We start from the raw sequence: 144,179 nt of genomic DNA on the forward strand, positions 1-144,179 counted from the left end.
CTAATGTTAAAGGATTGTCCCAAAAATGGAAGCAGAAAGACACGAGGCCCAAACTTCAAAGTTTAATAATGCAGTAGGCCCAGGTGTGGTGTCACACACCTTTAATCCCAGGACTTGGGAAACATAGGCAGGCAGATCTCTGCAAGATTCAGGTCAGCCTGATCTACAGAGCTAGTTCCAAAAGAGCCAGGGCTCCACACAGAGAAACCTTGTTTTGAGAAACCAAAAATAATGGGATAGCAATTGAGTTGTAATCTGAATAAATTAATAAAATAAAGAAATAGAAAAAATAAATATCATAAAGGAATAATAAAAAAAGAAAAACCAAAAATGAGTAAGTAAGTAAGTAAGTAAGCAAGCAAGTAAGTAAACATAGTAGAAGGCCTGAGTGTGCCACACAAAGACCTATAAAAGGTAAAATGTCAAGACAGCACGCATATGATTATGTTTACTAGAATTAAAGTTCTTTCTGTAACTTAAAGCCATAGACTACCAGATAGTTACTCCATCAGTCAGTTTACTTTAGACATTTGGAAGGAACTGAGAAAACAAACAGTGAACTCCAGGGGCCACAAACCAGCCTTTGAATTTGCTTTTTGGCAAATGGGTAAAAGAAATGAGTTGCATACAAACAATGGCATTTTCTTCAGCCATAAATGAAACTGGAGTCACAACAATTGCAAATGCCAACTGCAACATTTGCATTTCATTCATACAGATAATGATACTTCCATATAGACCTCTATCTTCTCCCTCCATATCCTCCGAACACTTCCATTCCCAAAAGATATGTACTTTGTTGTTGTTGTAAACCCAATTAGTGGTACAAATATGTACATGGATATAGGGCCATCAATTAGAGCATAGGAAAACTACTAGTGCCTACACTCTCAGAGAAGAGCTATCTGTCTATCAAGTAGCTATCAAATTGCCATCAGCTCCTTATAAAGGCTGGGTCCAAAGATCATCCATCTATGTTGGAACACTTGGCTGGCTTAGTATTTTGTGGGGTTTGTGTGGGTAACAGCAGCTGGCATGAGTTTATGAGCACTGTCATTGTGTTGTGTCAATAAGACTATGTCTTACAGTACATCATTCTCCAGATCTTCATTATTTATGCCTCTTCTTCCAGGATAATCCTGTGAGTCTTCATTACTGAGACAGGGTCTCTCTGTGTAGTCCTGGCTATCCTGGAACTTACTCTGTAGACCAGGCTGGCCTCAAACTCGGAGATCCACCTTACTCTGCCTCCTGAGTGCTTATGGTAAAGGCATATAAGCAGAGGAAGTTCAAAAGACCAGATTGCCAATAGAGATCTGGACAGAAAAGGATGTGGCTATGAGTTATCCAGTAAGACTTGAACTAGTGCCTTCTTATGTCATATTCTTACCAAATATGTGGCTATGTTTTACCTACGTCCTAAATATCTAAGTGATGCTTGATTTAAAACTAATAGACTGGAGCTAGGTGTGGTGGTTTATGTCTTTAATCCCAGCATTCAGGAGTCAGAGACAGGTGGATATTTGTGGGTTCGAAGACGGTTCTGTCTACATCAAGAGCTCCAGGCTAGCTAGGGCAACATAGTGATATCTGTTCTCAAAAAATGAACTAATTTATATGTAAGAGAACATAACATTGAAGGTGTGGAGTTGTTGTTACTTACTTCTTCTAGCCAGGTATTTAGTGACAATTAAGAGAAAAATTCTAAAGAATATAAATTTGAAAACATACAGTTTGGCCAAGGAAAGAGTTGCCTTTACTGTGGACACAGAAAATACTGACAATGAGCTGTTCTAGTGAAAGATTTTAGTGCTATTGTAGAGAAGCCATACACTGCTCTGACATAATGGAAAATGCCCCTTGATGGCAAACCATTTACTGTCAAAGGATCCAGGGAATACAAATGCAAATGCATTTTCAGTGTGACCACTGAAGAAGATACAGACAAACAGGTGCTCTGCTTGGGGGAAAAGCCACGTAGTGAAGAGTTGTTGTTGCTGCTGCTCAGCCATTTGGAGACTCTTGCACCCATGCCTTGAAGCCTGCTCCCTAAGATGACTGAAGAAAAGAAGCTTGAAGGTGAAACCCACCTCCATTTCCTCTATTTCTTGTCCTACCATGACATGAAACATCTCTACTACATGCTTCTAGTCACTGCCACCTCCACTGTGCCTGTCCTACCATCATGTACTGAAATCCTTACAAAACAATGAAGGCAGTTAAGCATTTGCTTCCCTGATTTATTGTGTCAGTATTTAGTCATAGCAATACAAACATAAATATTAGCAAGGACTTATACTTTATTATTCAATTAACCCCACCACCACGACCAGGAGATCAAGGCACTGTTCATAGTGCTTTGTCATTTTGAGTCACTTGACTCTGATGCTGCAAGGTGGTACTGTAGCCATGTTCATTTTATAGATGTGAAAGGGGGTACTCAAGATGTCAAGCACCTCACAACGATGGCATAAACAATGAGTGGGAACACAAGATGTGACACAAGATGTCTAGATTCAATGTCCTCTCGCTGAACCACATGTCCATATGACACATGTCTTATGACACCTTGGACACTTCATTGGATTTGGAGACCAGTTTACTGCCTGAACACATGGTACTTCTGTCCTCGTCTTTTCCATCTATGATCACCATTGTCATTCTAGCCCTCTCTGCCATGTTCAATTAAGTGAAGTTTGACAAGACTGTTTGTTGTTTAGGGGGCTTTTTTGTTTCTTGTTTGTTTAGTTGGTTGGTTGGTTTTTAGTTTTTCAAGACAAGGTTTCTCTGTGTTGACTTGGATGGCCTGGACTTGCTTTGTAGACGAGGGTGGCCCTGAACTCAAATGATCCACCTGCCTCTGTTTCCCTGAGTGGTAGAGTAAAAGGCTAGTTTTGTTTGTGTATATAGTTGTTTGTTTTTGCCTTTAGTTATTCCTTTCTAGAGGTGAGGAAACAGGTGCATGTTGTTGAATTTTAACTGACCATCAATTCTTTGTGGAATGTTTTCCCACCTTATTACAAGAGATTTTGCCCAAATGAATATATAATACATTAGCAAAGAGCTGTGATTCTGAGAACATATCTCATAACAGATTGTGATCTGAGTTAGGAATTCCATGGAAAATGTGATCCCAGGGGAAAACTCATGGCATCCCAAAACTCACTCATCCCTATTCATTGATTTCTCCTCTACTTCCATTTCTTGAATGCTCCCAATGACACCATGCCAAATCAGCACAAGAGTCACAATATTAGGAGGGTGTCTATGAAACTACATTCCTCAGAACAGATTGAAGCAATTGTCACAAATGGAGTACAAGTGATGTTGGGACTTAGGTCTCAGGAAATACAATAACAAAAAGAACCTTTCTCCATATCATTATTTGTAGGATTTAACCAGTGATGATGTGACCGGATAATGGCATGCACTGTACACAACCACTTGGTGAAGGCTTTCAGACAATATGAAAGATACTCTTTTCCACTTTGACATTTATTTCAAGTGAATGAGGCAGTAGAAAATGTTGCTGGTTAAAACACTGGATGTTGTTGGTTCTAGAAAGACTAACAACTCTTGCTTCCACCTAGCCTTTCCTTCTTGGAGCAGGCATGCCTTCATTGTCTCCTTAACCAACAAAACCAAACAAGGAAAAATGTCACAGAGCAGGCAGTTCTCACCTTCTTCCACACCCAAGAACAAAGTGACTGTCATAGGTCATTTATGTAACCAACTAGAGCATTTACAATTTTTATGGAGCAGGGGAAAGAGAAAGGATGCTTATCAAACAACACTATGCATCCATGAAAGCCATCCTCCACATGGTACCAGGTCACAGGGACCCCCTGGTCCTCCAAGCGCTTCTTGTAGAGCAAGGTATGATCGCGGAGGGGGTCATACTCACAGCTCACCAGGAACGCCTTTGGAAGCTGAGCAATGATCTTGTCATCTACTAGGAGAGGTGACATCTCTGCTTCTAAAATATGCTTGGTTTCTAGATATGCAGCCTCATTGAAAGGTCCTGGAAACTCAGGCAGAAGGTTTTTGCTCTTAAACCTTCCGGGGATGTTATCAGAGCCGATCCATTTCCTGTACTTCTTCCAGATGTCTGGGGGTATGCAAGTGCCATTAATTATTGCATCTTTCCAAGACAAGTCAATGTCCAGGTACTTACAGAAAGCCATCATGAGTATGTCTTTGGTGAGTAATGGGACGTTTTGGTGTTGCTGGTGTGAAGGTAAGAGTAAATTTAAAGCCTGTATACCTGGAGTAATAAGCACCTGAGCACAGATCTGGGGGAGACTTGGGAAGTTGAGCAAGGCCTGGATGACAACAGCCACAGCCCCACCTCCAATACTTTCTCCGCAGACTACCACTCGGGAGGGGTCTACCCCATAGGTTTTTAAGCCCTTCATGAAGTGAATGGAGGCATTCAGGCAGTCCTTAGAAAGAGAAGGGTGATGGTGGTCAGGAAGCTTGCGGTACCTAAAAAATAATTAAATAAATAAATAAACAACAAACAAATAAATAAAATCCAGCACAATGATATATACATGGGCCACTGGAGTCCATTGGAACAGCATCCTCTACTTTCATATGAAAAAATAAAAGACCCTGATTAAATCCTCAAATTTACCATAGCAAGGAAAGATGCCTATTTTTCCCTATGTGGAACATGAGTAACCTACTAGACTCAGAGAAGCCAGGATTCTCTATTCCAGTGCACGATCCTCTATTCCAACCCACCTTATGCTTCCCATAGATTACTGAGGCCCACGAAGGATCAGGAAGCCTTAGAACACAAGAAAACCAGCAAATATCCGGAGATGGTGATTGGAGTTCTGCTGGTTCCACTGAGATACATAAGGGTTTGGGATCTACCTGATGTTTCAAGCATCCATAGAGCATTGACAAAGCCACTGTTCTTATATTTCTATCAATATATGGACTATTAATAAAACATAATAATAACAATAATAAAATAAGTGTTTAATGTAAGTGTATCATCTACTGTTTATTTTCTTGGAAATGAATGAAAGTGTTAGGGGATGGGACAATTGAAATCCCAAACTGAAAATTCTAAGGTTCTTCTCCAGTGCACTGTGTGATCTGAGAAAATGACTATTACACAGGCAGTCATCTGGACTATCCTTATGCCAGTACTTGTCAGTTTGAAGAACATGTTTACCTCGAGAAACCTACAAGCTACATAACAACAGCAGCCACTTGCTGATAAGGCACTCTAGCTCTTACACTTGCAACCCACCCACTACTTCAAACGGATTTCTCCAGACTTTCTCTGTCACCATCCCACTAAGACCCTGGTAACACAGAAGAGAGAACGTTAAGCTGGCCATAGGAAGGAGAGTGACAAAATTCTCATGGATGCGATGATCTAGTTACAGGCATGAAGGGCATGGTGGCAGTGGTGATAGCAGGAACAGAAGAATTCCATCAGGCCCAGAAGCAAGAGAATACCATGTTATGACACCAATGGTGTCAGAGGAACAAAGAGCATTGGGCACCCTGGCAGTGGGAATTGTTAGTCCTTAGAAGAAGCTAGAATTCTTAACAACACAGAAACTACAAAGTGACCTTGAAGCATCAGAAGTGATGGTCAAAAGTTGCAGCAGAGACAAGAAGTGAAGATACATTGGCAACAATTGCAGCAGGAGACAACTGCAGGCAATAAAGGAGACAGGCAGCAGGAGCTACAGTGTGAGAAATGAAAACAACAGAAGCAGTAACTGCTGCCCTAAGGGCCAAGGGCTTTGCACACCCTTCCCTGGGAACTAGAACATAGGTGTTGTAAAGGTCGGGAAAGCAGTGACTTCACAGATGCACAAAGGAGTGGTGACACTCAGCCTCATTGGGTTAAAAGTCCCATTATCAGAAGCAAGAATTAGGGCAATGACTCCAGAGGTGGCACCTGTTTTGGCTCCTAGTTCTCTGATGCCATCATTTATTTCAGAGGCCAAGGGCTATGAAGCCATAAAGGACCAGTAGGAAGAACTCATCACCTATGCCCAATTTCCACCCTGATGGAAGGAAAGGGCCCCAGGGATATGATTGATAGCACCACTGTATGCCAATAGGAGCACAGAGACTTCATTTAGGTCCAAAGGACATTGCTTCCAGGAAGGGAAGAGCAGGAAGGGGAAAGAAAATGAGAAAAGGGGAAGTGAGGGAAAGACAGGAAGGAGTCCAGGAGGAGGGGCTGAGGGTGGAGAGAGAGGTATGTAGAGCGATGGCTGAGTATATATGGGTGCTAGTTTCAGCAGCTTAGTTCACAACAGCCCTCTGGCAGTCCCAATCTGTGTGTATCTTAGAAAGTGTTCTTTTGACATTAATAAATTTAATGTTGCAAACAGGACGTCAAGGGTCAATTCTTATTTTAAACTACCTGAGTTCCTTCACCCCATGGTGTGCCCTTCCTAGTTCTATACTATATGTCTCTATAACTAAACTACAGTGTTGTCATCCTTCTGTCACAGTTTACCAATGTACTTCCAAAGAATAGATACATTTCTATGCTTACATTGTGTTGAAAGTACCATAGCCATGTTAATGGGAGTATGCTCAAGAGACTATCTGAAATCAGAAACCTTTCTGGGGCCTAGAGTCACCAAAATCTGAACTTCAAAATGTACTGGCACACAAATAGTATACCAACAGTCTCAGGCCACTCACCCCACTGACAGCACCACAGAATCCGTCTCCTGGGCCAGGAAGCTGCACAGGTTGTGGTAAAAGTCTGCAAAAGAAACCCAGGGGTTAATCAGTGTGACAAGAGCCCAGCATTGTCTGCTACAGTTTCAGGAATAGCAGCTGTTGTGCTGGACATGATAATGACATACTCTCTATGGTCCTCTGAGGTGACTTTAGCCAGCTTTGCCTAGGCAAGTCCAGACATCATTCCTAAGTTCCTGAATATCAAGATTTTGTTGGAACATGTGGTTCACCTTCTATAGCGTTGAATTTGATGCAGTGTAGATAAATAGGGACTTGCAATGATTGGAGATCTGAAATGGACATTGCTAGGGTTCTGTGCATTTGCAGAGAAAGCCTTGGAGTGTCACTATACTCGTAGATTTGCATTCATGAGAAGATAAATGATGATCAGGTCGAATGTTTATTCTGGTAGACAGGTCTATCTAGATCAATACACATCTTGGTCCTATTTGGGTGCAATTTTGTGTGACACTGAGATTATAAACACTGAATCACTTTGCATCCAACCCTGTGTTACCCACATCTGAAAGTACCTCCTCATCTGTGTTTGCCTGCATAGGCTAGTCTCCCCTTTGACATTCGGGTCCCTAAGTTTGTGGACTGTTTTTTTTTTTTTCTTGTCTTCTGGTATGTCTCTAATTCTTGGCGAGGGACTGGATCCAAGATGATGTTCAGTAAATATCTACTGAGCATTTCCTGCTTAAGATTTGAAAATTGAGTGGAAGGTGGCAGCTTAGAGAAGAGGGCTTCAAGAGCTGATGCCAGTGTAGAGTGAATAAGGACAGTGAAGAGCTGGATAAGGGTAGGTAACACAGACAGGTTACACTTAGATTTAACTTATGAATGAGATAGAGCATCTTGGTGACATCTTCAGAACTGCTCTGGCTACCTCAATCACCAGAAGGCCAGTAAGATACCCTCATTCCAGAAGTGATGTCTTTTGAGTCTGCACAAGCAGCAAGTACAGAAGAACAAGTGAGTATCCCAGGATCCTGTTGTGTGGAGAAGTTCACAGGCTACAGCATGGCAAGAGAAAGAGTAGACATGAGTGTCCAGGTGGAAGATGTGGCCAAGGACTCAGGAGAGACTAGAGTGCTCCACTGAAAAATACTGGCTCCTTCTTGTGGGTGGAGATGATGGAACTGATGGATGATAATAGTTGTAGAAAGGAAATAATTTTTGTGTACAGAGATGAAAGCAGTGATCAAGAGTGGATGGGTTTTCAACACTGTCATCCAGCAGGGCTGTGGGAAGCACATGGACTTGGGACAGATGGGAATAGCCAGTGCTGTGAGTGGAAAGGAAAGGGAAATGCCACACCTAGTGCTAGGAGAACTCCAGTGGACACTACTGCACAAACCTGGACTAAGAGCAATGTATTATACAGGGGATGTGGAGGTTTCAACCAATTGAATCATATGATTTCTAGGCCCTCAATCCATTCTTCCTAAAAGTTCTTTCCAACTTCTACTTGCTTTGATTCCCTCTTAAGAGATCTTCATAGATTCCACCTGTCATGAGGACTTTCCACTCCCAACCAGCCCAGAATCTACTCACCTAGGCTACCACATATGGTTCCCCCTCCATGGTAGAAAATAATGCCTCTCCGGAGTTTCGAGGACACTGCTTTGGGCTGGAAGAGTCTCACAGGGATTGTCCCAAATTTCATGTTGGTCACCACCAAGTTATGGTTCTTCTTTACGACTGTTACATCATGCATAAACTGGATAAACTTTAACATGGAGCAAATTCTCAGTTTCTCTAATATATCCCCCTGTAGGAGAAAGGAAGAAAAAGGATATAATTATGATAAATTAGGAGAAGTGGGAGATGGAGAAGAGCAAGATGAAGAAGAGGAGGAGGAAGAGGAAGAAGAAGGAGAAGAGTGAGGCATAGGAGAATCAATATGGTAAACATATAGATGCTGCAGCCACTGCAGCATAACTAAATTGAGTTGGCCATGTTCTGACTCCTGCATACACAATGGACTCATGTGGTGAAAACTGGCTGTGGATTATGCTTAGGGAGAAGGTGGGTTTTCATGGTTTCTACAGAAAACATCTATATCAGATAATGATGTGTTCATGATTTGACTATTTGTCTCAACCAAGATTCATGTTGAAATGTTATTGATGTTGTGTTAAGATGGCCTTTTCACAAGGCATATATATATATATATATATGGAAGACCCAAATATAACCTCACATGGTCACAGTCACCTGAGTTTTAACAGAGGTGACTAAGAGGAGAAGGAAGAGTCTCTTCAACAATGGCTTAGGGAAAGCTGTATATCCTCATGTTGATGATTGATCCTAGATGCCTATTTCATTCTCTCTAAGAAAAGTCCAGTGGGTCAAAGTCTGTACTGTAGGACCTGAAACTCTGAAAGTGTTAGAAGAAACAATGGGGGAAACACTTAAAGATATAAGCATAGGTAAAGAATTACAGCACAAGACTCCAGATTCTCTGGGAATAAGGCCAACTATTGACAACTGAAATTAGAAGGATTCCATATACAAAGAAACAGTTTTCATTGATTTAAGGTTCAACCAATAGAATGGAAAACAATATTACTTGGTGATGCCTTTGATGAAGGATCCAACTTGTAGGTGATAAAATGAATACATTACCAAAAGATAAAGTAGAAATGTCTAATAAACATACCGTCCTATTTTCATTTTTTTTTTCTGTGATAAGAAACTTGACTACAATCAACTTGGTGGCAGGGGATGGTGGTGGTGGTGGTTTATTTGGTTTACAAGTTACAGTTCATCGTCATTAAGGGAAACCTAGGCAGGTACACAAGACAGGAACGTAGAGGCAGGAAGTGTAAGAGACTGTTTACTGGCTTGCCCCTCCCACCTGGCTTACTCAGCCACTTACTCAAGGAAGTTCCCACTACATGGACTGGGCCTTCCAGAGTTTTTAAAAAGACATATCTGTGATAGTGGATCACAAGAGGAAATTATATCATTATAATCTCAAAAATAAAAGAAATATTTTAATTTAAAATATATGTCTTTTCCCGGGTGGTGGTAGCACACACCTTTAATCCCAGCACTTGAGAGGCAGTCAGATCTCTGTGAGTTCGAGGCTAGCCTGGTCTACAAAGCAAGTCCAGGCCAGTCAAGGCTACACAGAGAAACCTTGTCTAAAAAAACCAGGGGTTTTCTGTGTGTATGTATGCATGTGTGTGTGTGTGTGTGTGTGTGTGTATCCTTTAAGTGGTGATTATGTGATACTCTCATGTGTAGATAAAGACTTTCATGGATGAGATGAGATAGATATCCCTGGAGATTTCTTGGAGTTGATTTATTGGTTGAGAAACTAGAAAAATCTTGTATCCTGAGCAAAACGGACATGAGCTAAAGGCTGAGGCACCCACCAGTTAACTGAAAAAACACAGGACACCATCATCTGTCATGGAGGTTCACCCTCCATCATTTGCAGATGGGAAAGTGATATCTGTTGCAGTGATCCAAGGATGGGGTCAGGGATTAGGGGGAATTACCCATAGAGAAGTCTTACTAATGACCTTCCCAGGCCACCCCAGGTCTTGGTTAAATGTATTTGTTTTAGTTCAGAGTCCAGTAGGGTGCCTCATGATTCTAGGAAAGAGTTCCCAAAAGAAAACCTCAAATGATTATTTTTATCTTTGAGTTTTAAGAGAGTTTACCCTACAAGGTGTAGATTACACGCCTCCCACCAAGAGTGCAAAGCCTCTGCTGAGCCACCCTAGACCTTTGACAGTTCAGTTATGAACCCCCTCAAATTTAAAGGCCCCATTTGGTGGCACAAGTTGCTTCTATTCTTTCTCCCATCAAAAGCAGATTGACTACAACATTTTCTATGATGTCTCCCATTTTCCATGGGAGTCTTTATTACCTGCACAAAGATACATGGCCCCATGCTATCATCCTTTGTAATGATAGCTGCGTGTTCCTTAAAAACCTGCACTTTACTTGCCATATTTACTTAGAAATTTCCTCATACTTCATTGTAAAATATAATCAGCCATACCACCCAATGAGATGTCACTGATGACAAAGATGACATTCTATTCCTCTCTTGGGCTCTACCTTTAAAATAACAAATAGTTGTTTGAGAATATTGAACAACATGTGATGCTAAGCTAAGACTCATATTTTTTAAAACCATCTATATACATTATAGATTTGCACTGTTTTGTGTGGCTGTGATTTTTCAGAGATTTATTCTTTCCACAACTGTGGACCAAGAATGATGCTACAGGCTACTAGGAGTGTAGTGTTCCTGGGGAACATGGTGATCTGAGCCCCTCACTTGTCATTCCAGAGCTCTAAGATCTCCTGTAATCCAAGAAATCATTGGCACAAAGGAATAAATGAGGTGTTAAGGCCAGGAGGTTTCAATGTTCCAGTAGGTGTGTTCCATTGTAGGCAAAAATTTCAACAGGTAACTTTTTAAAAGTTATAGTCCAAATCCTATAATTCCTTACCATATGTCATGTAATATGTCTATCAGCTACACTAGACAGAGGATGTTCTCTGGCCTGAAGATGAAGACACTACCATGCACAGAGATTAAGCAAAGGTCTCTTGCAGCCAATGAGGACAGAACAGAAACACCTAGCAAACAGCTTGGATGCAGCTGCTTCTCGCCCCTCTCACCTCCACCTTCCCTTTTGTAGCTGCCCTCTGAGATAATCACTTAGGAACTGTCTGGCCAATACAGGTCTTTAGCCAAGGTCAGGACATTACATTATGCAAATCACTTACAACTCACACAAGGCCAAACTTTCTTTCTGAACCTACTGTACCTGTGGACAGACCCTGGTACATATCTTCAATCAACAACAAAGGCAAGTTCAGAGTCAAGCCATGCCAAGGCAGCCATGCCAAAAGGCTGGATATATGTATCATAATACAGATGATATGATGAGCAAAGGCTCCTGCTGAGAAATAGTCTGTGGCTTCAAGATGTTCACAAGTATGCAGCAAAAAAAAAAAAAAAAAAAAAAAAAAAAAAAAAAAAAAAAAAAAACCCTAGAAACAAGTCAGTGGAAGGAAGTGGGCGGGGGGCTGATGATAAAGGAGGGGTCAGAACTGTTGGACCATCACTTTATCATCAGCAGAAACTGGGTTTGAAATTCTCAGAAGTTCTCAGAAATAGTCTGTTAGATAAGTACTGACGCCGTCCTACAGTCCAAGCCCTGAAGATGAGGGAGCCAAGATATAAACACTCCAAAATCATGAGACCTTTATCTCAAAAACTTAAAAGGAAAGAAGAGCTGAAGTGTAGCTAAAAGTATAGAGTGCTGACCTTGCATGCAAGCCCTGGTTTGATTCTTAGAACCACATATACCAAGCATGATAGTGTACTCCTCTAACCCCAGCACTTGGAAAGAAGCGGTGGGACAATCAGGGTCCTCAGATCATCTTTGCTTACATAGTGAATTCTAGGTGATGCTGAGCTCCTAGAGATGCTGTCTTTAAAAGAAAAAGGTAAGAACCAAGACAGTAGACTGGAAGGAAGGTGGCAAGGAAGAAAGAAAAAAGGAAGGGGGGAGAGATAGCAACAAACACAATGCTTCCATATTTCTAAGACACAACAATATAGTTACCTCAGTCCTGGGAGGAAATCTAGAGAGGAGAGAATGAATGAAAGAAGGCAAACTTCAAAGATGAACACTGAAACCCATAATACCCCCCCAAGAGCAACTCACCAGAGCAAACATGTATAGTATCATACAATGCAGAAATCTGAGCTTGAAGGGCTGCTGCAATCCAGAGGGGATTTTCACAGTGAGAAAGTGCCGAATGACAGCCCAGATGAAGATGCCCAGGTGAAATGTAGACAGGCTCACTAGCAACAGCATCCATGGGACAGCCATGGCCCTGAGGCCCTGAGAAGCTTCTGTCCTAAAGATACTCCTTGGGAACACCTGACCCAGGATTATCGCCTACCACCTCCACTACCGCCTTTAAGACTCTACTGGATGCAGTGGTCTGATGTCATCTCTGAGATGTCTACACAAATCAAGATGAGCCAGAGGAACCAGCTCCCTGAGGAGCAAAGGTACTAGGGAAGCTGGCCTGGATGACCAAGATAGTTTGAAAGACTGGGTTCCAAAGATTAACTGATGTGAGCTTTCACTGTATCCATCTGCTGGGCCACAGAGGGAGAGAATAGACCCCTCTTATGTGACAATAGACACCTCTTGCATCACCTTTCACTGAGTAACAAAAAACAAACCCATTCTGCACTTTTTTTTTAATGGAATACAGAGTCATCCAGTTTCTAAATATTTGCTTAACTGCCATCAGATCCCAGCCTTTCCCCATTTCTGACTATTTGGCCTAGGAAAGGCTCTCTTCTTTCTGAATGCATAATGTGAAAGTGCCAAGAAATGGGTGAATTATTTCAGGCCAAGACCAGGTGTAGCTGCAGGTTCTAAGGATAAAGACACTTTAGCAGCAGTAGAGGATCAAAAGAATAGGAAAGAGTTTTGTAGAGGTTACATATTCCAAGTCCAGGGGAAATTTGATAGGAAAAATCACATTATTATTTCCATATGTTTGTTTAATTTTCATTTAAAGGCAAAGGACTGGTCTGACACAGTGAGTTAAAGCACTCGCCATCAAGCAAAATGAACTGAGTTCAACCCCCAGGATCTATACAATGGAGGGAGAAAACCTACTACTACATGCTGTCATTTGACCTCTACACACACACTGCAATTGTGTGCCTATACACATCCACATATGACACAGTATAAATAAATTAATTTGATAACATTTTAGCACATAATATAAAGCCTACTGTCAGAGTCAAAGCCTCTTTTTTTTTAGTTATTTACTTTACATCTCAATCATAGGCCTCCCCTTCCACTCTTCCTGGTCCCTTTCCTCTGTCCTACTCTTATCACCCTATTCTCCCTTCTCTGGTCCTCAGAAAATGGGAGAGTCCCCCCAGAATTATGAAATAGCACATGGAGAATCATCAGGACTGTGTATCTCATTTTCCACATAACAGCTACACCAGGGTGAAGTGATTGAATGGCAATGCAACATGGCAGAGACATTCTCCATCTCCTTTCTGGGTGACTCACATAGAAGCTAAGATGTCCATAGGGTATATATCTGTACAGGATCTCGGTCTAGGCCATGCCTGGGTTTTGGTCGGTGCGTCAGTCTCCACAAGCCATTATGGGGCCAGGTTAGTTGGGCCTGTTTGTATTCTTGTGGAGCTCCTGTCCTTCCAGGTCATTCTCTCTGCCTCCCCCACTCTTCTATAAGGCTCCCTATGTTCTGCCCAGTGTTTGGCTATGATCCATTGCTGGGCAAGCATAGCTGAGTATTGATTAGACATTCCTTCATTCTCTGCTCTATCTTTACCTCTGCAGGTATACACACAGTGTGAATAAATTAATATAATACAATTTTAAGCACATAATATAGAACAAACCATCAGAGCCATTTCCAAGTGTACAATGCAACACGGTTAACTGAAAATCTGACATAAAATAGATCTCTTACAACAATGAATTTGCACCTGTCTTGATCACCCACTGAGTGGATACTCTCAGAGGACATCCACGTTGGGATAATATCCACTTATAAATGAGTATATACCATGGGTGTCTTTCTGGGTCTGGATTATCTCACTCAGGAAGATCATTTCTAGTTCCATCAATTTGCTTGCAAATTTCAAATTTTCCTTGTTTTTAATAGCTGAGTAGTATTCCATTGTGTAAATGTATCACAGTTTCTTTATCCATTCTTTGTTTGAGGGACATCTAGGTTGTTTCCAGATTCTTGCTATTATGAGTAAGACTGCTATGAGCATAGTTGAGCAAATGTCCTTGTTGTATGGTGGAGAATCTTTGGAGTATATGCCCAGGAGTGGTATAGTTGGGTCTCAAGGTAGGAGTATTCCAAATTTTATGAGAAAGTGTCAGATTGATTTCCAAAATGGTTGTACAAGTTTGCACTCCCACCACCAATGGAGGACTGTTCTTTTTTCTCCATATCCTTGCCAATAGCTGCTGTCACTTGAGTGTTTCTTCTTAGCTATTCTGACAGTCATAGGATGGAATCTCAGAATCATTTTTATTTGCATTTCCATGATGACTAAGGATATTGAGCATTTAAGTATTTCTCAGCCATTTGATAATTCTCTGTTGAGAATTCTATTTAGCTCTGAATCCCATTTCTTAATTAGGTTATTAGCTCTGAACCCCAATTCTTAATTGGTTTGGTGAACTTCCCTCATTCCCAATGCCCATACAACCATGATTCTACTCTTTCAGATTCTGTCTATATCCATAGATGGGATTATGCAATGTTTGCCTTTTGTAACTGCATTAGATTACTTAGCATAGTGTCCTCAATTTATCAATATTGTAGCAGACAGCAATGTTTTCATTTAAAATAATCATCCACTACATATAAATGTCTTAACTATTGATTTTTTATTTCTATGGGTACTAAAGATGAAATCTAAGGTCTTGAACATACATCAGCTCCTGTCCCATATTAATATGTTTACTTTTAAGAATCATCCAACACCTGTGAGTAGAAAACTAAGCCACCTTAACTCTGTAGAACGATTGTGATGAAATGAGCTTGATCCATCCCTGGATGAGCCCTTCAGCATGAGGAATTTCAAAATGAGTACACACAGTATGTTGATGAATCTGGTGCTGCCCCAGAAGAGTGGGTGTTGATTCTTTGTCCCTGCCTTTTGTGCAGACACCAAAGTGTCACCATAACCCAGCATATGCAAGATGTTGTCTTCAAAGAAACCATTAAATCACAGTTAGCACAGCACACTGGAACAATTCATACATAACAAAAGCCTACATTTCTACTATTGACCCAGTGAGCACAGCATGCCTAAGAGGCTCCAGTCCTGCCTTTCACTAAAATGAGAACAGTATGCATGGGAGATGAGGATGGCTCAAGGGAGGATGTTTCAATCTCATTCAGAATAGAAAAAAATAGACATCTGGAGGAGATGGAGAGAGTAAATTGAGTGGGAGGGGGAGGATAAGAGGGTGAGGATCAGATGTGGGAAGATTAAAGAGAAGGAGGAGCACTAGAAAAGAGATCAGAAATTGGGGGCATCTCTGTGACAGGGGAAGCTCCCAAGAGTCTATGGCAGTGACTATAGATAAGATTTCTAACAGATGGGGATATAAAGCCTGACATTGACATATCCTGTAGACAGGTGGGACTTCCAATGAACATAGGAGGACACCAACCCACCCATGAAACATTTGACTCAAAATTTGTCTTGCCTACAAGAAGTGTAGGGATAAAGATGGAACAAAACTGATGGTATGGCAAGCCAATGGACAGCCCAACTTGAGAGCCACTTATGGAACAGAGCCAACCCATATTACTATTGATGAAACTCTGATATGATTGTAGAAAGAAGCCTAGTGTAACTGTATTCTGAGAGGCTTCATCCAGAATCTGATGGAAACAGATACAGAGACCCAAAGCCAAACAATAGGCCAAGATCAGGGAGTTTTCTGGAAGACTGTGATGAAGGATAGAGGGTCAAGGTCACCAAATAAACCTATAGAGTAATCTAATCTGGGATCATAGAAAGACAAAGAGAATGAACCACCAACCAAAGAGCATGCAAGGACTTTACCTTAGACCCCCCCTACACATATGCAACAGATGTGCAGCTTAGTCAATAAGTGGGTTCCCTAATAATGGGCATAGGGGCTGTCTCTGACTCTCTTCCTTGCTTCTGGATCCCTTTCTCATACCTGGGCTTTCTTGTCAGGCCTCAGTGGAAGAAGATGCTTTTAGTACTTCTAGGAGCTGAGGTGCCAGAGTACGTTGGTACCACTTGGAAGATGCCACTTCTCTGAGAAGAAAGAGAAGGGGCAATTGGGGGGGATGAGGAAAGACATGATGGTGGGATTCTAAGGAGATGTGGGAAGGGGCTGAGATCAGGCACTAAAGTGATTAAATAAATAAAAATATGAATGAATAAATGAATGAATAATCTGTGTATAGCTTCACCAAAAGAATGGGTCAAGGGAAGGGGCAGAATACTCAAGCTCAAAGCCAGTGTGGAGTAATTGGAACATCCTAACAAGATCAAAGATTAATTAATTAAAAAAGTATGATATTGAATAGCAAGGTATTCAGGACATTAAAAAGATAAAATTTAAAAAGAGTAGAGACAGAAGAGACTGAAAAATTGCTTTCCAAATATATACAAAGTGTTTTCAGTAATGTTACACAATAAAATTTCCCTAACTTAGACAAACAAACCACTAAATACCTCAGCAAAAACACAGGCTCACTGAATCTGTTGAAAGAAAGTGTGGGGGAAGAGCCTTAAAACTTATTAAAGAAGAGACAACTTCCTGAACAGAACATTGGCAGCTTATGCTCTAAGATCAGAAATAAATAAAAGGGACCTGATGAAACTGAAAAATTTCATATAAGGCAAAGTACACTATCAACAGAACAAAATGACAGTCTAAAGACATGGAAAATATCACTAACTCTACATATAACAGAGGACCAATATCCAAAATATATAATGAATTCAGGAAATTAAACACAAATGAAATAATCAAATTAAAAATGAGGTAAAAGACAAAACACAGAATGACCAAGAAACACTTAAAGTAAAGCTCAATGGACTTACTTTCATAAGGGAAATGTGAATCAAAATGACCCTGAGATTCCATTTTACACCCATCAGAAATGTTAAGAAAAAATTCAAGTGATAGCACATGCTGGCAAAGATGTGGATAAAGGGCAACAGTCCACCATTCCTGGTGGTAGTGAAAACGTGTACAACCACTTTGTGAATCAATCTGGTGGTTTCTCAAAGAATTGAAAAAGTGCTACCACAAAACTGAGCTATACCCCTCCTGGGCATACACCTGAAGATGCTCCACCATGCAAAAAAGAAATTGTTGTACATTTAAACACTGGAATACTACTCACTATTAAAAAGAAGAAAATCTTGAAATTTGCAGGCAAATAGATGGAACTAGAAATGGTCATCTTGAGTGAGATAACATAAACCCAGAAAGACACACATGATATACACTGACATATAAGCAGATATTAGCCATATAATACAGGATAACCATACTACAATTCACAGACTTAAAGAAGATAAAGAACTAGGAGGATCCTAGGGGTGATGCTTAGTTCTCATTCAGAAGGACAATTACAATACACACCAGAAACAGCTGAAGAGCTGGAACAGAATGGGAGCCTACCATGAGTATCCTCTGAAACACTCCACCCATCAGGGGATTGAAGCAGATATTGAGACTCACAGCTAAACTTTGATCAGAGTGCAGAGAGTCTTAAGTAAGCATTGGAGGGGGTATATTAGGACACAGAGAACACAAGCACACCACATGAGGACAGAGTCAACAAATCTGGGCCAAGGGGTGCCTGCAGATACTGATGCAAGGACCATGCATGAAGAGGACCGAGATGTCTTGCTCAGATGTAGTTGATAGGCAGCTCAATCTCCATGTGGGCCCCATATTATGAGGATCAGGGCTGTCTCTGACATGGACTCTGTTGCTCACCTGTTAGTCAGTTCTCCCTGGTGGGGCTGACTTGTCAGGTGACACAGGAAGAGGATGCAGGAAGTCCGGATGAGATATGATAGGCTGTAATCAGATGGTAGGGGATGAGGGCTCTTTTTTTCTGAGTACTGAGGTAGAGGATAGGGAGAAAGAGGGAGGAAGGTGGGAACAGGAGGAGACAAAAGAGAGGGCGACAATTGGGATGTAAAGTGGATTTTCAAAAAAGAAAGAAAGAAAATATGGCAAAAGAGAACAAGCTGCATAGAAAGGCAAGCCTGTCAGAATCACATCAGATTTCTCAACAGAAACTACAAAAGTCAGGAGGGATTGAGATGATATTCTTCAAGTTTTGAATGACAACTATCAAATATGATAATTATACCCAGCAAAACTATCTATCATAACTGAAGGTGAAGGCAAAATTTTCTAACATAAAAACAGACTTAAGGAATTCATGAGCACTTTGCAAGCTATGCAAGATACTTGAAAGTCGGAGTTTACAAAAAGACAAACACATTCTTACAGCCATATTGAAGAAAAAAATAGTCCTGAAAAAGTTAAACTTTAAAGAATAAAAAAAAGAGCCAATACCTGCACAACCAACAAAATGACAGCAACTAATCTTTCTATAACTCTAAATATTTATGGTCTCAATCCCCCATTCAAATGGCACAGAAGAACATTTTTGATTAAAATTAATGCTGAACCTATCCATTGTCTCCAATAAATGCACCACAAAGTACAGACAAAAGGATGTAAGATCATATCCCAAACAGGATTTGCTGTTTCAATAGTTGACAAATTCGACATTACACAAAATCTAGTCAGAAGACTTAAATAAACTTAATTCATACTGATTAGTGGAACAACCCATCAATAGTATATTATATTTCTAAGCATATGCACACATAACATGGGCACGCTAATTTCTTTTTTTAATTAAATTAAATTTAATTAGTTTATTCAGTTTACATCTCAATTGTAATCCCCTTATTTGTATCCTCCCATTCCTCCCTCCCTCACTTTTTCATCCTATCCCCCTCCCCTAGGGCTGTGACAAAAGGGGACCTCTTCCCCGACCATGTGGCCACAGCCTATCAAGTCTCATCCTGGTTGCCTGCTTATTCTTTCTCTGAGTGCCACCAGGCCTCCCCACCAAGGGGAAGTGGTCAAATATAGGGCACCAGAGTTCATGCCAGAGTCAGTCCCCACTACCTACACAACTGTGGATAATGTCCTGTCCATTGGCTAGATCTGAATAGGGGATCAATGTTTACTACATGTATTGTCCTCAGTTGGTGCAGTAGTTTGAGCAGATCCCCAGGGTCCAGATCTGCTCATTATGATGTTCTTCTTGTAGGTTTCTAGGACCCTCTAGATACTTCTATTTCCCCATTTCTCCCACACTTTTCTCACCTAGAGTCTCAATAGGAATTGCATAAGATAAATTCTACTAGTAGTAAAAAATAACCACAGATTAACTCATCTTAGGAACAGTACAAGACTTCAAAACTTGACCCTAATCAATACACATCTAATCCCAGCAAAAAGTGAACAGAGTTCTTTGTACATGCTGGACATTAGTCCTCTAGCATATATATATTATATATATATATATATATATATATATATATATATATATATTATATATATATATATATATATATATATATATATATCTAGCAAAGATTCTTCCCACTCCATGGGCTTCCTCTTCACACAATTGACTATTTCCATTGCTATACATAACCTTTTTAGTTTTGTAGGGATCTATGTGCTAATTGTTGGTCTTAAATGCTGAAAAAATGGAGTCCTATTCAGAAATCTCTTTCCTGTACTTACATTTTGTAGGGCATTTTGCTTACCATCCTACCTGTGTTTTCTTCTAGAAGTTACAGCATGTCATGTTTTACACTGAGACCTTTGATTCATTTGGAGTGGACTGTTTTTGCAGAACTGTTGAAGAAGCTGCCTTTCATTTGGTCAAATTTTTGGCATATTTAACAAAAGTAGATGGCTATAGTTACATGAGCTCAGGCTTGGGTTTTCTATTTTGTTTACTTTCTCCGTGTGTCTGTTTTGTGTAATAAAGAGTGTGTTGAGGATCCAAGATGGCAGCGAGCAGTGTGGACCGCGTTTGGAGGCTCCAGTGAACAATTCAGGGAATTGCACAGATTTCTGAGCCAGGAACACTGAGGTCCGAACATCACGGCAGCGGGAGTGCTCCACGGTTCGGAGGGACCAGGGTGCGGAGGACCTGCATGCCCCTGCACACGGGAGGAGCGTGGTTTTTCTCTGATCGGAGCGGCAGCGGCAGAGGCAGCAGCACCAGCGGCACCAGCAGCGGCGGCTGAGGTTTGCAGGCTCATAGCCTTCCGGTGTGGAGGCGATTGGTGTGGTGGCTGGTGGAATTGCTATGGGAGAGGGGACTCGGGGCAGGATTTGGGTCACGTGGAGCCTTTGGACCCAGACTGGACTCGGAGGACAGTTCGGCCCCAGAGTCCCGGGTACTGGCCCGGCCCAGCAAGCAATTCTGCCTGAGGCACTAATTCAGCATGGCCACAGCTCCCCTGCTGTGGCGCAGGCTCAGTTGAGCTCGCAGCTCCACACTAGGCACCACTTCAGCTCAGCGGCAGCTCCCCTGCGGTGACACAGGCTGGGCGGAGGACTTGGTTTCACCACAGGCGCTAACTCAGAGCAGCCGCAGTTCTCCTGCTGTGCGGCAGGCTTGGTGACGTGCTCAGTTCCATCCTAGGCACCACCTCAGCTCAGCGGCAGCTCCCCTGCGGTGACACAGTCTGGGCGGAGCACTTGTTCCACCACTGGCGCTAACTCAGAGCAGCCGCAGTTCTCCTGCTGTGGCGCAGGCTGGACAGAGCTCTCGGTTCCACCAGCTCTAAGACTCTGGTTGGACACAGTGTGCAGTTTGAATCCAGAATTCCTGGCTGAGATTGGTGGTCAGTTCGGGCCCTGAGTCAATAACTGACCACAGCACGCACTTTGGGCCAAAAGGCCCTAGCGGAGCTTGGTGCGTAGTCCCAGCCCAAACATTCTGGCTGGACTTTGTGTGCATTTTGGGCCCAAAATCCCTAGCTGAGCTTGGCAGACGGTCCAGGCCCTGAGAATCTAGCTGAGTTCTGCCCGTGGTTCGGTCCCAGTGCTCCTGGCTGGACTTGGCAGGGAACACAGAGGCTGTGGATACCTTGGCCTGACCCAACGCTCATTCAGAGACCCAGAACAATTGCAGGATCCACAGCAGAGGGGGGCTGAGGATCACTGGCTGTGAGAGACCAGAACAACAGGGCTAACCTCCTAACATCCACACCAGTGAAACTTTGAGCTCGCAGCCTAGGGAAATCATGAGAAAACAAGTGAATCTATCGTCAGACACCCTCCATTCAACTCTGGAAGCTACCCAACAAAAACAAAGACGGCAAGATGTCTAAAGGACAACGAAAAAGCATACGCAAAAAACCCCCAAAACAACATGGCGTCTCCAGTTTTCAGCTATCCCAAAGAAAACAACCCAGAGAACTCAAATACAACGGAAATACAAGAAAATGACCTCAAATCCTTAGTAATGAGGATGATAATGGAGGAAACAAATAAGATTCGTAATCAAATGCAGGAAGACGCAGACAAACAGGTGAGAGACATAAAAGAAGCACATAGAGTGGAACTGGAAAAATTGCAGGAAAATGCAAACAACCAGATGAAAGAAATAAATAAAACGGTTCAAGCTCTGAAGACCTATAAAGAGGCAATGGAAGAAACTCAGGAATATACAAAAAATCAGATGAAAGAAATCAAAAAATCAGTTCAAGATCTGAAAATGAAAATGGATTCAATGATAAACACACAGACAGAAGAAAAACGAGAACGTGAGACCTCAGAGAAGAAGGCGAGCAACACAGAGGTGAGCTTTTCTAACAGAATCCAAGAGATGGAAGAACGAATCTCAGGGCTAGAAGATACAATCACAGATATTGAATCAACCATTAAAGAAAATGCCAAATCTGGAAAACTCCTGACACAAAACATCCAAGAAATTAAGGATACCATGAAAAGAAGAAATCTGAGGATAATAGGCATTGAAGAAAGAGAAGACATCAGACTCCAGGGCCCAGAAACTATTCTCAACAAAATCATAGAAGAAAATTTCCCCAATCTAAAGAAAGAGATGCCTATAAACATACAAGAGGCTTACAGAACACCAAATAGAATTGACCAGAAAAGAAAAACTGCCCGCCACATAATAAAACACAAAACATGCAGAACAAAGAAAAAATATTAAAAGCTGCAAGGGAAAAGGGCCAAATAACATTTAATGGTAAACCTATCAGAATTACACCCGACTGCTCAGCAGAGACCATAAAAACCAGAAGGGCCTGGACAGAGATCCTGCAAACCCTAAGAGAACACAGATGCCAGGCCAGACTACTTTACCCAGCAAAATTATCAATAACCATTGATGGAGAAAACAAAATATTCCATGACAAAAACAAATTCAAACAGTACCTATCCACAAATCCAGCTTTACAGAAGGTACTAGAAGGAAAACTCCATCCCAAAGGGTCAAGCTATAACCAAAACTACCCAGGAAATAGATAACTATCCCATGGCAAAAACACAACTACACAAACGCTCGACTGGAAACATCAAAATTAAGACTCTTAACAGTCACTGGTCATTAATATCTCTCAACATCAATGGCCTCAATTCTCCAATAAAAAGACACAGACTAACTGAATGGGTACATAAACAAGATCCAACATTCTTCTGCATCCAAGAAACACATCTCACCCATAATGAAAGGCATTACCTCAGGGTAAAAGGTTGGAAAAAAATATTCCAAGCAAATGGTCACAAGAAGCAAGCAGGTGTAGCCATTTTAGTATCGAACAAAATAGACTTTCAACCAAAACTAATCAAAAGGGATGAGGAAGGACACTTCATACTCATCAAAGGTAAAGTCAACCAAGATGACATCACAATTCTGAACATCTATGCTCCCAATACAAGGGCACCCACATTTGTAAAAGATCTCCTAAAAAAGCTTAAACCACACATCGATCCCCACACAATAATAGTGGGAGACTTCAACACCCCACTCTCACTGAAGGATAAGTCATTGAAACAGAAACTAAGCCGAGAAATAACATCATTAACCAATGCCATGGGTCAAATGGATCTAACAGATATCTATAGAACCTTTCACCCTAACAAGAAAGAATACACCTTCTTCTCTGCACCCCATGGAACCTTCTCCAAAATTGATCACATCGTAGGTCACAAAGCAAGCCTCAATAGATACAAGAGGATTGAAATAATACCTTGTATCCTATCAGATCACCATGCTCTTAGGCTGCAATTCAACAACAACAGAAATAACAAAAGGCCTACACATACATGGAAACTAAACAACTCTCTGCTAAATGACACCTGGGTCAGGGAAGAAATAAAGAAAGAAATCAAGGAGTTTCTGAAATTCAATGAAAATGAAGGAACAACATACCCAAATTTGTGGGATACATTGAAAGCAGTGCTAAGAGGAAAATTCATAGCACTAAGTGCCTTTAAAAAGAAATTGGAAACATCGCACATAAGCATCTTAACAACACAACTGGAAGCCCTAGAAAAAAAGAAGCAGAAACACCCAAGAGGAGTAGACGCCTGGAAATAATCAAACTCAGGGCTGAAATTAACAAATTAGAAACTAAGAAAACAGTCCAAAGAATCCACAAAACCAAAAGCTGGTTCTTTGAGAAAATCAACAAGATAGACAGACCATTAGCCAAACTAACTAAAAGGCAGAGAGACAGTATTGAAATCAACAAAATCAGAAATGAAAAGGGAGACATAACAACAGACACTGAAGAAATTTAAAGAATCATAAGATCCTGCTTTGAAGGCATATACGCCACAAAATTTGAAAATCTAAGGGAGATGGACGATTTTCTTGAACAATTTCACTTGCCAAAGTCGAATGAAGAACAGATAAACAAGCTAAATAGTCCCATTTCCCCTACAGAAATAGAAGCAATCATCGATGGTCTCCCAACCAAAAAAAGCCCAGGGCCAGATGGTTTCAGTGCAGAATTCTACCAGACCTTTAAGGGCGAGCTAATACCGATACTCTTCAAGCTACTCCAAAAGATAGAAATGGATGGAAAATTACCAAATTCATTCTATGAGGCCATAGTCCTCATTGATACCTAAACCTCACAAAGACTCAACAAAGAAGAGAATTTCAGACCAATTTCTCTTATGAACATAGATGCAAAAATACTAAATAAAATACTTGCAAAACGAATACAGGAGCACATCAAAGATATCATTCATCATGACCAAGTAGGCTTCATTCCAGGCATGCAGGGATGGTTTAATATACGGAAATCCATCAATGTAATCCACCATATAAACAAACCGAAAATAAAAAACCACTTGATCATCTCCTTGGATGCAGAGAAAGCATTTGATAAAATTCAACATCCATTCATGTTTAAAGTTTTAGAGAGATCGGGGATACAAGGCACTTTCCTCAACATAATAAAGGCTATATACAGCAAGCCAATAGCCAAAATCAAAGTAAATGGTGAGATACTCAAGGAAATTCCTCTCAAATCAGGAACAAGGCAAGGCTGCCCACTCTCTCCATATCTCTTCAATATAGTACTCGAAGTTCTAGCTAGAGCAATAAGACAACAAAAGGAGATCAAGGGTATCCAAATGGGAAAGGAGGAAGTCAAATTATCCCTCTTTGCAGATGATATGATAGTGTACATAAGTGACCCTCAAAACTCCACCAGAGAACTCCTAAAGCTGATAAACACCTTCAGCAAATTGGCTGGATACAAAATTAACTCAAAAAAGTCTGTAGCCTTCCTATACACAAATGACAAGCTTGCAGAGGAAGAAATTAGGAAAACCACACCCTTCACATTAGCCACAAGCAATATAAAATATCTAGGAGTTACCCTAACTAAGCAAGTGAAGGACTTGTTGGAAAAAAATTTCAAAACTCTGAAGAAAGAGATTGAAGATGACTTGAGAAGATGGCATGATCTTCCTTGCTCATGGATTGGGAGAATTAACATAGTAAAAATGGCCATCCTACCAAAAGCAATCTACAGATTCAATGCAATCCCTATCAAAATAACTACACAATTTTTTAAAGACATTGAAAGTTCAATTCTGAACTTCATATGGAAAAACAAAAAACCCAGAATAGCTAAAACAATCTTGTACAATAAAAGGTGCTCCGGAGGAATCTCCATACCTGATCTCAAACTGTACTATAAAGCAATAGTAATTAAAACAGCATGGTACTGGCACAGCAACAGGCTGGTTGATCAGTGGAATCGAATCGAAGACCCAGATATGAATACACACACATATGGTCACTTTATTTTTCACAAAGAAGCCAAATCCATTCAATGGAAAAAGGATAGCATCTTCAACAAATGGTGCTGGACTAACTGGAGGTCTATGTGTAAAAAAATGAAACTGGACCCATATTTGTCACCTTGCACAAAACTCAAATCCAAGTGGATTAAAGACCTCAACATAAAACCAGAGACACTAAGCCACTTAGAAGAAAAAGTGGGAAAGAGCCTGGAACACATTGGCACAGGAGACAACTTCCTGAACAGAATACCAATGGCTCAGGCCTTAATGTCAACCATTAATAAATGGGACCTCATGAGGCTGAGAAGCTTCTGTAAGGCAGGAGACACTGTCAAGAGAACAAAGCGACAGCCTACAGACTGGGAAAAAATCTTCACCAACCCTACATCTGACAAAGGTCTAATATCCAAAATATATAAAGAACTCAAGAAATTAAACACCACCAAACCAAATAACCCAATTGAGAAATGGGGCTTGGAACTAAACAGAGAATTCTCAACAGAGGAGTATCAAATGGCTGAGAAACACTTAAAGAAATGCTCAACCTCCTTAGTCATCAGGGAAATGCAAATCAAAACAACTCTGAGATTCCATCTTACACCCATCAGAATGGCTAAGATCAAAAATTTAAGCGACACCACATGCTGGCGAGGATGTGGGGAGAGAGGAACACTCCTTCATTGCTGGTGGGAATGCAAACTAGTACAGCCACTTTGGAAATCTATCTGGTGCTATCTCAGAAAAATGGGAATAGGGCTTCCTCAAGACCCAGCTATTCCACTCCTTGGAATATACCCAGAAGATGCTCCAGCACACAACAAGAAAATTTGCTCAACCATGTTCATAGCAGCCTTATTCATAATAGCCAGAACATGGAAACAGCCTAAGTGTCCCTCAGTAGAAGAGTGGATAAAGAAACTGTGGTACATATACACTATGGAATATTACTCAGCTATTAAAAACAAGGAATTCCCGAAATTTGTGGATAAATGGATTGAGCTAGAAATGATCATAATGTGTGAGTTAACCCAGAAGCAGAAAGAATCAAATGGTATATACTCACTTATATCTGCATACTAGCCCAAGGGGCATGCCCCACAAAAGCCTTCACTTACCAGGAAAATGGGACAGAGGGGAAGGCATCCTATTGGGACTCTAAATGAGAGACGCATGGGAGAACAGCAAAATAAAAGGATCCAGAAGGTCCTAGAAATCTACAAGTAGAACAATATGATAGGCAGATTTGGGCTCAGGGGTCCCGCTCAAACTAAGGCACCAGCCAAGGACAATACAGGAGGTAAACTTTAAACCCCTTCCCAGATCTAGCCAATGGTCAGAATATTCTCCACAGTTGAGTGGAGAGTGTGATACGACTTTCTCACGTACTCTGGTGCCTCACATTTGACCATGTCCCCTGGAGGGGGAGACCTGGTGGCACTCAGAGGAAGGACAGCAAGTAGCCAAGAAGAGACTTGATACCCTATGAGAATATATAGGGGGATGTAATCCCCCTCAGGAACAGTCATAGGGGAGGGGAATAATGGGAAAATGGGGGGGGGGGAGGAATGGGAGGATACAAGGGATGGGATAAACAGTGAGATGTAACAAGAATAAATTAATAAAAAAAAAAGAAAAAAAAAGAGTGTGTTACTGGCATGAAAATAGATAGGAAGACTAAGGAAACAGAAGAGAAGATACAGACATAAACTAATGTGTGTATAACCACTTGGTTCATCACAAAATGCTAAAAAATACTCACTGGAGAAAAGATAAGCCTCCTCAACAAATCATGCTGAAAAACTAGTTATCCATGTGCAGGAGAATAAAACTAGGACCCCACTGTGTTATTACTTAGTTGCCTAAAAAACAATTTCCAGAATCCAACATATTAATATAAGATTTGAAACTCATGAAAAAGTGTGAGAAATGCTTCACATTGCAGGAATAGGGAAGGACTTATTAATAGGAAACTGGTTACTCAGGAAAGAGGGCCAATCATCAAAGAGATGGCTGTTCTGACAAGAGATTATATCCAAAGACCTTCTAGGTCTATGTGATCTGGCTGGAAAGAGATTACATCCAAAGATCTTCTAGGTCTGTGTGAACTGGCTAAAATACAAATGTGCTTTTAATCCAGGAGACAGAGGCAAACAGATCTGAATTCAAGGCCAACCTGGTACAGAGCAAATATTTGATAAAGAAAAGCTTACATTCAGGCATGGTGATATGCCTTTAATTCCAACAAAGGTAAAGTTAGTCTGTAGAAGGAAACACCCATATCGGAAAGTGATGTCTAATTGAGTGGCAAAAAAGGTTATGAATCTGAGAAGATTTGAGAGAAGAGGATATTCTTAACTCTCACAAGAAGAGAGAGGAGAGGAGAGGTGATTTTTACCAGGACAGTAATACAGATATCAGTTTCAGAGACATAACTCAGGTAAAGATGGAATGAGCCAGAAAAATGAGAAGAAGAATATTAGAGCAGATACCTGAGTTAGTTTGAAGCCAAACAGAGCAATTACAGGCAGAGAGGGAAGCCAGATTAAATAATTCAGCTGGGAGAAGCATTTGAGCCAGAAGAGCTGAGTCAAACCAGCCAGCCCAGAGCTCAGAAAGAACAAGTAAGGGTGAGCTTATTGAGCACTTAGGTCACAGAGGCTCAAAACATTCTAGGCCGAGGTTAGAATGTACGGAGGCTAGAAGCTTGCAGGACTAGGCCTAGATTAGCAGAAGGAGGCAGTAAGCCTTCCGGACAACAACTGAGCTGAGAGAATAAAAGAGGCTTTCACAGGGAACAACCTACAATTAAAATGTTTGTGTAGACCAAAAACAGAACAAATAACACAACAGAACAAGACCCCTATTAGTCTAATGAAGAAGTCACATATGGAGTGAGATAAAACATTTGCCAGTTGAAAACCTAATAAAAGATAAATATCTAGGAAATACAAAGAATTTAAAATATGTAAACAAGAAAGTAATTAAAAAACTGGGCAGAGGAGCTGAAAACAGAATTCTTCCAAGAGGAAATTAAAAGGATAGAAAGTGTTCAAAATCTTCATCCATCAGGAACAGGAAAACTAAATCCAACTGAGATTCCATCCTACCCTTGGAAAAAATGGCTATCATCCAAAATATTTTCTTTAATAACAAATACCAAGGAGGGTGTGAAAAAGAGAAATGCTCACTGAAGGTAGGAGTAGAAACTAGTGCAACAATGAAAGAAATCAGTGTGAAGGTGTCTCAGTAAGCTTAAGACAAAATTTCCAAATGGCCCAAATACTCCACTTCTGGGCATCTACCCAAAAGACTACTTACGCACATGCAGAGATATCTGGACATCCAAGTTAGTAACTGTTCTATTCATAGGATTATAGAAATGACATCATTCAAGATGTTCATTGATAGATTAATTGATAATGAAAGTTGGTACACATACACAGTGGATTATCTCTTTTATTGCCTCATTTAATTTTTATGTCTGGGGCCAGGGCACTTGCCATAGCACACATATGTAGGTCAGAAGACATTGGAGGAGTCAGTGTCTTCTTCCACCCTGTAGGTTCATGGAATCAAACTCAGGTTATTAAGCCTGGTGGGAAGTGTCTTTACCCTTTCAGCCATCTCCCATTGGAATCTTATTCAGATAGCAAGAAAAAAAAATAGAATGAAAATATTTTAATGAATGGAAGTATAAATATATTAAGCAAGTTAAACAAGGCTCAAAATGAGAAAAAAACATATGTTCTCTTTCGTGTGTGTGTGTGTGTGTGTGTGTGTGTGTGTGTGCGCGCGCGCGCGCATGCGTGTGTAAATGGGAGAGTGAGGGAGGATATATCATTTTAAAATCTTAAAGAGAAGCCCAGGATTTGGGTGAAGGGGGAACTTTCAGCAGAAAATGTACTTCATAATGAAATCACAATAAGTTTATCTATGATTTATCAAAATCTCAAAAAGCCATGACTAAATTAATATATATCGTGATGGTTTGAAATAAAATGGCTTCCATAGGCCCAAAGTGAAGTAGATATAAATATGGTTTTGTTTTGATACCAAGTGTGGAATGTGAAACAGCCTTGTGTGAGGGTGTACGATATCTGTCTGCAGAAAACAGACTTATGAGAGGGTGTGTGATGATTGTCTACTAGAACGAGATCTGCCTCTTGTGGGGGCATGGTCTTTACCAGTTGCAAAACATCCTATATAGACTATAGAAGAGTATAAATAGTGCAAATAACAAAGATCAATCACTTTTGCATTGCTTCTCATTGCTTGCCTATTCTTCCACCCTCTTCCAGATGCTCCTAGAGAGAAAGATGCTCCAGAGAAGACTTCAAAGAGGTGGCTATGTTTGATGTTGCTCCTGTTGCTGGGTTTGCTTTTGAAATCCTGAAAATAAAGAGTGGGGTCGCCCCCAAGGAACTGAGTCTAAAAGGTCTATTTTTCCTATTAACCTCCTTTCTCTCCTACTTAGGGTATATGGGTCTGAAAGGAGGTAGAGGTATTGAAGAGCCACAAACAAAGTAGGTTTTTAAAAAGTTGAAGCCTACAGGTGATGACTATACATGGCTTAGAATTAATGGGTAACTTAATCTCTAATTCTGTAGAGAAAGCTTCAGGTTTTGAAGGTATAAAAATATGGTATCAGGGTGTCAGCAAAATGGCAACTGCACTACCGAGTTTTCGCCTGCCTGGCACCAGAGGGGTCTCATTGTTTTCCTATATTCCATTTTGTAAAAGGCTGAAAGTATTACTAAACAATTAGGAAAAGTTATGAATTGATAAAGAGAGGTCTGAAAAACAAAAAGTAGATGACATAAGAAAATCAAAAGGTTCATTCACTTCTCTCCTTTTTTTCTACTTTTTATTATATTTCATTTTAAACATAGGCATTTATACTAGTACACGTAAAAATACACACAGCAGGAAGAACCACAAACAGTCAGGAATCATATAAATGTTATCTTCATAATGATTTGGCTATCCAAATTTGGCAAGACAGGGTAGGCAAGTCCTCGATATTTCCTGTATTGCAGGTGTGCCAGTCAGATATATTGGGCCAGAAGGCTGAAGATGATGCTCCAATGTAATAAAAAGTTTTGGGTGACTGTTCAGGCAGTAAACTATCTCTGTCATTTTTTTCATTTTGGAAGCTGCTACCAGCATTTCTGGTTCACTCTGGTAATTCAGTTTTGTTCCTTCTCAAGTCTGAGGGGATTGAAGACCAGATATTTTATTTAGTCTTACAATTAAGCTCAGTTGGTTAGGGGTTAAGATATTTTTAGATCTAGATAAATGTTTTAAGTTAATAGAGATGAGATATGACAGATGTTAATTTTCATTCAGAATTTTAGACTCAATAAAATAGGAAAGACGTTCACTTCTCTCCATTTAGAAAGGATTGCAGAGTTAGCACTGTAACAAGAGAGTTTGTGAGTAAAGTCTGAAATGCTTGAAAAATATAAAGTCCTATAGAGAAAAACAAGTTCATTCATGGTGTCTGAGGGCAGAAATTTACCTCAGGATGAAAGAGGGAAGCCCACTAGGCTGAAAGGCTGATTGCAGCCCTTCACTGCTCCATGCATGACTGAGGCAAGGGCCTGGGAAGAGTAGCAGGCTGTACAGGGTAAAAGGGTTCATAGTGAGCCAAGTGCACCTCCACAGGTGTTGCCTAGGACTAGACAGGGACCATCAGCTTTCCTAGTATTTGTACAACATACATCTCCTAATGCTGGTGACAAGGTGACATGATATCCAAAAGGAATGTTAGACTTAAGGCATTTTTGGCGAGTCCGTTGTATAGTATGGAATGCATTACTCCTTTGATAGACAAACATAAAGTAACCAGGCTTTTCAAAATAGAAAATTTCCCTAAGACTGGAAAAGAGTGGTGTCAGCTGTTTTAGAAGCTAGTCAGTAACAACAATGGTTGTCATGATGGAGAGACTAAGGTATGAAAGTGGAGCACTATAATACAGCACATGGGATAAATGTTGTTGAAGATGAACAGCTTGGTGAAGGGTGCTGTTCTGACCGTCACGCACATGTCCAACGTGAGGATGTTGCTGGGATAGAACAGCAGGTCACATGGCAGATGTAAGATCTTGGGATACGGTTAAACAGCAAAGGAAGACATCTAAAGGGCCCAGAGAAAACTTCACAGACTTCTTACAGAGACTGACTTAAACAGTAAAATAGCCAGATCACACCTTGGTGTCAGACAGGAGTTTATACAGATCATGGCCTTTGAAAATGCAAGGAGTGAATGTCAGAGAGTACGTAGATGATCAAAAGCATAAGCAGTTAAAATAGCCAAACACATAAGAGAAACAACTGACACTGTTCTCAGGAGCATCATGCCAATATTATAGGACAAACGTTAACTAGATGTCCCAGATATCAAAACACCTGGTACTTTTTTTATTAATTTTTTCAGATTATATCTCAATTGTTATCCCATCACTTTTATCCTCCCCTTCCTCCCTCCCTGACCTTTTCTCCCTATTCCCATCCCTTAGGTCTGTGACAGAAGGGGACCTCCTGTCCCACGATATGGCCACAGCCTATCAAGTCTCATCCTGGTAGCCTACTTATTCTTTCTCTGAGGGCCACCAGGCCTCCCCACCGAGGAGAAGTAGACAAATATGGGGTACCAGAGTTCATGTCAGTGTCATGGAATATCTTGTTGTCTCCATCAATGGTTATTGATAGTTTTGTTGGGTATAGTACTCGGGCCTGGCATCTGTGGTCTCTTAGGGTTTGCAGGACCTCTGTCCAGGCCCTTCTGTTTTTTATGGTCTCTGCTGAGAAGTCGGGTGAATTCTGATAGGTTTGCCATTATACATTACTTGGCCCTTTTCCCTTGTCACTTTTAATATTTTTTCTTTGTTCTGTATATTTTGTGTTTTTATTATTGTGTTGTGGTAAGATTTTCTTTTCTTGTCTATTCTATTTGGTGTTCTGTAGGCCTCTTGTATGTTTATATGCACCACCTTCTTTAAATTGGGGAAATTTTTTTCTAAGATGCCTTGGAGTCGGGCATCTCCTCTCTCCTCAATGCCTATTTTCCTCAGGTTTCACCTTTTCATGGTGTCCTTGATTTCTTGGATGTTTCATGTCAGGAATTTTTTTAGATTTAGCATTTTCTTTTATTGTTGCTTCATGTTCTATGATTATATCTTCTAGTCCCAAAATTCATTCCTCCATCACTTAGATTCTGTTAGAGAGGCTCACCTTGTGTTGCTTGCTTTCTTCTCTAAGGTCTCTCATGCCCATTTTTCTTCTGTCTGTGCCCTTATCATTGTTTCCATTTTCATCTTCAGATCTTGAACTGTTTTATTGATTTTCTTCATATGGTTGTTTGTATATTCCTGAGTTTCTTCCAGTGCCTCTTTATAGGCCTTCAGATCTTGAACTGTTTTATTGATTTCCTTCATCTGATTGTTTGTGTTTTCCTGAATTTCTTCCATTGCCTCTCTATAGGCCTCTTTTATGTCTTCAACCTGTTTGACTGCATCTTCCCTCACTTGTTTCTGGAGTATATTAGTTTCCTCTATTATCATCTTCATTACTAATGATTTGAGGTCATTTTCTTGAATTTCAATTGTGTTTGAGTTCCTGGGGTTGCTTTCTTTGGGATATCTGGGATCTGGAGATGCCGCATTGTTTTGGGTTTTGTTGTTTGTGTTTTTTCACACTGGCCTCTAGTCATCTTGCTGTCTCTGATGTCGGGAGGTAGCTTCTGGTGTCCTTCACTGGTCGTTGAGAGCAGATTGTTGGTGAGTGATTATTGCTTGAGGCCCTTGCCTGTGGGAATCAGGGAACTCTTCCCTGGAATAGGCAGGTGACCTGGTTTCAGCCCCAGGAACAGTTCGAGATAGTGTATGTAGAGCCGGTTATCCTGACTTTGGCTGGGCTTTGAATACCCTGCCTTTGGGCCTTGGGGCTTTGTGTCCAGGCTCATATCACCCTAGAGTTCCTGAACCCCTGCTGGCTTCTAGTAGTTGTTTGGGTTTCCAGCTGATCCATCCAGGCAGTAGGGTCTAGGTTCTACCTGCCAGGGAGAGAGCAGCTACTGGGTTCTGATTGTTTTTGGTTGGCTAAATTTCTGACCTATCTATTCAGTCCTGCTTAGCCTCTCCTGAGAGCATAGGAGGCCCTCCTGGGCTGTGGAGCCTAGCTAGGCCACATAAGTGTTGCCTAATTATGCAGAAAGGCCACTGGGGTAGGTTTCTATGTTCCTGTCTGGTCCCATTAAGAGCATACACCTGAGGCAACTCAGTCTCACTGGGTTTGGCAGCTGGTTATTTTTCTTCTCTATCCCCTCAGGCCTGCCCAGCCTCTTGTGAGAGCATGAGAGGCCCTGCTAGGCTGTAGAGCCAGGCTAGGCATGGTCAGTTTTGCCCAATCATGCAGGGACTGTCTGCTAGGGCCAGTAGCTAGGTTCCTGCCTAGTCCTTTCAAAGCATGCAGCTGTAGCTAGATAGCTAGGTTCATGCTCATCCTGTTAAAAGAATGCAGCTGTGGGTGGATAACATGTCCACAGCTGCCTGTGCCCCCATGTGGCACCTGGCACTTTCTGTGGACTGGAGTGGGGCAGAAGTGAGGGTCTGAGGTCAGATCCACCATTTCCCTGAGATTTCCCCAGGCCAGGAACTCTGGTGTGTCACTTTCCAGGGTTCAGTCCCATATACCGAGTTTGTGTTATTTCACAGGTGGTTCTGGTCCAGACTCTGAGAACTGGGCTGCCATCCTGCGTGGGATGTTGGATGAACAGGGGCCAGACCCACCTGTGGTCTGCACTGTGCAGACCCCTCTTACCTAGAGTTCTTCAGGTCTTGCATTCTATGGCTCCCAGTAGGGTCCTATGTCTTCTTCCTGTAGATCAGATAGAGTGTGTGTTTGGTGTCGCCATCTTGGTATCACCAAAGTGAATTGCTGGTACTTTTTAAAAAGAACTGATTTATTTATCCTTTTATATTTTTTACTTTTTTCATATACATTTATATTATCACACATATACAAAATAAACTACATACAGAAAGAAGAACCACAAAACAATCAGGAATTTATTGTTACATTCACAGTGTTTTGGCTATTTGTATTTGACAATCTTGAAAAAACATATTTCCTATCTTGGAGAGTCTAAAATTCTGAATGTAAATCAATATCTATCATTTCTGACCTTTATCAACATAAAACATCTATCTAGACCTAAAATCACCTTTACCCTTAAACAACTAAACTTAATAGTAAAACTAAACAAACTGGTCTTCAATCCCATCAGAGACTTGAGAAGGAATAAAATTAATTACCTGAGTAAGCAGGAAGTGAAAATTAGCAGCTTACAAAGAGAAAACATATGACAGAGAGAGTTTGCTGCCTGAACAGTCACCCAAATGTCAATAATGCTGGAGCGTCATCCTTAGCCTTCTGGCCCAGTATATCTGACAGACATATTTGTGAAGCAGGAACCATTGAGGACTTGCTTACACTGGCTTGGCAGAGTTTGGCAATTGACTTTGCCTGCATCCAAGCTTGCCCATTTTTAGGCAGAATTCTGTGGCCAAAATGAGAACATCTTATGCAGTAACTGGTTTACCACATTTGAAGCCATGTCTATAAGGAGGTTCTTTGATGCTCATTATCTTCTTTGAGGTAGGCTACATGTTTCCAGGAGTTAAGCTGTCTTATTGTCAAAGAATCCTTAAAACAATAAAACATTTTAAAATGTCATATTCTGTAGGACTCTGAGATTTTTGAAGACCTTATCTATTTTGCTTCATATATCTATAGAATCATATCTGTCTATCTGTTAAACTTACGATATATATTCTTATAAAATATATACTAATAATTGTCATGAAGATGATTTGATCAATGAACAATGAACTTGTATAATTTACTACCCTAAACACCCTATAATATCACTTTCAAAGTATTGGAAGTTAACCTTCTATTCTATTTGAGTGGTATGGGTACACTACCTCATCTTAGAACATGTGTGTGTGTGTGTGTGTGTGTGTGTGTGTGTGTGTGTGTGTGTGAAGAATAATCTTTTAAAATATATTTTATTAATTTATTCATATTACATCTGAATTGTTATCCCATCCCTTGTATCCTCCCATTCCTCCCTCCCTCCCATTTTCCCCTTAAACCTCTCCCCTATGACTGTGCCTGAGGGGGACCTCCTCCTCCTGTATATGCTCATAGGGTATCAAGTCTCTTCTTGGTAGCTTGCTATCCTTCCTCTGAGTGCTACTAGGCCTCCTTATCCAGAGGACATGGTCAAATATGGGGCACCAGAGTGCGTGTGAAAGTCATATCCCACTCTCCACTCAGCTGTGGAGAATATCCTGTCCATTGGTTAGATCTGGGTAGGGTCTTAAAGTGTACCGCCTATATTATCCTTAGCTGGTGCCTTAGTTTGAGCGGGACCCCTGGGCCCAAATCTGCCTATCATAATGTTCTACTTGTAGGTTTCTAGGACCCTCTTGATCCTTCCACTTTGCTATTCTCCCATGCTTCTCTCATCTAGAGTCCCAATAGGATGCCTTCCCCTCTGTCCCAGTTTCCTGGTAAGTGAAGGCTTTTGTGGGGCATGCCCCTTGGGCTAGTATGCAGATATAAGTGACTATATACCATTTGATTCTTTCTGCGTCTGGGTTAACTCACTCATTATGATCATTTCTAGCTCAATCCATTTATCCACAAATTTCGGGAATTCCTTGTTTTTAATAGCTGAGTAATATTCCATAGTGTATATGTACCACAGTTTCTTTATCCATTCTTCTACTGAGGGACACTAAGGCTGTTTCCATGTTCTGGCTATTATGAATAAGGCTGCTATGAACATGGTTGAGCAAAGTTTCTTGTTGTGTGCTGGAGCATCTTCTGAATATATTCCAAGGAGTGGAATAGCTGGGTCTTGAGGAAGCCCTATTCCCATTTTTCTGAGATAGCACCAGATAGATTTCCAAAGTGGCTGTACTAGTTTGCATTCCCACCAGCAATGAAGGAGTGTTCCTCTCTCCCCACATCCTCGCCAGCATGTGGTGTTGCTTGAATTTTTGATCTTAGCCATTCTGATGGGTGTAAGATGGAATCTCAGAGTTGTTTTGATTTGCATTTCCCTGATGACTAAGGAGGTTGAGCATTTCTTTAAGTGTTTCTCAGCCATTTGATATTTCTCTGTTGAGAATTCTCTGTTTAGTTCCAAGCCCCATTTCTCAATTGGGTTATTCAGTTTGGTGGTGTTTAATTTCTTGGGTTCTTTATATATTTTAGATATTAGACCTTTGTCAGATGTAGGGTTGGTGAAGATCTTTTCCCAGTCTGTAGGCTGTCGCTTTCTTCTCTTGACAGTGTCTCCTGCCTTATAGAAGCTTCTCAGCCTCATGAGGTCCCATTTATTAATGGTTGACATTAAGGCCTGGGCCATTGGTGTTCTGTTCAGGAAGTTGTCTCCTGTGCCAATATGTTCCAGGCTCTTCCCCACTTTTTCTTCTAAGTGACTTAGTGTCTCTGGTTTTATGTTGAAGTCTTTAATCCACTTGGATTTGAGTTTTGTGCAAGGTGACAAATATGGGTCCAGTTGCATTTTTTTACACATAGATATACACTTAGACCAGCACCATTTGTTGAAGATGCTATCCTTTTTCCATTGAATGGATTTGGCTTCTTTGTCAAAAATCATGTGACCATATTTGTGTGGATGCATCTCTGGGTCTTCAATTCGATTCCACTGATCAACCAGCCTGTTTCTGTACCAGTTCCATGCTGTTTTAATTACTATTGCTTTATAGTACAGATTGAGATCAGGTATGGAGAATCCTCCGGAGCACCTTTTATTGTACAAGATTGTTTTAGCTTTTCTGGGTTTTTTTGTTTTTCCATATGAAGTTCAGAATTGAACTTTCAATGTCTTTAAAAAATTGTGTAGGTATTTTGATAGGGATTGTATTGAATCTGTAGATTGCTTTTGGTAGGATGGCCATTTTTACTATGTTCATTCTCCCGACCCATGAGCAAGGAAGATCATTCCATCTTCTCATGTCATCTTCAATCTCTTTCTTCAGAGTTTTGAAATTTTTTTCAAACAAGTCATTCACTTGTTTAGTTAGAGTAACTCCTAAATATTTTATATTGCTTGTGGCTAATGTGAAGGGTGTGGTTTTCCTAATTTCTTCCTCTGCAAGCTTGTCATTTGTGTATAGGAAGGCTACAGACTTTTTTGAGTTAATTTTGTATCCAGCCAATTTGCTGAAGGTGTTTATCAGCTTTAGGAGTTCTCTGGTGGAGTTTTGAGGGTCACTTATGTACACTATCATATCATCTGCAAATAGGGATAATTTGACTTCCTCCATTCCCATTTGCATACTCTTGATCTCCTTTTGTTGTCTTAGTGCTCTGGCTAGAACTTCAAGTACTATATTGAAGAGATATGGAGAGAGTGGGCAGCCTTGCCTTCTCCCCAATTTTAGGGGAATTTCCTTGAGTATCTCACCATTTACTTTGATTTTGGCTATTGGTTTGCTGTATATAGCCTTTATTATGTTGAGGGAAGTGCCTTGTATCCCTGATCTCTCTAGAACTTTAAATATGAATGGGTGTTGGATTTTATCAAATACTTTCTTTGCATCTAAAGAGATGATCATGTGGTTTTTTTATTTTCAGTTTGTTTATATGGTGGATTACATTGATGGATTTCCGTATATTAAAACATCCCTGCATGCCTGGAATGAAGCCTACTTGGTCATGATGAATGATATCTTTGATGTGTTCTTGTATTGATTTTGCCAGTATTTTACTTAGTATTTTAGCATCGATGTTCAGAACAGAAATTGGTCTGACATTCTCTTTCTTTGTTGAGTCTTTGTGAGGTTTAGGTATCAATGTGACTATGGCCTCATGGAATGAATTTGGTAATGTTCCATCCCTTTCTATCTTACCCCTTCTTTCTATTCAACCCATATCCCCAAACCTAAGAAATAAAGTTAAAGGAAAAGGGAGACATCCCTCAGTTCAACTTTATTTTCTCGCGGAATAAGACCAATGGTAGCTTATAACCAACTCCCAATGTAAATAAAAATCTATAGCCCAAGATATCATCCAAAAACCTACGAATCCCCCCTTAAGGGAAATGGGCTAGCATTCTCTTTAAGTTTCTTCTGGCTGATTTGGGACAAATGAGCCCCAAACAAAATTTGGGAAAATGGATAAACAAACGAGGAAGAGCATTTGTGGTCCAGTTTCTAAATGTTGAGAACTTCCAGGCTTAATAAAAGTCCTGTGTGTGACTGTCTGAAATGCTGTACCAATCATGATCAGAAGCTTTCCTCAAAGCTCTTTTGGGAAATGTCCTGTTCTGATGAGCAATGGCAACTTAAATACTTGTTGTTGGAACATGAAGGATGCAGGATTTTAGGATCCAGCATGCTGAGAGGAATGAATCCTGTCAAGTCTGATACAGAAGAGTAAATGAGAGAGGGAGAGGGGTTCAATAGCATACTCCCCCTTCCCCCATGCAGAGAAATCAGAAAATCAGCAGTCCATTGGCTACATCTGAACATGGGGTTTTGGTTTTGGGAATGCATTGTCCTAGACTGGTGCATCAGATTGTGCAGACACCCCTGTGCCCAGATACTCAAGCCTTCATGTTCTACCTATGGAGCTGCTGCTCCCTCCCAGACCTTCCATGCCCCCACTTTTCCCTACAACTCTCAGCACTCTGCTCAAATTCTAGCTGCGACTCCCAGTATCTATCCCAATCAATCCCATACTGGGTGGAGTCTATCAAAGGACATCTACGTTGGGCTAATATCCACTTATAAGTGAGAACATACCATATGTGTCCTTCTGGGTCTGGATTATCTCACTTAAGTTGATCATTTCTAGTTCTATCCATTTGCCTGAAATTTTCAAGAATTCTTTGTTTTTAATAGGTGAATAGTATTCCAATGTACAAATGTACCACAGTTTCATTATCCATGTTCATTATCCATTATTCAGTTGAGGGAAATCTGGGCTATTTCCAGATTCTGTCTATTATAAATAAAGCTGCCATGAACATAGTTGAGCAATGTCCTTGTTGTATGGTGGAGTATCTTTCAGGTATATGCCCAGGAGTGGTATAGCTGGGTATTGCAGCACCACTATTCCAAATTTTCTGAGACAGCACCAGATTGATTTCCAAAGTGGTTGTACAAGTTTGTATACTACCTACCACCAGCAATGGAGGAGTATTCCCCTTTCTCCACATCCTCACTAGCATGTGCTGTCACTTGAGTTTATGATCTTAGCCATTCTGCAGAATGTACGATGGAATATCAGAGTCATTTTGATTTGCATTTCCCTGATGACTAGGTACATTGGGCATTTCTGTTTGTGTTTTTCAGCCATTTGATGTTCCTCTGTTGAGAATTCTCTGCTTAGCTTTGAATCCCATTTTTAAATTGGATTATTTGGTTGGTGGTGTTTAATTTCTTGAGTTCTTTATGTAGTTTAGACATTAACTCTTTGTTGGATGTAGGGTTAGTAAAGATCTTTTCCCAATCTGTGGGCTGTCATTTTGTTATGTTGACAGTGTCATTTGCCTTACAGAAGCTTTTCAGTGTCATGAGATCCCATTTATTAATTGTTGATCTTAGAGCCTGAGCAATTTGTGTTCTGTTCAGGAACTGTCTCCTGTGACAATGAGTTCTAGGCTCTTTCCCATTATTCTTCTAACAGATTTAGGTTTTATGTTGATGTCTTTAATCCACATGGACTTTAGTTTTGTAAAGGGGGATAAATATGGATCTATTTGCCTTTTTTACAAGTAGACATCCATTTAGACCAGCACCATTTGTTGAAGACACTGTCTTTTTTCCATAGTGTGGTTTTGGTTTCTTTGTCAAAAATCAAATGACGAAAGGTGTGTGGATTTATTTCTGGGTCTCGATTTCATTTCCATTAATCAACTAGCCTATTTATATGACAATACCATGCCACTTTTATTACTGTTTCTCTATAGTACAATTTGAGATCAGGAATGGAGATTTCTCCAGAACATTTTTTGCTGTACAGGATTGATTGTCTTAGCTATTCTGAGTTTTTGTTTTTCCATATGAAGTTGAGATTTCATCATTCAAGGTCTGTAATGAATTGTGTAGGTATTTTGATAGGGATTGCATTGAATCTGTAGATTGCTTTGGTAAGATGGACATTTCTACTAGGTTGAGTCTCCCAATCCACAACCATGGGAGACCATTCCATTTTCTGATATCTTCTTCAATTTTCTGCTCCAGAGACTTGACTTTTTTTTAATGTCTTTCACTTGTTTGGTTGGAGTGACACCAAAACACTTTATATTATTTGTGGGTATTATGAAGAGTGTGGTTTCCCTAATTTTTTCTAAGCCCATTGACATTAGTATACCAGAGGGCTACTGACTTTTTCAGGTTGGTTTTATATCCAGTCACTTTGCTGAAGGTGTTTATCAGATTTAGGAGTTTCTAGGTAAAATTTTTGGGGGTCACTGATATATACTATCATATCATCTGTGAATAGTGAAACTTTAACTTCTTTTTTTTCCTATTTTATCTCCTTGATTTCCTTTAGTTGTCTTATACTTTAGCTAGGAATTCAAGTACTATACTGAAGAGAAATGGAGAAAGTGGACAGCCTTGTTGTGTCCCTGATTTCAGTTTCTCTCCATTTAGTTTGATGTTGGTGATAGGCTTTCTGTATATTGCGTTTACTATGTTTAAGTATGTGCCTTATATCCTCAATCTCTCTAAGACTTTTAACATGATTGGATTTGTTTTTCTCAAATGCTTTTTCAGCATCCAAGGAGATGATCATGTGGGGTTTTTTTCCTTCAGTTTATTTATGCCATTGATTACATTGATGGAGTTCCATGTATTGAACCACCCCTCCATGCCTGGGATGCAACCTCTTCGTAATGGTGCATATTTCTGATGTGTTCTTGGATTAAGTTTGCCAGTATTTTTTTTAAATGAAGGTTGAATTTATTTTAAGAAATTAAATGAATAAGACTAAAAAAACATGTTTTGAAGCAAAAAACAACTGGTCTACATTGAAAGACATGATGTATGAGGTAAATTAGTTTAGTGAAATATTCAAATTCCTGTGTAACTTCAGAAGTATAAGAAAATCAAGTATTGAAAAGGCCAGATAATTTGATTTTTCATAAATAACATTAAATGATACTTATCAATCATAATTTCCTATTTAAAGATCAAGACATGAAAATGTCAGCGGTAAAAATAATTTTTATGCCACCTTGGTGTTCAAAGCTTATTGGATAAACTATACATTTCAAACGATGATTCATGTTCATTAATTGTTGGAAATTTTTATGGTTAAGGAAGCATCTATAATTCTATCATTTATGGACATTTTTGTCATGTTATTTAATTTCCTGTTTTTTAAAAATAGTATATGTAAGTATTGAGATAATATCTTAGTTCTTTACATTTTTGCACTTGGTGTGCTATAGTAAAAGTCAATCTGTTTTCAAATACCAGCATAATTCTCTGTGAATATCAGACTTTAAATACAAACAGAAATACAAATGTCAGGATCCTTGCACTTTAAAAGCAGGTGGTGTTTATTGCCTCATGGTTTCAAAACGACTTTCTATCTTTATTCACAACAAGGTGGGTGTCACTGAAAGCTGCTATATATTTAACAGTACTCTTTAACTTTAGAGAGCCTATAATATGTATTTTTTGATGACTAATCCCTAAGGTGATTCACTCTAGACAATACAAAAACATCAAATCTTTTGTTGAAGAGAAATATATATATATATATATATATATATATATATATATATATATATATATATATATATATATATATATATATATATCTCTGCTAGTTTAATGAAGATGATATTGTTGGCAGGGAACTAGAAGCTAAAAACAGAAAATTGTTTGATTTTCAAAGGAAAGCACTGGCAAGATGACAATTTAACCACCATATAGCTGGAGTGGTAAGTTTGCCAGTGTTTTATTGAGTATTTTTCCACCTATGTTCATAATGGAAATTCTCTTTCTTTTTGGGGAGTTTGTGTAGCTTAAGTATTAGGGTGACTGTTGCTTCATGGAATGAGATTGGTAGTGATCCTTCTGTTTCTATTTTGTGGAATAGTTTGAAGAATATTAGTATTAGTTCATCTTTGAAGATATTCTAGAATTCTGTGCTGAATCTATCTGGCTCGGGGTTTTTTATTTTTATTTCTTTGTTTGGGAGACTTTTGATGACTGCTTCTATTTCCTTAGGGGATTTATGACTATTTAATTTGTTTTCCTCATTGATTCAGGTTTGGTAAGTGGAATTTATCAAGGAAATTGTCCATTTTACTTCAATTTAAAATTTTTGTGGCACATAGGCGTTTGAAGTAAGATCTAACGATTCTTTGGATTTCTTCAGTATCTTTTGCTATGTCTCCCTTTTCATTTCTGATTTTGTTGATTTGGATACTCTCCCTTTGCCTTTAGTGAGTTTGTCTATCTTGTTGGTTTTCTCAAAGAGCCAGCTTTTGGTTTCATTGATTCTTTGAATTGTTTTCTTTGTTTCTAATTTATTGATGTCAGCCATGAGTTTGATTATTTCCAGCTGTCTTATCCTCTTGGGTGTGTCTGCTTCTTTTTTTTTTTTTTTAGGGTTTTCAGGAGTTCCATTAAGTTGCTTGCATGCTATGTCTCTAATTTCTTTATGAGGGCACTTGTCACTATGAACTTTCCTCTTAGCACTTCTTTCATTGTGTCCCTAAAGTTTGGATACATTGTGCCTTCATTTTTATTTAATTATAGAAAGTCTTTAATTGCTTTCTTTATTTCATCTCTGACGCAGTTTCATGGAGTAAAACATTTTCAGTTTTCATGTGTTTATAGGCTTTTGTTAATTCTAGTTTTGATGAAGTTCAGCTTTAGATCATGGTGGTCTGATAAGATGCAGGGGATTATTTCAATTTTTTTTTGTTTTGTTGAGTTTTGCTTTGTGATGGATTATCTGGTCAATTTTAAGAAGGTTCCATGTGGTGCTGAGAAGAATGTATATTCTTTTGTGTTTGAATAAAAAGTTCTGTGGATGTCTGTTAGTTACATTTGACTCATGACCTCTGTTAGCTTCATTATTTCTCTGTTTAGTTTCTGCCTTGAAGATCTGTTCATTGGTGAGAGTCGGGGTATTGAGGTCTCCCACTATTAATGTGTTGGGATTGCTGTGTGATAAAAGCTTTAAAAGTATTTCTTTTATGAATACAGATGCCCTTCTATTTGGGGCATAGGTATTCAGGATTGCAATGTCTTCTTGGTGTATTTTTCCTTTGTTGAGAATGAAGTGTCCTTCCCCATCTTTCTTGATTGTTTTTTTTTGTTTGTTTGTTTGTTTGTTTGTTTGTTTGTGTTTTTTTTTTTGCCTTGTGGATTTTTATTTTATTTTATTTTCCTTTTTTTTTTATTAATTTATTCTTGTTACATCTCAATGTTTATCCCATCCCTTGTATCCTCCCATTCCTCCCCCCCCATTTTCCCATTATTCCCCTCCCCTATGACTGTTCTTGAGGGGGATTATGCCCCCCTATATATTCTCATAGGGTATCAAGTCTCTTCTTGGCTACTTGCTGTCCTTCCTCTGAGTGCCACCAGGTCTCCCCCTCCATGGTCAAATGTGAGGCACCAGAGTACGTGAGAAAGACGTATCACACTCTCCACTCAACTGTGGAGAATATTCTGACCATTGGCTAGATCTGGGAAGGGGTTTAAAGTTTACCTCCTGTATTGTCCTTGGCTGGTGCCTTAGTTTGAGCGGGACCACTGGGCCCAAATCTGCCTATCATATTGTTCTACTTGTAGATTTCTAGGACCCTCTGTATCCTTTTATTTTGCTGTTCTCCCATGCGTCTCTCATTTAGAGTCCCAATAGGATGCCTTCCCCTCTGTCCCAGTTTCCTGGTAAGTGAAGGCTTTCGTGGGACATGCCCCTTGGGCTAGTATGCAGATATAAGTGAGTATATACCATTTGATTCTTTCTGCTTCTGGGTTAACTCACTCATTATGATCATTTCTAGCTCAATCAATTTATCCACAAATTTCGGGAATTCCTTGTTTTTAATAGCTGAGTAGTATTCCATAGTGTATATGTACCACAGTTTCTTTATCCACTCTTCTACTGAGGGACACTTAGGCTGTTTCCATGTTCTGGCTATTATGAATAAGGCTGCTATGAACATGGTTGAGCAAAGTTTCTTGTTGTGTGCTGGAGCATCTTCTGGGTATATTCCAAGGAGTGGAATAGCTGGGTCTTGAGGAAGCCCTATTCCCATTTTTCTGAGATAGCACCAGATAGATTTCCAAAGTGGCTGTACTAGTTTGCATTCCCACCAGCAATGAAGGAGTGTTCCTCTCTCCCCACATCCTTGCCAGCATGTGGTGTCGCTTAAATTTTTGATCTTAGCCATTCTGATGGGTGTAAGATGGAATCTCAGAGTTGTTTTGATTTGCATTTCCCTGATGACTAAGGAGGTTGAGCATTTCTTTAAGTGTTTCTCAGCCATTTGATACTCCTCTGTTGAGAATTCTCTGTTTAGTTCCAAGCCCCATTTCTCAATTGGGTTATTCAGTTTGGTGGTGTTTAATTTCTTGAGTTCTTTATATATTTTGGATGTTAGACCTTTGTCAGATGTAGGGTTGGTGAAGATTTTTTCCCAGTCTGTAGGCTGTCGCTTTGTTCTCTTGACAGTGTCTCCTGCCTTACAGAAGCTTCTCAGCCTCATGAGGTCCCATTTATTAATGGTTGACATTCAGGCCTGGGCCGTTGGTGTTCTGTTCAGGAAGTTGTCTCCTGTGCCAATATGTTCCAGGCTCTTTCCCACTTTTTCTTCTAAGTGGCTTAGTGTCTCTGGTTTTATGTTGAGGTCTTTAATCCACTTGGATTTGAGTTTTGTGCAAGGTGACAAATATGGGTCCAGTTTCATTTTTTTACACATAGACCTCCAGTTAGACCAGCACCATTTGTTGAAGATGCTATCCTTTTTCCATTGAATGGATTTGGCTTCTTTGTCAAAAATCAAGTGACCATATGTGTGTGGATTCATATCTGGGTCTTCGATTCGATTCCACTGATCAACCAGCCTGTTGCTGTGCCAGTACCATGCTGTTTTAAGTACTATTGCTTTATAGTACAGTTTGAGATCAGGTATGGAGATTCCTCCGGAGCATCTTTTATTGTACAAGATTGTTTTAGCTATTCTGGGTTTTTTGTTTTTCCATATGAAGTTCAGAATTGAACTTTCAATGTCTTTAAAAAATTGTGTAGTTATTTTGATAGGGATTGCATTGAATCTGTAGATTGCTTTTGGTAGGATGGCCATTTTTACTATGTTCATTCTCCCGATCCATGAGCAAGGAAGATCACGCCATCTTCTCAGGTCATCTTCAATCTCTTTCTTCAGAGTTTTGAAATTTTTTTCATACAAGTCCTTCACTTGCTTAGTTAGGGTAACTCCTAGATATTTTATATTGCTTGTGGCTAATGTGAAGGGTGTGGTTTTCCTAATTTCTTCCTCTGCAAGCTTGTCATTTGTGTATAGGAAGGCTACAGACTTTTTTGAGTTAATTTTGTATCCCGCCAATTTGCTGAAGGTGTTTATCAGCTTTAGGAGTTCTCTGGTGGAGTTTTGAGGGTCACTTATGTACACTATCATATCATCTGCAAAGAGGGATAATTTGACTTCCTCCTTTCCCATTTGGATACCCTTGATCTCCTTTTGTTGTCTTATTGCTCTGGCTAGAACTTCGAGTACTATATTGAAGAGATATGGAGAGAGTGGGCAGCCTTGCCTTGTTCCCGATTTTAGAGGAATTTCCTTGAGTATCTCACCATTTACTTTGATTTTGGCTATTGGCTTGCTGTATATAGCCTTTATTATGTTGAGGAAAGTGCCTTGTATCCCCGATCTCTCTAAAACTTTAAACATGAATGGGTGTTGGATTTTATCAAGTGCTTTCTCTGCATCCAAGGAGATGATCATGTGGTTTTTTATTTTCAGTTTGTTTATATGGTGGATTACATTGATGGATTTCCGTATATTAAACCATCCCTGCATGCCTGGAATGAAGCCTACTTGGTCATGATGAATGATATCTTTGATGTGCTCCTGTATTCGTTTTGCAAGTATTTTATTTAGTATTTTTGCATCTATGTTCATAAGAGAAATTGGTCTGAAATTCTCTTTCTTTGTTGAGTCTTTGTGAGGTTTAGGTATCAATGAGACTATGGCCTCATAGAATGAATTTGGTAATTTTCCATCCATTTCTATCTTTTGGAGTAGCTTGAAGAGTATCGGTATTAGCTCGCCCTTAAAGGTCTGGTAGAATTCTGCACTGAAACCATCTGGCCCTGGGCTTTTTTTGGTTGGGAGACCATCGATGATTGCTTCTATTTCTGTAGGGGAAATGGGACTATTTAACTTGTTTATCTGTTCTTCATTCAACTTTGGCAAGTGAACTTGATCAAGAAAATCGTCCATTTCCCTTAGATTTTCAAATTTTGAGGCGTATATGCCTTCAAAGTAGGATCTTATGATTCTTTGAATTTCTTCAGTGTCTGTTGTTATGTCTCCCTTTTCATTTCTGATTTTGTTGATTTCAATACTGTCTCTCCGCCTTTTAGTTATTTTGGCTAATGGTCTGTCTATCTTGTTGATTTTCTCAAAGAACCAGCTTTTGGTTTTGTTGATTCTTTGGACTGTTTTCTTAGTTTCTAATTTGTTAATTTCAGCCCTGAGTTTGATTATTTCCAGGCGTCTACTCCTCTTGGGTGTTTCTGCTTCTTTTTTTTCTAGGGCTTCCAGTTGTGTTGTTAAGATGCTTATGTGCGATGTTTCCAATTTCTTTTTAAAGGCACTTAGTGCTATGAATTTTCCTCTTAGCACTGCTTTCAATGTATCCCACAAATTTGGGTATGTTGTTCCTTCATTTTCATTGAATTTCAGAAACTCCTTGATTTCTTTCTTTATTTCTTCCCTGACCCAGGTGTCATTTAGCAGAGAGTTGTTTAGTTTCCATGTATGTGTAGGCCTTTTGTTATTTCTGTTGTTGTTGAATTGCAGCCTAAGAGCATGGTGATCTGATAGGATACAAGGTATTATTTCAATCCTCTTGTATCTGTTGAGGCTTGCTTTGTGACCTACGATGTGATCAATTTTGGAGAAGGTTCCATGGGGTGCAGAGAAGAAGGTGTATTCTTTCTTGTTTGGGTGAAAGGTTCTATAGATATCTGTTAGATCCATTTGACCCATGGCATTGGTTAATGATGTTATTTCTCGGCTTAGTTTCTGTTTCAATGACTTATCCTTCAGTGAGAGTGGGGTGTTGAAGTCTCCCACTATTATTGTGTGGGGATCGATGTGTGGTTTAAGCTTTTTTAGGAGATCTTTTACAAATGTGGGTGCCCTTGTATTGGGAGCATAGATGTTCAGAATTGTGATGTCATCTTGGTTGACTTTACCTTTGATGAGTATGAAGTGTCCTTCCTCATCCCTTTTGATTAATTTTGGTTGAAAGTCTATTTTGTTCGATACTAAAATGGCTACACCTGCTTGCTTCTTGTGACCATTTGCTTGGAATATTTTTTTCCAACCTTTTACCCTGAGGTAATGCCTTTCATTATGGGTGAGATGTGTTTCTTGGATGCAGAAGAATGTTGGGTCTTGTTTATGTACCCATTCAGTTAGTCTGTGTCTTTTTATTGGAGAATTGAGGCCATTGATGTTGAGAGATATTAATGACCAGTGACTGTTAAGAGTCTTAATTTTGATGTTGTTTCCAGTCGAGCGTTTGTGTAGTTGTGTTTTTGCCATGGGATAGTTATCTATTTCCTGGGTAGTTTTGGTTGTAGCTTGACCCTTTGGGATGGAGTTTTCCTTCTAGTACCTTCTGTAAAGCTGGATTTGTGGATAGGTACTGTTTGAATTTGTTTTTGTCATGGAATATTTTGTTTTCTCCATCAATGGTTATTGATAATTTTGCTGGGTAAAGTAGTCTGGCCTGGCATCTGTGTTCTCTTAGGGTTTGCAGGATCTCTGTCCAGGCCCTTCTGGCTTTTATGGTCTCTGCTGAGAAGTCAGGTGTAATTCTGATAGGTTTACCATTAAATGTTATTTGGCCCTTTTCCCTTGCAGCTTTTAATATTTTTTCTTTGTTCTGCATGTTTTGTGTTTTGATTATTATGTGGCGGGCAGTTTTTCTTTTCTGGTCAATTCTATTTGGTGTTCTGTAAGCCTCTTGTATGTTTATAGGCATCTCTTTCTTTAGATTGGGGAAATTTTCTTCTATGATTTTGTTGAGAATAGTTTCTGGGCCCTGGAGTCTGATGTCTTCTCTTTCTTCAATGCCTATTATCCTCAGATTTCTTCTTTTCATGGTGTCCTTAATTTCTTGGATGTTTTGTGTCAGGAGTTTTCCAGATCTGGCATTTTCTTTAATGGTTGATTCAATATCTGTGATTGTATCTTCTAGCCCTGAGATTCGTTCTTCCATCTCTTGGATTCTGTTAGAAAAGCTCACCTCTGTGTTGCTCGCCTTCTTCTCTGAGGTCTCACGTTCTCGTTTTTCTTCTGTCTGTGTGTTTATCATTGAATCCATTTTCATTTTCAGATCTTGAACTGATTTTTTGATTTCTTTCATCTGATTTTTTGTATATTCCTGAGTTTCTTCCATTGCCTCTTTATAGGTCTTCAGAGCTTGAACCGTTTTACTTATTTCTTTCATCTGGTTGTTTGCATTTTCCTGCAATTTTTCCAGTTCCACTCTATGTGCTTCTTTTATGTCTCTCACCTGTTTGTCTGCGTCTTCCTGCATTTGATTACGAATTTTATTTGTTTCCTCCATTATCATCCTCATTACTAAGGATTTGAGGTCATTTTCTTGTATTTCCGTTGTATTTGAGTTCTCTGGGTGGTTTTCTTTGGGATAGCTGGAAACTGGAGACGCCATGTTGTTTTGGGGTTTTTTGCATATGCTTTTTCGTTGTCCTTTAGACATCTTGCCATCTTTGTTTTTGTTGGGTAGCTTCCAGAGTTGAATGGAGGGTATCTGACGATAGATTCTCTTGTTTTCTTACGATTTCCCTAGGCTGCGAGCTCAAAGCTTCACTGGTGTGGATGTTAGGAGGTTAGCCCTGTTGTTCTGGTCTCTCACAGCCAGTGATCCTCAGTCCCCCTCTGCTGTGGATCCTGCAATTGTTCTGGGTCTCTGAATGAGCGTTGGGTCAGGCCAAGGTATCCACAGCCTTCTGTGTTCCCTGCCAAGTCCAGCCAGGAGCACTGGGACCGAACCACGGGCAGAACTCAGCTAGATTCTCAGAGCCTGAACCGTCTGCCAAGCTCAGCCAGGGATTTTGGGCCCAAAATGCACACAGGGTCCAGCCAGAATTTTTGGGCTGGGACTACGCACCAAGCTCCACTAGGGCCTTTTGGCCCAAAGTGCATGCTGTGGTCAGTTATTGACTCAGGGCCCGAACTGACTACCAATCTCAGCCAGGAATTCTGGATTCAAACTGCACACTGTGTCCAACCAGAGTCTTAGAGCTGGTGGACCCGAGAGCTCTGTCCAGCCTGTGCCACAGCAGGAGAACTGCGGCTGCTCTGAGTTAGCGCCAGTGGTGGAACAAGTGCTCCGCCCGGACTGTGTCACCGCAGGGGAGCTGCCGCTGAGCTGAGGTGGTGCCTAGGATGGAACCGAGCACGTCACCAAGCCTGCGCCACAGCAGAAGAACTGCGGCTGCTCTGAGTTAGCGCCAGTGGTGGAACCAGTGCTCCGCCCGGACTGTGTCACCGCAGGGGAGCTGCCGCTGAGCTGAAGTGGTGCCTAGTGTGGAGCAGCGTGCTCAACTAAGCCTGCGCCACAGCAGGGGAGCTATGGCCACGCTGAGTTAGTGCCTCAGGCAGAATTGTTTGCTGGGCCGGGCCAATACCCGGGACTCTGGGGCCGAACTGTCCGCCGAGTCCAGTCTGGGTCCAAAGGCTCCACGCGACCCAAATCCCGCCCCGAGTCCCCTCTCCCGCAGCAATTCCCACCAGCCACCACACCAATCGCCTCCACCGGAAGGCTATGAGCTGCAAACCTCAGCCGCCACTGCTGGTGCCGCTGGTGCTGCTGCCTCTGCCGCTGCCGCTCCGATCAGAGAAAAACCACACTCCTCCCGTGTGCAGGGGCACGCAGGTCCTCCACACCCTGGTCCCTCCGAACCGTGGAGCACTCCTGCTGCCGTGATGTTTGGACCTCGGTGTTTCTGGCTCAGAAATCTGTGCAATTCCCTGAATTGTTCACTGGAGCCTCCAAACGCGGTCCACACTGCTCGCCACCATCTTGGATCCCTCTCTTGATTGTTTTTAATTGAAAGTGCTTTAACTGTAGTGAATTTCATCATTTTCAGAGAAATTGTAAGGCTAAAAGCTCCAGACCTCACAATAGAAAGTGCATTTACTGTGGAGAAACTCTGGTGTTCATAGAGAAGAACAAGCAGATTCTGGCCATAATAGTAATGGTATGCCAAGATTCCAGGGCATTGTAATCACTGTGGAAAGGGAAAACATTGGTCTACGGATTGCAAGTCCCTGTAAGACATATGAGGTCATCTATTGCCATGAGGAAAAGAAAGGAGGGGCCTGTGAGCTGGAGGCCCCACAGAAAACAATACAAGCCTTCTTTCTTTAATCAGGCAGGAGTTACCAAGCAGGCTGGAAGACCAAAACCAGGTATTGATGATCTGAAGCATACTACTGAAGGCATAGTGGTGTTGAATCTGGTCTCAGATAAATATTTTACATTATCCCCAATGGTTGAGTGTTACAAGAATGGTACATACTGGTGCTTATGGTCCTTAACCTTGAGGGACAGTAGAAATAATTTTGGGAAGAAATGGATTAACTTCTCAAGGATTTATTGTGCATCCAGATATTATACATGGGGATTACAAGGGTTAAATTAAAATTATGGCATATGTAAAGAAGGAGATGCAAATTAATATATGGAATAGGCTTGCTCAACTGTTGCTGTTTCCTTACATGAAGGGCAAAGATGCTCCAGTAAAGCATAGGGCATTTTAGAGTCTGAAAAGATGTATGTCCTGGCAAACAATTGTCCGTCTGTCATGGAGACCGTTCTCTCCCATCACACATGCTGCCCCTTCATGGTAGAAGATGATTCCTCACAAGAGTTTGGAGAACACATCTTGGACTGGAATAGTCTCACAGGAGTTGTCTCAAAATACATGTTTGTCACCACCAAGGTAGGGTCCTTCTATATGGCCCCAGTATCATGAATAAACTTAATGTAGCTGTACATATTGCAGATTCTCAGCTTCTGTGATATATTACACTATTAAAGGCAAAGGAAGGAAAATCAAAATGTGGGCAAGCGTGTAGATGCTACAGCCACTTAGCGTTACTCAGATATATTTAAAGTTTTCATGTGCCTCCTGCATGTGCACTGGTGTCATGGGCATATCACTGGCTTTTCACTCTTTTGTATAAGGAATGAAGTTCTCAGTTTTCTTCTAAAATGGTCCTCAATGAATGATGATGTTGGCAGGATTCAAGTGTTTCTTACCTTTACACTCATGTTGAAATGTCATTGATATGTGAGTGTTAAGAAATGAAACATTTAAGTGGTGATGACATGCTATCCTCACATATGGATTAAATCCACAATGAATGCAAATATTATCTCTGGCATAGGCTCCTAAGGAGTGAGTTCAGCTGGAATTTTCTGTTATTTGACCATAGGTACACTTGTCTTTCTACTGAGGGATGACACAAAGAAGGCCCATTGCTGACACCATGTTCTTGTGTTTTAAAAAAGCCCTATGAGACAAACTAACTTCTATGATCTGTAAATCACTTGGTCTGTAGTACTTTTAGACAAGCAAAGAAAAAAAGTAACACTTGCCTGCAGGACACAACAGCTTAGGTCTGAATACCAAGAAGTCATTAAATGGGTTGAAGCTGAGTTTCACAGGCAATAACCCTAACCTTGGTGTCCTACTTAGCTGTCAACTGACACATTCTAGATCACCAGAGAATTGAGATTCAGCTGATAGAGTGTCATGATCAGATTGTCCTAAAGGGATCACTGGGGAGGGATGTCTTGATTATTAATTGATGGAAGATTGTTCTGCCCACTATAGGCATCACCATCCCCTGGGAAAGTAGTCCTGGGACACATTAGAAAGCTAGATAAGCATGAGCCTTTGAGCAAGCCAGCAAGCAGTGTTCCTCCATGGTTTCTTCTTCGAATTACTGCTTGAGTTCCTCCCCTGACTTCAATGATGGACTGTGGCCTTAAGCTGTAGCCTGAAATAAATTATTTTCTCCCTTAAATTGTTTCTTTTGTCAGAGAGTTTCATGGCAGTAGTAGAAAGGTATCCAGAATGCTGACTGTCTTTTGTTCTCTGAAGGGCTGTGCCTAGCCTAAAATTGTAAAGAGGGTTTCCCAGCACTGTAAACACTCATCCTGATCCACAGGTTTTGGTTAAGGAGGATGATTAGCCTCTGTGTGTCATTAACAGAGAGAAGGAATGTGATCAACTAGGGATGTGTGATGGGATGGACAATTGGGACCAAACACCTGTACACATTTCACATATGGGTTTTTACTTTTCTGTTTTCATTTATTTATTTGGGAATGTAGTGCATGTGTGAGTATGTCACAGTAGAGGTAAGGCTGTCAGAGGAAGGTTTAGGGTTGGTGCTCTTCTTCCCCAATGTGGGTTCCAGGAAATATATTTGGTTCATAAGGTTTGGTGGCAAGAGCTTTTGCCCAAATAGCCAATTCATGCCAATGTAATTTTAGGCTAGTATGTCCACTCTGAGATTATAGATAGAGATATAGATGATAATAATACAGATATAGATAGCTTTTCTAATATAAAATGTAAATATATTTCAGAAAATGCTACAGACTATCTCAGAATATATGCTAAATGCAGCACAATCACTGGGTTGCGTCCTCCATGGACTTCATATTTTGGGTATTTCTCCATCATAAGGACAACAACATGGTGTGCCAGCAAAAACAAAGGTTATAGCAGCTGGTACTTAGGTGTACTGGCAACAACAAAAGTTATAGCAGCTGGTACTTACCAGGTACCTATACTGTGTGACTATTATTAACTTTCTTGACCCTTCTGCATCAAGCACAGGTATTTTCTCTGTGACAGAATAGGACACTGAGGCATGAAAATGAAGTAGTATCTTATGCATGGTTGTTCAATGTGAAAAGGACAGAGATGAACTGGAGAATTTGGGGTTGGAAACAAATGGGCATGATTTCAAATCTAAGCTCCACCACAGGTAAATAGAAAACACTTGGCATTATCATTGATATCCAACCTCCAAGGTTGCAAATGAGAACTGGTGCTCACTTTGGCATATACTAAAATTGGAACTATACAGAGAAGATAGCATGTCCCCTGTGCAAATAAGAAACTGATGTCCATGGAAATGATTCCAGGAGGAGCTAGGGAATCAGAGGAACTTGCAGAAGGTCTTATTGACAAATCTTAGGGGACCAGTTCAAGGAACTTGTTTAGTTCATTAGAGTCCAGCTAGGTGCCCCAATGTATATCCTTCATTGACAGATTTCCCAATGGGAAACTGAAATAATTATTTTCCTGCTGGAATTGGAATAAGACCCAGGTGACTTAGCTCCCACCCAGATCCCTATGTTCTGTGCTAATTCCACAAGGACCATTCACAGCTTGAATGTCTTGACATCAACTTGCTTCTCCTTGGCTCATGTTGGTTCCATCTTATCACATGCGGTGTGTTGTGTAGGCACTAGTTCAAGTCCTATTGGATAACTCATAGCCACATTCTTTACTCTCCAAATTTATTTTGGCACTCTAGTCTTCTGAACTTTCCACTCTCACATGCCTTACCTTTAATTCCAGCACTCAGGGGGCAGAGGAAGGTGGGCCTCTGAGTTTGAGGCCAGCCTGGTCTACAGAGTAAGTTCCAGGACAGCCAAAGCTACACAGAGAGACTCCATCTCAGAAAAAATACTCACAGGACATCCTGGAAGAAGAGGCACAAAAATCACCTCACCTCACCATCTCTTTCCCTAAGAGAGTCTTCTACACAACCCAGATGTCTTAATGACATAATGGCATAAATACCCACATTTGGGAGGTCATATTCTTGAAAAGCTGACTTGATCCTCTTTCTTGTAGGGATATCTACTTCCTTCTCTGAGGCCTTCAGACTTTTACAGGAATAACCTCAGAATTCATTACAAATATATGAACATCTACATATTTCTTGCACAAAACCAGAGGACTCTGGTGAAAATGATCACATCCCAGAGCACTCATAGTGTCCACTCTAAAATAATGAATGCTTGTTCAGGAATATTGCATAACTCAGTGTCCCATTACAGCTCTTTAAGCCTCACATTCTGCTATGCTTTTAAATATATCATAAGAGTATACTGTTTTGTAAGGGTATCTTCCATGCCTTGGTACTGGGGCAAAGAAGGACTACAAGGTAGGATAATTACTATGATAAATATCAGTATAAGTATACCATCAAAGTATTATAAATATAAAATACCTCAAGAATGCTTGTGGTCCAAACCTCATGGCAATACTGAAACACTCTTAGAAAATGGTCTTTAAAATCAATTGTGCTTCTTATATCTTTCTTCTCTTGCATGTGGGGTGTGTGTGTGTGTGTGTGTGTGTGTGTGTGTGTGTGTGTGTGTGTGTGTGTGTGTGTGTGTGTATTGCATATATGTTAGGGATGGGTTGAGGCCCACTGTGTCACACCTATTAGACAAGGGCTCTAGCTTTGAACTGCATCTTCCAATACTCTACATCTTATAGTAGGGCTGGAATCATTTGCAGCAACTTCCAAATAAATGACACCTTCAGAGAATGCCAAGTCTGTCTCTAGGGACTTGTTAAAACACTAGTAGTGATGTATAACAGGCTCCCAGACATTTGTACAACTGACTCATTGATGGGATTGTCATTCATGCTGTCAAACTCAGCAAGCAAAGAGCACCACCAGCCAAAGTGGAACAAAGGACCTAATCCATTAAATTCCATATAGTTCTGGGAAATCTCAGAATGTTCTAAGCTTGCTTTTTATCTTCTGTAGTTCTCCTTCTTGGTAACTGTTCTTGTTAAGTGATGTATGTCAATCCAATCCATGACTTTTGTGCATAAAACCTCATTCTGAGAAAGGACCAGTGGTACACTCAAATCTCCAACACCCAGTGTGGGCTTTTGGCCAAATAAAAAAGACTTTTTATTGGCTTAAAGTCATGTCTGAGAAGTCTTCTCTGGCTAATATTCCACAACAGTGTGTTTTGACAGACTCCTTTACACCCAGCTCAGTGCAGCCTGTTTTCAATGCTTTGCTTGTTTACTCTTCACATTACTCCAATACAATTTCTATTTCCCTTCTTTCTTTTTGTTTTTGGATCTTTGGCAGGGGATCACCTGTGTGACATGCTATTCTCATACCCGCTATATAGCTGTAGATAACCTTAACTCATTATCTTTTTTTTCCCACAAGAGTGCTAGGATTACAAACCTACACCCTGGCTGGTCTAAAAAGTTTCCACTGTGCACCTTGTTTTCCAGAATTGCAAGCTATAGGTAAAAAAATTTTTGAGGCTAAAGAGTTAATACCTGTGGCACCTGGAACAGAAACTCATGTTTATATGGAAGCAAGAGTAGGCTCTGATTTGGGAACTATAGAATCCTTCCAGTTTCTTTCTTCTCTATAAATTTCTTTCCCCTCCCTTGTCTCTGTCTTTAGGACATAAAACCACCTGAATTTCTTCTTGTTCACTTTCCTGAACAGCATACCCTAGGGATTTTTGGGTTGGCTAGAGGAGGCTCCTAACCTGAGCACACCTTGCAAACACAATCCTATATCATCACTGCTTCTCAATGTGAAACCAATGGTGTTTGGTTGCTTTAGTTTATTGGTCCCTTGTTGGTTCAACTTTGTCCTTACTTAACCTACAGTATAGTCATCCCTGATGCATTCCTTCATCTCTTGTGTTGCCCATTTCTGTTTGCCTTCTCCTATCCTGCTTTTCTCTCTTTTTCTAATACAACTTTCTAGTACTTCCCCTCTTGTTATTGTTTCAGTAATGCACTTATTAATTCATATTTTCATGCACACTGTGTTATCTTTAAGTTATCAGAGTCATAGAAATGTTTTTAATGTGATTTTGCGATGTTGTCCCAATGACTTATTCCACAGCTTTGGTTTCCTCTGCAATTAGTCCTTACCTTTCTGAGTCTTGAAGGAGATTGGGACCAGTGCCCTGTATATTCTTGGTGAGAATTCATCAAGCAAACTGCACCTCATGTACAGTGGTAAGGAACTGTGGCTCATCTTGTTACAACTTAGGCCACATTCACTTTGTGAAGTTTTCAATTGATGGGATATAAGAGATTAAAGCTCCCAACCAGTAATATGAGCCAAGTGCAAAAATTCTAACATGAGACAAATGTATTTTTATAGGAAAGATAATTTTTCCAGAGGTTAATAGCTGCTCTATAATGATAAAAATATATTCCTGTAGATGAATTCCAAGAAAATATATTAAAATGAGAATAAGAACACACAACAATACCAAAAGTATAACTGATAAGTACCCAAAGTTAATATTCCACAGAGATATTTGCATATGTGTGGTTATTGCTACACTATCTGCCAGAGTTAGGAAATAGATCCTGTCTAGGTAGCCATCAAGAAGAATGGGTAAAAGAAATGAGGTGCATATGTACATTAGTATTTTCTTCAGCCATAAGTGAAATGGAAATTGACATTCACAAATGTTCATCACTACATTTGTATTTTATTCACATATATATTCTTCCATATATACCACAATGTTTTCCCTCCATATCCTCCTAATATTTCCATTCCCAACATATACGTACTTTATTTTTGTTATTAGTTTTGCTGTTTTATGACCTGCAAAGTCCAGTTAGTGCTGCAAATATGTATATGAATATAGGGCCATGTACTACAGCATAGGGAAACTACTGGCTCCCTCACATTTGAAGAAATATCTCTCTATCAAATAGCTATCAAAGTCCCAGTAGCTCATTATAAGTGATGGGCCTGAAGATCATCTACTCCATCTATGTTGGAACTTTTGGCTGACTCAGTGTTTTGTGGGATTTGTGTGGGTAACCACAGCTGGCAGGAGTTTATGAATACAATCATTATGTTATGTCCAGAAGACTGCATTTTACGTCACCATTCCCAATCCCGCAGCTCTTCATTTTTTATGCCGCTTCTTCCAGGATGTCCTGTGAGTATTTTTTTCTGAGATGGAGTCTCTCTGTGTAGCCTTGGCTGTCCTTGAACTTACTCTGTAGATCAGGCTGGCCTCAACCTCAGAGGTCCACTTTCCTCTGCCTCCTGAGTGCTGGAATTAAAGGCATGTGAGAGTGGAAAGTTCAGAAGACTAGAGTGCCAAAATAAATTTGGAAAGTAAAGAATGTGGCTATGAGTTATCCAGTAGGACTTGAACTAGTGCCTTCCTTTTTATTTATTTTTTAGTTTTAAATTTAATTTTATTAATTTATTCAGATTACAACTAAATTGTTTTCCCATCACTTGTATCCTCCCATTCCTCCCTCTCTCATGCTTTCACCCTATTTCTCTCCTCTAGGTCCATGACCAAGGGGGACCTCCTCCCCCACTATATGGTCATAAGCTATCAAGTCTCATCTTGGTAGCCTGCTTGTTCTTTCTTTGAGTGCCACCAGGCCTCCCTGCCAAGGGGAGGTGGTCAAATATGGGGCACCAGAGTTCATGTCAGAGTCAGGCCCCACCTTCCACATAACTGTGGAGAATGTTCTGTCCATTGGCTAGGTGAGAGGAGGGGTTCGATGTTTACTGCTTGTGTTGTTCTTGGTTAGTGCAGTAGTTTGAGCAGACTCCCCTGGGCCCAGATCCACCCATCATGATATTCTTCTTGAAGGTTTATAGGACCGTCTGGATCCTTTTATTTCGCCATTCTCCTATATTTCTCTTACCTAGAGTCCCATTAGAATGTGTTCACATCTTTCCCAATCTCCTGGTGAGTGAAGACTTTCATGAGACATGCCTTTTGGGGTAATGCCCAATTATAAGTGAGTATATACCATGTGAGTCTTTCTGGGTCTGGGTTAACTTACTCAGTATGATCATTTCTAGTTCCATTCACTTGTCCACAAATTTCTGGATTTTCTTGTTTTTAAAAGCTGAGTAGTATTCCATAGTGTAAATGTACCACAGTTTCTTTATCCATTCTTAAACTGAGGGATATTTATGCTGTTTCGAGGTTCTGGCTATTACGAACTAGTATATATTCTTTTTATGTAATATTCTTACCAAATATATGGCTATGTATTGCCTATGTCCTAAAAATCTAAATGATGCTTGATTTAAAACTAATAGACTAGGGAAAGATATGGCGGCTCATGCCTTTAATCCAAGAATTCAGGAGACAAAGACAGGTGGGTTTCTGTGAGTTCAAAGATGACTGTATCTACATCAAAATTTCTAGGCCAGCTCTGGCAACATAATATCTGGTCTCAAAAAACTGGACTAATTTATTTTTAAGAGAACATAACACTGGATGTGTGGAATGGTTATTACTCACTTCTTTTAGACAAATTTATAATGACAATTAGGTTCAAAATACTAAAGAATGAAAATCTGAACACATGCAGTTTGGCCAGGCAAAGAGTACTGTGGACCAAGAAATGAGCTGTTCTAGTAAAAGATTTTAGTACTATTGTAGAGAAGCCATACACTGCTCTGACATAATGGAAAATGTCCCTTGATGGCAAGCCATTTACTGTCAAAGGATCCAGGGAATATAAATGCAAATGCATTTTCAGTATGACCACTGAAGAAGATGCAGACAAACAGGTGCCTTGCTTGGGGAAAAGCCATGTAGTGAAGTGCTGCTGCTGCTGCTGCTGCTCCTGCTGCTGCTGCTGCTGCTGCTCCTGCTGCTGCTGCTGCTGCTGCTGCTGCTCCTGCTGCTGCTGCTGCCCTTGCTGCTGCTGCTGCTGCTGTTTAGGATGATATGCTTGCTCAGCCATTTGAGACAATCACCACCATGATGTCTGGGAGCCTACTGCTTAAGCTGGAAGCAGAATTCAGCATCATTAACATGCAGATAGTTTTGCATACAGTTAGGATGCAAAAGTGGGGTCATGAAGGCTTGTGCTGCTTATGCATAGGAAAGGAAAAGCCTGTGAGAAGAATGCATAACATGGTTAGAATCTGCAGAATCCTCCTAAATAGTGCCCCTTTATGCTGTTTTGTGAGTGGAGCTCAAGTTACAATGGGAACCTTGGAAGACCAGATGACTTAGAACCATTTGACACCTCCCATAGAAATCTGCAGGTTGGCTGTCTAGATTCAATGTCCTCTAGCTGAATCACATGCCCAGATGACACATGCCTTATGACACCTTGGACACTTCGTTCTACCTCCTGATTACACTGCACTTCTCTTCTCATCTTTCCCATCTATGACCACCATTGTCATTCTAGTCCTCTAAACTATCTCCAACTATGTGAAGTTTGACAAGTTTACTGTTTTTGTGTTTTAGGGCTTTCTTTTTCTTTTCTTTTCTTATTTTCTTTCATTTTTTTTTCAAGACAAGGATTCTCTGTGTATATTTGGCTGCCCTAGACTTGCATTCTAGACCAGTCTGCCTGCCTTTGTTTTCATTAGTGCTTGGACTAATGGTAGCTTTAAAAAAAAATGAGTTTGTTCTGGCCTTCTAGAGGAGAGGAACAGGATCCTGTTATTGGATTTTAACTGACCTTCAATTCTTTGTGGTATGCTTTTTCACCTCATTTCCCCAAAAGTTACTTACATAAAAATGTAGTCTACTAGTAACAGCGGGCAAAGATGTCATTATGAGAATGTGATTGGAAAAAAAAAAAAACAAGGAAGAAGCGAATTGGGATGGTGTTATTGGAAATGAGAATGAAAGCTTGGGGAGAAGAGTAGACATCTCCTGAAGGCACAACTCTCAACATCTCCAAAATGGAATTATCAATACACTTTACTATTGATAAATATTTGGTGGGCAACCAAAATTAATAGCAAAAGGTTGTATTGTTTTGGGGTCTCTGGGACTACCTTGACCAACAACTCAAGGTAAGTATCCCATTATAAGAAATTCACAAGAATTAATAAACTACATTATTTAAAGACTACATTATTTAAAACAGGGAGCTCATGAGTGTAGACCCTGGTGCTTTTTGAGCAAACAAGCCAGCTGGGATGTTTTCCCATCACCTTCTGAAGTAACATTCTGCACAGTGTGGTCATAAAGTGGCCCTGTGACCTCCACTTGTGCTGTAAACTTCCTTGTGTGATTCCCTTGTAAGGGCAGGACCTGTGGCAGGGCCTGTTGGTCAATAAACATGCAATAAGAGACTACCATTTCCTCTCCTCTAAAAAGCAAAACAAAAGCAAAACTTTTTTAATTGGCAAACTTCACTTAGTTGAGCATGGTTTAAAGGAACAGAAGGACAACATTCTATTGCTTGAGAATGGGAAAATTATCTTTATATGGTCATCATCCCTTCACACACAGTTTATTCCAGCTTGTGTTTGTGTTGTTGGATTAAGGAAGAAAGTAGCCATTTGAACAATGTATCAAAGAGGGCATTATAAGTCAATAGAAAAGGTGAGGGTGGAGGGTTCTGGCCAACAGCAAATAAACAATTGATGTTGTGATGAATCTAAAACCTGAGGGAATTCGATTCTTCCTTACAACCAGATTGTCTGTGGATAGAGATACATCTTTCTCAAGGCTCACAAAAGAAGAGATGACAGCCTTATAACAGCCCTGTGAATGTGAAAATCTCAAAACTTAGCCAATCCATGTCTGAACTCCTGACCTGTGGAATACATGACAGAATGAATATGGACTATTAGGCTATTCACTTATGTTGGCATTGTTATAAAGAAATAAAATGTCACACTTTGTATCAAAGCTATGGACATATTGCCTGTGAAATAAAGTGCCCACTGTGCTCCCAGGATCTCAGTTCCATTCTCCATACTGATATATTCTCTAGTTACAAGGATTCAGGACACCACATGACCTCATTCTTCCATCATTCATAGATGAGTGTACTACAACCAAGACAAATCAGGTTTGCATAGAATAAAAAGCCAACAACCCTATTAATTAAGGATTTTGAACAGAAGTAGGGTTTGGACTAACTACAATTTGAGTAATTTACAAAACATGGACCCATTAGACAACAAGGACATCCTTACAGTGGATGATTCCCAACATGCAGTGGAGAGAATTCCTTCAAATTCCCTCTCAATGGAGAGAATGGTGTTGGTTAAGCAAGGACAAGGCCCTTTGTAAGACTGGGAATGACGTAAGACAAGCACCTTACTCACCAAGTGACAGGCCTTCCATACACCAGACTTGCAGCACTCTCATCATAGCTGTGATTCTGAGAACACATCTCATAACAGACTGGGATCTGAGTTTGGAATTTCACTGAATAATGTGATCCCAGGGTAAAATGCATAGCACCCCAAAGCTCACTCATCCCCTTCACTCCCCCTTCATTGCCTTCTTCTCTATCTCTGTTTCTGGAATGCTCCCACTGACACCATCCCATAATTCAGCACAAGAGTCATCATATTAGGAAGGTGTCTATGAAACTACATTGCTCAGGACAGATTGAGGCTATTGTCACAAATGGAGTGCAAGTGATGATGTGACTTAGGTCTCAGGAAAAACAATAACAAGAAAGAACCTTTCTCCATATCATTAGGTATATGACTTAACCAGTGATAGTGTGACCAGGTGAGGGCATCCATTGTACACAAAATCTTGGTGAAGGCGTTCAGATGATTTGAACAAATTTTCTTCCACTTTGAAATTTATTTCAAATGAATGAGGCAGTAAAAAATGTCACTAGTTGAAATACTGGATGTCGTTGGTTCTAGAAAGACTAACAACTCTTGCTTCCACCTAGCCTTTCCTTCTTGGAGCAGGCCTGGATTCAGCGTCTCTTTAACAAATAAAACTAAACCAGGAAAAAGGCACAGACCAGACAGTTCTCACATTGCTCCACACTCAAGCACAAGGTGACTGTCATATGTCACTTATGTAACTAACTATGGCATTTACAATTTTTATGGAGCAGGGGAAAGAGAAAGGATGCTTATCAAACAACACTGTGCATCCATGAAAGCCATCTTCCACATGGTACCAGGTCACAGGGACCCCCTGGTCCTCCAAGCGCTTCTTGTAGAGCAAGGCATGATCTCGGAGGGGGTCATATTCACAGCTCACCAGGAACGCCTTTGGAAGCTGAGCAATGATCTTGTCATCTACTAGGAAAGGTGAAATTTCTGGATCAAAAATACTTTTTGTTTCTAGATAGGCAGCCTCGTTGAAAGGTCCTGGAAACTCAGGCAGGAGGCTTTTGCTCTTGAACCTTCTGGGAATATTATCAGAGCTGAGCCATTTCTTGTACTTCTTCCAGGTGTCTGGGGGCATACAAGTACCATTCATCAATGCATCTTCCCAGGATGAGTCAACGTCCATGTATTTACACACACCCATCATGAGTATGTCTTTGGTGAGGAATGGGACATTTTGGTATTGCTGATGTGATGGCAAACGGAAATGGATGACCTGCAGAGCTGGAGTAATAAGCACCTGAGCACAGATCTGGGGAAGACTTGGGAGGCTGAGCAAGGCCTGGGTGACAATGGCCACAGGAATACCTCCAACACTTTCTCCTAAGGCTACAACTCGGGAGGGGTCTACCCCGTAGGTTGTTAGGCCCTTCATGAAGTGAATGGAGGCATTCAGGCAGTCCTTAGAAAAAGAAGGGTAATGGTGGTCAGGCAGCTTTCGGTACCTAAGAAAAAACAAACAAATCCATGTTGGTCATTGACAGCCCTTGGAACCATATCCTTTATTCCCTCTATTCTTGTAGGGGGGAAAGAACCTGTTTAAATCCTGAAAATGACCCTAGTAAGTAAAGATGGCTATCTTAATTTTTCCTATGTAAAACGTGAGTAACCTACCAGAATCAAAGGAGCCAGGGTTCTCTATTTTAACCTGATTTATGCTTCTCACAGATGTCTGAACACCACAAAGAATGAGGAAGCCTTAGAAATCAGGACAATCAGCAAAGATCCAGAGATGTCAATTGGAACTCAGTTGGATCTACTGAGACACGTTAAGTGTTTCAGCTCTCCCTGGTGTTGCAAACATACATTGAGCACTACCAAAATCATTGTTCTTAAATTTTTATATCAATGATATTAATAATATTTGATTAATAATACACATTAATAACAAATAAAATAAAGTTTTAATGTAACAGTACCTTCTACTGTTTATATTCTTAGAGATAAATGAAAATATTAGGGATATGGCAATTGGACTCCCTAAATGAAATTTCTAAGACTCTTCTTCACTGAACTGAGTGATTTGAGAAAATGACTATTACTCACGCAGTCATCTGGACTATACTTACACTAGCACTGGTCACTTTGAAGAACACACATACCTTGAGAAAAATACAAACTACACAATAACCACAGACACTTGGTGATAAGACACACTAACGCTTTCATTTGCAGCCCACCTACTATTTCAAACAATTTTAACCAGACTTTCCCTGTCACCTTCCCACCAATACCCTGGTGACATAGAAGAGTTAATGTTAAACTGGCAATAGGAGGGAGAGTGACAAAATTCTCATGAATGTAATAATACAGTTACAGGAATGAAGGACTAGTGGCAGTGGTGAAAGCAGAAGCAAACTACCAGTAAGGTCAGAGGCAAGAGAACACTATGTAGTGACACCAATGATACTGATGCACAAAACCATTGAGCACACTGGCAGTGGGAATTACTGGCCCTTAGAAGAAGCTAGAATCCTTAACAAAATGGAAACTACAAAGTGGCCTTGAAGCATCAGAAGTAAAGCATCAAGACGTTGCAGCAGAGATAAGAAGTGAAGACACATTGGCAACAATTGCAGGAGGAGACAACAGCAGGCAATAAAGGAGACAGGCAGCAGTAGCCACAACATGGGAAACGAAAACACCAGAGGCAGTAACTGCTGCCCTAAGGGCCAAGGGCTTTGCACACCCTTCCCTGGGAACTAGAACATAGGTGTTGTAAAAGTCGGGAAGGCAGTGACTTCACAGATGCAGAAAGGAGTGGTAACACTCAGCATCATTGGGTTAAAAGTCCCATTATCAGAAGCAAGAATTAGGACAGTGACTCCAGAGGTGGCACCTGTTGTGGCTCCTAGTTCTCTGATGCCACCATTTATTTCAGAGGCCAAGGGCTATGAAGACATAAAAAACCAGAAGGAAGAACTCATCACCTGTGTCAAATTTCCACCCTGATGGAAGGAAAGGGCCCCAGGGATATGATTGATAGCACCACTGTATGCAAATAGGAGCACAGAGACTTCATTTAGGTCCAAGGGATATTGCTTCCATTAGGGAAAGAGCAAGAGGTGAAAAGATAAGGAGAAAAGGGGAAGTGAGGGAGGGACAGGAAGGAGTCCAGGAGGAGGGGCTAAGGATGGAGGGAGGGGTCTGTAAGGGGAAGGCTGAGGATATATGGCTGCTAGTTTCAGCAGCTTAGCTCACAGCAGCCCTCTGACAGCCCCAATCTGCTTCCCTAGATAAGCATCTCCACTTGCTTTTCTAGTGCAGCTTCTCTGGCCCTTAAGTAAGCACTCTGTAAGTATCTGGATTGCTGCACTGAGGAATTAGCTTCACGGTTTCAGATCAGGTGCTTGCACACGTCTCTGCAGTTCCATTCAGTGGATCTCAGAGATGTAGATAGGAAGTTCAGACACTATGGGAAGTTTAGGCGGAAGGAGGTCTCTGGAGTCTGGAAAGATGTGACCCTCCCTGTGCTCCCAGAGAGATACTGAGAGGCTAAGTGATTTGCTCTGGTTACTCAACTTTAGTGTATGTCCGTTCTGGGGGATGCCAAAGGATGAGATGACCACTGAAGTGGTAGCGATTGAAGAATCAGAGCCTAGCAGGGCAGTTTTCAATTTCCCTCACTTAGTTCTTTACACTGTCCTATGGACTCAGCTCTCCAACTATGATGAACAGCCAGCTGTGCCTTCTTCCCTTTCAAGGACCTCTTTATTTTCAAATGACCAGACTTGGGTCTTAAGTCATGCTCAACATTCATTGAAAGTGGTATGTACTTTGTGGGTCCAGAAGTATTTTATAGTTACATTGAACACAAAAACCATCAGTCAGCAATATTCATGACTTCAGTTGGCCTTGACTATTAGCCAACTCTGATTATACCACCTTCCCCAAAGTCAACATTCCTCCACTTATAAAGACACAGTTTGAGTTCAACATCTTTCAACTCATGTTTTCTTGCCTATTTCCAATGCCTGTTGGTCTGTACATGTGTTAGAGAGTGTTCGTTTAGCTTTAATAAATTTAACTTAATGAACATGGCATCAAGGGTCACTTCTGATTTTAAACTACATGAGTTCCTTCACACCGTGGATGTGCCTTTCCTAGTTCTCTACTGTGTGACTCCATAAGTACACTGTAGTATTGTATTCCTTCTGTCACCGTTTACCAATGTACTTCCAAGGAATATTTCTAGACTTTTACTATTTTGAAATTGCTGTGGCCATGTCCATGGGAGCATGCTCCAGAGAGGATCTGAAATCAGATCCCTTTCTGGGGCCTAGAAACACCCAAATCTGTACTCCAAAATGCACCAGCAAGCAGATAAAGCGCCAACAGTCTCAGGCCACTCACCCCACTGACAGCACCACAGAATGTCTGCTGGGCCAGGAAGCTGCACAGGTTGTGGTAAAGGTCTGCAAGAAGAACTCGGGGTGTTAATCAGTGTGACAAGAATCCAGCAGTTTCTGCTCCAGTCCTAGAAATACCAGCTGTTGTGGTGGACATGGTAACAACATACTCTCTGTGTTCCTGTTCTTGATTCTTCTCAGGTGACTTTCACCAGACCTGCCTAGGCAAGTCCAGACATCATCCCTAATTCCCTGAATATCAAGATTTTGTTAGAATGTGTGCCTAACTTTCTACAGCATTGAATTTTATGCAATGTAGATAAACTAGTGACTCACAATGATTGAAGATCTGAAACGGACATTGTGAGGGCTTCGTGTGTTTCCCTTGGAGTATTAATATGCTCATTGATTTGCATCCATGAGAAGATAAAGGATATCCTAGTAGACAAGTACATCAAGATTCGAACATAGCTCCTGTTGGTCCAATTTGGGGCCTTCTTAGAGAGACTCTGTGATTAGAAACACTGAATCACCTCTATTCCACCCCTGTGTTACAGCTGAAAGCACATCGTCATCTGTGTTCTTCTTTGTGGGCTAGTCTCCTTTGACATGCAGATCCTTACATTTTTTCTTGTCTTCTGGTGTGTCAGTTATTACTGGAGAGGATCTGGGGCTGAACAGATGTTAAGTAAATATCTATTGAGCCATTCCTGCTTAAGACTTGGAAATAGATTAAAGGATGGCAGCTTGGGAAAGAGGGCCTCAAGGGCTGATGACAATATAGAGTGAACAAGAGCAGTGAAAAGATGGATAAGGGTGGGTAACACAGACAAGTTACACTTAGATTTAACTTATGAACAATATAAGGCATCCTGATGACATCTTCAGAACTGCTATGGCTACTTCAATCACCAGAAGTAAATAACCCTTATTCTAGAAGCAATAAGTATGGAAGAACAGGTGAGCATCATAGGATTCCAGTTGTGTTGAGAAGTTCAGAGACTACAGCACAGCAAAAGAAAGGGAAGACACAAGTGTCCAGGTGGAAGATGTGTACAAGCTCTCAACGGAAACTAAAGTGCAGCAGTGACAATTACCAGGTCCTTCTTGTGGGTAGATATGATGAAACTGATGGATGATAATAAATTTAGCAAAGAAACAAATTTTGGGCACAGAGATGATGTAGTGATCAAGAATGGAAGGTTTTTAGCACAGTTCTCCAGTTGAGCTGTGGGAAGCACATGGACTTGGGACAGATGGGAATAGCCAGTGCTGTGAGTGAGAGGGAAAGGGAGATGTCCAGTGGACGTTACTGCGCAAACATTGGCTAAGAATAATGTATTATACAGGGAATATGAAGGTTTCAACTCCATTGAATCACATGATTTCCAAGCCCTCAATCCATTCTCCCTAAAATTTTCAACTTCTACTTGCTTTGACTCTGTCTCAAGAGATCTTCATAGACTCCACCTGTCATGAGGACTTTCCACTCCCAACCAGCCCAGAATCTACTTACCTAGGCTACCACATATGGTTCCCCCTCCATGGTAGAAAATAATGCCTCTCCGGAGTTTTGAGGAAACTGCATTGGGCTGGAACAGTCTCACAGGGATTGTCCCAAATTTCATGTTGGTCACCACCAAGTTATGGTTCTTCTTTAGGACCATTACATCATGCATAAACTGGATGAACCTGACCATGGAGCAAATTCTCAGTTTCTCTAATATATTTCCCTGTAGGAGATAAAAGAAAAAGAATACCATGATGGTAAAAAGGAGAAGGAAGGGAAGGAAGATGGGGAGGAGAAAAAGAAAAGCAGGAAGAAGAGAAGAAAAGGAAGAAGAGGAAGAAGAGAAGAAAAGGAAGAAGATGAAGAAGGAAAGAAGAGAAGAGTGAGGCATAGGAGAATGTGTACAGTAAACCCATAGATGCTGCAGCCACTGCAGCATAGCTAAATTGAGTTGACCATTTCTCTCCTCACTCCTGCATACACAATGGACTCATGTGGCTACAACTGGATGTGGATTATGCTTAGGGAGAAGGTGAGTTTTCAGTTTCGACCAAAACATCAAGATTACATAATGATGTGGTTGTGACTTGCCTACTTGTCTCAACCAAAGTTCGTATTGACATTTTATTGCCATTGTGTTCAGATGGCCTTTTCACAGGGCAGATATCTAGATATCTAGATATATGGCTTAGGGTGGAAGACCCAAATATAACCTCACATGGTCACAGCCACCTGAGTTTCAACAGAGGAGACAAAGGGGAGAAAAAAGAGTCTCTTCAACAATGGCTCGGGGAAAGCTGGATATTCCTATGTTGATGATTGATCCTAGATCCCTTTTTTATTCTGTATTTAAAAAGTCTAAATGGATCAAAGATTGTACTATAGGACCTGAAACTCTAAAAATATTAAAAGAAACAGTGGATGAAATACTTTAAGATATAGGCATAGGTTAAGAATTCTTGCACAAGCCTTCAGATTCTCTGGGAATGAGGCCAACTATTGACAACTGGAATTAGAAGAATTCCCTATACAAAGAAACAGTTTTAATTGAATGAAGTCTCAAAGTATAGAATGGAAAACAACCTTTCCTAGTGATGCCTCTAATGGAGGATTAAACTTCTAGAAGGAGAGGGCTTAACGATACAGAGGGAGACAGAGAGACAGAGAGAGGTATCCAAATATATATGATTATATATTTAATATAACATAAGGGAATATATCAAAATTTTAAAAGATGTCAAACCACTCAACCAGTAAGTAGGTCGATAAAATGAATAGATTACAAAAGATAAACTACAGTTCAGTTGTTCAAAAGATATATTATCCTGCTTTATTTCTGTGATAAGCCACTGGACCACAAGTAAATTGGGAGAGAAAATAGTTTACTTGATTTACAAGTAATAATTCATCATCAAGGGAAACCAAAGCAGAAACTCAAGGCAGGAACATGGAGGCAGGTATTAAAGCAGGGACTGTGTAAGAGAGCTGCTTGATGGCTTACTTCCCCCCCCCCTTTACTTCTTCAGCCACTTACTCAGGGATGGTCCCACCATGTGGTTTAGGCCTTCCAGATTTTTAAAAAGACATATCGTTGGTATTGGATCACCAGTGGAGATTACATAATTATAATCTCAAAAATAAAAGAAGTAATTTTATTTTAAAATATACATGTCATAAGTGGTGATTATGTGAGAGCCACATGTGTAGATAGAGGCTATGATGGATGGAATAAGATAGCTACCACTGGAGGAGGTGAGTTCTTGGTTGGGAAACTAGAAAAAGCTTTTGTCCCAGTTAAAGCAAACATTAGCTAAAGATTGAAGCAACCACAATCTAACTGGAAAAACTCTGGACACTGTCATCCGTCTTGGAGGTTCAGCCTCCATGATTGCAGATGGGAAAGTGATTATCTATGGAAGTGATGCAAGGATGAGGTCATGGATTAGGTGATTAGGTGTAACTACTGACAGAGAAGGTCTCACTGATGAGTCCCAGCAGGACCATCCTCAAGTCTTGGTTAAATGGGTTTGTTTTAGTTCAGAGTCCAGTGGGGTACCCCATGATTCTGGGAAAGAACTCCGCAAAACATGAACCTTAAATGATGATTTTTCCTCTTTGAACTTTAAGAGAGATAGTTTAGCCTGCAAAATGTAAGTCACCTGCCTCCCACCAAGACTGCAAGGCCTCTATTGATCCAGCTTAGGCCTTTGACAGTTCAACTCTCAACCCCCTCAAATTTCAAGACACCCCTTGATGGCACAAGTTGGCTTGATCACTGGCCCCATCAGGAGCAGATTGACTGCACCATCGTCCATGCTGCCTCCCATCTTTCCATGGAAGCCTTTTGTACCTACACAAGGGTACATGGCCCCAAGACATCACTCTTTGTAATGATAGCTGCGTGTTCCTTTAAAAATCCTTCCTTATACTTGCCATATTTACTTAGAAATTTCTTCAGACTTCATTGTCAAAATATAATCAGCCATGCCACCCAGTGAGATGTCTTTGATGGTAAAAATCATATCCTATTCCTCTCTTGGCCTCTACTCCTAGAATAACAAATATTTGTTTGAGAATATTGAACAGCATGTGATGTTAAACTTAGACCCACATTGTTTTTTTTAAATGTTCACAACACATTTATTTGTAATAACCAGAAACTGGAAACAACCTAGATGTTCCTCAAATGAAGAATGGATAGAAAAATGTGATATATTTACACAATGGAATACTACTCAGCTACTAAAAACAAGGATATCATGAGATTTGCAGGAAAAAAACAGATGGAACTAGGAAATATCATCCTGAGTGAGGCAACCCAAAGCCCAAAATACATGCATGGTATGGACTCTCCTATAAGTGAATATTAGCCGTAAAGTACAGGGTAAACATGCTACAATCCACAGACCCAAAGACACTACGTTACAATGAGGGCTCAAGGGAGAATGCTTGAATATCACCCAATAGGAAATAAAATAGGGATTAGAGGTGGATGAAAGAAAGAACTGGGGTCAGAGAGCAGGTATGGGAATTAGGAGTAGGGAGAACAGCAGAGAGAGAGCAAGATGAGAAAACAGAAATTGGAGGTAGGAATTGCTATAAACCTGAGATATGGGAGGTCCCAGGAAGTCACTCGGGTCCATCCTAGCTGAGACCCTGGCAGTGGGGTATATGGAGCCTGAAGTGGCTATATCCTGTAGCCAGATAGGACTTGCAGTAGAGGGATAAAGATACCAACCCACCCACAAAACCTTTGACTCAAAATTTGTCCTGCCTACAAGATGTGCATGAACAAAGATCGAGCAAATAGCCAACCAAAGACTGGCCCTAATTGAGACACATCCCATGGGATAGAACCAGTCCCTGACGCTGTTAATATTACTCTGCTATGCTTTTAGACAGGAACCTAGCATAACCCCTAGGAGAGGCTTCACACAGCAGCTGATAGAAACAGATGCAAGAGACACACAATGAAACTTTAGACAGAACTCAGGGAGTCCTATGAAAGGGTTGGGGGAAATATTAAGGAAGCCAAAGAGATCAAGGCTGCCAAAAGAAGGCCTATGGAAGGACCCACATTCTGAAAGAGGCAATAGATAATTCATAGAGTTACGCTGTTTTGTGGCCTGGATTTTTCAGAGCTTCACACTTTCCACAACTCTGGGCTAAGAATGATGCTGTTAAAAATTGAAGTGTAGGCTGTAAAGAGCATGGTGTTTCTGGGGAACACGGTTATCTGAGCACCTCGTTGACATGCTAGAGCTCTAAACTCTCTTATAATTCTTGCAGTCCATGGGCTTGAAACAGCTTGACCTCAAAGAAAGCTCTAGCTGAAAAAAATAATAAATGAGGGGTTGAGGCCAGAAGCTTTCAATGATTATATTGAATAAGGCTTCTTTATTCCACTAGGTGTGGTCCATTGGGGAGAAAAATATCAACAGGTAACTTTTTGAAGTCATATACCAAATCCTATGATTCCTTACCAAATGTCATATAATATGTCTACCAACCACACTAGACACAGGATGTTATCTGACCTGAAGAGGAAGACACTACCTCACTCAAAGATTAAGCAAAGGTCTCTTGCAGCCAATGAGGACAGAACAGAAACACCTAGCAAACAGCTTGGATGCAGCTGCTTCTCACCCCTTTCACCTCCACCTCCTCTTTTGCAGCTGCCCTCTGAGGTAATCACTTATGAATTATCTGGCCACTACAGGTCTTTAGCCAAGGTCAGGACATTACATTATTCAAACCACTTACTTCCCACACAAGGCCAAACTTTCTTTCCAAACCTACTGTACCTGTGGAAAGGCCCTGATACATATCCCCAAACAGCAATGAGGCAGCCATGCCAAAAGGCTGGATATATGCTTCATAACACAGATACTTTGATCAGCAAAGGCTCCTGCTGAGAAATAGTCTGTGACTTCACGGTATTCACAAGTATGCAGCAAAAAAAAAAAAAAAAAAAAAAAACTCTAGAAGCAATTCAGTGAAAGGAATTTGGGAGGAGGCTGATGATGAAGGAGGTGCCAGAAGTGGACCACGGGTTTACCATCAGTAGAAACTGGGTGTGAAATAATGTTTCAGTCCTCAGAAAGAGTCTTGTGGATGAGTACTGATGCCTGCCTCCAGTCCCAGCCCTCAAGATATGGTACACAAAAGATGAAAAAGAAAGAAGATCTGGGGGTAGCTAAGTGTATAGAGTGCTGTCTTTGCATGCAAGCCCTGGTTTGATCCTTAGGGCCATGTAATCAGAGCATGTAAACAGTGCACCTTTGATTCCAGCACTTGGAATGTAGCAGTGGGACAATCAGGGTCCTCAGATCATCTTTGGTTACTGAGTGAATTGAAGGCTACCCTGAGCTTCTTGAGATGGTTTCTAGGAAAACAAAGAGTAAGAACCAAAATAGAGGGCTGTCAGGGAGGTGGGAGGAAAGAAAGAGAAAGGGAAGGAGGGAGAGATAGCAACGAACACAATGTTTCCATATTTCTAAGATACAACAGTGTAGTTACCTTAGTCCTGGGAGGAAATCTAGAGAGGAAAGAATGAAAGAAGGCAAACTTCAGAGATGAACACTGAAAACTGTAATGTCCACAAGAGCCAACTCACCAGAGCAAACATGTACAGTATCATACAATGCAGAAATCTGAGCTTGATGGGCTGCTGCAATCCAGAGGGGATTTTCACAGTGAGAAAGTGCCGAATGACAGCCCAGATGAAGATGCCCAGGTGAAATGTAGACAGGCTCGCTAGTAGCAGCATCCATGGGACAGCCATGGCCCTGAGGCCCTGAGAAGCTGCTGTCCTAAAGATACTCCTTGGTAACAACTGCCCCAGTTTTATGGCCTACCACCTCTACTACTGCCTTTAAGACGCTACTGGGTGCAGTGGTCTGACGTCATCTCTGAGATGTCTACACAAATCACGATGAGCCAGAGGAACAAGCTCCCCGAGGCACAAAGGTACTAGGGAAGCTGGCCTGGGTGGCCAAGATAGTTTGAAAGACTGGGTTCCAAAGATTAACTGGTGTGAGCTTTCACTGTATCCATCTGCTGGGCCACAGAGGGAGAGAATAGACCCCTCTTATATGACAATAGACGCCTCTAGCATCACCTTTCACTGAGTAACAAGAAACAAACCCATTCTGCACTGGTTTGTTTACGAAATAGAGCCATCCAATTTCAAAATATTTGCTTAACTGCCATCAGATCCCAGCCTTTCCTCATTTCTGACTATTTGGCCTTGGAAAGGCTCTCTTCTTTCTGAATGCATAATGTGAAAGAGCCAAGAAATGGGTGAATTGTTTCAGGCCAAGCCCACATGTAGCTGCGGGTCCCAAGGATGCAGACACTTTAGCAGCACTAGAGGATGCTATGGATAGAAGTTTGTACAGGTTACATATTCCAAGTCCAGGGAAATTTTTACAGGAAAATTATGTAGAATAGCATTTCTCTGTGTTTGTTTAACTGTCATTTAAAAGCACATGATAGGGCTGACACAGTGGGTTAAAGCACTTGCCATCAAGCAAAATGAACTGAGTTCAATCCATAAGATCTATATGATGGGGAAAATAAATGCTACGACCACATGTTGCCTTTTCCCCTCCAGGTTGTTCTATCTCCTCCAACCTTCTACAAGGCTCCTTATACTCTGCCCCATGTTTGGTTGTGATCCTGTGCTGGGAAGAGCTTCTCAGAAGACAGCCATGCTAGGCTCCCATATGCAAATACAATAGAGCACTGTCAATAGTGTGAGGGGTTGGCTCACTCCCATGGAGTGGGTGTCAGGATGGGTCAGACATCAGTTGCACATTCCCTTAATCTCTGCTCTATCTTAACCCCTGCATCTCCTGAAGGCAGGGTAAAGTCTAGATGGAAAGTTTTGAGGGTGGTTTGATATTTCTCTCTCTCCACCAGTAGTCCTGCTGGTTAGACAGTGGCCTCTAGACATCATGACCTCTGCCACCAGAGGTTTCAGCTAGAGTCACCTCAATATCCTTCCAGGAGCCCACCCACCCTGTTGCAAGTCTCTGGCTTGCTTAAAAAGTGCCCCGCTCATGGTTGGTTACTCCTCTACCTGCAAGCCATCTCTTCTTTCATCCCCCATGCACCATATATCTGATCCACATCCTCATTATCCTCAGTGTTCCCTCTCCAATCCTGTCCCTTCCCTTCAACCACTTCTGCTAACTATTCCATTTCCCTTCCTAAGTGAGACCGTCACATTCTCTCTTGGGTCCTCCTTATTTCTCAGCTCCTTTGGGTATCTGAATTGTAGCGTGTTTATCCTGTACTGTGTGGCTAATATCCACTTATAAGTGAGTACATACACTGTGGGTCTTTCTGGGTGTGGATTACCTCACTTAGGATGATGTTTTCCATTTCTACTCATTTGCCTGCAAGTTTCTTGATTTCCTTGTTTTTAGTGGCTGAATACTATTCCTTTGTATAAATGTAACACAGTTTCTTTATTTGTTCTTCAGTTGAGGGACAGCTGGGTTGCTTCCAGTTTCTGGCTATTATGAGTAAGGCTGCTATGAACATAGTTGAACAAATATCCTTGTTGTATGGAAGGGCATCTCTTGGGCATACGCTCAGGAGTGGTAATGCTGGGTCTTGAAGCAGTTGTTATTTATTTATTTGTTTATTTATTTGTTTGTTTGTTTGTTTATGTTTAGTTATTCACTTTACATTACAATTTTAGCCTCTCTATCCTCTCCTCCAAGTCCTTCCTCTCTGTCCCACCCTCATCTTTCTGTACCCTTTCCCCTGCATCTCAGAAAAGGGGAGAGCACCCCGAAAACCCATCCCAGCACTTGGAGTCTCATCACGACTGTGTATTTCCTCTTTCACAGAGTCCTGGCAGAGCAGCCTCACCAGGGTGAAGAGATTGAAAGCCACACAACTGAGACCATGTCAGAGGCAGCCCCTCTTCCCTTTCTGGTGAGCCCACTTAGAGGTGAAGCTGCCCATTGGGTATACATGTATGTAGAGTTTCTAAGTCTAGTCCATGCTTGGTCCATCACTGGTACTTAGCCTCAGCATGCCCCTTTGAGCACTGCTTAGTCGGCTCTGTGGGTCTTGTGGCACTCCTGTCTGCTCCTGGTCCTTTTCTCCTTCCCCTAACTTTCCCACAAGAATCCCCATGAATCACCTAATGTTTGCCGGTGAGTCTCACCATCTGTTTAAAAGCACTGCTGGGTGGAGCCTCTCAGAGGACTGCTCTGCTAGGCTCCTATCTGCAGGCATAGCTGAGTATTGATTGGGTATTCCCTAGTTCTCTGCTCTATCTTTATCCCTGGAGGTATACACACAATATGAATAAATTAATATAATACAAATTTAAACACATAATGTAAAAATACTGTCTGAGCCATTTCTAAGTGTACAGTGCAGCACACTTAACTGGATGTATGACACAAGATAGATCTCTTACAACAATGAATTTGCATCTGTCTCAATCCCCTGCTGAGTGGAGACCCTCAGCGGGCAACCATGTTAGGATAATATCCACTTATAAGTGAATATTTACCATGGGTGTCTTTCTGGGTCTGGGTTATCTCACTCAGGAGGAACATTTCTAGTTTATCCGTTTGCCTGCAAATTTCAAGATTTCCTTCTTTTTAATAGCTGAGTAGTATTCCATTGTGTAAATGTACCACAATTTCGTTATCCATTCTTCAGCTGAGGGAGATCTGGGTTGTTTCTATATTCTGGCTATTACCAATAAGGCGGCTATGAACATAATTGAGCAAATGTCCTTGTTGTGTGGTGGAGCATCTCTCAGATACATGCACAGAAGTGGTATAGCTGGTTCTTGAGGTAGCGCGATTGCCAATTTTCTGAGAATGCATCAAATTGATTTCCAAAGTTGTTGTACAAGGGTCCCTTCCCACCACAATGGAGGAGTATTACCTCTCCACATTTTTGCCAACAGGTGCTGTAACTTGAGTTTCTTAATCTTTGCCATTCTGTTGGGTGTGAGATGGAATATCAGTCATTTTGATTTGCATTTTGCTGATAACTAAGGATGTGTTGCACCCAGACTGATCCCCAAAAAAGAACCAGAAAACACACAAAACCACTGTAAAATACAAGAGGAATCTTTAATTCATCTCCAAGCTGTGTCGCACCTGATCCCCAAATGCTAGGTCTCAGGAGCGCCCCACAGCTGTGATCTCTGGTCCTTTTATCCTCTCAATGTCCTTTAATCAGAAAAGGGTGCCAAGACCACCCATGGCTTAACTTCTTTTGCTCTCTCTGATGGGATGGGTCGGTTGCTAGGTAATGCTATCTCTGGTGGGCAAGAAGGAATGTGTCCATAAAACTGGGTTTCTTATCAACTCTATCTCCAGTGGGACCCTTTGGGTCATTCACTAGGCAATGCTATCTCTAGTGGGGGCTGCTCTTTGCAGCTGGGCAGATTATCTCCTGTAGGCCTATTTCTTAACCTTTGCCCCAGTTACCCTGAAGTCCAATTTTAGTTCTTCTGGTATCTCAGATGTTGAGCATTTCACTAAGTGTTTCTCAGGGATTTGATAACCACCTGTTGAGAATTCTGTTTAGCTCTGAACCCCATTTCTTAATTGGGTTATTTGGTTTGGCGAACTTCCCTCATTTTTTAATGTCCATACAACCAAGATTCTATGTTGGCTCTGTTTCTTAAATTAGACTTTATTATACAACCAAACTATCCTATACAGGAGGGAAAAGAGGTTAAGGGGAACCCTAGTTGTCTCCAGGCCTACACGCTGATCCTCTCCCCGACGGAAGCAATCTGCACCCTCGTGGTCGGAACCTGTATCCTTCTCCTCTGCCTCTCTGCCTATGTCTCTCTCTGAGGCCACAATCCCTCATCTCTCCTCCGGTTCTCTCCTCCCACTGATGTTCAATTAGAAACAAACAGTCTGACTGGAGTCCCCAGTCTGTTTCCTAAATTCCAGACCCAGGATGACTCCTCCCAGTCTTTCACAATGTCCATCTCTGTGCTGTTTCCAAGGGGCAAAGTCTGGGGCAAAGCCCACTATCCTTCCACAATTCTACTCTTTCAGAGTCTGGCTACCAAAGAAGCCTCCATAGATGGGCCTAGCAATATTTGCCGTTTTGTAACTGCCTTAATTTACTTAGCATAGTGTTCTCACCTTTATCAATACTGTAGCAGATAGCAATATTTTCATTTAAAGTAATGTCTACTATATATAAATTAAATGGTGCATCCCTTTATTGATTTTTTATTTCTGTGGGTACTAAAGATAAAATCTAGGTATTGAACATATTAGTCAAAGCTCTACATGTGAACTACATCCTAGTATCCATATTTCCTTTATCCATTTGTCCATGGATGGACATTTGTGTTCACTCTACCTTTTTTATATAAAGCTTAATGCCACATAGTCCCATATCTATGAAAATATTCATTCGTTTTAAGTATTTTTATTTGTATGTAATACATTTGTTATGCACATGTGGGCAGGTAAAGTAGATATAAGATAATAAACATTGAGCTAGAGGAATATTCACAAAATGAATTCTCTCCATAATGATGATCTTCCCGGTACTGTCTTTCAGGTCCCAATTGTTTTTTTAGACTCAGCATATCTATAGTAAGATTCTAGAAGGCCTGAACTCAGCAATGACATTATTAGCTAAAGGAAATAGTATTTCATTATTAGCTAAGGAAATGGTGTTTTATTAGCTGAGAAAATATAAAATTACAGGTGGCCTGGACTCAGCCACCATGATAATGGCATTGTCAGCCAAGCAAGCAAGTTAAGAATTGTAGGCCAATAAAGAGAGCAAGCAAAGCAACAACGAACTGGGGATAGCAAGCTAAAATTTCTCCCTAGCCTCCATCTTGACCCTGGCCCTGGAATTTATTGCCCTTATCTCACCTTATTTAGAATTTACCACCCTAGACCCCCTATTGTTAACCTAGCACTCTTCAACTAACCATTGTCACTGAGTTCTACTTTTGTAAAAGATATTTAAACCCTGAGTTTCTGTAGGAGGGGGTCTTCCATCTCCATGGATCTTGGTGGACCCCAATGCGTCAGATTAATAAATTCCTTTGCTTTTGCATTGACTCTGGACTCTGTCTCTCAATTGGGCTTCCAGGGATGGACTCAGACGACATGAGTTTAGCCCTATAACACCAACAGATCTCACTTATCTGTCATTCACAAGTGAGAAAGATGATTATAAAAAAGCTATGGTTACATAGAAGAACATCAGAAGCTTCAGAACTTGAGCATTGTGAGCAGTAGCGGAGTTTGTGGAGATTACAGATCTATCTAACACACAATGGCCCTCTAAAAACACTATAATGGGCATTCACAGGGTGGAGTGTAGTGGTTCCTTAACAAGTTCCTCTGAACATTAAAAAGAAATGGCTAAAGAAGGCCAAGAACCTCTGTAACACTGACAGTGGTGTATAAGATCTGCACCTTACTCCCTTAAAATGTGTTTTCTATGCCTAGGTGGCCTCCAGAGATGTCCTCATTGCCTTGGCTCCAAGAATCTGCTTCTTGGTAGAAAGGGACCTGCTATATTCCAGTTAGTAACTTGATCCCAGAAAAACTTGTGTTTCCTACAGATCACCTTCTCCTTCCCTGTCTTTCTTCACATCTGTTTCTTACAAATTCCCACTGAAAGCATCCCAGAGATTAACTAAAAATTTCTTTCTCAAGACTGCTAAAGTCAATGTGAATTGCACTATGACCAGGGTCCTTGTTTTCAGAAAAGATAAAAATGAACATTTCTGCATCAGGAATAGGCCCCAAATTATCCTCATTCATCAAGGGCATGGATTCATTAACAAGAATATAATCAGATACACCATTAATCTGCACAGATTTCATGATAAAATTCAAGAGAAGCTTATTAATGTGAAAATGGCTCTCAGCACTGTTGGAAAGGAAATTCAAAGAGCCATGTAGAGACCAGTGTCAGAGAAGACAGAGAACTAGGGTTATATACGGCAACTGTTGGTGTCAAGTGAGAAGACTAGGTCTTTTTGGCCCTAGAATTTGTTTGTTTTGTTTTGTATTTGAAGACAAGGTTTCTCTGTATAGCCTTGACTGTCCTGGAATCACTTTGTAGAACAGGCTGGCCTCAAACTCACAGAGATCTGCCTCTCTTTTGGCCTTAGGCTTTATATAAAATATCACTAATTCAGTCATAATGCCTGTACAGTACATCAGCTTCTGTCCCATGTAAATATCTGTTTCCTTTTAAGAGTCATCCAACACATCAGAGCTAAGCCAAGATGAAAACTAAGCCAGCTTAACTCTGCAGAACCATTGAGATGAAGTGAGCTGGATCCATCCTTCAGTGAGCCCTGAAGGGTGAGGAATTTCAAAATGAGTACACACAGTATGCTGATGAATCTGGTCTTATCCCAGAAGAGTGGGAATTGCTTCTTTGTCCCTGCCTTCTGTGAAGACACCAAAGTGTCACTATAACTCAGCATTGAGCATTTCTTTAAGTGTTTATCAGCCATTCCATGTTCCTCTGTTGAGAATTCTGTTTGTCTCTTTACCACATTTTTAATTGTATTATTTTTGGTGGTGTTTAATTTCTTGTGTTCTTTATATATTTTGGATATTAACTCTTTGTAAGATGTAGGCTTGGTAACAAGCTCCTACCAGTCTGTATGCTGTCATTTTGGTCTATTGATAGTATCCTTTGCCTTACAGGAGATTGTTAATGCCTGCCTGCAGCTTGGAAGAGGTCCAAGGTAGGGTCTCTTGTGCTGGATGTAGATGCCCTTCCAGTTCGCTTCATCTCTTGTGTCACCAGAGCTGATGGCTCAGCTATTAAAAACAAGGAATTCCCAAAATTTGTGGACAAATGGATTGAACTAGAAACTATCATAATGAGTGAGTTAACCCAGAAACAGAAAGACTCAAATGGTATGTATTCACTTATATCTGCACACTAGCCAAAGGGGCATGTCCCATCAAAGTCTTCACTTACTAGGAAACTGGGACAGAGGGGAGGACATCCTATTGGGACCCTTATTCCCAGTTTTCTTAAATAGCGCCAGATAGATTTCCAAAGTGGGTGTACTAGTTTGCATTCCCACCAGCAATAAAGAAGTGTTCCCCTCTCTCCACATCCTCGCCAGCATATGGTGTCACTTGAATTTTTTCTTAGCCATTCTGATGGGTATAAGATGGAATCTCAGAGTTGTTTTGATTTGCATTTCCCTGATGACTAAAGTTGTATGTTTTAAAGCTAACCATTTCATATCTAGGCATCATTACGTAAGTTCACAGTGAGTTCAGAGTGATAAAGGTAATATATGACTTTTCAATTAGGACTGATCTAACTATACACTACCCAGCTATCTCTCAGTTCACAATGAGTTTAGGACAATAATTTTATCTGTCTTTCATTCTAAGAAACAGAGTAAATTTAAAATGACAACATATGATGCCAAAAAGTGACAAAGTATAAGGAATTATAACAGAACAGTTTGTATATAGAGACATTAAGATTTGTGCTTATTTCAGACATTTCTAGGTAGTTCCATTGTACCTTGGGTTCGTGGGAAGTTTAAACCAACTTTCCTATATTTATGGTGAATACCAGAATTTCTGGTGCCCTCTATAGTGGGGGCTTATCTGAAGCACAAAATCCGCTAGAAGGCTATCCCTGGTGAGGCATCTGGAGATCCACAAAGGTATTTATTGCAGCCACAAACTCTCTAAAATTGTTTTAGAAGATCTAAAGCAAGATAACTTATTAAACTATTTGAATCAAATCAGGATTTCTATAATCAGGGATTAATTCATCTGAATGACAAACAGTACATCCCAAACAAGATCTTATAGGAAGTTGGCTCAATCGGAGCTGGTCAGTACCCAGAAGTAACAGTTCACACCAATGCTAGATGTTTTTTCTTTTTGGTTTTTCGAGACAGGGTTTCTCTGTGTAACTTTGGCTGTCCTAGACTCACTTTGTAGACCAGGCTGGCCTCAAACTCACAGTGATCCACCTGCTTCTGCCTCCCTGGGTGCTGGGATTAAAGGCATGCACCACCACATCCAGCTCTAATGCCAGATTTTAGAGAGATGAAGCAGTGCACAATTGACAGAATAGTCAGAGGTTGGAAGCAATTCTGGGATGCATCACGGCACAGAACTTGCCATATACTCGATCCCTTCCACAGATCTCTAATGTCTACTGTACTGTCCCAAATCAATGGCTCCTGACAGCGTTTAGGGGCTAGAAGCAGTTCTGGGGGTGCACCACAGTATAGATCTTGCGAATACTGGATCACCTCCTAGACAGCCCACATACCTAGTGAGCTCCTTTAACAGGATGGCTCTTGACAAGAGATTTTCAGTTTCATTATGTCCCATTTATTAACTGTTGATCTTAGAGCCTGAGCTATTGGTGTTCTGTTCAGGGAGTTGTCTCCTGTGCCAATGAGTTCAAGGTTCTTCCCCACTTTTTCTCCTAACAGATTTAGTGTGTCTGGTTTTATGTTGAGGTCTTTAATCTAGCTGGACTTTAGTTTTGTGAAGAGTGATAAATATGGAATCTATTTGCATTTTTCTACATTTAGGCATCCAGTTAGACCTGCACCATTTGTTGAAGATGCAATCTTTTTTTTTTCATTGTATGGATTTGGATTCTTTGTCAAATATCAAGTATCCATAGGTATATGGGGTTTTTTATGGGTCTTTGATTCAATTCCATTGGTCAACCAGCCTATTTCTAGGCCAGTACCATGACATTTTTATTACTGTAGCTCTATAGTACAGCTTGAAATCAGGGATGGAGATTCCTCTAGAAGATCTTTCATTTTACAAGATTGTCTTAGTTATTCTGGGTTTTTGTTTTTCCATATGAATTTAAGAATTGATTTTTCAAGGTCTGTAAAGAATTGTGTAGGTATTTTGATAATGATTGCATTGAATCTGTAGATTGCTTTTGGTAAGATGTCCATTTTTACTATGTTGATCTCCTGATAGATGAGCATGGGAGATCTTTCCAGCTTCTGATATCTTCTTCAATTTCTTTCTTCCAAGACTTTAAGTCTTTCATACAAATCTTTAATTTGCCTGGTTAGAGTTACACCAAGATACTTTATGTCTTTTTGTGGCTATTATGAAGGGATTTGTTTCCCTAATTTCTTTCTCAGCTTGTTTGTCATTTGTATACAGGAAGGTTACTGGTTTTTTTTTTAATTAATGCTGTATCTAGCCACAGATGAAGGTATTTATCTGCTGTAGCAGTTCTATGGTGCAATTTTGGGGTCGCTTATATAAACTATCATATCATCTGTGAATAGCAATACTTTGACCCTCTCAGTATATACTCATTTATAAATGGATATTAGCCAAACATGAGTGCCTTCTGAGAGACTCCAACCAGCATGGGGTCAGGACAAATGCTGGACTCTGGGCAGAGTGATGACAGTGGTATGGAAGATTTGGGGGATAGAAGGAGAAGGACCAGAGGGTTCAGGAGCCCTAGAGAGGCACCATTAAAGTAGGCAGATCTAGACCTTGGTCGGGGAGGGGACTGTAAAACAGTTGCACTGACCAAGGACAATGTATGCAGTGAACCAATTCCCCCTGTTCAGATATAGTCAATGGATGGGTCTTTCACCACAGTTGTTGGGACAGCCGGGACTGCCTCTGACATGAACGCTGGTTCTCCTGATTTGATCACTTCCCCTTGGTGGAGAGTCTCTGCATTCACACAGAGGAAGGGGAAGCAGGCTAGCCAGATGAGACCTGATAGGTTGTGTTTATATGGTGGAGGAGGAAGTTCCCTTCTGTCCTAAGTCTAGTGGAGGGGAACAAGGTGGAAGATGGAGGGAAGATGGGAACCAGAAGATACAAGTGAGGGAATAACAACCATGATATAATCTGAATAATTTATAGTAAATTTTAAATTAAAAAAAAAACTTAAAAATTTAAAGGTCAACAAACCAAATAACCCAATTAAAAATGGGGTAGATATCTAAACAGAAAATTCTCAACAGTGGAATCCCTAACGACCAGGATGCACTTATAGAAATGTGTAATGCCTGTAGTAATCAGAGAAATGTAAATCAAAATGACACTGAGATTCATCATACACATGTCAGAATGGCTAAGATCAAAACTCAAGTGAAAGCACATGCTGGCAAGAATGTGGAATAAGGGGGGAAATCCTCCATTACTGTGGAGTGCAAATTAGTACAACCACTGTGGAAATCAAATTGGAGATTTCTCAGAAAATTGAGAATAATTCTGTCTCAAGACACAAATATACCACTCCTGGGCATATCCTCCAAAGATGCTACACTACACAACCAGGACACTTGCTTAACTATATTCATAGCGGCTTTATTTGTAATAGCCAGAAACTAGAAACAACTTAGCTTCCCCTCAACTGAAGAATGGATAACAATAATGTGGCATATTTACACAGTAGAATACTACTTAGCCATTAACAACAAAGACATCATGAAATTTGCAGGCAAATGAATGAAAGTAAAAAAAAAAAAATCATCCTGAGGGACATAAACCAGACCTAGAAAGACAGGTATGCTATGTTCTCACTTATAAGTGAATATTAGCCATAAAGCACAGGATAACCATGCTACAATCCACAGACCCCCCAAAAAGACAAAGAAGGCTCAGGGGAGGATGTCTGAATCTCACTCAGAATAGAAAAAAAATAGATATCTGAAGGAGATGAAGGGAGTATATTGAATGGGAGAAGGGATGAGAAGGGTAAAGGGATGAGGATCAGATGTGGGGAGATTTAAGGGAAATGGGAAAGACCAGAAAAGAGATCAGAAATGAGGGGCATCTCTGTGACAGGGGAGGCTCCCAGGAATCTATGGGGGTGACCCTAGATAAGATTTGTAACAGGGGCTGGAGAGATGGCTCAGAGGTTAAGGGCACTGACTGCTCCTCCAGAGGTCCTGAGTTCAATTCCCAGCAACCACATGGTGGCTCACAACCATCTATAATGTGATCTGATGCTCTCTTCTGGCCTATAGGTATACATACAGGCAGAGCACTGTATACATGATAATAAATAAAAAATAAATCTTTTTTTAAAAGATTTCTAACAGATGGGGATATAAAGCCTGAAATTGCCACATCCTATAGATAGGGGGCGGACTTCCAGTGGACATAGGAAGACATCAACCCACCCATAAAACATTCTACTCAAAATTTGTCTTGCCTACAAGGAGTGCAAGGATAAAGATAGAGCAGAGATTGATGGAATGGCAGACCAACGAATAGCCCAACTTAAGTGCTACCCTTTGAGACTGAGACAACCCCCATTACTATTTACTATAGATGAAACTCTGATATGCTTACAGAAGGGAGCCTAGTATAACTGTCTTCTTAGAGGTTTCATTCAGAAGTGGATGAAAGTAGACATAGAAACCCAAAGCCAAACAATAGGCTAAGCTCAGGGAGTTTTGTGGAGGAGAGTGAGGAAGCATAGAAGGAGCTAGAAGGGTCAAAATCACCACAGAAACCTATAGAGTAATCTAACCTGGGCTCATATAGGTACAAAGGCAATGAACCACCAACCAAAGAGCAAACACAGGCTGTTCCTTAGACCCCCGTATATATATTTAGCAGATGTGCAGCTTGGTCAGCAGGTGGGTTCCCTACTAATGGCCACAGGGACTATCTCTGACTCTCTCTCTTCCTTGTCTATGGATCCTTTTTCCCTACCTGGGCTTCCTTGTCAGGCCTCAGTGGAAGAAGAAGCCATTAGTACTGCTAGGAGTTGAAGTTCCAGAGTAGGTTAGTACCACTTGGAAGAGGTCCCTTCTCTGAGAAGAAGGAGAAGGGGTATTGAGTGAATGAGGCAAGACATGATGGTGGGATAGTAAGGAGAGGTGGGAAGGGGCTGAGATCAGGATTTAAAGTGATTAAATAAATACAAAACATAAATAAATAAATAAATAATCAATCAATCTGTGGATAGCTTCACCAAAATAATGGGTCAAAGGAAAGGACAGAATACTTAAGCTCAAAGCCAAGATGGAGTAATTGGATCATCTTAACAAGCTCAAAGATTAATTAATTAAAAAGTATGATATTGAATAGAAAAGTTTTCAGGACACCAAAAGGATAAAATTTATAAGTAGTTGGGACAGAAGAGTCTGAGAAATTGCTTTCCAAAACATAGAAAATGTTTTCAGTAACATTACACCAGAAATTTTCCCTAACTTAGACAAAAAAAAAACCACCCACTAAATACCCCCAACAAAAATGCAGACATACTAAATCCATTAGAATATAGTGTGAGGGAGAGCCTTGAACTCATTGCAGAAGAGACAACTTCCTGAACAGAACACCAGCAGCTCAGGCTCTAAGGTCAGAAATTAATAAAAGGGACCTCATGAAACTGAAAATCTCCTGTAAGGCAAAGTACACTGTCAAGAAAAAAAATGCCTGCCTAGAGACATGGAAAAGATCACTAATTCTCCATCTAACAGAGGGCCAATATGCAAAATATATAATGAAATCGGGAAATTAAACACAAACAAATGAAATAATCCAATTACAAATGGGGCACAGGGCAAAACAGAGAATTTTCAACAGAAGAATACTGAATAGCCAAGACACACTTAAAGTAAAGATTAAATAACATATTCATCAGGGAAATGCAAATCAAAACAACTCAGAGATTCCATCTTACACCCATCAGAACGGCTGAGATAAAAAATTCAAGTGACACCATATGCTGGCGAGGATGTGGAGAGAGGGGAACACTTCTTTATTGCTGGTGGGAATGCAAACTAGTACAGCCACTTTGGAGATCTATCTGGCACTGTTAAGATCAAAAACTCAAGTGACAACACATGCTGGCAAAGATGTGGATAAAGGAAAACACTCCACCATTCCTGGTGGGAATACAAACTTGTACAACCACTTTGAGAATCAATCTCATGCTTTTTCAGAAAATTGGGAAAGTGCAACCACAAGACTGAGCTATACCACTCCTGGGCATATACCCGAAGATGATCCAGCATACAAGAAAGAATGGATAAATAAATTGTGGTACATTTAAACAGTGGAATACTACTCAGCTATTAAAAACAAGAAAATAATGAAAATTTCAGGCAAATAGATGGAACTAGAAAAGGTCATCTTGAGTGAGATAACATAAACCCAGAAAGACACACATGGTATACACTGACATATAAGCAGATATTAGCCATATAATACAGGATAACCATACTGCAATTCACAGACTTAAAGAAGATAAAGAACTAGGAGGATCCTAGGGGTGATGCTTAATTCTCATTCAGAAGGACAATTACAATACACACCAGAAACAGCTGAAGAGCTGGAACAGAATGGGAGCCTACCATGAGTATCCTCTGAAACACTCCACCCATCAGGGGATTGAAGCAGATGTTGAGACTCACAGCTAAACTTTGATCAGAGTGCAGAGAGTCTTAAGGAAGCATTGGAGGGGGTATATTAGGACACAGAGAACACAAGCGCACCACATGAGGACAGAGTCAACAAATCTGGGCCAAGGGGTGCCTGCAGATACTGATGCAAGGACCATGCATGGAGAGGACCTAGATGTCTTGCTCAGATGTAGTTGATAGGCAGCTCAATCTCCATGTGGGTCCCATATTATGAGGATCAGGGCTGTCTCTGACATGGACTCTGTTGCTCACTTGTTAATCAGTTCTCCCTGGTGGGGCTGACTTGTGAGGTGACACAGGAAGAGGATGCAGGAAGTCCGGATGAGATATGATAGGCTGGAGTCAGATGGTACGGGATGAGGGCTCTTTTTTCTGAGTACTGAGGTAGAGGGTAGGGAGAAAGAGGGAGGGAGGAGGGAACAGGAGGAGACAAAAGAGAGGGCTACAATTGAGATGTAAAGTGGATTTTCAAAAAAGAAAGAAAGAAAATATGGCAGAAGAGAACAAGTTGCATAGAAAGGCAAGCCTGTCAGAATCACATCAGATTTCTCAACAGAAACTACAAAAGTCAGGAGGGATTGAGATGATATTCTTCAAGTTTTGAATGACAACTATCAAATATGATAATTATACCCAGCAAAACTATCTATCATAACTGAAGGTGAAGGCAAAATTTTCTAACATAAAAACAGACTTAAGAAATTGATGATCACTTGACAAGCAATACAAGATACTTGAAGGAATTTTCCAGACTGTACAAAAAGACAAACACATTCTTACAGCCATATTGAAGAAAAAAGTACTGAAAAAAATTAAATATTAAAGAATAAAAAAGAACCAATAGCTGCACAACCAACAAAATGACAGCAACTAATATACATCTTCCTACAATAATTTTAAATATTTTTGTCTCAACCCCCCATTAAAATGGCACAGAAGAACACTATGGATTAAAATTAATGATGTACCTATCCATTGCCTCCAATAAATGAACCACAAAGTACAGACAAAAGGATGTAAAATTGTATCCCAAGCAGAACTTAATGTTCCAATAGTTGACAAGTTTGACCTTACACAAAATCTAGTCAGAAGACTTAAATAAACTTAATTCATACTGATTAGTGGAACAATCCATCAAGAGTATATTATATTTCTAAGCACATGCACACATAATATGAGCACCCTAATTTCATAAGTTAAATTCTGCTAGTGGTAAAAATAATCACAGATTAACTCATCTTATGAACAGTAGAAGACTTCAAAACTTGACCCTAGTCAATACATCTCTCATCCCAGCAAAAAGTGAACAGAGTTCTTTGGACATGCTGGACATTAGTCCTCTAGCATAGTATACCTGGCAAAGATTCTTTCCACTCTATGGGCTTCCTCTTTACTCAGTTGATTATTTCCATTGCTATACATAACCTTTTTAGTTTTGTAGGGACCCATTTGCTTATTGTTGATCTTAACTACTAAACAAATGGAGTCCTATTCAGAAATCCCTTCCCTGTACTTACACTTTGTAGGGCACTATGGGCCCTGCCCATGTTTTCTTCTAGAACTTCCAGCAAATCAGGTTTGACATTGAGACCTTGGATTCATTTGGAGTGTTCATGTGATGATAGTTGTCAATCTAATTTCATTCTTTTCCATGTGGGTAGCCAGTTTTTGCGGAGCTGTTTGTTGAAGAAACTGCCTTTAATTTGGTCAAAATTTTGGCATATTTAGCAAAAGTAGATGGCTGTAGTTACATGAACTGAGGCTTGGGTTTTCTATTTTGTTCACTTTCTCAGTGTATTTGTTTAATGTAATAAAGAGTGTGTTGCTAGCATAAAAACAGACAGAAAGACAAAGGAAGCAAAAGAGAAGATACAGACATGAACCGATGTGTATAGCCACTTGGTTCATGACAAAGATGCTAAAAAATACTCACTGGAGAAAAGATAAGCCTGTTCAACCAATCATGCTGAATGACATGCAGAAGAATGAAACTAGGGCCTTATTACTCTAGTTGCTCAAACATCAACTCTCATAATTGACAATGTTAATATAAGACCTGAAACTCATGAAAAAGTGGGAGAAATGCTTCACATTGCAGGAATAGAGAAGAACAGTTGTTCAGGAAAGAAGGCCAATCATCAACAAAGGGAACTGTAGAGAAATGTTAATTCATAACATGGCTATTCTGGCAAAAGATCACATCCAAAGATCATCTAGGTCCCTGGGATCTGAATAAAATACAAACATGCACTTAATCCAGAGAACAGAGGTGAATAGATCAGAGTTCAAGGCCAGCCTGCTATAGAGCAAATATCAGGTAAAGAAAAGCTTAGATTCAGGCATGGTGTTACATGCTTTAATCCCAATGAAGATAAAATTAGTTTGTAGAAGGAAGCACCCATATTTGAAAGTGATGTCTCATTGAGTGGCAGAAGAGGTTATGAATCAGACAAGATTTGACAGAAGATGATAAGCTTAACTCTCAAGAGAAGAGAGAAGAAAGGGAAGCTACTTAAGAGGCACTTTTTCAGAGAGGAGGTGATTTTTACCAGGATGGTAATACATATATGGGTTGCAGAGAGAGAACTCTGGTTAAAATGGAATGAGCCAGAAAATGAGAAGTTTAGAGCAGATAGCTGAGTTAGTTTGAGGCCAAGCAGAACAATTAATGGCCGAGAAGAGAAGCCAGATTAAATAATTCAGCAGTGAGAAGTTTTTGAGCAAAAACAGCTGAGTTGAGCCTGCCAGCCCAGAGCTCAGAAAGAACAAGTAAGGGTGAGCTTATTAAGTAGTTAGGTCACAGAGTCTCAAAATATTCTAGGTCTAGGTTAGATTGTATGGAGGTTAGAAGCCTACAAGGTTAGGCCTAGATTAGCAGAAGGAGGCAGTAAGCCTTCCAGACAACAATTGAGCCAAGAGAATAAAAGGTACTTTTGCAGGGAACAACCTACAATTGAAATGTTTGTGTACACCAAAAACAAAACAAATAACAAAACAAAACAAAAACCCTAATAGTCAAGTGAAGAAGTCACATATGAAGTATTTTCCAGTTGTAAACCTGATAAAAGATAAATATCTAGGAAATACAAAGAAATTAAAAGAAAAAAACTGGGCAGAGAACCTGAAAACATAATTCTTCCCAGAGGAAATTTTTTAAAAGGCCAGAAAATAACTGTGAAAGTGTTCAAAATCTTCAGCCATCGGGAACAGGAAAACTAAATCCAACTGAGATTCCATCCTAATCTTGAAAAAATGGCTATCATCCAAAATATTTTCTTTAATAACAAATACCAAAGAGGACGTGAGAAAGAGGAGTGCTCACTGAAGGTAGGAGTAGAAACTAGTGAAGCCATTAAAGAGCTTAGTGTGAAGCTTTCTTAGTAAGCTTAAGAGAAAATTTCTAAATGACCAAGATAATCTGCTCCTGGAAATCTACCCAAAAGACTCCATATACATCTACAGAGATATCTGCACATATGAGGTAATCTATTGCCATCTGAAAAGAACGGGTGGGCCTGTCAGCTCAAAGCCCCACAGCAAACAAGCCTTCTATCTTTGATCGGTCAGGAAGTAATTAGCAGGCAGAAAGATCAAAACCAGGTATTGATGATCTGATGCATGCTACTGAAGGCAGAATGTCTTTGGATTTGGCCTCAGATAAATATCTTACACTGTCTGCAAAATTTGAGTGTTACAAGAATGTTACATACTGGTGTTTAAAGTCCTTTACCTTCAGGGACATTAGAAATCATCTCGGGAAGAAGTAGATTAACTTCTTAAGGTTTTATTTTGCATCCAGGTTTATACATGGGGATTGCAAGGAAAAAATTAAAATCATGGCATATGTAAAAAAAGGAGATGCAAATTAATACCGTAACTATAGTTGCTCAGCTGTTGCTGTTTTCTTACACCAAGGCCAAAGCTGCTCCAGGAGAAAAAACAAGTGCCCTTGGAAGTACAAAAATTTGGGTGTTCTGGCAAACAATAGTTACCAATCTGAGTCCCTAATTAAAGGTACAAATGAATGGTATTGAAATAGGTTTTATAGATACAGAAGCAGACATTACTATACTTTCCCAAAAACTATTGGAATCCACATTGGCCCCTTTAGAAAGTTAATATATAGTTTATAGGAATTGGTAAATTATATCAAATAAGACAAAGTGTATGATGGATTAAATGCGTGTGACCAGAGGGCAAATTGGGAAGTTGAGATGCTATGTGTCTGACATACACGTAAATTTATGAACACTGGGGTGCTCAAATTAATATCCCTTCAATCCCGGGAACAGCAAATGAGGAAGTTAGAGGTGATATGGTCAATACTCCTAATGAAAGTATTGATACCGTATAATCAAAAACAATAACAACCTGAGACCATTGTCCAAATACAGGACACCACAGGGATTGAGTTTCCAAAATTAATAAGAGGTGCCACGGCTGAATTACTAACTCCCCTACCTTTAAAATGGATAGCAAACAGACCCGTGTGGCAAGAGCAGTGGCCCATAACAAAAGAAAAATTGCAGTCACTTGAACAACTGGTACAGGAGTAACTTGAGTATCAACATATAGGAGAGTCTACCAGCCCGTGAAATTCCCCTGTGTTTGTTGTAAAAAGGAAATCAGGAAAATGGAGGATGGTGATGGAGTTTAGGGCAGTAAATAGAGTAATTAAACCAATGGGTCCTTTACAGCCTGGAATTCCTTTACCTCCTTTGTTACCTCGGCCATGGCCAATAATAATAATTGACTTAAAAGATTGTTTTTTTTACAATACCCTTGCATGAGCAGGATATGGAAAGGTTTACTTTCTCAGTACCCACTCTGAACAACAATGGTCCAATAAAGAGATACCATTGGAAGGTAATTCCACAGGGAATGTTAAATAGTCCAACTTTATGTCAATATTTTGTGCAACAACTGTTAGGAAGAATTCATAGGCAATTTCTTCAATTTATCATTTATCGTTGTATGGACGATATTTTGTTGGCTGATTCTGACTCAGATACTTTACAGAAATTTTTAAAGGAAACACAAAGAATTCTGCCTGCTGAGGGTTGCAGATTGCTCCAGAAAAATAAAAGGTTGACATTCAGTAACTGATTTGAGCTATAAAATGAGTCAACAAAATATTTTAATGCAAATGATACATATCTATAGAGACCAGTTGCAAATTCTTAATGATTTTCAAAAATTAATGGGAGATATTAACTGGCTGAGGCCTACAATTGGATTAGCTACTTACAAGTAAGATAATGTGTTTCAAAGATTACAAGGAGATTCAAATTTAAACAGTCCAAGATGTCTAACAGGGGAAGCAGAAAAAGAGTTAACTCTGGCAGAACAAAGATTACGAGATGCATATGTGGATGGAATTGATCCTAAACTTGATTGCATTTTGGTTATTTTGCCTTCAACTCACTCTCCCATTGGCTTCATTATGTAAATGGAAGATAATATTAGTACATAAACAAAGTTAAAAATAAAGACATTCATATAAAAGATTTTTGAATTAATTATAGAAGGTAGAATAAGACTGTATCAGTTGTCAAGAACAGACTCAGCCAAAATCATAGTACCTCTTACTATGGCTAAGATTATATCATTGTGGATAATCAATAAAGATTGTCAAGGAGCTTTTAGAGAGAGAAAAATTGGGAGAAATTAATAACAAATATCCAGAAAGCAAACATATAAAATTTATATAAAAATTAATCAGGCACCAGAGTTCATGTCAGAGGAAGTCTCTGCTTCCCCCACAACTGTGGAGAATGAGCTGTCCATTGGCCATATTTGAACCGGGTGTCTAGGTTCAGTGCATGCATTGTCCTTGGTTGGTGCAACAATTTGTTCAGGACCTGCTGGTTCAAGATCCACCAGCCTTGATTGTCTCCTTGTGGTGCTCCTGAACCCTCTGGGACCTTCCATCCCCTCACTTTTCCATAGCACTCTCAGCACTCTGTCAAGAATCTGGCTGCCAGTCCCAGTGTCTAGCCCACTCCCCCACTGGGTGGAGTCTCTCAGATGATGTTTCTGGTTCACCCAGAATAATAGTTTCTAGATCCATCCATTTGCTTGCAAATTTTAGGATTTCTTTGTTTTTAATATCTGTGTAGTAGTATTCCAGTTTCTCTATCCCTTCTTTGGTTGAAGGGCATGTAGGTTGTTTCCAGATTCAGGCTATTGTGAATACAGCTGCTACTAACATAGCTGAGCAAAAGTCTTTTGTTGTATGCTGGAGCGTCATTCGGGTATATGCCCAGAAGTGGTATACCTGGGGCTTGTGGTAACACTATTCCCCTTCCCCTTTGTGGGGAGGCCCTCCTTGTGGGAGCACAGAGGAATGAGATGCAGGCTATCAGGATGATACCTGATAGGCTGTGGTCATATGGTGAGGGGGAGGTCCCCTTCTGTCAGAGGTCTAGGGAAGGGGAGTAGGGCAGAAGAGTGAGGAAGGGTGGGAACTGGAAGATACAAACAATGAATAACAATCTGGATGTAATCTGAATACATTATAATAATTTTTTTAAATGTATGTAACAATAAGAAAGTAAGAAGGGCCATTAGTTTGAGAGGAGAGGTCATGGAGGAGGGATCTGATGTGGAGACTGACCATACCTCAGGAGAGGGGGGCGTGATGTGACTAGTTTTTATTTAACCTTATTTGTGGCAGCTAATGTTCTTCTACATTTTGTAAAGACCCCCCATTCCAGTGTCCACACCTTCTCTACAGATGCACCCGATAGCAATGGCAGTGTCCGTCATAAATCCAGCCGGCGTGGTGGCGCGTGCCTTTAATCCCAGCACTCGGGAGGCAGAGGCAGGTGGATCGCTGTAGGTTCAAGGCCAGCCTGGACTACAAAGTGAGTCCAGGACAGTCAAGGCTACACAGAGAAACCCTGTCTCGAAAAACCAAAAAAAATAAGTAAATAACTAAGGTTATCAAATGGCCCTATACCTCAGTTCAAAAATCAGAATTGTATGCAATCCTTATGGTAATATTTGATTTTTCTGGAATCTTGTAATATATTTACTGACTCTTATAATGCAGAAAGTGTTGTTTTGCGTATAGAAGCTGCTTAATTTATTCCAGATAATGCAGAATTCACTTTGTTATTTAAGCAATTGCAACAGGCAATCAGAAATAAAAACAATCCATTATATGTTACTCATATTCGGTCTCATACATGTTTGCCAGGTCCATTGGCACAGGAAATGAGGAAATTCGCCAGTTACTAATAGGAAATGTATTAGGAGCCTCAACATTCCATAACAAATAAAATTCTCTATCACTTGGCAACAAACCAAAGAAATAATTTTAAAGTTTCCTACATATTCTCTGTATAACCAAACTCTATTTCCTGGTGGAAGTAACCCTAGGGGTACTTAAAGAAATGAAATCAGAAAACAAAGATACAAACATCATGCCATTGATACATACTCAAGGCTTCAATGGGCAGCTGCTTTAAGTTCTGAAAAAGTAGATTGTGCAACTACACACTTATTGGAAATAGTGGCAATTATGGGGATATTTGCACAAATTAAGACTGATGTTATAGGCTAGTGATATGGCTTACCCATTAAAATCTAGGCTTACAACCAAAAATAAAAGTTTGGTAATGCTCACACATATGCATCCAGTAAGATGAAGCAGGTTTTTTGCATATTATAAAGAAAGCACGTTCCTGGTATACCACACAACCCTACAGGACAAGCAGTTGTAGAAGAACTAATGATACCTTAAGAGATGTTTATTACAAAACACTAAATCATGCTTTGTGCTTTCTTAACTTTAAATATTCTTAATGTTGGTGAAAAGGGAACAAAAGCAGCTGAGAGACATTGGGTTATAGAAAATAACTGAAGAACTAGGACAATGAATATATTATAACAATGTGATAACATTTGAATGGAAACCTGCAATCATTTTGAGATAGGCACATGTTTTTGCTTAAATGAAAAAATATGATTACCAACAAAACATATAAAGATTAAGTCTGACCAGGGAAGGCCACCTACTTACTATCTGAAACATGACAAGGGAATCTTATTGGCTGCCTGGTCCTCATGACGTGCCATCCTTTCATATAGCATGGATATTACAGTTCAAACAGATTTATACAGGTGATATATGACTTTTCCCTGCTCAAACATAAATCAGAAAACGATTTTTAGCTGATTGTGTATCTTTCATATTCTATGTATGCAGAGGAATGTTAACTCATAACAAGGCTGTTCTGGCAAAAGATCACATCCAAAGACCTTCTAGGTCTATCTGATCTGGCTGGCAAGAGATCACATCCAAAGACCTTCTAGGTGTGTGTGATCCAGCTGGAATACAAACACACCTTTAATCCGGGAGACAGAGACAAACAGACCTGAGTTCAAATATCACCTGGTACAGATCAAGTATCAGGTAAAGAATAGCTGAGGTCTAGGTATGGTGGCACATGACTTTAATCCTAAAGGAAGGTAAAGTAGAAGGAACCCATGTTTGAACGTGATGTCTAATTGAGTGGCAAAAAAAAAAAAAAAAAAAAGACGAATCAGAGAAGATTTGACAGAATAGGTTACACCCACCTCTCATGAGAAGAGAAAGGAAAGGGAAGCTACTGAAGAGGCAGTTTTACCAGGACAGTAATAGAGATATGGGTTGCAGAGAGAGAACTCAGGTGAAGATGGAACGATACAGAAAGTGAGAAGAAGCCAGAAGATTAGAGCAGATTGTTGAGTTAGTTTGAGGCCAAGCAGAGCAGTTCTGGGCCAAGATGTGTGTGTGTGTGTGTGTGTGTGTGTGTGTGTGTGTGTGTGTGTGTGTGTGTGTGTGTGTGTATGTGTGTGTGTGTCTGTGTGTGTGTGTGGCTCTGTGTGCGTAGAATGTACCTACACTAAAACTTTTTAAATTTTGTTTATTTTGAGAGCAAAAGGCCAGATAACAATGAAGACAAAGCAAGAACCCCAAGTGATCTAGCATGGCAGATTGTTTCAGCTACTGTTTCCTCAAGAATTTGCATATCAACTTCAAAATGGCTAATCCAAATGACTCATCCCACAAAGACTGAACAGAAAAACATCAGCTAACATTCCAGTACTTGGACAATATTCTAATATCCTAAGATTATTCAAAAAAAGGGTTTTCCCCCAGACAGAAAAGAAAGTAAATTTAAGAACATGAGCAGGTTAGCATAGAGCAAAGAGACAGTGACTTTAATTAATTCAGTATTTTGAACAAGTAGGGTGTAGGCTAATTATTATTTGGCTAAATTACAAAACATGGACCCATTAAACAACAAGGACATCCTTACAGTGGATGACTCCCAATGTGCAGTAGAGAGAATTCCTTTAAATTCCGTCTCAACAGAGCGAATAATGTTGGTTAAGCAAGGGCAGGGACCTTTGTAAGACCGGGGATGCCATGTAAGATTAGCACCTTCCGCATTGATTGACAGGCCTTCCATACACCAGACTTGCAGCACTCCCATCATAGCTGTGATTGTGAGAACACATCTCACAACAGACTAGGATCTGAGTTTGGACTTTCACTGAATAATGTGATCCCAAGGGAAAATGCATAGCACCCCAAAGCTCACTCATCCCCTTTACTCCCCTTCATTGCCTTCTCTATCTCTGTTTCTGTAATGCTCCCACTGACACCATCCCATAATTCAACACAAGAGTCATCATATTTGGAGGGTGTCTATGAAACAACATTGCTCAGGACAGATTGAGGCTATTGTCACAAATGGAGTGCAAGTGACGATGTGACTTAGGTCTCAGTAAAAACAATAACAAGAAAGAACCTTTCTCTATATCATCATGGATGTGAATTTATTAGAGTTGGTTTGACTAGATAATGGCATTTATTCTGCACAACCTCTTGATGAAGGCTTTCAAATAATTTGAAAGGCATGTTTTTCCACTTTGACATCTATGTCAAGTGAATGAAACTGTAAAAGAATATTGCTAGTTGCAACAATGGATGCTGTTGGTTCTGGAAAGATTAACAACTCTTGCTTCCACCTAGCCTTTCCTTCTTGGAGCAGGCATGCCTTCAGCATCTCCTTAACCAATAAAACCAAACAAGAAAAAATGTCACAGGACAGACAGTTTTCACATTGCTCCACACTCAAGCACAAGGTGACTATCATATGTCATTTATGTAACTAACTATGGCATTTACAAGTTTTATAGAGCAGGGAAAAGAGAAAGGGTGCTTATCAAACAACACTATGCATCCATGAAAGCCATCTTCCACATGGTACCAGGTCACAGGGACCCCCTGGTCCTCCAAGCGCTTCTTGTAGAGCAAGGCATGATCGCGGAGGGGGTCATACTCACAGCTCACCAGGAACGCCTTTGGAAGCTGAGCAATGATCTTGTCATCTACTAGCAGAGGTGAAATTTCTGGATCAAAAATACTTTTTGTTTCTAGATAGGCAGCCTCGTTGAAAGGTTCTGGAAACTCAGGCAGGAGGCCTTTGCTCTTGAACCTTCTGGGGATATTATCAGAGCTGAGCCATTTTCTGTACTTCTTCCAGATGTCTGGGGGCATACAAGTACCATTCATCAATGCATCTTCCCAGGATGAGTCAATGTCCATGTATTTACACACTCCCATCATGAGTATGTCTTTGGTGAGGAATGGGACATTTTGGTATTGCTGATGTGATGGCAAACGGAAATGGATGACCTGCAGAGCTGGAGTAATAAGCACCTGAGCACAGATCTTGGGGAGATTTGGGAAACTGAGCAAGGCCTGGGTGACAATGGCTACAGCTCCACCTCCAACACTTTCTCCACAGACTACCACTCGGGAGGGGTCTACTCCATAGGTTGTTAGGCCCTTCATGAAGTGAATGGAGGCATTCAGGCAGTCCTTAGTAAGACATGGGTGATGGTGATCAGGCAGCTTGCGGTACCTAAGAAAAAAGAAATCCACGTTAGTCACTGACAGCCATTTGAACCACATAATCTACTTTCATGGGAAAAGAGGGCCTGATTAAATCCTCAAAATGACTCTAGCAAGTAAAGATGGCTACCCTAATATTTTCTTTGTGAAACATGAGGAAATTGCCAGAGTCAGAGGAGCTACAATTCTGTCTTATAACCCAAATTGTGCTTCCTATAGATGTCTAGAAATCACAAAGGATCAGGAAGCCTTAGGAAACAGGACATCCAGCAAAGATCCAGAGATGCCGATTAGAATTCTGCTGGTTCCACTGAGACATGTTAAATGTTTTGGTTTTTCCTGATTTCTCAGACATCCATTGAGCATTGCCAAAACCACTATTCTTAAATTTTATATAAATGATACATTAATAACAGTTGTTATTAATAATGTACATTAATAACTAATAAAATGAAGTTTTAATGTATCAGCACCTTCTACTGTTTATTTTCTTGTAGATAAATAAAAGTATCAGAGGATGGGGCAGTTGGACTCCCTAACTGAAAGTTCTAAGACTCTTCTTCAATGAACTGAGTGATTTGAGACAATGACTATTACCTGTGAAGTCATCTGAACTATATTTATGCCAACACTGGTCACTTTGAAGGACACACACACCTTGTGAAAGCTACAAACTACGCAATAACCATAGTCACTTGCTGATAAGACATACTAACTCTTTCCCTTGCAACCCACCCACAACAGAGGCAGTAACTGCTGCCTTAAGGGCCAAGGGCTTTGCACACCCTTCCCTGAGAACTAGAATATAGTTGTTGTAAAAGTTTAGAAAACAACGACTGCACAGATATACACAGAAAATTAGAAATAGTGCTCTCTCAAGACCCAGCTATTTCACTCCTGAGCATATGCTGAAAGATGCTCCACCATACAACAAGGACATTTGCTCAATCATGTTCATAGCAGCTTTGTTTGTAATAGCCAGAATCTGGAAACAACCTAGATGTCTCTCAACCAAAGAATGGGTTAAAAAAAAACCAAACTGTGGTACATTTACACAATGGAATACTATTCACCTATCAATAACCAAAAAGAATCTTGAAATTTGCAAACAAATGGGTGGAATTAGAAACAATCATCCTGAGTGAGGTAGCCCAGACCCAGAAAGACAACTATGATATAAACTCACTTATAAGTGGATATTAACCTAGCATAGGGGTCCTCTGAGAGACTACACGCAGTGGCAGATGGGACAGATATTAGGACTCACAGACAGACTCTGGATGAAGAATTGTGTGGAAGAGCTGAGGGATGTAAGGACAGGGAGAGGGCTTTTCAAGAACTCCACAAGGCTGGCAGGACTGGACCCGGGGGGATCTGTACAAACTAATGCACAAACTTTGGACATTGCAAACAGAAAACCTAGACACACACACACACACACACACACACACACACACACACACACACACACACACACACACCCTGTTCAGATGTAGCCTATAGAAAGTTCATTCTCCACATAGGCAAAGTGGGAAAGGTGGGGACTGCCTCTGACATGAACCCTGGTGCTCACAATTTGATCACTGCCCCTTGGCTGAGAGGTCCTGTGGGAACACAGAGGAAGGGAAGGCAGGCTACCCAGATGAGACCTGATAGATTATGGCCAGATAGTCGAGGAGGAGGACCCCACCTGTCAGTGACCTAGGGGAGGATAATAGGGGTGAAAAGGGAGGGAGGGTGGGAACAGGAAGATAAGAGCAAGGGGATTATAATTGAGATGTAATGTGAACAAATTATAATAAAAAAAAAAAAACACAGAGATAGATCCAAGGGACATTGCTTCCAGGAAGAGAAGATCAAGAAGGGGAAAGAAAAGGAGAAAATGAGACTTGAGGGAGGGACAGGAAGGAGTCCAGGAGGAGGGGCTAAGGGTGGAGGGAGGGGTCTGTAAGGGGAAGGCTGAGGATATATGGCTGCTAGTTTCAGCAGCTTAGCTCACAGCAGCCCTCTGACAGCCCCAATCTGCTTCCCTAGATAAGCATCTCCACTTGCTTTTCTAGTGCAGCTTCTCTGGCCCTTAAGTAAGCACTCTGTAAGTATCTGGATGGCTGCACTGAGGAATTAGCTTCACGATTTCAGATCAGGTGCTTGCACACGTCTCTGCAGTTCCATTCAGTGGATCTCAGAGATGTAGATAGGAAGTTCAGACACTATGGGAAGTTTAGGTGGAAGGAGGTCTCTGGAGTCTGGAAAGATGTGACCCTCCCTATGCTCCCAGAGAGATACTGAGAGGCTAAGTGATTTGCTCTAGTTACTCAACTTCAGTGTATGTCCGTTCTGGGGGATGCCAAAGGATGAGATGACCACTGAAGTGGTAGCGATTGAAGAATCGAAACCTAGCAGGGCAGTTTTCAATTTCCCTCACTTAGTTCTTTACACTGTCCTATGGACTCTGTTATCAAACAACAATGAACATCCAACTCTGTCCTCCATCCTTTCAAGGACCCATTAATTTTCTTTTCTTTTTATTTTTCTTTGTTTATATTATTTTGCTATGTAGATGAATATTTCTTTTTTTATTAGTTTATTCATATCACATCTCGATTGTTAGCCCTTCCCTTGTTTCCTCCTATTCCTCCCTCCCTCCACTTCCCCCCTTCTCCCCTCCCCTATGTCTGTGATTGAGGGAGACCTCCTCCCCCTATATATGCTCTTAGAATATCGAGTCTCTTCTTGGTAACTTGCTATCATTCCTCTGGGTGCCGCCAGGCCTCCCTGTCCAGGGGACATGGTCAGAAAAGGGGCACCAGAGTTCATATGAGAGTCAGATTTCACTCTCCACTCAACGTTGGAGAATATCCTATTTGTCGGCTAGGTCTTGGTAGGGGTTCGAAGTTTACTGCCTATATTCTCCTTGGCTGGTGCCTTAGTTTGAGGAGGCCCCCAGGACCCAGATCTGCCTGTTGTAAAGTTCTTCTTATAGGTTTCTAGGACCCTGTGGATCCTACTATTTCCCCATTCTTCCATGCTACTCTCACCTAAAGTTCAAGGACCCCTTAATTTTCAAAAAACAATAGCTGGGTCTTAAGTTTTACTCAACATTCATTCAAAGTGGCCCAACTTGGTGGATTCAGAAATACTTTATTGTTGCATTGAGCACCAGAACCATCAGCCAATAGCATTTCATGACTTCAATTGACCTTATTCATCATCCAACACTGATTGCACCACTGTGCCCAAAGTCAACATTCCTCCACCACATAAAGAGACAATCTGACTTCACTATCTGTCATCTCTTCTTTTGTTCTCTATTTCCAATGCCTGTGGGCCTGTGTGTGTGTGTTCGAAAGTGTTCTTTTGACTTTAATGAACTTAACTTTGCAAACAGGATATCAAGGGTCACTTCTGATTTTAAACTGCCTGAGTTCCTTCACGCCATGGTGTGCCTCTCCCAGTTCTCTACTGTGTGGCTCTTTGAGTACTCTGAAGGATTATATTCCTTCTGTCACAGTCCACCAATGCACTTCCCAAGGATGGATATATGCCTAGACTTCTACTATTTAGAAAGTGTTGTGGCCATGCTCATGGGAGCATGTTTAACAGAGTATCTGAAATCAGAAACCCTCTCTGTGGCCTAGATTCACCCAAATATGTACTTCAAAATGCACCAGCACACACATAAACTACCAACCATTTAATGCCACTCACCCCACTGACAGCACCACAGAATCTGTATGCTGGGCCAGGAAGCTGCACAGGTTGTGGTAAAGGTCTGCAAAAGGAACCCAGGAGTTAATCAGTGTGACAAGAGCCCAGCATTGTCTGCTACAGTTCCAGGAATAGCAGCTGTTGTTCTGGACATGATAATGACATACTCTCTATGGTCCTCTGAGGTGACTTTAGCCAGCCTTGCCTAGGCAAGTCCAGACATCATTCCTAAGTTCCTGAATATCAAGATGTTGTTGGAATGTATGGTTCACTTTCCATAGTATTGAGTTTTATGCAATGTAGATAAATTGGGACTTGCAATGATTGGAGCTCTGAAATGGACATTGATAGGGTCCCGTATGTTTGCAGAGCCAGCCTTAAAGTGTCAATATACTCATAGATTTTCATCCATGAGAAGATAAATGATGATCAGATGAGATGTTTATCCTGGTAGACAGGTCCATTAAGATTAGCGCACAGTTCATCTTGGTCCTATTTGGTCGAATTTGAAGACTGTGTGCTTAGAAACATGGATTCACTCTCCATCCACCCCTGTGCTACCCACATCTGAAAGCACCTCATTATCTGTGTTTTCCTGCAATGGGCTAGTCTCCTCCTTTGACATTCAGATCCCTAAGTTTATGGGCTGCTTTTTTCTTGTCTTCTGGTGTGTTCCTTATTCTTGGAGAGGGCCTGTATCGAAATTGATGTTCAGTAAACATCTACGGAAAAATTCCTGCTTAAGATTTGAAAATTGAGTAGAAAGGGTTAGAGAGATGACTCAGAGGTTAAGAGCACTGGCTGCTCTTCCAAAGGTACTGAGTTCAATTCTCAGCAACAACATGGTGACTCACAACCATTTATAATGAGATCTGGAGCCCTCTTCTGGCATGCAGACATACATGTGGGTCTACATGCACACTAAAATAAATAAATAAATAAACTTTTTAAAAAAGAAAATTGAGTAGAAGCTGGCAGCTTGTAGAAGAGGGCTTCAGGAGCTGATGCCAGTGTACAGTGAATAAGGACAGTGAAGAGCTGGATAAGGGCAGGTAACACAGACAGGTTACACTTAGATTTAACTTATGAATGAGGTAAAGCATCCTGGTGACATCTTCAGAACTGCTTTGGCTACCTCAATCACCACAAGGGTAGGAAGTAACCCTCATTCCAAAGTGATGTCTTTTGAGTCTGCACAAGCAGCAAGTACAGAACAAGTGAGCATCTCAGGATCCAGTTGTGTGGAGAAGTTCACAGGCTAAAGCACAGCAAGAGAAAGAGGAGACTCAAGTGTCCAGGTAGGAGATGTGGCCAAAGACTCAGGGGAGACTGAAGTGCTCCACTGACAAATACTGGCTCCTTCTTGTGGTGAGAGATGGTGAAACTGATGGATGATAATAGTTGTAGCAAGGAATCAACTTTTGGGGAAAGAGACAATGTAGTGATCAAGAATGGATGGGTTTTCAACACTGTGGTCCAGCAGAGCTGTGGGAAGCACATGGACTTGGGACATATGGGAATAACCAGTGCTGTGAGTGGAAGGGAAAGGGAGATGTCACAACTAGTGCTAGGAGAGCTCCAGTGGACATTACTGCCCAAACCTGGACTAAGAATAATGTAGTATACAGGGAATATTGCTTTGGAGGTTTCAACCCCATTGAATGATACAATTTCCAAGCCCTCAATCTATTCTCCCTAAAATTTCCAACTTCTACTTGCTTTGACTCCCTCTTAAGAGATCTTCATAGATTCCACCTGTCATGAGGACTTTCCCCTCCCAACCAGCCCAGAATCTACTCACCTAGGCTACCACATATGGTTCCCCCTCCGTGGTAGAAAATAATGCCTCTCCGGAGTTTCGAGGACACTGCCTTGGGCTGGAACAGTCTCACAGGGATTGTCCCAAATTTCATGTTGGTCACCACCAAGTTATGGTTCTTCTTTATGGCCATTACATCATGCATAAACTGGATGAACCTGAACGTGGAGCAAATTCTCAGTTTCTCTAATATATTTCCCTGTAGGTGAAAAAAGAAAAAATATGATGATAAAGGAGAAGAAGGAAGAAGAGGAAAGGAGGGAGATGGGGAAGAGGAAGAGGAAGATGAGAAGGAGGAGGAAGAGGAACAAGAAGGAAAAAGGAGAAGAGTGAGGCATAAGAGAATATATAAGGGAGACATGTAGCTGCTGCAACCACTGCAGCATAGCTAAATTGAGTTGACCATTTCTCTCCTCACTCCTGCATACACAATGGACTCATGTGGCTACAACTGGTTGTATATTATGCATAGGGAGAAGGAGGGTTTTCAGTTTCGACCAAGACATCAAGATTACATAATGATGTGGTTGTGACTTGACTATTTGTCTCAACCAAAATTCATGTTGAAATTTTATTGTCGTTGTGTTCAAATGGCCTTTTCACAGGGCAGATATGTAGATATAATGCTTAGAGTGGAAGACCCAAATATTACCTCACATGGTCACAGTCACCTGAGTTTCAACAGAGGTGACTAAGAGGAGAAGGAAGAGTCTCTTCAACAATGGCTCAGGGAAAGCTGAATATCCCTATGTTGACGATTGATCCTAGATCTCTATTTCACTCTGTATAAGAAAAGTCCAAATGGATCAAAGTCTGTACTATAGGACCTGAAACTCTAGAAATGTTAGAAGAAATAGTGGGGGAAACACTTCAAGATATAGGCATAGGTTAAGAATTACTGCACAAGACTCCAGATTCTCTGGGAATAAGGTCAACTATTGACAATTGAAATTAGAAGGCTTCCATATGTAGACAAAACAGTTTTTTAAATATATTTTATTAATTTATTCATATTACATCTGAATGGTTATCCCATTCCTTACATCCTCCCATTCCTCCTTCCCTTGTATTTTCTCCTTACTCCCCTCCCCTATGACAGTGACTGAGGGGGACCTCTTCTCCATGTATATGCTCATAGGGTATCAAGTCTCTTCTTCATAGCCTGCTATCCTTCCTCTGAGTGCCACCAGGCCTCCCCATCCAGGGGATGTGGTCAAATATGGGGCCCAGAGTTCGCATGAAAGTCAGACCCCATTCTCCACTCAAGTGTGGAGAATGTCTTGTCCATCGGCTAGATCTGGGTAGGGGTTCAAAGCTTACTGCACATATTGTCCTTGGCTGGTGCCATAGTTTGAGCAGGACCCCTGGCCCAGATGTGTCCATCATAATGATCTACTTGTAGGTTTCTAGGACTCTCTGGGTCCTTCTATTTCCCCATTCTCCCTTCCTTCTCTCACCTAGAGTCCCAATAGGAAGCCTTCCCCTCTGTCCCAGTTTCCTGGTAATTGAAGACTTTCATGGGACATGCCCCTTGGGCTAGTGTGCAGATATAAGTGAGTATATGCCATTTCACTCATTCTACTTCTGGGTTAACCCACTCATTATGACCATTTCTAGCTCAATCCATTTATCCACAATTTTCGGGAATTCCTTGTTTTTAATAGCTGAGTAGTATTCCATAGTATAAATGTACCACAGTTTCTTTATCCATTCTTCTACTGAGGGATACTTAGGCTGTTTCCATGATCTGGCTATTATGAATAAGGCTGCTATGAACATGGTTGAGCAAATGTTCTTGTTGTGTGCTGGAACATCTTCTGGGTATATTCCAAGGAGTAGAATATCTGGATCTTGAGAAAGCCTTATTCCCAGTTTTCTGAGATAGCGCCAGATAGATTTCTAAAGTGGGTGTACTAGTTTGCATTCCCACCAGCAATGAAGGAGTGTTCCTCTCTCTCTGCATCCTTGCCAGCATGTGGTGTCACTTGTGTTTTTGTTGTTGTTGTTGTTTTATTTTGTTTTTTTTGTGTTTTTTTTTGTTTTTGTTTTTTGAGACAAGGTTTCTCTGTGTAGCCTTGGCTGTCCTGTACTCACTTTATAGATCAGGCTGGCCTCGAACTCACAGTGATCCGCCTGCCTCTGACTCCCGAGTGCTGGGATAACAGGTGTGTGCCACCACGCCCTGCTGTCACTTGAGTTTTTGATCTTAGCCATTCTGATGAGTGTAAGATGGAATCTCAGTGTCGTTTTGATTTGCATTTCTCTGATGACTAAAGATGTTGAGGATTTCTTTAAGTGTTTTTCAACCATTTGATATTCCTCTGTTGAGAATTCTCTGTTTAGTTCTAAGCCCCATTTCTCAATTGGGTATTTGGTTTGGGGTGTTTAATTTCTTGAGTTCTTTATATATTTTGGATATTAAACCTTTGTCAGACCATGTCCCCTGGAGGGGGAGACCTGGTGGCACTCAGAGGAAGGACAGCAGGTTGCCAAGAAGAGACTTGATACCCTATGAGCATATACAGGGGGAGGTAATCCCCCTCAGGAACAGTCACAGGGGAGGGGAATAAGGGGAAAATGGGAGGGAGGGGAGAATGGGAGGATACAAGGGATGGGATAAACATTGAGATGTAACAAGAATAAATTAATAAAAAAAAACACCTTTGTCAGATGTAGGGTTGGTGAAGGTCTTTTCCCAGTCTGTAAGCTATTGCTTTGTTCTGTTGACAGTGTCCCCTGCCTTACAGAGCTTGTCAGCCTCATAAGGTCCCATTTATTAATTGTTGACCTTAAGGCCTGGGCTGTTGGAGTTCTATTCAGGAAGTTGTCTCCTGTGCCAATGCATTCCAGGCTCTTTCTCATTTTTTTCTTCTAACCTATTTAGTGTCTCTGGTTTTATGTTAAGGTCTTTAATCCACTTGGGTTTGAGTTTTGTGCATGGTGACAAATATGGGTCCAATTGAATTTTTCTACATGTAGACATCCAGTTAGACCAGCACCATTTGCTGAAGATGTTATCTTTTTTCCATTGAATAAATTTGGCTTCTTTGTCAAAAATCAAGTGACCATATGTGTGTGGATTCATTTCTGGGTCTTCAATTCAATTCCATTGATCAACCAGCTTATTGCTGTGCCAGTGCCATGCTGTTTTAATTACTGTGGCTCTATAGTACAGTTTGAGATTGGGTATGGAAATTCTTCTGGAGGATCTTTTATTGTATAGGATTGTTTTTGTTATTCTGGGTTTTTTGTTTTTCCATATGAAGTTAAGAATTGATCTTTCAATGTCGTTATAATATTGTGTAAGTATTTTGATAGGGGTTGCATTGAATCTGTAAATTGCTTTTGGTAAGATGGCCATTTTTACTATGTTAATTCTCCCAATCCACAAACAAGGGTGATCCCTCCATCTTCTGATGTCATGTTCAATCTCTTTCTTCAGAGATTTAAAGTTTTTTCAAACAAGTCTTTCATTTGCTTGGTTAGAGTTACTCCTAGATATTTTATATCGTTCGTGGCTATCGTGAAGGGTGTAGTTTTCCTAATTTCTTCCTCTGCATGTTTGTCATTTGTATATAGGAAAGCTACTGACATTTTTAGTTAATTGACAAAACAATTTTAATCAAATAAAGTTTCAATATATAGAATATAAAACATTTCTTGGTGATGCCTCTGACAGAGGATTCAACTTCTAGGAGTGTGTGTGTGTGTGTGTGTGTGTGTGTGTGTGTGTGTGTGTGTATACATATATGTGTGTGTATATACATATATCCAAAAATTAAAAATGAAGATATAAAACCACTCAGTGAGTAAGTAGCCTGATAAAATGAATAGAGTACAAAAGATGAAGTACAAATATCCAATTTGTCCTATTTTTCATTTTTGTTGCTGTGATAAACAAATTGACAACAATCAACTTGGAATAGAAAACAGTATAGTTGGCTTACAAGTTACAATTCATCATCAGGAAAAAAACAAGGCAGGAACTCACATCAGGATTACGGAAGCAGTAATAAATGAGGGATTGTGAAAGATAACTGCTTATTGGCTTGCTTCCCCCCCCCAAACACACACACACACACACACACACACACACACACACACACCTTGCTTGCTTAGTCACTTACCCAGGGATGGTCCTATCCTGTGGACTGAGCCTTCCACATTAAAAAAAAAAAAACATATCTTTGGTATTGTATCAACAGGGGAAATTATATAATTATAATGTAAAAATTAAAAGAAATAATTTTATTTTAAAATAGATGTCCTTTCAGTGATGATTATGTGATACTCCCATGTGTAGATAAAGGCCATGAGGAAGGGAGTGAGATAGCTGCCTCTGGAGGAGGCTTCCTGGAGTTGAGTTCTAGGTTGAGAAACTATATAAAGCTTGTATCTGGAGCAAAATAGACATGAGCTAAAGGCTGAGGTATCTACCAGCTAACTTAAAAACACTGAACACTATCCTTCATCTTGGAGGTTCAGCCTCCATCATTGCAGATGGGAAGTGATCCAAGGATAAGGTCAGGGAACAAGGTCTTATTGATGAGTCCTAGCAGGACCATCCCCAAGTCTTGTTTACATGCACTTGTTTTAGCTCAGAGTCCAATGGGGTGTCCCATGATTCTAGGAAAGAGCTCCCCCAAACAGGAACCTCAAGTGATGATTTTCCTCTTTGAGTTTTAAGACAGGATAGTTCATCCTACAAGGTGTACTTCACCTTCCTCCCACCGAGAGTACAAGGCCTCTAATTAATCCAGCCTGGGCCTTTGACGGTTCAACTCTCAACCCCCTTAAATTTCAAGGCACCCCTTGATGGCACAAGTTGGTTCCGTCCCTGGCCCCATCAAGAGCAGATTGGCTACACCATTGTTCATGCTGTCTCCAACTTTTCCATGGGAGTGTTTCTGATCCACACTCAGGTAGAGGACCCAAACTATCACCCTTTGTAATGATAGCTGTGCGTTCCATAAATACCTTCACTATACCTGCCAGATTTCCTTAGCAATATGTGATCAGCCATACCACCTTATGAGGTGTCTTTGATGGCAAAGATCACATCTTATTTCTCTCTTGGTCACTACCATGTGATGTTAAACTGAAACCCACATACTTAAAAACTAATTAGATAGTTCATGGAGTCATACTGCTTTGTGTGGCCTGATTTTTCAGAGGTTCACACTTTCCACAACTGTGGAATAGTTATGCTGTTGTAAAAAGGAAACTACAGGCTGTAGAAAGTGTAGTGTTTCTGGGGAACATGGTTATGTGTTCCTCTCACTTGCCACTCCAGAGCTCTAAAGTCGCCTGTAAGTCCACACAGTCTGTAGTCTTTATACATTTACCTCAAGGAAATCACTTGCAGAAAAGAATAAATGAGAGGTCGAGGACAGAAGCTTTCAACGATTGTATTGAACAAGGTTTCTTTGTTCCACTAGGTGTGGACCATTGTGAAGAAAAATCTCAATGGGCAACTATTTTAAAGTCACATATAAAATCCTATGATTCCTTACCATATGTCATGCAATATGTCTACCAACCACACTAGACACAGGATGTTATCTGACCTGAAGAGGAAGACACTACCATGCTCAGAGGTTAAGCAAAGGTCTCTTGCAGCCAGTGAGGACAGAACAGAAAACACCTAGCAAACAGCTTGGATGCAGCTGCTTCTCACCCCTTTCACCTCCACCTCCTCTTTTGCAGCTGCCCTCTGAGGTAATCACTTATGAACTGTCTGGCCACTACAGGTCTTTAGCCAAGGTCAGGACATTACATTATTCAAACCACTTACTTCCCACACAAGGCCAAACATTCTTTCCAAACCTACTGTACCTGTGGACAGGCCCTGGTACATATCCCTGAACAGCAACAAGGCAGCCATGCCAAAAGGCTGGATATATGCATCATAACACAGATACTTTGAGCAGCAAAGGCTCCTCCTGAGAAATAGTCTGTGACTTCATGGTATTCACAAGTATGCAGCAAAAAAAAAAAAAACAAAAACAAAAAAAAAAAAAAAAAAAAAAAACAAAAAAAAACCTAGAAGCAAGTCAGTGGAAGGAAGTGGGGGGGCGGGGCTGATGATGAAGGAGGTTTCAGAAGTGGACCATGGGTTTACCGTCAGTAGGAACTAGGTGTAAAATTATTTTTCAGTCCTCAGAAAGAGTCTTGTGGATGAGTACTGATGCCTGCCTCCGGTCCCAACCCTTAAGATATGGGACTCAAAAGATTATCTCCCCAAATTCATGAAACCCTTCTCACAAAAAAATTGAAAAGAAAAGAAGATCTGGGATGTAGCTAAGTTACATGTCCTTGCATGTAAGCCCTGGTTTGATCCTCAGAGCCATGTAATCAGAGCATGTAAACAGTGCACCTCTAAGCCCAGCACGTGGAATGTAGCATTGGGACAATCAGGGCCCTCAGATCATCTCTGGTTATGTAGTGAATTCAAGGTGACCTTGAGCTCCTTAGAGAAGCTGTCTAAAATGAAAAAGAATAAGAACCAAGACAGGATGCTGGCACAGAGTTGGGAGGGAAGAAAGAGAAAGGAAATGAGGGAGAGATAGAGACAGACACAATGTCCCCGTGTATCCAAGATACAACAGTGTAATTACCTCAGTTCTAGGGGGAAATCTAGTGAGGAGAAAATGAAAGGAGGCAAACTTCAGAGATGAACCCTGAAACCCACAATGCCCCTGCAAGAGCAACTCACCAGAGCAAACATGTACAGTGCCATACAATGCAGAAATCTGAGCTTGATGGGATGCTGCAATCCAGAGGGCATTTTCACAGTGAGAAAGTGCCGAATGACAGCCCAGATGAAGATGCCCAGGTGAAATGTAGACAGGCTCACTAGCAACAGCATCCATGGGACAGCCATGGTCCTGAGGCCCTGAGAAGCTGCTGTCCTAAAGATACTCCTTGGTAACACCTGACCCAGGTTTATGGCCTACCACCTCCACTACTGCTTTTAAGACTGTACCTGACTGACTCAGTGGCCTGACCTAGCCTCTGAGATAGCTACACAAATCAACATGAGCCAGAGGAACCAGCTCTCCAAGGAGCAAAGGTACTTGGGAAGTTGGCCTGGATGACCAAGGTAGTTTTTTTTTTTTTTTTTGAAAGACAGGGTTCTAAAGATCAACTGATGTGATCTTTCAAAGCATCCATCTCCTGGGACACAGAGGGAGAGCATAGACCCCTCTTACATGACCATAGACACATCTGGCCTGACTCTTCACTGAAAAACAAGAGACACAAACCCATTCTGCACTGGTTTGGTTACAAAATACAAAGTCATCCAGTTTATAAATATTTGCTTAACTGCCATCAGAACCCAGCCTTTCCTCATTTCTGACTATTTGGCGTTGGAAAGGCTCTCTTCTCTCTGAATGTATAAGGTGAAAGAGTCCAGAATTGTTTCCAGGCCAAGCCCAGGTGTAGCTTCAGGTCCAGGGATGCAGACACTTTAGTATCAGTAGAGGACTCAAAGGATGGGTTAGAGTTTTCTACTGGCTACACATTCTAAGTCCAAGGAAATTCTGATAGGAAAGGCACATAGACTATTATTTCCATGGGTTTGTTCAATTGTCATAGGGCAGGGCTGACACAGTGGGTTAAACCCTTGACATAATGTACTGAGTTTAATCTCCAGAAACTATATGACGGGGGAGAAAACCCTACTTCCACATATTGTCATTTAAACTCCACACACAAATTTCGTGTGTGTGTGTGTGTGTGTGTGTGTGTGTGTACATGCACACATTCACACAATATGAACAAATTAATATAATAAAAATTTAAGCACATAATACAAAAGATGCTTTCAGAGCCACTTCTAGCATCCAACGCAGCAGAGTTAACTGAATGTGTGACGTAGGATAGCTCTTACAACAATGAATTTTCGTCCCTGAACTCCACTCATTGCAATCCCCCAGACAACCATGACTCTATCCTTTAAGAATCTGGATACTTTAGATAATTCCATAGATGGTCCTATGAAATGTTTGACTTTTTGTAACTGCCTTATTTTACTTAACATATTGCCCTAAACTTTATCAATACTGCAGCAGACAACATTTTTTTCTTTTAAAATAGTAGTCTATTACATATGAATGGCACATCTAGTTATTGATTTTTTTTAAATTTCTGTTAAATGCTAAAGATGAAAGCTAAGGCCTTGAATAAAAGAGGTAAATGCTCTACCACTGAACTACATTGTAGGATCCATATTTTCCATATTTTCTTTATCTATTTATCCATGGATGGAAAATGGTGTTGTCTCAAACTTTTTGATAAGATGCACACTACTAGGACCCACAGGGTCCTGGAAACCTACAAGAAGAACTTTATGACAGGCGGATCTGGATCCTGGGGTCCTCCTCAAACTAAGGCATCAGCCAAGGAGAATATAGGCAGTAAGCTTCGAACCCCTACCAAGACCTAGTCGACGAACATGATACTCTCCACCGTTGAGTGGAGAGTGAGATCTGACTCTCACACGAACCCTGGTGCCCCTTTTCTGACCACGTCCCCTGAATGGGCAGACCTGGCGGCACTCAGAGGAAGGATAGCAAGTTACCAAGAAGAGACTTGATATTCTGAGAGCATATATAGGGGGAGGAGGTCTCCCTTAGTCACAGACATAGGGGAGGGGAGAAGGGGAGAAATGGGAGGGAGGGAAGAATGGGAGGAAACAGGGGAAGGGCTAACAATCGAGATGTAATATGAATAAATTAATAAAATTATAAAAAAAAAAGATGCACACTACTATCATAGTCTCATGTGTATACAAACATTCACTCATTTTAAGTATTTTTATATGACTATAATACATTTGTAAAGCACGTGTAGGTGTATAAAGTGAATGTAAAATCATAAACATTAAGTTAGGGGAATCTTCATGAAATAAATTCTCCCAGTAATGACAATCCTCCCGGTACTGTCTTTCAGGGCCCAATATTTATAAAAACCTCAGCAGATCTAGAACACCAACAGATATAATTTATCCATCATTCACAGGTGAGAGGACAGATCCCAGAAAAGCTATGGTTACATAGACAAACATCAGCAGCTTCATCACTTGAGCATTGCGGGCAGTAGTGGGGTTTGTGGCAACGACAGGTGTATCTAACAAACAAGGACACTTGCTCAACTATGTTCATAGCAGCTTTATTTGTAATATCCAGAAACTAGAAACAACCTAGCTGTCCCTAAACTGAAGAATGGATAGAGAAAATTTGACGTATTTACACAGCGGAATACTATTCGGTTATTTTTTAAAAGACATTGTGAAGTTTACAGGTAAGTGGATGGAACCAGAAAATATCATCCTGTATAAAATAAGCGAGACCCAGAAAGACACACGTGGTATGTACTCACTTATAAGTGGATGTCAGGCACAAAGCACAGGATAACCATGCTACAATCCACAGACCCAAAAACCCAAAGAGGACTCAAGAGAGGATTCTTGAATCTTAGAATAGAAAATACAACAGACATCTGAAGTAGATGGAGGGAGGAAACTAGTGGGAGAGAGGGGTGGGGTGGATAATGGGGATCAGATGAGGGGAGAATGAAGGAAAAGGGGGGACTGGAGAAGAGAACAGAAATGAAGGCATCTCTGTAACAGGGCATGCTCTGGGGGATCTATGAGGGTGAGCCTAGCTGAGAAGCCTAACAGAGCAGCAAATAAAGTCTGAAGATGCCACCTCCTGTAGACACATGGGAATACCAGTGGAGGTAGGGGGACACCAACCCACCCATAAAACATTTGACCCAAAATTTGTCTTGCTTACAAGAAGTGTACAACAAAGATGGAACAGAGATTGAGAGAATGAATAACCAATGACTGGTCCAACTTGAGACCCACCCCATGGGACAGAGCCAGCCCCTGTCACTATTAATGATATTCTGCCATGCCGACAGAAAGGTGTCTAGTATAGCTGCCTTCTGAGAGGCTTCATCCAGCAGCTGATGGAAACAGATATAGAGACCCACAGCAAAACAATAAACTGAGCTAGGGGAGTTTTGTGGAAGAGTGTGAGGAAGGATAGAGGGAGGCAGAGGGGTCAAGGATACCACAAGAATACCTAAAGAGTAAACTAACCTGGGCCCATGGGGGCACACAAAGACTAAATCACCAGCCAAAAAGCATGCATAGACTGTACCTAGACCCCTTATACATATGTAGCAGATGTCCACCTTGGTCAACGTTTGGCTCCCCTAACAATGGGTGTATGGGCTATCTCTAGATCCAACTGCCTTAGCTAGGATGTCTTGTCAGGCCTCAGAGGGGAGGGTGTGCTTTGTATTGCTTGCACCTGAGGTGCCAGGGTACTTTGGTACCCCCCTTGAGTGACACCATTTCTCTGAGAAGAAGGAAAAGGGAAAATGGGGGGACAGAGCAAGGAATGAGGATGGGACTGGAAAGAGAGATGGGAGGGAGCTAAGATCAGGTTGTAAAGTGATTACTTAAATAAATAAATAGTCTGTTGATGGCATCACCAAGAGAATAGATAAAGGGGAAAGACAGAATATTTAAATCAAAACCAAGGTGGAGTAATTTGGACACACCAAAACATCAATGATAAATTAATAGAAACCTACAATACTGAACAGCAAAGTATTCCAGACATTAAAAAGACAAAATTTTAAAATAGTTGGGATAGAAGAGACTGAGAAATTGCTTTCCAAACACATAGAGAATATTATCAATAATGTTTCACCAGAAATTTTCCCTAACTTAGACAAAGAAACAACTAAGGACCTCAACATAAAACCAGACATACTAAAACTGTTAGAAGAAAAACTGATGAAGAGCCTTGAATTCATTGGCATAGGAGACAGCTCCTGGAAAGAGCACCAATAGCTCAGACTCTAAGATCATGGGACCTCATGAAACTGAAAAGTTTCTGTAAGGCAAGGACACTGTCAACAGAACAAAATGACAGCATACAGACTGGGAAAAGATCTCCATCAACCCTACATCCGACAGAGCACTAATATCCAAAATATATAACAAATTCAAGAAATGAAACACCAAAAAGCAAACCCAAATAAAAAATGAGATACAGAGCTAAACAGGGAATCTCAACAGAGGAATGTTGAATGTCAAGTTACAGCACATGCTATCAAAGATTTGTAGAAATGGGAATACTCTTTCATTGCTGGTGGGAGTGAAAACTTGTACAGCCAATTTGGAAATCAATTTGGAAATCAATCTGGTACTTTCTCAGAAAATTGGGAATAGTGCTATCTCAAGACCCAGCTACTCCACTTCTTGGCATATACCTGAAAGATGCTCCACCATACAACAAGGACATTATGTTCATTGCACCCTTATTCATAATAACTAAAATCTGGAAGCAATCTAGATGTTCCTCTACCAAAGAATGGATTACAAAAACAAAACAAAATAAAACAAAAAAACCTGTAGTACACAATGGAATACTACTCATCTATTAAAAAGAAGGAAATCTTGAACTTTGCAGGCAAATGGATGGAACTAGAAATTACTATCCTGAGTGAGGTAACTCAGACCCAGAAAGACATGCCGCTCCGCAGGGATTGGGAAAGAGTCTGGGACTCACTGCTGGACTCTAGGGGAGAGTGGTATGGAAGAATGGGGGGATGGAAGGACCCAGAGGGTTCAGGAGCCCCACAAAGAGACCATTAGGACTGGTAAATCTGGACCCAGGGGGCCGCACAAACTGTTGTACCAACCAAGGACAATGCATGCAGTAAACCTATACCCTCTGAAAAAACTATTAATCAAGTGAAGAGGTCACCTACAAAGTGAGAGAAAAAAATCTTTGCCAGTTGTAAACCTAGTAAAAGGTAAGTACCTACAACATACAAAGAACTTTAAATATCTAAACAGGAAAGTGATTTTTAAAAATGAGCTGAGGAGCTGAAAACAGGATTCTTCCAAGAGGAAATAAAGAAAGCCTAAAAATTAATTGTGAAATTGTTTGAAATCTTGCGCCATCAGGAACAGGAAAACTAAATCAAACTGAGATTCTTTCTTACCCTTCCCAAAATAGCTGTCATCCAAAATATTTTCTTTAATAACAAATACCAAAGAGGAATGCTCACTGCAGGTAGGAGTAGAAACTAGTGCAGCTATGAAAGAAATCAGTGTGAAGGTTTCTCAGAAAGCTTAAAACAAAATTTCCAATGACCCAGATATGCCACTCCTGGGTATCTACCCAAAAGACTCCTTATATACCTGCAGAGATATGTGGGCATACAAGACAATAGCTGCTCTACCAATAGTAAAGAGAAATGACGTCACTCAAGATGCCCATCAATAGGTAAACAGACAATGAAAGTATTGTGTACATACACAATGGATTGGGTTGTTTTTTGTTCTAACCTTATTTATTTATTGTGTGGCTGGGGCTAGTTTACCTACCATAGCACACACATGAATGTCAGAAGAAGAGTTACTTTTCTTCTTGACCATGTTGATCCAGGGAATCAAACTCAGGTTGTTAAGCTTGGTGGCAAGTGACTTTACCCTTTAAGCTATCTCACAATGGAATCTTATTTAGACATCAAGAAAAACAGAATAAAAAAATTTTTAATGGATAGAACTGGAAATATATTAAGTAAGTTAACCAGGCTCAAAAAAAAAACAATGTTTCCTCTTCTATGTGGTTCTGAGAGAGAGAGAGGAGAGAGAGAGAGAGAGAGAGAGAGAGAGAGAGAGAGAGAGAGAGAGAGAGAGAGAGAGAGAGAGAGGGAGGGAGGGAGGGGAGGGAGGGAGGGAGGGAGGGAGAGAGAGAGAAGACACATCGGAGAGTGAGTTAACATAGATTAAGTTAAAATATTAACAAGAGGCCCAGGAGGGAGGGGAAAGGGAGAAAGGGAGGGCTTTCAGCAAAAAATTACCTCATAAATTAATATATATTGTGGTTGTTTGAATGAAAATGGCTCCAATACACCCACAGCGGTAGTGGATGCAAACGTGTTTTCGTTTTGATACCATATGTGGGATGTGAAACAGACTTGTGTGAGGGTGTCTGATGTCTGTCTGCTGGAAACAGACTTGTAAGAGGCTGTGTGAAGGTTGTCTGCTAGAAAGGGATCTGCCTCTTGTCGGGATATGGTCTTTTCCAGTTGCAAAACACCCTGTATGGGCTATGGGAGAGAATACATAGTCCAAATAAGAAAGATCAATCGCTTTTACATCGCTTCATGTTGCTTGGCTGTTTCTTGCTCTCCTTCAAGATGCTGCGAGAGAGGGGAAGGCCTCTGAAGAGGACTTCAAAGAGGTGTTTGCTGTTGGAATTCTGACGACAAAGAGTGCAATCTCCCCCAACGAACTGGGTCTAAAATGGTCTACTTCCACTGTCCCTACTAACCTTCTTTCTCTCCTATGTAGGGTAGATGGGTTAGAAGGAAGGTAGTGGCATTAAAGAACCCCAAATAAAGTAGGATTTTAAAAGATCAAAGCCTACAGGTGTCACCCATTATGTGGCTTATGCATGGGTAACTTAATTTCTAACGATGTAGAGGAAACTGCCGGTTTTGAAGGTATAAAATGCTATTTCAACGTGCCAGCAAAATAACAAACTTCTGCCACAGGGTTCTCTCCTGCCTGACACCCAGAAGGAATTTTAGGTTTTGGTTTCATCGTCTTACTAATTCTCTTTTATTAAAGATTGAAAAAGTACTGAAAATTTAGAAAAGCCATGAGTTGATATGGAGGGTACTGAAAAAAAAAAGTGGTTGACATAGGGAAATCAGAAGGTTCACTAACTTCTCTTCTTTTGGAAAGGATTGCAGCATTAGCTGTGCAACAAGAGAGTTTGTGATTAAAATTTGAAATGCTTGAAAAACAAAAAGTTCCAGAAAGAGGAGAGAGTTCATTCATGGTGTCTGAGGCAGGAATTTGCCTCAGGATGAAAGAGGGTAGCTGACTTGCTGGAAGGCAGATAGCAGCCCTGCCCTGGTCCGTGCATGACTGAACCAAGGGTCTGGGAAGAGCATCGGGCTGCACAGGGCAAAAGGGTTCATAGTGAGCCAAGTGCACCTCCAGAGGTATTGCCTAGGACTTACACAGGCACCTTCAGCTTTCCCAGCATTTGTACAACATACATTTCCTTATGATGATGGTAATGCTGACGATGAGAAGGCGTGGCTCCCAATAGAAATGTTAGATTTAAAGCATTTTAGACAGTTTATTGTATTGTGTGATATGCGTTCCCTATCCATTAAAGCAAATAGTAAGTTACTGGGCTCAGCAACATAGTTGTCAAGGTGGAGAGATGAAGCTATGAAAATGAAGCAGCAAAATATAGCAAGAGGTTAAAGGTTGTTAAAGATCAGCTGCTTGGTGAAGGGCGTTCTGCTGCGCTACAACAACAGATCCTATCTGATAATGTTGGGATAGAACAACATTGTGTTGCAGCTTTAAGAGCTTTGCATATAGTTGAAGAGCCAAGGAAATCTTCTTCATTTACTAAAGCAGAGAAACCTTCACTGACAAGAGCCATTATCTTGGGGGAAGTTCAGTGGGCACGTCAGCTTTCTGGAAAGCAATTCAACATTTTTCAAGATCTGTAATGAAACGCACTACCAGAATTGCTTCCAGGCTCTGACACCCTTCTTCTCTGTTCTGCCTCATCTCTCAAAAACTCTGGAATTGCCTGAATCTTCACTTTCTAGGGATTTACCCATTCTGGTTGAACATTCTCCTATTGGGACCTTTATGAAGATGCATTGTTGCTCAGTTGAACTAATGATTTCATTTATTCCTAATAATAGACTTAAAGAATTTCTGACTCAATTCAAACTATTTTAGAAATAAAAGCTAAGCAGTTGATAGAAATTTTATGGGTGCAATAAATGCTCTTGTGGACCTCCAGATGTCTCAGCTTGAGACAGATTTGTGGTTTCAGAGAAGCTTTCACTCTAGAGATGACACCACCAAATCTTGGTATGCACCTTAAGTAAATACAAGTTGGTTTAAACTTCCCATGAACACAAAATGTTATGTGGCTACCAAGAAATGTTTAATTAAGTACAAACCTTAATGTAAAAAAACATAAACTGTTTCATTGTAATTCCTTATATCTTGTCAGTTTATGACATAAAATATTTTCATTCTAAATTTACTTTCTATCTTGGAATGATAGATAAGATTTTGTTCTGAACTCACTATAAACTTAGAGATAACTTAAAAATGTGTAGCCACTTCAGTCCTCATTGAAAAGACATATAATCTTTTGACATCTTGGATCCTGTTAACCTTTAGGCCATGTCAAGCTTTGTCATTCTGAACTCACTATGAATGTACGTAACCTATACATACATAAAAAATGTTTAGTTTCAATGAAAAAATATGTAACATGTTTTATTTTTTAATTCATCTGTTTTTGTGATTAATTGTCTTTTTTACTAAGAGGCAATTCTTTTTCTGACATAAAGAGCTTTGTATCAAAAGTATAAAAATTGTCACCAGACAATAAATGGGGTTGAAGTTTTTAACTTCAACCACCTTTTTCTCTTGAAAGCATGTATATGTTCTGTTTTGATCTCTCTCTCTCTCTCTCTCTCTCTCTCTCTCTCTCTCTCTCTCTCTCTCTCTCTCTCTCTCTCTCTCTCTCTCTCTCTGTCCCTGTAGAACCACAAATAAGTTAGTAGACTCGGTATTACAATTAGCCTTCTAAGATAAAGCAGGACAAAGTTCACTTTAGGCTGTGAAGCCCTCTGCAGCAGCCTGCTCCTGCACTGGAGCTAATCTCAGATCAAAACTCCATTTTACAACCCCTGCACTTATTGGAAAGAAGCCACGTTTACATCCCTGGTTGCGTGAGAAAAGTGGTCAGTTAGTTTTCCTCCTTAGCCACATGCAGTCAGTCCCAAGTCACTAGAGAAGGAATCCTAGGCTCCCTCCCCTCTCTTCTTTTTTTTTTCTTTTCATTTTTACAATTTATTCACTTATTTGCTTTAGATTCTGGTCATAGCTCCATCCCTTTTCACCTCTGAGTCCCATCCTCCCTCCCTCTCCCCATATCCCTTCCCTACCCTCAGAGAAGGGATGCCCCAATCCATCCTAGCTCATCGAGTTGCCTAAGGACTGAGTTCATCCTCTTCCCCTGTGGCCTGGCAAGGGAATCCTGCCAGAAGGTGATCAAAAAGCTGGCAACAGAGTCTATGTCAGAGAAAGCACCTGCTCCCCTTACTAGATGACCCACATGAAGCCAGAGCTGCCCATTGGCTACATTTCTGTAGGGGCCTACTTACAGTCCATGCACGGTCCTTCAGTGATTCTTCAGTCTGAGAAACCTCCTTTGTGCCCTGTTCAGTTGGCTCTGTTGGGCGGCTTCTGAAGCTCCTGTATCTTCCATATCCTTTTTTTTTTTTTTTCCTTCCACCTTTTCACAAATCTCTCTACACATAGCCCCGATGTGTAGGGAGTCCTTGGCTGTGAGTCTCAGCATCTGTCCAGGATTAGCTACCTCCCATGGTGTGAGTCTTGGGCTGACCAGGCACTGCTTGGACAGTCCCTCGAAGTCTGTCTATCTGCTCTATCTTTGTCCCTGAACATCTCGTTGGCAGGGTGAGCTTTGGGTCAACGTTTTGTGTGTGTGTGTGTGTGTGTGTGTGAGTAAGTTGGCGTTCCCCTCCCTCTACTAGGAGATCTGTCCAGTTAGAGGGTGTCCCTTTCAGTCTCTATGGTCCCTGCTACTATGAGTCTCTCCTAGAGTACGCCTCATATCTTCCCAGAAGCCTATACTGACTTAGGTCTCCAACTTGTCCCAGAAATGCTCCAACCCACAGTATTTCTTTTCTCTTCAGGTCTTCCACCTTCCTGCCTCAGTTTTCCCCAAGTCTGATCTCCACCCTCCTATCTTTCTCTGAATTCCATCTCCTGTCTTGTTCCCTCTCTTCAACCACTACCTCTTCCTATTCTGTTTCCCCTTCTGGGTGACATTTAAGCTTCCTTCCTTGGATTCTCCTTATTACTTCTCTTCTTTGGGTCTGTTCATTTGTAGCATGTTTATGCTATACCGTATGGCTGAAATCCACTTATAAGTGAGTACATACCACGTGTATCTTCCTGTGTCTAGGTTATCTCACTCGGGATGATCTTTTCGAGTTCCATCCATTTGCCTAAAATTTCATGATGTCATTGCTTTTAACAGGTGAGTAGTATTCCATTCTGTAAATGTGCCACATTGTCTCTATTCATTCTTTAGTTGAGGGCCATCTAGGTTGTTTTCCAATTCTGGATATTATGAATAAAGCTACTTTGAACATAGTTGAACAAGTGTCCTTGTTGTATGGTGGCATCTTTGGGTTTAGTCCCAGGAGTAGGATAACTGGTTCTTGAGATAGAGCTATCCAAATTTTTCTGAGAAAGTGCCAGCTAAGTTTCCACAGTGGTTGTACAGGCTTGTATTCCCACCAGCAATGGATGAGTGTTCCCCCTTTCTCCACATCCTCACCAGCGTGTGTTTTCACTTGATATTTTTATCTAAGCCATTCTGTTCTGTGTAAGATGGAATCTCAGAGCCATTTTGATTTGCATTTCCCTGATGACTGAAAAATGTTGAGAATTTCTTTAAGTCCTTCTCCGACATTTGAGATTCTTCTGTTGAGAATTCTCTGTTTAGTTCTGTGCCCCATTTTTTAATTGAGTTATTTTGTTTTTTAGACCTTAATTTTTTAGATCATTCTATATTTTGTTGGATGTATAATTGGGGGGGGAGATTTTTTCCAAACAGTAGACTATCATTTTATTCTATTGACAGTGTTCTTTGGCTTACAACTATTTTCAATTTTAAGAGGTCCCATTTATTAATTGTTGATCTTAGAGCCTGAGCTCTTGGTGTTCTGTTCAGTAAGCTGTTTCCTGTGCCAATGATTTTGAGGCCCTTCCCCAGTGTCTCTTCTAAAAGATTTAGTGTATCTGGTGTTATATTGAGGTCTTTGATTAATCAGGACTTGATTTTTGTGCAGGGCAATCGGTGTGGATCTATATGCATTTTTCTACATATAGACATCCAGTTAAACTAGCACAACTGGTTGAAGATACTATCTTTTTTCTACTGTATGGTTTTGGCTACTTTATCAAAAATCTAGTGTCCAACGAACTCTGGTGCCCCTTTTCTGAACATGTCCCCTGGATGGGGAGACCTGGTGGCACTCAGAGGAAGAATAGCAAGTTACCAAGAAGAGACTTGATATTCTAAGAGCATATATAGGGGGAGGAGGTCTCCCTCAGTCACAGACATGGGGGAGGGTAGAAGGAGAGAAATGGGAGGGAGGGAAGAATGGGAGGAAACAGGGGAAGGGCTAACAATCGAGATGTAATATGAATAAATTAATAAAATTGAAGAATGGAAAAAAATCTAGTGTCCATAGGTTTGTGGCCTTATTTCTGAGTCAATTCCTTGACCAACCAGGCTATTTCTATGCCAGTACCACACAGTTTTTACTACTGTTGCTCTATAGTATAGCTTGAAGTCAGGGATGGAGATACTCCCAGAAGTTTTTTATTGTATAGGATTGTTTTAGCTAGTCTGGGTTTTTTTTCCATATGAAGTTGAGAATTGTTCCTTCAAGGTCTGTAGAGAATTGTGATGGTATTTTGATGGGGATTGCATTGAATATGTAGCTTGCTTTTGGTAAGACGGTGACTTTTACTGTGTTAATCATACCCATGCATGAGCGTGGAAGACATAGCCATCTTCTGATATCTTCTTCAATTTCTTTCTTCAGAGACTTGAAGTTCTTGTCATACAGGTCTTTGCCTTGCCTTGGTAGAGTTACATCTATATACCTTATATTCTTTGTAGCTATCATGAAAGGTATAATTGCCTTAATTCCTTTCTCAACTCATTTGCTACTTGTATACAGGAGGGCTACTGACTTTTTAAGAATTAATCTTGTGTCTAGCCACTTTTCTGAAGGTGTTTATCAGCTGTACGAATATTCTGGTGAAACTTTTGAGGTCACTTATGTATACTATCATATCATCTGCAAATAGTGATACTTTGACTTCTTCCATTGTGATTTGTGTCTGCCTGATCTCGTTTGGTTGTCTTATTGCTCTAGAGAGAACTTCAAATACTATGCTGAAGATATACGAGAGTGGGCAGCCTTCTCTTGTTCCTGATTTTAGTGGACTTGCTTTGAGTTTTTGTCCATTTAATTTGATGTTAGCTATTGGTATACTTTATATAGCCTTTATTATGTTTAGGTATGTGCTTTGTATCTATGATCTTGCCAAGATTTTCATCATGAAGCAGTGTTGGATTGTGTCAAAGGATTTTCTGCATCTAAAAAGATGATCGTGTGATTTTTTTTTCCTTTCACTTTGTTTATATAATGGATTACATTGAAGGATTTTTGTATGTTGAACCATCCCTGAATCCCTGTGATGAAAGTTATTTGATCATGGTGGGTGATATAATTGATGTGTTCTTGGATTCATTTTGTGAATGTTGAGTTTTATTTTGGGGTGTGTGTGGTGTGTGTGTGTGTGTGTGTGTGTGTGTGTGTGTGTGTGTGTGTGTGTGTGTGTTTGGTTTTGGTTTTTTGAGACAGGGTTTCTCTGTAGCCCTGGCTATCCTGGACTTGCTTTTGTAGACCAGACTGACCTAGAACTCACAGATGTCTGCCTGCTTCTGCCTCCTGAGTGTTCTGGAATTAAAAGCATACACCACCATGCCCAGTCCTGATTTGCAAGTGTTTTCTTGAGTATTTTTGCATCAGTGTTCATGAGGAATATTGGTCTCAAAGTCTTTCTTTGTTGAGTCTTTGTATAATTTAGGGTGTCTGTGGCTTAATAGAATGAGTTTGGCAATGTTCCTTCTGTTTATATCTTGTGAAATAGTTTGAGGAGTATTGGTATTAGGACTTCTTTGGATATCTAGTAGAATTCTGAACTAAAAGTGCCTGTCTGTGGGCTATTTTTGTTGTTGGGAGGCTTTTCATGACTGCTTTCCTGTCATTCATTCCTCTTTGGTGTATTTGCTTCTTTTTATTGTAGAGCTTGCAAGTGTGTTGTTAAGTTGCTAGTATGGGATCTCTCCAATTTGTTTATGAAGGTGCTTAGTGCTATGAACTTTCCTCTTAGCGTTGCTTTCATTGTGTCCCATAAGTTTGAGTATGTTGTGCCTTCATTTTCATTGAATTCTTAGAAGTCTTTAGTTTATTTCTTTATTTCTTCCCTGACCCAGTGGTAACTGAGCCAGGAGTTGTTCAGTTTCCATGAGTGTGTAGGCTTTTTGTTATTTCTATTGTTGTTGAGGTTTGGCTTTAATCAATGATGGGTTAATTCAATTTTCTTGTATCAGTTGAGTTTTTCTTTGTGATCAACTATATGGTCAATTTTGAGAAGGTTTCATGCAGTGCTGAAAATAAAGCATATTCTTTTTTGTTTAGGTGAAAAGTTCTGTAGACATCTATTAGATCCACTTGATTCATGACTTCTGTTAGTTTCATTATTTCTCCGATTAGTTTCTGCCTTAATAATCTGTCCATTGGTGAGAGTGAGGTGTTAAAGTCTCCCACTATTAATGTGTGGGGATTGACGTATGATTTAAGCTTTAATAATGTTTCTTTTACAAATGTGAATGCCCTTGTATTTGATCAGGATTGAGATTTCCTCTTGGTGAATTTTTTTCTTTGATGAGAATGAAGTGTCCTTCCCCATCTCTTTTGATTAATTTTTGTTGAAATTCTATTTGATTAGATATTAGGATGGCTACTCTAGCTTGCTTCTTGGGTCCATTTGCTTGGAAAACCTTTTTCTAACCTTTTACACTGAGATAATATCTATCGTTGTTGCTGAGGTGTTTCTTGTATGCAGAAGACTGTTAGATCCTGTTTACACGACTATTCTGTTAACCTGTGTCTTTTTTAATTAATTTATTCAGATTACAACTCAATTGTTATCCCATCACTTGTATCCTCCCGTTCCTCCCTACCTCCCATTTTCAACCTACTCCCCTCCCCTAGGTCTATGACTGAGGGAGACCTCCTCCCCTACTATATGGTCATAGGCTATCAAGTCTCATCTTGGTAACCTGCTTATTCTTTCTTTGAGTGCCACCAGGCCTCCCTGCCAAGGGGAGGTGGTAACCTGTGTCTTTTTAAGATTTGAGTCCATTGATATTGATAGATAATAGTAAACATGATTTTTAGTTTCTTTTATTGTGGTGTTGATTGTGATAGTGTGTTTGTGTGCTTGTCCTCTTTTTTCTCTTGCTGTTGTGAAAGTATCTATATCTTGCATTTTCTTGTTTGTAGTTGAACTCGTCATATTGGAATTTTCCTTCTAGTATCTTCTGTAAGGCTGAGTAGGTGAGTAGACATTGCTTAAACTTACACTTGTCATAGAATATCTTGTTTTGTTTTGTTTTGTTTTCATCTATGGTGATTGAAAGCTTTACAGGGTAGTAGTCTGGGATTTCATCTGTGCTCTCTTAGTGCATGACATTGCTCCAGGCCCTTCTGGCTTTCATAGTCTCTGTTGAGAAGTCAGGTGTGATTCTGATAAGTTTGCCTTTATATGTTACTTGGCATTTTCTCTTGCTGCTTTTAATATTTTTTCTTTGTTCTGTAGATTTAGGGTTTTGATCATTATGTGGTGGGAGAAATTTCTTTTCTGGTCTACTCTATTTGGTGTTCTGAAAGCCTCTTATATGTTCAAAGGTACCTATTTCTTTAGGGGAAGTTTTCTTCTATGGTTTTCTTGAAAATATTTTCTAGTCCTTGGAGCCTGGCATCTTCTTTTTCATGTATCCCTATTGTTCTTAGAGTTCATCTTTTTATAGTGTCCTTGATTTATTGGATGTTTTTGCCAGGAATTTTTTTTAGATTTAATATTTTCTTTGGCAGGTGCTCTTTTAGTTGAGCTGGTAATAGCAAAGTAAAAACACTGGCAATGATGACATCAAATCAGTGTCAGCAGAAAAATAGCAGAGGCAAAGCCATTCAAGCAGGCTAGGGTGACACCAGTGGAGTCAGAGCCATGACAACCATAAATGTCTGACAGACAAAGGAGTGACCAGAAGCCATTATAGCAACAGTGGCAGACATGTAGAACCTCCTAAAAGTACTGACAAAGACAGTGGTGGAGATAAGAGCGTGTCAGCAAAGGAACAATGAAAGCCACTCCAGCAACCTCCTTCTTCACCTTCAGCCTGCTCTGACCACCCCACAACATTATGTCATTTTAGTACCATTTCCTCACTGAGAGTAGGACTAAGCTAAGGTATGTATCTATCATACCTTCCTTCAGTGTTTCATAGATTTAGGTGTGTTTCTAGAACGTAGTCTTTTGGTTTTAATTACCTTCACAACTAAATTTCACCCTGTATACAAAGTCTTGACTAAGGCTTTATACTTCCTAGGTTCCTCCATGACGCTGTGTGTCCTTCAGGTTTATTTACTTTATGGCTAAGTAGCTCATGATAGAAACACAGTGCTCACTTATTTCATATTCTCTCTACTGCCACTATTTCATGCACTATAAGCAATTGGGATCTATGCAAGCTTCTGCTATTTTTCAGGTAGTGGGTAGGATGTGAGTACAAGAGACTATGTTCAGTAAGAGCCACTTTCTGTAATCTCCAGTAAAAAAAAAAAAATATGTGGATAGAGCATATAAACAAGTTGTCTTGACTCATGAAAAAACAGTAAGCACATCATATCAAGTCAGTGAAGTTCAAAGGAAGAATGCAAACATGCCCATGTGGACACTACCACAGGCTTCTTGCAAATATTTTATCTACAAAAATAACTACCAAAGCCTCTGTGAATCATCTTACATGGGAGTAATCATTTGACAAACTGGGGTGAACACAAGAAAGTTCAATGGAAGGTCTGCCTGCCATACAATCCAACTGGGCCTGGGGGAATTTTTTATTAGATCATTAAAACAATAATTAAAGCGTTAAAGTACAAGAGACAACCTGCAGAGGTGAAAAGGGCACTCCCAGAGGCCATGAATTGGCTAAATTAAAAATCCCTGATGCCAGAGATGATTGCCTCCCTGCAAGTTGTTGACCAGGGAGGCACATATGGCTGCATAAAGCAGAAAGGTTCTTGCCAGCGCTGTTGGATACATACCAGGCCTAGACAGAAGACTATTGCTAAAGACACCACGTGGTCTGGTAGCTGTACATGGAGAAATAAAACTGGGTCAGAGGTGGAAGTTGCTGCCTTACTGGCTATTTTCATAGTGATAGAAGGTGCTACATGGGCTACTGGGGGAAACATCACCAAAATCCCAGCTCGGTCATGGTCCCTGCATGCTACAATACCAAATGTCAGACACGGTGTTCCTGCTTCTGAAATAGGGACATTAAAATTGTGGGAAAATCAAGATCATTTAAGGCACACTCCACAGGAGTTTATCTCTGGTACTGTAAGCCAATGGCTAGGGAGACCATAGTTCCCTGGGGTGGGGGAAGCCCCAATACTGTTTTATTAAATAGATATGATATGCTTATCAAACTGCCTTCGACATTTCTGTGTAAAGCCATTGATCACTGTTGAACTTCCTTTTTGCAAAGGATGGTGTACCACAGAGGACCAACAACCACCAATGAAACTCCTAAGAGCAAGCAGCTGTTGATGCAGCACAATGGCTTGATGACATATGGCTTTAATAAAAATATATTATCACCCCTTCTGAGGCTCAGAGAACTTTGATGAAGAAAAACTCAGAAAGATTAATTCAAAAAGAATGGAAGAAGAAGCAGAAGAAGTAGAGTGCTATGGAGTTTATGTGTGGAAACACTCCCTACAACAGGGTGTAGGAGACATGAGACTCAAGAGACCAAAAAAAAAATCACATTTCTGAAAAGTGCATGACTGAAAGGCTTTCTAGAAGCAGTACCCAACTGCTGGAGGAGGGGACTATGAGCAGGGGTACTGAGTTGGGTTGGCTGTCCTGTTAAGCTGCAGAAGGCTCCAAGTGACATGAACACCCAAGTTTTGAGGTCATATTCTTGAGAAAAATACCCTCCTAATCATTATTGTAGTGGTGGCTGCGTCTTTCTTGGAATCTATATCTATACTACCCTGACTCCATTTTGAAGCATTTAAAATGCATTTAGGAAGCATTTAAATTTTAAATGCATTTAAATTAAATTTTTTTTTGAGCAATGCAATGTCATGTGTGAAACTTTCAAAAAATAAGGAAGTATTGTTGCTGTTGAGGTCACACAGATAGGCTAAGCTTCTCCTCTGGTGACTATAGAACAAATACAAGCTAATAGTCTCTCCTCTGTAGACTTCTCTCTCCCTTCTCTGTTTAGAGCCATGTGAACATTAACCACTTGGATTTCTTCATGATTACCATCATCGTAGGCAGGGTGCATGGAGACTCTGGGCTATACAGATCAGGCAGGGGCTCCCACACAGAACACACTGTACAGAATTAACACTTACCTCTACATCTTCTGTGAGCACATGTAGCAAGCCAGCATCAGCAGGTGCTTAGCTTAAGGATAACTTTAAAGTGAAACAATAAGGTTGCAAAGATCCACGTGGTTCTGTGCCTTTGGAGACCCAAGGCCCTCATTTGTAGTAGCAGGAGATTAAATTAGCCCATGATCCTTAATCTTGTTTATTTCTCTAAAGTGGCCCATTGTTCATGGTGGAAAATCTTCATGGGAGCAAAGTATGTTTGTGTCACTTACCAAAACCTATAAAGCTTTATCAAGTACTATCTAATGCTTTCAGCAACCTGGTGATTCACATAGCATTACTTCATATCAGGTGAGGACTCTGAAGCATAGACAAGTTAACCGAGGGGCTCTTGAGCAAGTGAGAGCACAGCAGCAATGTTTATCAGACATCCTGGCTGAACACTTGACACCTTTTCCCTGTACCTCCTCCTCAGCTGTCCTCTGAAGTAATCACTGTGAACTTTATGACTACTACTAGAATTTACTCAGAACTGGACCAACAGGACTCAATCCAATTGCCTACTTCTCATATGGGACCACCAAACTATCTTTCCCACATCTGCTATACCTAGTAGCCTGTGCTGATCCCTGTCCACAATTTCCAGACCAGGGCCATGTCCAAGAACCACTGTCTAGCACAACATTGCTAAAGTGTTGGGTGTATCACAACACCTATGGTGTACCACAACCATATACGATCATGAGTCAATTGGCTGCCCCATCATCTTCTTGGTGTGTACGGGTTCTGTCACAAGGCAATGTTTCTTCAGTCAACCCTGGCATGTACTAACTCTACAGTCACAGTTCCTTCACAGCACATATCTCCTGAAAAACAGAAAACTGCTATAAACCACCAACAATAAATGAGGTTAAATGGTGGCTGCACTCTTTCCTGTTCATTTTATCTATGAAAAGGGACTGGTGCACAAGAGACCACATTTTCCCCCAAGATCTTCAGAAGGAATTCAGCCATTGGCATCCATCCTGGACTCTTGACTGGAAGGGAAATCATGTTTTGTTTTAAGCCAGTGTGTTTCTTTGGGTTTTATTGAGGAGAGAGTGGGACTGGGCCTCTACACTACCAGGATTATGCAACACAGTTTCCCACTTTGGGGGAAATACCAGGGGACTGCATCCCCAGAGTGCGATGGATGAGCTTAACCCTGGGAAGGGCTCATGGCCAACATGTCTCTTCTGCTAGGTAAGCTTGTGCTAGTATGTTTGTGACAATGTTCCAGCAGCCAGAGAAATCAAATGGAAACCAGCAGAGGCTGAGCTACTCTACTGATGGTCTGACATCACAAGAGACAAAGTCACAAGGTGGCATCACTTTTCACAAAACCAGAGGGTCACAGGCAGAAGCTCCGTAAGATGGATATATGGGGGCTGGAGAGATGGCTCAGAGGTTAAGAGCACTGTCTGCTCTTTCAAAGATCCTGAGTTCAATTCCCAGCAACCACATGGTGGCTCACAACCATCTATAATGAGATCTGGTGCCCTCTTCTGGCCTGCAGGCACACCTGGGGCCAGAGTACTGTATAAATAATAAATAAATAAAATCTTAAAAAAGAAAGAAAGAAAGTATAAGTGGAATAAAACATTAAAAAAAGATGGATATATGATGGGGACACGGAAGCCTGTCTTCAATACAATAGATGTGTGTTTTAGCTATACATTTCCTTGATCTGTCCCGGATTCTCCTGTAAATACCAAAAACATATATATTCAAGTCTACTTCAGTATCAGGGCCTTTTATGAAGCACCACTACTGGTAGAGCATTTTTATTTCTTGGAGCTGGAAAGATAGGATAGTGGTTTAAAACAAACATTGCTCTTACAGAGAGCCTGAGTTCAGGTCTCAGAACCCGTGTCAGGTGGCTCACAGTTGCCTGTAACCTCATCTCTAAGGGGTGCTGTCCCCTCTTCTGAGCTTCCCAGGAACCTGCACTCACAGGAACAGATCTCTACACAGGCGCGCATGTGCACATATAGTTACAAATAACACAAATCTTTTCATTATCAACACATGTACAATGACAGTATAAAGAAATGGTCTAAGACAGAGGAAGGAATTTTGCAGCTCTCCATACCTAGAAAAATGGCCTACATAACTCATAACTAGATGAAAGAATGGAAAGATACACCAAAGAACCAATTTGAGACAAGTAAGGCCTGCTGAGAGAGGCATAATTAGTCTTCCCCAGGAATGAGGGTCCTGATTACTTGTACAATATCAGTGGTCAGTCCTGAAATCATGAACACACAAACAAAACCAAACTGGTTCAGCAGGTATGTATATATAAAATGTAACAATGATACTTATAGTAAAAGAGGCCAAAAAGTTGAGGTATATTAGAAAGAAGACATGAAAGAAGCTGAATGTTGGAAAGGATATCGGAAGGACTGGAGGAAAGAAAGGGAAGGAAGGGAAGAAATGCTGTAATTATATTTTAACTAAGATTTAAGAGGGAAGTTTCTATTTCTCAGAGAGTACGGCTAGCTATAGAGTTTTTCCATGGCAATAAATCTTTTTTTTTTTTTTTTACTTTTTTATTATTAATTTATTCTTGTTACATCTCAATGGTTATCCCATCCCTTGTGTCCTCCCATTCTTCCCTCCCTCCCCTTTTTCCCTTATTCCCCTCCCCTATGACTGTTCCTGAGGGGGATTACCTCCCCCTGTATATGCTCATAGGGTATCAAGTCTCTTCTTGGCAACCTGCTGTCCTTCCTCTGAGTGCCACCAGGTCTCCCCCTCTTACTACTGTCCATTACCAAGAAGTGGCTGCACCAGACAAAGGAATGGAAAGGTACACCAAAGAACCAATTTGAGAAATACCTGTGAGGCTGCACCTTCAACCGAAACAGTTCTAGTGCTTGCTACTCATGGAGTATATCTAGAACAGGAACTCATAGATGATCCCATCTCCTTGAGCCAAAGGAGTGAATTGTGAAAATATAGGAGTACACCATATGTAAGATGCTGGCTCCGAGGTCCGTGCCCCATTGTAGAGAGCAGGGTATGGACCAGCTTTGACAAGTGCACCCCACAAACTCCTTGGCTAATTAGAGGGCTAATTAGATGCACCGCCTCAAACAATTGCCCAGCCTGGCAGAGCCTGTCTCAAGGTTGTGTTCTCTGATTGCTCTCCCTCCTCCATGTATATTGTGACAGTATTTACCTTTGTAAGTCCTATATCCTTAAGAATTTTTATGAGTTTGTGAATGAACGTGAATGTGGGTGTGAGTGTGTGGCACATGTCTGTGGATAACTATGGAAATCAGAAGAGGGTCTCAGATGCCCCGGATTTGGGGTTACAGAGAGTTGTGAGCTACCTACTGTTGGTGCTGAGAACCAAACTCAAGTCCTCTGTAAGAGAAGAAGTGTTCTAATCTCTGTTCTAAGAGTCCTTCTTAATCTACTGATAGCTTGCCAATTACTATGGTATGGATGGGGAACACCCTCCTAAAACTCATTCACGGACTGACTGGTAGGCCTGTGTAATGTTCAGGATTTGTGATCTGAACTATAGGCATAGAGAGGTAAAAATGAGCCTTTGTCAGCCTTTGGTACAGGACTGTGTTCTCTGTTTCCTTATGCTTAGGATGTTAGAAGCACCTGTCAGACACTTCTACCATCATGAACTCCAACATGCTTTTCCCTCCATGATGAGCTGGAATCCCACTAAGACCATGAGTCAAAACAAGTCTTTCTCTCCTCACTCTATTCTGTCAGATGTTCTTTCAGGGTAACATAAAAGGAAATATTAGGGAAAGCTTGTACCACAGAAGGAGGCTTCTTTCTGTGATGGAACATGAGAAAGGGGTATAGGAACTTTGAAACTGGTATGTAGGATAATTTGAAAGAGTCTGGTGGTACAGGATAGAGAAACTAGAGAATACTGCGAGCATAACTTAGCGGATAGTTTAATTCTGCTGAAAGTTGGCATGTAGATGCTGTATACTTACTTTCTATTGCTGCGACAAAAATGTCATGACCAAAAAAAAAAAAAAAAAAAAAAAAAAAAAAAACTTGTAGATGGAAGAGCTGTTTTGGGGTCAAAATTATTCTACTGGGAGACTGCATAGTGGTAGAGGACACGTGTCAGAGGTAGCTAGGACAGGAAGCTGAGAAGTCACATCTTCAACTGTAAGCATGAAGCAGACAGAATGAAATATAAGTAGGGAAGAGATATGAATTCTCAAATCCCAGCCCCCAAAGTGATGTACTTCCTCCCTGCAAGGCTGCACCACCTCCTTACAAACTCCCTAAACAGTGCCACTAGTTGAGGAATAACTGCTCAGACAGTCAAGACTATGGCTGATATTCCTCAATCAGATCACCCCAAATACAAATAGAAACGTGGATAGTAGATAATGTGACCATAAGAACGAGGATCTATTGAGAACTAGACCAGAGGCCATTTACATCAGAATTATGCAAATAACCTGGCTACATTCTGACAGAGTCCCAGAAGTTCTGAGTGAGACGGAATTTGAAAACAGTGACTTGCTTATTTTGGTTTTTGTTTCTGTTTTTGTTATGTAATTCTTTTTTATTATAACTTATTCACACTACATCCCAATTGTTATCCTGTCGCTCATACCTTCCCGTTCCCAACCTCCCTCCCTTTTCTGCCTTATTCTGTTCCCCTAGACCTCTGAAAGGGGGCACTCCTCCAGCACCATCTGACCTCACTCTATCAGGTCCCATCAAGATAGCCTGCATCCCCTTTCTCTGTCTGCCCTCAAGGCCCCCATGCCAAGGGGAAATGATGAAATCTAAGGCACCAGAGTTTATGTCAGAGGCAGTCCCCACTCTCTCCCCCACCAGCTATGGAGAATGAGCTGTCCATCAACTACATCTGAACAGGGGGGTCTAGGCTCTCTCCATGCGTTGTCCTTGGTTGGTGCATCAGTTTGTGCACGCCCCCCCCCCGGGACCAGATCTGCCATCCTTGATGGTCTCCCTGTAGAGCTCCTGACCCCTTGAGGTCCTTCCATTCCCCACTCTTCCATACAACTGTCTGTCCTTTGCCTAAAGTTTATCTATGAATACCAGCATGGGTCCCATCCCATGCTGAGTGGAGTCTCTCCAAGGACATCTATGTTGGGCTAATGTCCACTTATAAGTGAGTATGTACCATGTATGCCTTTCTGGGTCTGGGTTACCTTGCTCAGGATGATATTTTCTAGTTAAATCCATCTGCCTGCCACTTTCAAGGTTTCCTTGTTTTTAATGGATGAATAATATTCCATTGTGTAAATGTACCACAGTTTCTTTGTCCATTCTTAGGTTGATAGACATCTAGGTTTTTTTCCAAATAAAGATGCTATGAATGTAGCTGGGCAAATGTCCTTGTTGTGTGGTGGAGCATCTGTTGTGTATATTCCAGGGAGTGGTATCCCAGTTTTCTGAGAAAGCACCAGATTGATTTTCAAAGTGGTTGTACAAATTTGCACTTCCACCAGCAATGAAGGAGTGTTCCACTTTCTCCACATCCTCGCCAGCATGTGCTGTCACATGAGTTTTTTTTTTTTTTTTAATCTTAGACATTCTGATGGGAATAAGATGGAATCTCAGAGTCATTTTTATTTGTATTTCTCTGATGACTAAGGACTTTGAGCATTTCTTTAAGCATTTCTCACCCATTTCATATTGCTCTGTTGAGAATTCTATGTTAGGCTCTGAACCTCATTTCTGAATTGGATTATTTGGTTTGGTGATGTTTAATTTCATGAGTTCTTTATATATTTTAGATATTAACCCTTTGTCAGATGTAGGATGGTGAAGATTTTTTCCAGGTCTGTAGGCTGTTGCTTTGTTCTGTTGACAGTGCCTTCTGCCTTTCAGAAGCTTCTCAGCCTCATGAGGTCCCATTTATTAATTGTTGACCTTAGAGCCTGGGCTGTTGGTATTCTGTTCAAAAAGTTGTCCCCTATGCCAATGTATTCCAGGCTCTTCCCCCACTTTTTCTTCTAACATATTCAGTGTCTCTGGTTTTATGTTGAGGTGTTTAATCCACTTGGACTTGAGTTTTGTGCATGGTGATAAGTATGGCTCTAATTGCATTTTTCTACATGAAGACATCCAGTTAGACTAGCACCATTTGTTGAAGATTCAGTCATTTTTCCATTGTATATATTTGGCTTCTTGGTAAAAAAAAAAAAAAAAAAAAAAAAAAAAAAAAAAAAAAAAAAAACAAGTGTCCATAGGTGTGTGGAGTTATTTCTGGGTCTTTGATTCAACTCCATTGATCAATCAGCCTATTGCTATTCCAGTACCATGCTGTTTTAATTACTGTTGTTCAGCTTTAGATGACGGATGGAGATTCTTCTGGAGGGTCTTTTATCGTTTTAGTTATTCTGGTTTTTTGTTTTTACATATTAAGTTGATAATTGATCTTTCAAGGTCTTTTCAAAATTGTGTAGGTGTTTTTATAGGGATTGCACTGAATATGTAGATTGCTTTTGTTAAGATGGCCATTTTTACTATGTTAATTCTCCCAATCAATGAACATGGGGGATCTTTCCATCTTTTGATATCTTCTTCAATTTCCTTCTTTAGAGACTTGAAGTTTTTTCATATAAGTCTTTCACTTGCTTGGTTAGAGTTATACCTAGATATTTTATATCAATTATGGCTATCATGAAGAGAGTAGTTTCCCTAATTTCTTTCTCAGCGAGACTGTCATTTGTATACAGGAGGTCTACTGACTTTTATGAGTTGATTTTGTATCCAGCCATTTTGCTGAAGGTGTTTATCAGCTGTAGAAGTTCTCTGGTGGAAATTTTAGGGTCACTTACGTACACTATCATATCATCTGCAAATAGGGATAACATAACTTCCCCCTTTCTGATGTGGATCCCCTTGATCTCCTTTTGTCTTATTGCTCTAGCTAGAATCTCAAGTACTATATTGAAGAGCTATGGAGAACATGGGTAGCCGTGTCTAATCTCTGATTTTAGTGGAATTTCCTTGAGTTTCTCTCCATTTAATTTGATGTTGGCTATTGGCTTGCTGTATATAGCCTTTGTTATGTTTAGGTATGTGCCTTGAATCCCTGATCTCTCCAAGATGTTAAACCTGAATGGGTGTGGACTTTGTCAAATGATTTTTTTGGAATCTAAGAAGATGATCATGTGTTTTTTCTTTATTTCAGTTTGTTTATATGGTAGTTTACATTGACAGATTTCCATATATTGAACCAGCCCTGAATGGCTGGGATAAAGCCTTCTTGGTCATGTAAATGATATCTTTGATGTGTTCTTGGATTCAGTTTGAGAGTACTTTATTGAGTATTTTTGCATCAATGTTCAAAAGAGAAATTGGTCTGAAATTCTCATTTTTTGTAGGGTCTTTGTAAGGTTTAGGTATCAAGGTGACCGTGGCCTCATAGAATGAGTTTGGTAATGTTCTGTCCATTTCTATTTTGTGAAGTAGCTTGAAGATTATCAGTATTAGCTCTTCTTTGGAGGACTGGTAGAATTCTGCCCTGAAACCATGTGTCCCTGGGCCTTTTTGGGGAGGGCGCTATTGAGGACTGCTTCTATTTCTGTAGAAGAAATAGGAATATTTAATTTGTTTATCTGATTTTAATTCAACTTTGGCAATTGGAATCCATCAAGAAAATTGTCCATCTTCTTCAGATTTTCAAATTTGTTGGCATATAGTCGTTTGAAGTAGGATTCTTTGTATTTCATCAATGTCTGTTGTTATGTCTCCATTTTCATTTCTGATTTTGTTGATTTGGATAGTGTCTCTCTGCCTTTTAGTTAGTTTGGCTAAGGGTTTGTCTATCTTGTTGATTTTCTCAAAGAAACAACTCCTGATTTTGTTGATTCTTTGAATTGTTCACTTTGTTTCTAATTTATTGATTTCAGCTCTGAGTTTGTTTATTTCTAGCTGTCTACTCCTCTTGAGTGTTTCTCCTTTTTTTTCCTAGGGCTTCCTGATGTGTCATTAAGTTGCCTATATGAGATGTTTCCAATTTCTTTATGAAGTCATTTAGTGCTATGAATTTTCCCCTTTAGCACTGCTTTCAATGTGTCCCATAAATTTGGGTATGTTGCTCTTTCATTTTTATTGAATTTTAGGAAGTCCTTAATTTCTTTCTTTATTTCTTCCCTAGCCCATCTGTCATTAAGTAGAGAGTTGTTTACTTTCCATGTGTGTTGTTGAAGTCCAGCTTTAGTCCATGGTGATCTGATACAGTACAAGGCATTATTATAATCTTCTTTTATCTCTTGAGGCTTGCTTTGTGACCTACTATATGATCAAATTTGGAGAAGGTTCCATGAGGTGCTGAGAAGAATGTATAATCCTTTGTGTTTGGGTGAAAGGTTCTGTTAGATCCATTTGATTCATGGCACCGGTTAGTGTCATTATATTTTCTATTTAGTTTCTGTTTCATTGACCTATCCTTTGGTGAAAGTGCAGTGTTGAATTCTCCAACTACTAATGTGTTGGGGTCAATGTGTGTTGTAAACTTTGTTAGTATTTCTTTTACAGATGTGAGTGCCCTTGTGTTGGGAGCATAAATGCTCAGAATTGTGACCTCATCTTGGTTGACTTTACCTTTGATGAGTATGAAGTGTCCTTCCTCATCTCTTTTGATTAATTTTGGTTGAAAGTCTATTTTATTAGATATTAAAATGGCTATACCTGTGTCCATTTGTTTGGAATACCTTTTTCCAGCCTTTTATCATGAGGTAATGTCTATTCTTGTGGCTTAGATGTGTTTCTTGAATGCAGAAGAGTGTTGGGCCTTTTTAATGCATCCATTCAGTTAGTCTGTGTCTTTTTATTGGAGAATTGAGACCGTTGGTATTGAGAGATATTAATGACCAGTGACTGTTAAGTCCTTGATTTTCATGTTGGTGGCAGTAGTGTGTTTGTGTGGTTATATTTTTGGAACAGTACAGTTATCTATTTCCTGTGCAGGTTTGGCTGTAGTTTATCACTTTGGAGTTTTCCTTCTAGTAACTTCTGTAGGGCAGGATTTGTGGTTAGGTACTATTTGAATTTGGTTTTGTCATGGAATATCTTGTTTTTTCCATCAATGTTTATTGAAAGTTTCATTGGGGATAGTACTCTAGCCTGGCATCTGTGGTCTCTTAGTGTTTGCAGGACCTCTGCCCAGGCCCTTGTGGCTTTTATGTTCTCCACTGAGAAGTCAGGTGTAATTCTGATAGGTTTGCCATTATATGTTACTTGGCCCTCTTCCCTTGCTGCTTTTAATATATTTTTTGTTCTGTACATTTTGTCTTTTGATTATTATGTGGTAGGAGGATTTTCTTCTCTGGTCTATTCTATTTGGTGTCGGGTAGGCCTCTTGTAAGTTGATACGCATCTCCTCCTTTAAATTGGGGAATTTTCCTTATATGATTTTGTTGAAAATATTTTCTGGGCCTTGGAGCTGGGCATCTTCTCTTTCCTTAATGTCTATTTTCCTCAGGCTTTGTCTTTTCATGGTGTCCTTGAGTTCTTGGATATTTTGTGTGAGGAATTTTTCAGATTTAGCATTTTCTTTGATGGTTGTTTCAAGTTCTAACATTGTATCTTCTATTCCTGAGATTCATTCCTCCATCTCTTGAATCTGTTAGAGAAGCTTACCTCTGCATTACTTGCTTTCTTCTTTAAGTTCTCTCATTCCTGGCTTTCTTCTATCTGTGCTTCTATCATTGTTTCCATTTTCATTTTCAGATCTTGAACTGTTTTATTGATTTCCTTCATATGATTGTTTGTATATTCCTGAGTTTCTTCCAGTGCCTCTCTATAGGCCTTCAGCTCTTAAAATGTTTTATTAATTTCTTTCATCTGATTGTATTTTCCTGAATTTCATCCAGTGGCTCTCTATAGGCCTCTTTAATGTCTTCAATCTATTTGGCTGCCTCTTCCTGCATTTGTTTACAGATTTTATTCATTTCCTCCATTGTCATCTTCATTACTAAGGATTTGAGGTCATTTTCTTCTGTTTCAATTGTGTTTGAGGTCTTAGCGTTGATTTCTTTGGGATACTGGGATCTGTAGATGCCATATTATTTTAGCTTTCAATGTTTGTGTTTTATGCTGGTCTTTAGTCATTTACTGTCTCTGACACTGGGATGTAGTTTCTGGTGTCCTTCCCTGGATCAGGCAGGTGACCTGGTTTCAGCTCTAGGAGACTTTACTCCACACTCTGGGCTCCTCACTGGGTCAGCAGAGGCCAGTGCTGGTACTGTACTGCCCAAGGATCAGTTCGAGGTAATGTAGATAAAGCCAGTTATCCTTTGGCTGGGCTTTGAAAACCCTGCCCTCAGGCACTGGAGTTTTGGGGGCCTAGGCTCACTCCACCCTAGAGTGACAGAACCCCTGCTGGCTTATGTGGGTTGGCTAGGATTCTGCCTGATCCATCCAGACTGTGGGGCCTAGGTTTATTTCTGCTTGAGAGAGCAGATACTCCCCTCTGGCTTGGGGAGTTGGCTGGGCTTCTGCCAGATTCCTTCAGGCTGGTTCATCCCACCTGGGTGTGTGTGGGCACTCCTTCTTGGTTGTGGCAGCTCATCAGGCTCCACCAAAGCTTGCGGGAATGACTCCCTGGGTTGGGCAGGTGGCTAGGTTTCTGCCAGATCCCCTTAGGCCAATTACTACCCTCCAGAGAGTGTGGAAGTCCCTGATGAGCTGTGGTGGCTAGCTAGGCATCTGCCCCATCCATTCAGGCCAGATCAGTTCCCCCCAAGTGAATAGTCTACTGGGATGGAGATTTCCACCCAATCTGTTCAGACTGTGCCGTCTTCGATCAGTCAACCCAAGTGTGTGGCTTTAGACCTGTAGCTGGAGGATATGTCCACAGGTGTCTGGGCCTCCGTATTGGCCCTGGGTTCCTCTATGGGCTGGCTGACCCAGATCCACATTCTCGGGTCCCTCTCAGCCAGCTGGTTCTGGTGCTGTTACTTGTGTGGCCCACAGATCAGTCAAATAGGGAGACAGAGAGCATAGGTGAGGTACACACGGCTGCATTGGGCTTTGGATTTTGTGCCCATGTGGTTGCCAGCCCCTGGGCATTTCTCAGGACTCACAGTCGGTCTGAGGTCAGAACCATTGTTTTCCTGCATTTTCCAGAGTCAAGCAGCTCCAGGCTGGTGTTTCACCACCCACAGTTCAGTCTTAGATACTGAGTTCCTGATATAGTGCACAGCAGCATTTTGCATGGTGGGTATGGGTCCAGACTATGGGGAGTGGCCACTCATCCTCTGTGGGCCAGTTGGGTGGCCCAAGGCCAGGCCTACCTGTGTTCTGCACTTTGTGGAGCCCTCTCACCTAGGGTTCTTCAGGTCTTGTTGTCTGTAGCTCCCAGCCTGGTCCCTAGTCTCTGTCCTGCAAATCAGATACCCCACATGTTAAAGCACTGCCATCTTGGGTTCTCCAAGAATGCAGTATTTTTATGACAATGGAAACTTGTACCAGTTGTCTGTAGAAAAACCTATGGGGTCAGACAGTGTGCGGCAGAGTGAGAGTCTCTACACAGAGCCTTTGAACAGACTTTCAGATTAAAGTCTAAGTTGTAATGGACATCCCAGAATATTGACAATGAAAGACATTTTAGACATCTGCCACAGAAAGATGCAGCTATGGGTAGCCTTCTCAAAAGATAGGCCAAATGTGTTAGAAATGTCAATACTTGGGAGCAGAACTGCCAAACAACTGAGGCTCACATATAGACAACAGACTAAAAATGGTAGGATTTGGTGCTAACCCTTAAAATGTTCAGCTTTACTTTGGTCCAATATATTCTGTCGCTGTTCTAAAGTTTTTGAATGAGAGTGATCACATTGTAGCACCATCTATTGGAAAGATTAAGTTGTTTTTTTTTTTTAATTTTATAGAGGCTCGTGTCTATGAAGTTGCCTTCAGTCTCAGTGATTATATGATTGTGCCATTCAGTACAGATCTGGGCAAACCTTTTAAAATTTCAAGAGCATTTTGATGATTACAATATAAGTTTTACATAATGAAAGTAGAGTGTGTGACTGGATACAACACATATTAGTGTTACTGGGGTTGGGGGCCACAAGTTGGATTTTCTTGAACAGGAAGCCAGAGCCTTTTGATTCCACATCCTAATTCCTTCCTGAATCATGGGTGGGTTCAGCATGTCCTTTTCCTAAACCACATACCTAAGCAAATACCCCAACTGAAGCATAGATCTTCCTTGTTCCACTCCACGGAAAGACAAAGTTTACTATCAAATGTCCTTTATGTAACTGACAATAGCATTTGCAACTTTCACTGAGCAGGGAAAAGATAAATACTTCTTATGAAACAAAAGGATGCATCCATTAAAGCCATCTTCTACATGGTACCAGCTCACAGGGATCCCCCGGTCTTTCACGCACTTCTTATAGAGCAAAGCATCATCCTGGAGGATGTCATGCTCACAGCTCACCGGGAATGTCTTAGGAAGCTGAACAATGATCTTGTCATCTGTTAGGAGAGGTGTAATTCCTGCCCCCCCAAACATGTCTAGATAAGCAGCCTCATTGAAAGGTCTGAGAAACTCAGTTTGTGAGTCTTGCCTCCAGAAGCTTCTGTGGATGTTGTCAGAGCTGAGGCATTTCCTGTTCTTCTTTCACTTGTCCTGAGGTAATAACAGCACCTGTCAACATGGCATCTTTCCAAGAGAGGTCAATGGCCAGGAATTTACAAACAAATATAGTGTGTCTCTGGTAAGCAATGCACATTTTTGCTCTGCTGATGAGATGGTAACTGAAAATTGATAAAATTTACAATGGGTAAACGGGACTTGAGCCTGGTTTATGGGGAAGGTTCAGGATGCTGGTTAAGACCTGTGTGAGAATTGTGAGAACGGCTACAGCTCACCCTTCAGTTCTGTCTCCACACAGCACCACCCAGGAAGGGTCTGCCCTAAAGCTTTCTAGATTCATCAGGAAGTGGGTAGTAGCATTCACGCAGTCCTTGGAAAGAACACGTGATGATAGGTGAGAAGCCTACAGACCTAAGGAGGAAAGAGAAAATACAGCATGCCTCTTTAAAACTGGATCACTGGAGGCTGCTTCAGTCATCGTCCGCTACTCTCAAAAAGGACTGAACCTGATTCAATCCTTGGAGTGATCCTAACAAGTAAACGTGGAAGCCCTCGCTTTCCATACATGGACTTGAGGAACCTTGTGGATCCTGGGAACCATGAGTCTCCATCCCACCCATACTAAGCTTCCCATAAATAAACACACCCTGCATAGAATCCCCAATTTCAAAGATCTTGTCTTAGAAAACTGAACAACCAACAGAGATCCAGAAACGGCTACTGGGGCCCTCCTGGTTCCAACCTCTCCAGACTCACCTGTCCCAGATATACTAGGAACACGATAAGCATTGTAAAAGCCACCACTAGACACACTTTAAACTGATACTAGCCTTACTAATAAGGCATTCTTCCTAATGTTTATTCTTCTTGTGGTTAAGCAAAAGCGTTCGGAGATGAGGTAATTGGACTCCTTAATGGAGAGCTCTTAGGCTTCTCTGTGGGGCTGTTTTGAGAAAGTGACTGTTAGTCAAACAGCCAGGTAGATTCACATCAGTCCTGGTCGTTTTGAACAATACATTGACACGGAAGAAGCAACACCATAATTGCAACCACTTGAAACTAAAGCACAACTATAGCTTTTAAAGTTACAGCCCTACACCATAGGTGATGTTCCTCATCCTGCTGCAACTTGATATGCCAAAGGAGGTTGGCATCCTTGGGAGGCCTCTCCCTTTTACTGAGGAGAAAGGGAGAAGGGGTGGATGGCAAGGAAGGGAAGCAAGAGGGAGGGACTGGAAGGAAAGGAGAGAAGGGGGAGCTGTGATCATGGTGTAAATGTAATTAATTAATTAATTAAAAATAAGTAAAATATTGCATTTCCAATTATTAATAGAGGTCCTATGATTATATACATTCAAGATAGGTCTCTTTTATTTAACATTTTTGATAAAATCTTATTATTTCCCCGTGATTGTCTAGTTTCTTTGTCGGGTTTTAATTTTGTGTTCTTTTTACTTATGATTCCATTAAAATAAATTCTCTTTTTATTTTCTCTCTATGAAAAAAAAATTAAGTTATAGCCCTAGAGAAAAGTGTTTCCAAAAAAAACTTGAAATAGACTGTCCTTGCAATATGAGGTCAGAGAAAAAATATTGTGCTGGTGATATACCTAGCAGAGGGACTCTAGCCCGGAACAGAATGGACAATATAACACCTCTCATAAGCACAGTTCTATACGAAGGTCTTCTGGCACTGGAACACGTTCTTTCTGATTAGATTAGCGAGCTCTTGTGTTCATTTTGTGATCCTGCTAGGAGGCATCTTCCTGTGTTGGCTTCCCCCTAGACTTGCAACATTAGACTCAATCAATAGCCTCTCGCCAAAGGTTGTTTCCTGCCTGTGTTTGGGAAGCAGACTGAGCAGGTTACCAGAAAGAGGTATTGGTGACAGTGACAGCAGAGGCTACAGAACCACAGTAGAGCTGAGCCATGATGGTGGTAGAGCTACAGGGCCCCTGGTGTTCAGACCATGGTGATGACTGGGCCATGGAAAAAGCCAGAAGCTCCATGGTAGCAGGATTGCAGGGACTGTCCAGTGGTCATGACAGGAGGAGAGGTGAAGCCTCTGGAATAGCAGTGAGGGGAAGCAGAGAAGCAGTGCTGACGATAGCAATTGAACCCAACTCAGACAGCCAGTAAGAGTGACAGAGGCAGCAGTGGCCAACACTGGAGAAACAAAAGCAACTGAAGCTCTAAAGGACCAAGATGTTGGACACTCCCTGCTCAGAACTCTGAATAAGCTGTTATCAAGGCCTGAGTATTTCTAACCTCCTAGATCTACAACCCAGCAGAAACCCAGAAATCAGGGCTCCCTTATGTGAGCTAAAGTAACCCAGCCCATCCCTATATATACTCTGGTATGTATAAGTCACAAATTGCTCAGGCCACTTAGCCCACCAACAGCACCACTGGTCTGTCTTGTGGACCAGGAAGCTGCACAGGCCATGGTAACTATCTGCAAGAGAAGACACAGTCAAAAGTAGTCATGAAAAGAATGACATCCAACTGTAACCCCAGGGAGTGTTGGGCATGTCTCAAGTCCTCTGAAGTGACCACTGCCTGCTCTTCCAGGGCAGAGACACACATCACATCCAGTCTCTTCAATATCAGGCTCCAGTGAACCTTAAGGCTAATTTCCTTCATCATTGGACTTTCCAATATGGCCAACTGAGGACCTGGAATATTTGTGGATCTAAAATGGACAAAATAAAGATGTGTGTGACATGAAAGCCCTGGAGTGTTAGTAATTTCACATATTTACATCAACTAAGAGATAAATGAATGCTAGGTGATACATGTTAGTCAATGGAATAGTACATCTTAAAAGCCCTAGGATAGAATCCTATTAAAGCTAGTGGGTACCACATGCTGCCTTGGTTTTTGAAAATATAGCATGCTAAATATATCCCCTATCTATCCACAGCTGCTAGCACACAGAAGGTCTAGGAATCCTTACCCAGGCTACCCAGGCTAATCAAAATCTTTGACTCAGCATCACTGTGAAGAGGACCAAGGTACCAGATTTCTGTCTTTTTATATGTCTGCCACTAAGAAACATTTTATTTTATCTTTTTTGTTTTGTTTTGGTTTGGTTTGGGTTTTATTGTTGTTGTTTTGTTTTATTTTGTTTTACTTGCTTGCTGGCTTGGCTTTTTGTCCAGGGGCTGGATGACCTCAAACTGGTAAACCTTTTGCTTCGGTCTTCCAAGATGTTTTTGGAGCCTGAGAAAGCAACAAGGAGACCAATGAGTCAGCATTTCAGTATGCCTGTTATGTAGAGCAGTTCGTGGGCTGCAGCACAATGAGGTAAGGAGAAACAGGTGACCAAGTAGGAGATGTGGTCTGAGGAGCCAGTGGAATGGGGAAAGAAGACCAGGCTGATCAGTGAGAATTGGAACAAGGCTACCACTTTAGGCATACAGAGATGAAGGTGGCAGTAAGGAAGAGCATTTGGGTTTCCATCATAGTAGTCCATCCAAGCTGAGGGAAACACATGAATTTGAAATCACTGTGAGACAAATAGACACAGTTTGTGCCTTTGAGTTGAATGGAAAGGGTGGAAGCATATACAGAACTAGCACAGTTACAGGGGATGTTGCTGCTCCAATGTAGCCTTCAAGTATCATAGAAAAGGTTGTCATGGAGATTACAACACATTGACTGATGTGAGCTCAAGCCCTCAATCTATCCTCCCTAACAGAAGCTCCAAC

At 40.6% G+C, this 144,179-nt stretch overlaps 2 protein-coding genes and 2 pseudogenes across 4 annotated transcripts; 1 reads left to right on the forward strand and 3 right to left on the reverse strand.

Annotated features, from left to right (window-relative positions):
• Nucleotides 1-3,663: 3,663 nt before the first annotated feature.
• Nucleotides 3,664-73,443, reverse strand: LOC127211674 (arylacetamide deacetylase-like 4). Of its 3 annotated transcripts, none has more exons than XM_051171696.1 (4): nt 73,196-73,443; nt 8,290-8,506; nt 6,691-6,754; nt 3,664-4,485 (listed from the first exon to the last, which is right to left on the reverse strand). In XM_051171696.1, the coding sequence occupies exons 1-4, from the start codon at nt 73,361-73,363 to the stop codon at nt 3,711-3,713; spliced, it is 1,224 nt and encodes a 407-aa protein (XP_051027653.1). In that variant the 5' UTR covers nt 73,364-73,443; the 3' UTR covers nt 3,664-3,710. The 3 variants fall into 3 exon arrangements, with proteins under 3 accessions (XP_051027653.1, XP_051027656.1, XP_051027654.1); XM_051171699.1 differs by lacking the exon at nt 73,196-73,443 and adding an exon at nt 12,438-12,649; XM_051171697.1 differs by lacking the exons at nt 8,290-8,506; nt 73,196-73,443 and adding an exon at nt 68,086-68,297.
• LOC127212147 (uncharacterized) lies at nt 54,138-54,237 on the forward strand (annotated as a pseudogene).
• A 23,204-nt stretch (nt 73,444-96,647) lies between the features above and the next one.
• LOC127211675 (arylacetamide deacetylase-like 4) lies at nt 96,648-110,323 on the reverse strand. The gene is made up of 4 exons (XM_051171700.1): nt 110,156-110,323; nt 103,423-103,639; nt 101,622-101,685; nt 96,648-97,923 (listed from the first exon to the last, which is right to left on the reverse strand). The coding sequence occupies exons 1-4, from the start codon at nt 110,321-110,323 to the stop codon at nt 97,149-97,151; spliced, it is 1,224 nt and encodes a 407-aa protein (XP_051027657.1). The 3' UTR covers nt 96,648-97,148.
• Nucleotides 110,324-139,961: 29,638 nt separating this feature from the next.
• On the reverse strand, nt 139,962-140,948 carry LOC127211275 (arylacetamide deacetylase-like 4 family member 1; annotated as a pseudogene).
• Nucleotides 140,949-144,179: the final 3,231 nt, after the last annotated feature.

Source organism: Acomys russatus, chromosome 29, assembly GCF_903995435.1.
Source record: "Acomys russatus chromosome 29, mAcoRus1.1, whole genome shotgun sequence".
In the NCBI taxonomy this organism is placed as follows: Eukaryota; Metazoa; Chordata; class Mammalia; order Rodentia; family Muridae; genus Acomys; species Acomys russatus.

Bases quoted from the DNA above. Each gene is read 5' to 3' on its own strand.
- LOC127211674 (XM_051171696.1), bottom strand. From the start codon at position 73,363: ATGGCTGTCCCATGGATGCTGCTACTAGCGAGCCTGTCTACATTTCAC. The intron at 8,507-73,195 runs GTGAGTTGGCTC...TTTCTCCTACAG, and splicing joins TACTGTACATGTTTGCTCTG to GGGGATATATTAGAGAAACT. The intron at 6,755-8,289 runs GTGAGTAGATTC...TTTCTTTTGCAG, and splicing joins AACCATATGTGGTAGCCTAG to ACTTTTACCACAACCTGTGC.
- LOC127211675 (XM_051171700.1), bottom strand. From the start codon at position 110,323: ATGGCTGTCCCATGGATGCTGTTGCTAGTGAGCCTGTCTACATTTCAC. The intron at 101,686-103,422 runs GTGAGTAGATTC...TTCCTTTTGCAG, and splicing joins AACCATATGTGGTAGCCTAG to ACCTTTACCACAACCTGTGC. The intron at 97,924-101,621 runs GTGAGTGGCATT...CTTTTTTCTTAG, and splicing joins TCTGTGGTGCTGTCAGTGGG to GTACCGCAAGCTGCCTGATC.